Here is a 121,896-nt window from a genome sequence, read left to right as displayed (position 1 = left end):
TGCTTATTTCTTTCAATCTGGACTCTATTTTTTCTCTCTTTGTTTCAGTCTCTTATGACACACTGCTGTGACTCTTCCAACATCCTCCACCATTTTTATCGATGCTGCTGCTTGCGCTCTAAATGGAAAATTTAATCAACTTTGCTTCCAATTTTCACCCTTTCTCACCTTCACCTGGTGATATGCAAATCTTTCCTTCCCTTCCCCAACTTATCTACCTCCACTTCTAGGGATAGTCTGGTAACCAATATCTACTATATGCCCACTGACTCACACAGCTATATGATAGCACTTCCATCTACCTACCTTCCTGGAAGGACTTTATCTCCATTTGCCTTACATCACCAACCCTTTGTCATTGAATTATTCCTATCTTCCGCTCTATCACAGACCTTTTTTGTTCTTTGCCTCTCTCATTACTGCCCCCTTTTGCCTCTTATGATCATCACTTCTTCATTTAATTACTTCTGCCTTTCACCCTTTTACAGACCTTCCCTTTTGTTCCTACCCTTCTCCGATTTCCCTTTCTCTGTATGTACATGTCTAACTTTTTTCCAGCTCTGACGAAAGCTCATCAGCCTGAAACATTGGGCTGAATTTTCATCTTGAGGTGGTAGTAGGTTTGGAGGTGGGAGTGCTGGCAATTTCTCGCTACGAACATGCTGGTCTGCCAGCATGTTCCTGCCTCTGACTTATTTTTAGGAAAGTGGCTTCTGGCAGGTGGGTAAGCAATTATAGTGTCAATTGAGGGGGCTCTTCATGCACTGTCTTGATTTTTCCAGTCAACAGACATTCCCCCTACCCTCTGTCTCCACGATGTGGCTAGAGCCCATAGATGGAATGGTGGAAGCCTCCTGGTGGCAGGCTGTGGGTTGGGCTTTGGCTCTTCTTGCAGAGTGTTATGATCTCAGCTGATGTTAATACTGGACAAGTCAGATTCCAGGGTGGAGCTCTTTTATTTTTTGTTTAGGAACGTGGAGGGTGGCTATTGAACAGAGTCACATGAGTCAGATGATCAACTTTTAAGAAAATAAAATATTTATAAGGAAGGCTAACTATATTACAATACTCTTTCACCCACAACTATATCTCTATAAATATATACAGATTTGTAAGGATAACAAGTCACAAAAGTTGTCTTATATGCTAATGTTCACAGTAGGTGCACAGTCCATGTAAACCAATCGGCGACCTGTGGTTCTGAAACCAAATGACAGATGTCACCCCAAACAGATGCTATGGCTGTCCCATTAACTCTCCCCTCAGATGCTTGTCATGCTGTGAGCCAACTGGTCTCACTGAACTCTGTCTTTCACATGAAGTTTTCCAATCGCCACTTGCTTTGGAATCTTCTCCCAAACAACACTTTTTCTCGGACGCCTTCCATAAGGCTCCACCTCCAGGGTTTTGAACTCTCCTTCCGATGTTCCTCTCCCTTGGATCACCACTTGCATTCAAGCTTTGCCTTCCATGCACGTTCTCTCAAATACTCAGCCATGCCAACAGAACACCACTGCTTCACATGCTCATAGTAAGGAGTCACCAACCCATGGCTATCTTCTCAGATCTTCTGGCTTCTCGTAAGTCCACTTTGCCTTGATTCTGCTCCCTGCAGCTTTCTCTCTTTAATTCAGAGCCTTTTCCTTTGCTCCTTACTTTAACTTAACTGAACAGAATCTGTTCCAGATTCCGTGATTCTGTTCCTTGACTTAGCTGTAGTCTTGGGACCTTTTCCTGTCCCAAGTCCCTGGTTTTGGGAGTTTTCTTCTGGGAAATCTGTTCTCTGCAATTCCCGTCCTGTCTCCTCTGTGCCTCTCTGGAGAATGGCCCTTCTCTTCTGGGTCACCTGATCTTTTTTATTTTCTTTCATTTCTGTTTTTGTTTGTTCTTCTGCACAGGTGCAAGGCGCCCTTTAAGTCTAAAAAGACGGTAAAGATCAAACTGCGCCTGAGCACAGGGCCATTTACCGGTTTTACAATGGGGAACCTGACCAACTATGCATGTGCAGCCAGGTTTCGGCTGGCACATGTGCAGAACCACTGAAGGTCGGGAAAAGGAATGATTTGCACATGTGCGGCCTATCCAGGGCCGGCACATGCGCAGAGACTGCTGAGGCCTACTGAGACTTGAAGTTCCCAGTCTCCGAGGCCCGATCTCCATTTTTAAAGGTAAGTTTTCCTTCTCCTAGGGTCCATAACAAAAGAAACAGCATGGAACTGCTGGGCTGCAAGGATTACAACTGCAGCTATAGGCCATCCTGTGGAGATGTTCCCCCTCTGCAGTGATGTGCTCACAGTTGTGGCCAGTGTATTTTGTATTGCTTATAAGTCTTCAGAGGGTGCCTTCATTTTGAGACGCCCTCGTGGTCCTCCATCTACAGCCGCAGCACCCATCTTTCTTGGTGAGGCTGCAGGCCATCCCAAGCCTCACCTGCTTCCATTGACCCTCCTGGCTGTGGAGTCTGTCAGTTGTCTGTAATTAGACAGGGCTCCCACAGGTGGCCTCTAATTTGGCCGCTTCCTTGAAAATATCTTCTAGGCTGCCATCAAGTTCCCATCTAGAAATTCAGCCAACATCAAATTGGGACCCTGAAACTAAAATTTGGTTCATTGCAGTATCTCGGTTTCTTCTGTCCAGCAGTGCCTCATCTGATGAGTATTTTCAGCATTTTCTCTTTTTATTTCAGATTTCCAGTATCTTAAGTATTTTTTTAATGGTAACTGTACACCTCACTGTTGCATACTTTTCTGCTGGGGCCCATTAAGCATGTTGCAAGCCTAACAATTTTAGAAGGTATTGCTCCCAGTAGAGACACAATTGGAGTGACGGATCGGGTGATATTACATAAGAAATCTGGAACAAAGTTCAGCCTGACTGTCAGTATCATTTTAATGCAGCCAGTTGTTACAGACAGGAGGGTGATTAATTTATACAGCCCTGATTTCTCCTCTTACCCGTCCGTAAACAGAAAGATGTTTTTGATTTCTTATTTCCCCCCTTTGTAAGTGGCGGTGTAGTTTACCCAACCCTTCAGTTTGGAGTGATCTAATCCTCTATTAGTAACCTCATAGCAAACTTGAGATAAGGTAAAATTAAGAAGGTTAGTTTATTTTGCACACAAAACATGGGAAGAGGTTTTGTGAACTCTGCCCCTTTTTGCACACATACAATAAAAGAGGGATAAAGCAAAGAAAGGAGTACAGGACAAGATCATGATAAAAGTAAGAGTTATGGTTTCATGGGAGTCCAGAGTCTGGAATCAAAAGTCCAATGGTGTATTCCTTCAGAGGTTAGCAGGTGAAACTGTTGCAGGGTGATCTGTCTTCCCAGAAGCAATGACTTCCCCTGGAAAAAGGCACGTGGAGGTGAATGAGTCTTATAGGTATAGATACAGGAGTTCCTACGTTCCTCTAGTACACAGTGTAAATGAGGGCCAGGCATTGTACCTAGACAGCTCTTTCTGTAGCTGCCTGTTAGGTGATAAAATGGTAGACTGCTGGGTTCAGTTCCACACGGCAATATTACAGGTTCTAGTAGCTTGGGTAGATCATGTGATGTACCTCCCATTTCTTCTCCTGGGTTTCCAACAAATTATGTGTTTTTCCAGATCTGGAATCTTGAGAGGTTTAATAGAAGAGTCAGGGTCCGTTTTGTCCTTGCAGACATACTGTTTCTGCTGGCCACAGTTCTGCCTTAGAAATGTAAAGGGTGTGGGTGCCTTTCTTTGGAATTTGATTTTCTGCAGTCACAGGAGGTATCAGCACCTCTTTAAAAGAAATGAGGTCCTTGCTAATTTCTGAAGGTTAGAAATCCCTCTGATATGAGTTATGGCTAGTCAGGCATGTCAGGGTAAAGCTTTGAAAAATGAAATAATTTTATTAAGTAGCCAGACTGATATAGATATATATGTATTTTCCTTCCTGGCTTCTGGATGGGTCACAGCTCTTTATTATTTAATTTCCTGGTATCGATTGTGTGGCAGTGGGAGTGACGAGGATTTGAATAACAAAATGTCAACTCCAGAATTTGAAGGGCCAATGCAGAGATGGAATTTGGAGGAAATTGGAGTTGGAAGACATCAGATGGGCAGGGTCTAGAGCTATCACTAGGTAGCAGAGTTTCCCATCCGATTAGTAATTCATGAGTGTGCACTTCACACCCCGTCCCCTTTCTCCTACCAGCAAAAACAGGATCTGCTAGAAATGGTGGGACTTCCAGATCCGGGACCTGTCCGCCATTTTTAAAGATACAAATTCAACCTGATGTTTTCACTCGTGGGGGAGACCATGACTAGGGGCCATAAATTTAACAACATGAGAAATAGGAACAGGAGGGGGCCCATTAAGCCTGCTCCGCCATTCACTAAGATCATCGCTGATGTTCAACCTCAACTCCACTTTCCCACCTGATCCCTGTATCTGTTGATTCCCTTAGAGTTCAAAAGCCTATCAATCTTAGCCTTCAATATATTCAACAACTGAGCATCCACAGCTCCCTCAGGTAGAAACTTTTAAAGATTTACAAACTTCTGAGTGAAGAAATTTCTCCTCATCTTAGTCCTAAATGGCCAACTCCGTGACCTGAGACCCTCTAGTTCCTCCAAATCCTCTCAGTATTTACCCTGTTAAGCCTCTAACAATTTAATATTTTCAGTGGAATCTCTTTCCATTCTCAGATTCTAGAAAGTATAGGTCCATTCTACGCACTTTTACCTCATAGGGCAACTCTGTGATCCTAGAAATGAATCCAATATGGAATTCAGGATAAGCTCCTTTACCCAGAGAATGTGGAACTTGCTGGAGTTGTAGTTCATTTTGGGGGAAGCTGGAAAAAGATGAAGGAGTGAGGAGTAGATGCTGATTGGGTTGAGTGTGCAGGAGTAGGCTTGTGTGGAATATAAACACCAGCATGGACCATTTGGTCTGTTTTTATGCTGTAAATGTTGGGAGATAGGGTAAATTGACTTTTAGAATATTGTAGATTTGATTTAGAATGTGTTGTAGAATTTTGTAGATCCATTTGGGTCATGTGTGCCAAATGTATGATGGCTGCATTCCCAAGACACGCTCTATGATGAGCTTGCTATTAGCACAAAATCGACAGGTTGTCCATGTCTGTGATACAAGGACATCAGTAACTGAGACCTCTGATTGACAGAGATCAGAGTTGATGCATGGGAAGTCCTTGCTACTGACTGGAGTGCATAGAGACGAGCAGTCAGGAAGGGCATGGAAAAAGCAGAGGACAAAGGAAATGACCAGATGGCAGGAAAGAGAACCAATCAGAAGAAAGAAAGATCAGTTGACCTTAGTCCAATGCCATTCACCTGTGTCAGCTGCAGAAGGGACTGCCACTCACAAATTGGCCTCTACAACCACAACAGACAATGCCCAATCTAAAAGTGACTTATACCCTGGGTGCAGTCTATTGTCTCCAGAGATTGAAGGGTACCAGGGATGTGTTATACCCTGGGTGCAGTCTATTGTCCCCAGAGATTGAAGGGTACCAGGGATGTGGGTTGTTTTATTTTGATTTTGGTTGATTGTTTTAGAATGTTGTGGATTATTTCAGCTGCTGTGGTGAAATTTGTCATAGCTGTCAAAATATGAGCAGAGTTTTCCAAGCAGGTTGTTGGATGTGGATTGATCTGAAGCTTCCTCAGTGAGATGGAAGCTCTTAATGAAAAGATTTCTTTTCTCAGCTTTGTAGTTACAGAGCATCAACCAACCAGGCAGGGAAAAGCCTCAAGAAATAATGCTGTGTGAACACAGTGGTGGAGATATGCACTCTGAGTGACCTCTTCACTTGTTCTTTGATAGTTTTAGTTTTGCTTTCTGATTTTATTACATTGAATACAGTTTTCTTTGGAAAGGACTGTAATATTTGCTGTCTTCAGTCCCGATCAATAGTGTAATTCCCATTTGTCCAGAACGTCCCAAGCTTTTTGTAACCTGTTTCTCTAATGGAGCTACTCTGGGACTCAAGGGAATGTTCCCCATCAGTGACATCACAAAACTCTGCATAAGATCGAACTGATGACTCAAACTTGTAACAAAATTGACGATTGCTTAAAAAGAACAATCAATTCTCAGGAGGCTACTATTTCTTCTGGAAAATTGGGGAGCATTGGCAAATGAAAAGTGCTTTCCCATACTTCCCTACACTTTAAAGTTTAAATCAAATCATGTAAAATGTGAACCCATTTTGATAAAATCTGTTGTATTTGAACATTGCTACTGGTAACGTGGTGCTTTGTAGTGTTGGGTTATCATCATATCACCTTACCTTCACTGGAAGTTTAAATCATGCTTTTTTGTTTTTATTTCTAATATTACTTGTGCTATAAAGCCATTATGTTACAGCTTTTGTGCTATCACATACAAGGGGCATCATATAGAATTACATAACCAACAACTTTATGAAGGGGAAATATTGAGACGGACACCATTAAAAGTTGTGTGGAATGGACATTCTATATGCAACTAAAACAAAACAAAAAGACCCCATTAATGGTAACGCATTTTGTTGGACTTTACAGATTTATTTATTTATGACCCTTTATACTAATTTATTACTAAGATATTATTTGATTTTTGTCTTTTTGCTTTTTCTGCTAATTTCTCCCCCCCCCCCCAACTTCGTCTCCTGAAGAGGTTGGGCTCTGCTGGGTTATGATTCCAAAGATGTTGGACACTTCAGTGCCTCACCTGAGTGGTTAGTCTTGATATGTGGCTCTGCACAATAGGTTATTCAGTTTTCAGGGATTTCAGAACCCGACTCCATCCAATATCTAGACACTACACACGCCACATGGATCACTGGGTAGTAATAAAAAGCAAAAGACCCTTGTCAGTTTTCCCCTCAATGATCCAGGGCAGAGGCCAATTTTAAGACTCTACTAATCCCTCATCTTAGATCAGCTAATTCAATGCAGACCTAAGAAGTGAGAGACTTAGGGTGTAATCTTCTTGGTACCATGGGGTAGGCTTGAAGGTGGCACTGGGGAAATTTCACAGAAGTTGGCATCAGCTCAGCAGGCTGACATGTTCCTGCCTTTGGATGATCTGCCCAGGAGCATAGGGTAGCCAATCTCCATAATAAACTTCCCAATGGGTGCTTGGAGGTCAGAACAAAAAAAAATGCTGGAAAAACTCAGCTGGTCTGACATCTGTGGAGAGAAAGACAGAGTTAACGTTTCAAGTCCATATGACTTCAGAGCTGAAGGAAAGTAGAACTGTGGTGAAATATATACTGTTAGGGGTGGGTGGAACAGGTGAAGCTGGATACAAGGCCAGCGATAGGTAGAGGCAAATGGAGAGATTGTGAAAGATGTCAAACAAAAAGGTCAAAGGGTTGTTAATAGTGGTGGTGCTGGCTAAAGGGGGTGCTAATGGTGACATTAAGAGTAGAAAGCAGAATGTGATAATGGCAGGACCAGGGTAAGCATTCTGAAAAGTGATAGATGGCCCTAGTGGGGGTGGGGTGGGGATAAGTGGAAATAAATTAAAAAAAAATAATAATGAAAAATAACAAATAAATATTAAAAATTAAACTGAATAAGAAAAAAAAGGGCTGGGGATAGAGGAGAAAGTTCATAGTCTGAAGTTGTTGAACTAAATGTTAAGTCCGGAAGGCTGTAAAGTTCCTAAAGTCAGAAGATGAGGGGCTGTTCCTCCAGTTTGTGTTGAACTTCACTGGAACATTGCAGCAGACCAAGGACGGACATGTGGGCATGAGAGCAGGATGGTGTTGAAATGGCAAGCAACAGGAAGACCTGGGTCATACTTGCAGACAGACCGAAGGCATTCCGCAAAGTGGTCACCCAGTATGTGTTTGGTCTCTCCAATGGAGAGGAGACTGCATTAGGAGCAGCGAATACAGTACACCAAATTGGAGGAGGTGCAAGTGAAATGCTGCTTCACTTGAAAGGAGTGTTTCGGTACTTGGATGGTGAGGGGGGTGGGGGCAGAAGTAAAGGGGCAGGTATTGCACCCTCTGCGATTGCATAGGAAGGTGCTGTGCGAGGGGTTGAGGTATTGGGGGTGATGGAAGAGTGGACCAGGGTGTCCCAGAGGGAACGGCTCCTACAGAATGCTGACGGACTGGGGGGGGGGGGTGGCGGCAGTGAAGAGAAGATGTTTGGTGGTGGCATCATGCCAGAGTTGGCAGAAATAGCAGAGGATGATCCTTTGAATGCGGAGGCTGGTGGGGTGAAAATTGAGGACAAGGGGGATCCTATCATGGTTCTGGGAGGGAGAGCAAGGTGTGAGGGCAGAGACATGGGAGATAGGTTGGACATGGTTGAGGGTCCTGTCAACCACTATGGGTGGGAAACCTCGGTTAAGGAAGGGAGACAGACATGTTAGAATCACTGTTTTGGCAAGTGGCATCATCGGAACAGAGGCGAAGGAACTGAGAGAATGGGATGGAGTCTTTACAGGAAACAGGGTGTGAGGAGCTGTAGTCGAGGTACCTGTGGAAGTCGGTGGGCTTATAATGAATATTGGTGGACGGTATATCACCAGAAATTCAGACAGAGGGGTCAAGGAAGGGAAGTGTCACAGATGGACCACGTGAAAGTGATGGAGGGATAGAAATTGGAAGCAAAATTGATTTCCAGATCCAGGTGAGAGCATGAAGTGGCACTGAAAACAGGCATCGATGTACTGAAAAAAAGTTGGGGGGGCCTGAGTAGGACTTTAACAAAGAATGTTCCACATACCCCATAAAGAAACAGGCATAACTGGGGCCCATGAGGACCTAGAAAAATTAAATAAATTTTGCCTCCAATTTCCACTCCTCCATCACTTTAACATGTTCCATCTCTGACACTTCCCTTCCTTGACCTGTCTCAATTCCTGGTGATAAGACTGTCCACCAATATTCACTACAAGCCCACCGACTCCCACAGCTACCTTGACTACAGCTCATCACATCCTGCTTCCTGTAAGGACTCTATCCCATTCTCAGTTCCGTCACATCTGTTCCGATGATGGCGCTTTCAAAAACAGTGCTTCTGACATGTCTCTTTCTTACCTGAGGTTTCCCACCGATGGTGCTTGACAGGGCCCTCAACCATGTCTGACCCATCTCCCGCACCTCTGCCCTCACACCTTGGTCTCCCTCCCAGAACCATGATAAAGTCCCCTTTGCCCTCACTTTTCATCCCACCAGCCTCTACATTCAAAGGATCAACCTCTGCCATTTCCGCCAACTCCAGCATGATGCCACCCTTGTTGGCATTCCAGAGGGACCATTCCCTCCTGGACACCCTGGTCCACCCCTCCATCACCCCAACACCTCGATCCCCTCCCATGGTACCTTCCCATGCAATCGCAGAAGGTGCAACACCTGCCTCTTCCCCCCACCTCACGATCCAAGTGCCCAAACACTCCTTTCAAATGAAGCAGCATTTCACTTGCACCTCCTCCAATTTGGTGTACTGTATTCGCTGCTCCTAATGCAGTCTCCTCTACATTGGAGAGAGGAAACACAAACTGGGCGACCACTTTGCAGAACACCTTCGGTCTGTCTGCAAGCATGATCCAGACCTTCCTGTTGCTTGCCATTTCAACACACCATCCTGCTCTCATGCCCACGTCAGTCCGTAGCCTACTGCAATGTTCGTGAAGCTCAACGCAAACTGGAGGAACAGCACCTCATTTTCCAATTAGGCATTTTGCAGCCTTCCGGACTTAAAAACATTTCAACAACTTCAGACCCAAACTCTCCCCTCCATCCCCACCCCTTTCTGATCTCTGCCTCGCCGTCCCCTTTTTCTTACTTATTTTTATTTAATATTTATTTCCCCCCCACTTATTTTCATTATTATTATTTTTTAAATTTATTCTCTTCTTTATTCAGTTTTATCCCTAACTGTTGGCCTTTGATCTTTTCCCCCACTCAGGCCATCTGTCACTTTCCAGGGTGCTTACCCTGATCCTGCCATTATCACATTCTGCTTTCTACTCCTAATGTCACCATTAGCACCTCTTTTAGCCAGCACCACCACTGTTAATCTTTTGACCTTTTGTTTATGACATCTTTCACAATCTCTCCTTTGCCTCCACCTATCGCTGGTCTTCTATCCAGCTTCCTGTTCCACCCCCACTTAAACCGTATATATTTCACCACATTTCTACTTCCCTTCAGTTTTGATGAAGAGTCATATGGACTCGAAACTTTAACTCTGTCTTCCTCTCCACAGATGCTGTCAGACCTGCTGAGCTTTTCCAGCATTTTTTGTTTCAGATTTCCAGCATCCGCAGTTTTTTGCCTTTATCTTGGTGCCTGGAGGTGGCGTGGTGGTGGCTGGCCTGGGGGAGGAGCATCAAGGCCTCCTATAATTACCATCTCATTCTACCTCCCCGCTCAGCCCCCCCCCCCCCCCCCCCCCCCAACCAAACCCTGGTCAGTGGGCCACAGCAGTTGATGACCATCTAGAGGAGGTATTTCCCCTCCAGAGGAGGGTGGTCTTACAGCCATAGCCAGAGTTCTTTTTTTATGAAAGCCAAACCCAACTGTTCAGAGGGCACTTCCAATATGGAGGCACCCTCATGTTGCCCCTCTAACAGTGGCAGTATCCACCTCTGGCAGTGGAACTGTCGCCCTTGGAAGACTGAAGTCCTTCATATTGGGCCAACAGCCTCAGGGACCTGCCTGTCTCAATTGGCCGCCTCTGGGAAGATCTCTCAGGCAGGTGTCCTCAGACCAGGGTTGGAACCTGGAAATGGGTCTGACTCATGCTGAAATCCTAGGAGCAGAAGATTCCACCCTCTGTCTCTATGGTCCGTTGCTTTAGCCAGTACCACCATGCAAGATATTTATTCTAACCTCTAAAATCAGCACTTGAACACCTATAGATACTTTAAACTCCAGTATGTGCAAGGTAAATATGGGATTTCAAAAAGAATTAATTACTGTATTGTTAATTTAAAATTAAATATCCTTTTCACTTTTAATACAGTTATGAAAGTTGGATTAACTTGCTATGAAGTTGGGAGATCACCAGCACCAAGTACTGTTGCTATTCTGTTTAAAAATGTGGTAGATACATGTAAGTCTTTTCTGTTTTTTTCCACTGAGTACTTGTCTTGATTTGTGCTGCAGTTTAATTTTTTGCAAAGTATTTCATATTAAAAGATTGGCAAATTATTTCAATTAAAATAGGTACTGCACCAGTTGGAGTGATTGTTAGCACATCAAACAGTGAAGGTGGATGGTCATTGAATTTACACTATCTGGTTAAAATTGCAAATACAAAAATTAGTGCCAGAAGCACATTACTATAATTATTTCTGAATCCTGGAATTATGACAGATGGGAAGAGAAAAACGGTATTAGCTTTGAGTTTTCAGCCCAGAAATAAAAGCCTCCTGCTTGTCTGCAGGAGAGCCCTACCTCTACAATGTGGGAATACAATTTGTAAAGTGAGCTTGCATCACCTGCTTCCATCATTCACCTAACAACTATGGAAGATGTGTTGGCTGCAGAGTGTCTCAGTTGACCATCCCTAACCACCCCCCCCCCCTCCCACCCCTGCCCCTTTCCTTCTCTTTCCTTCCTGGGGGTTCTGTGGGGAAAATGAGGCAATGTGGAAGGCATTCTTCTCCAACAGGACCAAGGCTGTTGTCAGATGGCCTGGATAGTGGTGGCTGAGAAAGTCAGTGCCAAGAACATCACCATAGGAACTAGCTCCAATGTAGAAACATCCCTGTTGAACCTGCAAAGTCCTCCCTACTAACAAAATTGGGAGGACTATCCCACAGGCTAGTCAAGCAACAGCCTGGCATGTCAGAAAGGTATAATTCCGAATGACTATGTCCCAGACACCACAATCACCATCCCTGCATATGCCCTGTCCCACTGACAGGACAGACTCACCAGTGGCGGTGGCAGTGGTATAAAGCCAGGAGGGAGTTGCCATGGCACTCAACATTTAACTCCAGAGACCATTAAGTCTCATGGCATCAGATAAAACATGGGCAAGGAAACCTGATTACCACCTTTTTTTCATTCAAGGGATGCGGGCTTCGCTGGCTAGGCCAGCATTCATTGCCCATCCCTAATTGCCCATGAGAAGGTGGTGGTGAGCTGCCTTCTTGAACTGCTGCACTCCATAGTGTAGATACACCCACAGTGCTGTTAGGGAGTTCCAGGATTTTGACCCAGCAAAAGTGAAGGAATAGCAATATATTTCCAAGTCAGGATGGTGATTGGCTTGGAGGGGAACTTCTAAGTGGAGTTGTTATGACCGATTTAGTTGTAAAGTTGTTATTTAAAAACCTCAGAGAGAAACTTAAAATTATAGGTTATGACAGTTGTTTAAAGTGTTCTGTTTGAGATGTGACTCTAAATTCAGGAATCAGACCAACAGTTCGAGGTTTTACATTAAACTAAATGAAACATTTTATTGGTTTACACAGATTAAAATATATATACACATGGCTACAAATTAATACTACTGTAACTTTTAACAACTTCCCAAACTAACCTCAATTAAGGCAACAGCAACCCATAGACTTAACCAGACATCAAGCAAAGCATTTTCACCTTACGAATTCAAAACGAGGATCTTTTCACTTTGGTTCCTGTGGAAACAGTTGGATGCTTACAGCTGTCTTTTGATCTCACATTGTCTCTGCTCCACACACTGGAAACTGCTGAAGTTATACCTACCACTGCCCACAGAATGTAAATCCACATTGTATCACCAGCCTCTTCTAACAATAAAACCCATTTCATAGTATCAATTTTATTAGTCATATAAACATATAGCTTGGTATCTGCTAGATAGATGTCAGTTTTCACCCAATTCTTGAATGCTCTATTCAAAAAAGTGCAAATGCACACCATCTCTCTTACATATCAAAACTAGTACATAAAACACCAACACTAGCTGGCTTTAATCCAATTAAGACACACCCACAGACTAATTATTTAAAAATAAAAATATTTTCCAATAACATATACATTAATAGTTTCATGACAGTGGTGTTCCACCAGCTACTCTTGTCCTTTTACATGGTAGTGGGTTTGGAAGGTGTGGTCTAAGGAGCCTTGGTGAGTTTCTGCCACCACACCCATCCTGCTACCCACCCCACCCCTCAGCTGATAAATCAGTGCTCTTCCATGTTGAATACCAATTGGAAGAAGCACTGAGGGTGGCAAAGGCACAGAATATACTCTGGCAGGGGACTTCAATGTCCACTACCAAAATGTCTCAGTAGCACCACTACTGACTGAGCCCTAAAGGGCATAGCTGCTAGACGGTGTGCGGCAGGTGGTGAGGGAAACAATAAGAGGGAAAAAACCTACTTGACATTGTCCCCTCCAATCTACCCTTCGCAGATGCCTTCGCAAATGTCCATGACAGCATTGGTAGGAGTGACTACTGCACAGTCATTGTGGAAATAAAGTCCTGTCTTCACATTGACGATTCCTTCCATCAAGTTTTGTGGCATTACTGCCTTGCTTAATGGTGAACAATTAAACAACTTAAGGAGGAGGATCAACAAATATCCTCATCCTCAATGATGGGGAGCACAGCTCATCAGTGCAGTGCAGGAATAGGCCATTCAGCCCATCAAGCCTGCTCAATCATTCAACATGATCATGGCTGATCATCCACTTCAATGCCTTTATCTCCACACTATCCCCATGTCCCTTTATGTCATTGGTATTTAGAAATCTGTCAGTCAATCTCTACTTTAAACATACTCAATGGCTGAGCTTCCATGTCGCTCTGGAATAGAGAATTACAAAAGATTCACAACCTTAGATTTAAAAAACTCCTCTCAGTTCTAAGCAGCTTCTCCCTTATTTTGAAATGGTCTTCCCTAGTTCTAGACTCCCAGCCAGGGGAAACATCTTACCTGCATCTACCCTGTCTATCCCTTTAAGCATTTTGTAGGTTTCAATGAGATAGTCATTCTTCAAAACTCGAGAGAATACGGGCCCAGTTTCCCCAATCAGTCTTCATAGGACAGTCCCAACTATCTCGGGAACAAGTCTGGTGAACTTTCACTGCGCTCTCTATGGCAATAATATCCTTCCTAAGGCAAGTTGACCAAAGCTGGACACAGTACTCCAGGTGCAGTCTAACCAACGTTCTATATAATTGAACCAAGACTTCACTACTCCTGTACTCAAATCCTCTTGTGATAAAGGCCAACATACTATTAGCCTTCCTAATTGCTTGCTGTACCTGCACATCGCTAGCTTTCAGTGTCTTATTGATGAGGACACCCAGGTCCCTTTGTATATCTACTTTTTAATCTCATTATTTAAGCAATATTCTACATATCTGTTCCTCCTACCAAAGTTGATAACCTCACATTGTTTCACCACATTATATGTTCCATATTATACTCCATCTGCCACGCTCTTGCCCATTCACCAAGTCTGTCCAAATTCCCTTGAAGCCACTTTGCACCTTCCTCATACATTCCCACCTAGTTTTGTCATCCACGAATTTGGAAATATTATATTTGGTCCCCACATCCAAATCATTGATATATATTCTGAACAGTTGGGGCCCCAAGCACTGATCCTTGTGGTACCCCACTGGTCATAGCCTGTTAATGTAAGATTCCTACTCTTGTTTTTTGCCTGTTAACCAATCCTTTATCCATGCCAGTCTATTACCACCTATTCCATGTGTTTTAATTTTGCTAACCAATGTCCTGTGGAGGAATATTAAAAGCCTTCTGAAAATCCAAGTACACTATGTGCAACAGCTCCCCTTTATCAATTCTGTTAGTAACATCCTCAAAAAACTCAAACAAGTTCATCAAACATGATTTCCCACTCAAATCAATGTTGAATATGCCCAATGTGATCATTATTATCCAAGTGTCCATTTATCACATCCTTTACAACAGGTTCCAGCATTTTCCCTACTACTGACATAAGGCTAACAGTCAACCAAGTAAACTAAATTAACTAAAGCTAACAGGCCCGTAGTGTCCTGTTTTCTCACTCCCTTCTTAACAAGTACATTCCAATCTGTAGGAAATATCCTAGAATCTAAAGAATATTGCTGAAAAAAAGACATTTTGTCAAAGCTTTTCATCTTGCACTCATCAGGGCAATCACAAGAACACCAAAGTCAGGGGAAGCGACAAATTTATATTGTATGAGAAGAGAGTGCTGATTGGTTGCCAAGTAGATTCTGATTGGTAGAGGCATTGCCATGGAGAATGCACCATTTGATGGTGATTGACAGTTAACTGCCAAATATTGTTTGAAATTTAAACCAGACAGCCCTGAGGAATGAACCAGTAAATGGATCTCACTTATTTTGTTTAGCTGAAACAGGCCGAAGCATGTACATGTTGTCTGCAAAGAACAGAATATTTATTTATATATTTAGCTTCCAGTACACAAACGCACCACACTGCAAGCCCAATTGACAGTCTTAAATTGGTTGTCAGCATAATTTTTAGCACACTGAGGATTATTTAGCAAATCTTATTCAATTGCAGAATCACATCTAATGTTGGACACTTCTGAGTTTTGCAAGCATAGGCTGGTTGGAAACAGTATGTACCCTGCCCATTGTGAACATCAGAAGGATATGCTGTTTGATACGATCCATCAGTCTTGGGATTTAAGACCTATATGCCTAGCATCACAGTGGCATTGAAATTCATACATTGCATTATTCATTTGAGAGATAGGCGGAACATATTTTTGGATTGACAGCAGCATCCCATAGCTGGTGAATACCAGTCATGTTGCTACCGAATAGTAGCAGCATAAAACAGCCAGCTTTACTTGTTGCTCAAATTTTGAGATACCTTGCCCTTCCAGGGTAATCTAGAGTAGACTGGGCACTTTTCAGGGCTAAAAGTGACAGCCTGAGGCTGGTTCATGAGTTTACATGATATACAGCATGAAATAATGTGATTAGGGTAGCTATTTTCCCACAGGATGCCTTTCATACACCCTATTTCAGCATCAAGCTTGCATAGTGAGCAAATGGCTTGGGTCTTATTTATGATGTTGTCAATAAAGCCAATCTTATAGTGTTGGGATTCCTACAGTTCTACACGTATATATTGACCAGTGAAGGTAGGCTTGCAGTTAGCAGTCGTGGAGAACCCACTGGCAGATTTCCCAGTATAAATTGTTGTTCCCTTTGCTGGTGGTATTCTTGCAATCTGTCTTGATGAATACAGTGCAGATGTGTTCATCTAGGACACAAGATATGTCCATGACTTCCCACATACCACTCAGCCAAGCTGGCCTGCCATACCATAACTTTAAAAAATATTACAATTAGAATAAGTAAAATAACTTAGCAGTTATTCACCAATCAGCTTCTCCCCCTTTACCAAAGTAAAAGCCAACTACTGGAGGCTGAAAGAGATAGAAAAAGAAAAGAGCACCTTCCTCACTGAACTCTTTCACTTACCAAAATCCAAGCTTGATACTCTGTGCACCAAGGTAGCACTCTCAGTGCAGGCCAAGCAGCACTAACGACCCCATTTTTATACTTTCTGAAAAATAACTGATTCAAGCTTCTGAAAACTAGTTTAAGCTAACCACCTAATTAACTAGCTGCAGCTGCTTCAGAGAGCTTGTATAACCTTGTTTAAGGCTAGAACAAACGTAACATCTATTTACTAAAGAAGTAATTTTTAGCTGATTGCTAAATTAAAGGCAAAAACTAGACTTTATCTAGAAATTAACCCTTAAAACTCCCTCACTCACCGGCTCTCAGTGCAACTGAAAATTTGCATCCATCTTCACCCAGAAGTGCCAAGTGGATGATGCATCTTGGCCTCCTTGTGAGATCCTCAGCATCACAGATGCCAGTCTTCATCGAGTTTGATTCACTCCATGTGATACCAAGAAATGGCTGAAGGCACTGGAAACTGCAAAGTCTATGGGCCCTGACAATATTCTGACAGTAGTACTGAAGCCTTGTGCTCCAGAACTAGCCGCCCACTAGTCAAGCTATTCCAGTACAACTACAACACTAGCATCTACCTGGCAATGTGGAAAATTGCTCAGCTTTGTTCTGTGCAAAAAAAGCAGGACAAATCCAACTCAGCCAATTGCCATCCCATCAGTCCACTCCCAGTCTTCAGCAAAGTGATGGAAGGTGTCGTCGATGGTGCTATCAAGCACCACTGCTCACTGGCGCTCAATTTGGGTTCCACCAGGGCCACTTAGCTCCAGATACCATTACAGCTTTGGTCTAAATATGGACAAAAGAGCTAAACTCAAGAGGTGAGGTGACAGTGAGAGTGACTGCTCTTGACATCAAGGCAGCATTTGACCATGTGTGGCATCAAGGAGCTCTAGTAAAACAGAAGTCAATATGAACACACGAATTAGGAGCAGGAGTAGGCCACTCGGCCCCTCGAGCCTTCTCCACCATTCAATAAAATCATGGCTGATCTGAATGTAACCTCAACCCCACATTCCTGCCTTTACCTGATAATTTTTCACCCCCATGTTAATCAAGAAACTTTTCACTCCCTTGTTAATCAAGAATCTATCTAGCTGTGCCTTAAAAATATTCAAAGACTCTGCTTCCACTGGTTTTTGAGAAAGAGAGTTCTAAACACTTATAACCCTCTGAGAGAAAAATATTTCTCCTCATCCCAGTCTTAAATGAATGAACTCTTATTTTTAAACAGTGACCCCTAGTTCTAGATTCTGCCACAAGATGAAACAGTCCTCTTCACGTCCACCCTGTCAAGACCCCTCAGGATCTTAAACATTTCAATTAAGTTGCCTCTTACTCTTCTAAATTCCAGTGGATACAATCCTAACCTTTCCAGCCTTTCCTCATAAGACAACCTGCCCATCCCTGGTATTAGTTGAATAAACTTTCTCTGAACTGCTTCTAATTCCTTTACATCTTTCTTTAAATAAGGAGACCACTATTGTACACAGTACTCCAGATGTGGTCTCACCAGTGCCCTGTATAACTGAAGCATAACCTCCTTACTTTTGTAATCAATTCCTCTCACAATAAGTGATAATATTCTATTAGCTTTCCTAATTACCTGCTGTACCTGCATACTAACCATTTGTGATTCATGTACTAGGACACCCAGATCCCCCTGAATCTCAGAGCTCTGCAATCTCTTATAATTTAGATAATGAGCTTCCTTTTTATTCCTTCTGCCAAAAGAAACAATTTCACATTTTCCCACATTATACTCCATTTTCCAGATCTTTGCCTGCTCACAAACGATCTAGATCATTTTGTAGCCTCCTTACATCCACTTCACAATTTACTTTCCTACCTATCTTTATGCCGTAAGCAAATTTAGCCACCATTCTTTCGGTCCCTTCATTCAAGTCATTTATATAAAAATTGTAAAAAGTTGAGGCTCCAGCACTGATCCCTGTGGCACAACACTCGTCACATACTGCCAACCAGAAAAAGACCCATTTCTGCCAACTCTCTTCCTGTTAGCTCGCCAATCTTCTATCCATGCCAATATATTACCCCTACACCATGAGCTTTTATTTTCTGCAATAGCCTTTGATGTGGCACTTTATCAAATGCCTTCTAGAAATCTAAGTACAGTACATCCGCAGCGCGTGACTCCTTCAGATAACTCCCAAGAGTTAGTTAAACATAATTTCCCTTTCAGAAAACCATGCTTACTCTGCCTGATTGCCTTGAATTTTTCCAAGTGCCCTGCTATAACATCTTTAATAATAGCTTCTAACATAGGGATGACGGATGTTAAGCTAGCTGGCCTATAGTTTCTTGCTTTCTGTCTCCCTCCCTTTTTGAATAAATGAGTTATATTTGCTATTCTCCAATCTATTGAAACCTTCCCTGAATCTAGGGATTTTTGGAAAATTAAAACCATGCATCAATTATCTCACTAGCCATTTCTTTCAAAGCCTTAGGGTGAAGTCCATTTGGACCTGGGAATCTGTCAGCCCGCAGCTCCAGCAATTTGCTCAATACTACTTCCCTGGTGATTGCAATTTTTCTGAGTTCCTCCCTCCCTTCCATTTCCTTATTTACAGATATTTTTGGGATGTCACTTGTATCTTCTATAGTGAAGACCGAAGCAAAATACCTGTTTAATTCATCCGCCATCTCCCTATTTTTCATTATCAATTACCCAGACACACTCGCTTTTGGACTAACATTCACTATGTTAATTCTTTTCTTATTTAAATATCTATGAAAACTCTAACTATCTGTCTTTATATTACTAGCTAGCCTTCTCTCGCTAATTTTTCCCTCCTTATTAATCTTTTGTCATTCTTTGCTGTTCTTTATATTATTTGCTGTTCTTTATATTCTTTCCAGTCTCCCGACTTGCCACTTGTCTTAGCATAATTATATGCTTTTTCTTTCAGTTTGAAACTGCCTTTAACTTTTTTAGTTAACCATGGATGGTGGGCCCTCCCCTTGGAATTTTTCTTTCTCATAGGAATGTATATATTTGTGTATTCTGCGATATCCTTTTAAAAGTCTGCCACTGAACTTCTATTGACATATCCCCTAATCTCATTTGCCAGTTCACTTTAGCTAGCTCTGCTTTCACGCCCTCATAATTGCCCTTATTTAAGTTTAAAATACTAGTCTTGGGTGGACTTGTTTCTCCCTCGAAATGAATGTAAAATTCAATCATATTATGATCGCTGCTACTTAGGTGTGCCTTCACTAGGAGGTTATCAATAATCCTATCTCGTTGTTTAATACCAGGTTTAGTATAGTCTGCTTTCTGGTTGGTTCCAGAATGTGCTGTTCTAAGAAACTATCCCGAAAACATGCTATGAACTCTTCATCTAGGCTACCTTTGTCCATTGATTTTTCCAGTCTATGTGTAGATTAAAATCCCCTGTGATTACTGCTGTACCTTTCTGGAAAGCTCCCATTATCTCTTTTTTTTTTGTTACTCTGTCCTACTATGTAGTTACAATTAGGGGGCCTGTACACGACTCCCACAAGTGACTTCTTGCCTTTATCATTTCTTATCTCAACCCAAACCACTTCTATATCCTGGTTTCCTGAACTTGGGTCAACCCTCTCTAAGGTGCTAATACCATCATTAATTAACAGAGCCAGCCCTCCAACTTTTTCTAACTTCCTGTCCTTCCTAAATGTCACATACCCTTCAATATTCAAGTCCCAACCTATGTCATCCTGTAGCCATGTCTCTATAATGACTTTCAAATCATACTTATTTATTTCTATTTGCGCTATCAGTTCATTTGTTTTGTTTCGAATGCTACAGGCGTTAAGATACAGAGCCTTTAGGTTTGTCCTTTTATTATTTTTGTAGTGTCTCGCCTTATCTGCTGATATACTCTTAGAATTGTGCTCTCTGTCCCTTCCTGTCACAGTCTGTTTATCATTTCTCATATTAATACCTGTCTCTCTTGCCTTGTCTCTACTCTTGGCTTTACCACATCTTCCCAAATTTGATCCCATGCCCCTACTATTCAGTTTAAAACCCTCTCTACTTCCCTAGTTAGCTGGCTAACAAGGACATCAGTCCTAGCAGGTTCAGGTGTAGACCATCCCAATGGTACAGATCCCACTTTCTCCAGTACTGGTACCAGTGCCCCACAAACCGAAACCCACTTCTCCCACAGCAGTCTTTGAGCCACGCATTCATTTCACTAATCTTATTTATTCAATGCCAATTTGCACGTGGATCAGACAATAATCCAGAGATTATTACATTGGAGGTTCTGCATCATAACTTAGCTCGTGCAGAGCCTCCTTCCTCATTCTGCCTATGTCGTTGGTCCCTACATGGAGCACGACCACTGGATCCTCTCACTCCCACTGCAAGTTCCTCTCAAGCCCTGGACAGGCAACAAAGCCATCTGGACTCTCGTTCTTTGCTACAGAGAACAGTGTCCACTCCCATTATTATACTGTCCCCGACTATCACTACATTCCTTTTTGCTCCCCCAAATTGGATGGCATCCTGTACCACGGTGCCATGATCAGTTTGCTCATCCATCCTGCAGCCCCCACTCTCATCCAAACAAGCTGAGAGAACCTCAGACCTGTTGGACAATTTTGGAGGCTCACTCTCCTGCCCTATGGGTCCCTTTACCTGCCTCACTCACAGTCACACCCTCCTCTCCCTGGCCACTGACCAAATCAAAGGACCCAATCCTAAGTGGTGTGACTGTCTCCTGGTATAAAGCATCCAGGTAAGTTTCCCCTTCCCTGAAGTGTCGCAGAGTCTGCAGTTCAGTCTCCAGCTCAATGACTTTGAGCCAAAGTTCCTCAAGCTGCTTCCAACTTTTGTGTGCGCCTGCTGAGCAAAATCTTGTGTGAGTACATAATGACGTCGGGATGCTCATCTGACATCACCTTGTGTGATTTTACACCCGATCAGGTTGGGCACGCGCCCACCCACAAGGCGTAAAATTCTGCCCTTGGTGTCTACCATGGTGCCAGTAAGTCAGTTGGGTCAGACCCCTGGCATCAACCAAATTGCAGCAGTTTGCTTTGGGCCCACGCAAGAGCAGTGACCCAGAAATCATCAGCCATGAGCATCTCAAGGGTTCCCATATGGTGAACAACTACTTTCCACGAGCATTGGTTTTCCCACTGGGGGGTACAACTTGTAGAAGTAGCAGAATTAAGATCTAATGGTTAAAAATTCAGGTTTGTGGGACTTTGGGGAACACTGACATAACATTTACCCAGGTTTAGCAGGCAAAAGGGCTTACTGCGGAAGGTTACAAAGATCCATGACAATCTGCCTGGAGACAACCAGCCTCCTCCTGCATTGCTCCTCAGATAGACTCAAGAAGATGCCTCTTGATGGTAAACCATGGGGCTAAGTTTGATTTCCTGCACAGAGCACCCTCAACCTGTTGTCTTCTGAGAAGTTCAGATGTTGGTGATGGTGATTGCTGCTGCTGTTTATAAGGCTCCATCCCTTGGTCTATTGAAAAAAAAGAGGCAAGAATAGTTCCCATAATAATAGAAGAAGCTTAATAAAGGTGACAAAAGTCTAGAGATCACAACTTGGAAACAGGAAATTGTCCTGGTAAAACACAGCAAAACATCCTCAGATCAAGTGATCTAAACTGAGAGCTACCTTTTATATTACTTCAGGAATTGTAGGACACCAATTCCACTGGGTTTTGTTGGTAGGTCTGGGAGTGCGTGGGCATCCAGGATTTTGGGTTGACATGCAGTGGTTATGATGTTTTTTTAATAATTTCTTAAGGCCAGCTTTTATTACCCATCCCTAATTGCCCTTGAGAAGGTGGTGGTGAGCTGCCTTCTTGAACCACTGCAGTCCATGTGGTGTAGGTACACCCACAGAGCTGTTAGGGAGGGAGTTCCAGGATTTTGAACCAGCGACAGTGAAGGAACGGCGATTTATTTCCAAGTCAGGATGATGAGTGGCTTGGAGGGGAACTTCCAGGTTGTGGTGTTTCCATGTATCTGCTGACCTTTTTCTTCTAGATGGTAGTGGTCATGGGTTTGGAAGGTGCTATCTAAGGAGGCTTGGTGGTTTCCAGCATTTTATAAAGTGCAACTTTGACCTTTCATTTAGGATCTTATCTGGGCTGATTTCCGGACATAAAGACAGAAACTGGCCAGTTAAGATTGAAAGAGGGTGTAGGAAGCCCTCCAATTTGATTTTAGTCTTCTATCAATGCATTTCCTGTGGGTGAGCTGGGTTAAGGTCAGGGCTATTGCATTATATTTTTCCTGGAATCCCTTTTATGTGACAGTAAGCAAACCTGTCACCAGAATGAAAATACCATATTTTATTTTATGAAAACAAAATCAATCATGATTCCCACAGACAAAGAATACAGCCACAAAAGTTTCTGTGTTACACGGGCTGTTTCGGGTCCATTATGGCATCTGTGGAGCACTTGCACACTTGCACTCTTGGATGCGCTGGTCCCCATTTTGGTAGGGAAGTGTGCAAAGTATAAAGGTTGTGATGTCAATCAGAGGGTAACAATGATTTGATACCGGTGGTGCCATTTTCAACCTCAACACTCCATGAACATGTATTCAGCAGCAGCAAGGATCCTGACAAACGTTAATTGAAGGGATCATAAACCACTTTCAGATTAGTTGCTGGTGATTTCTACTGGCTGTTGCTGAGTTGGTAAATGTATTAGTTGTTTTGTACAGTTATTTAAAGTTTCTGAGGCTCTGCACAGATCAGTTGCTCCCAGTCATGGGTGCTGTAATTTCTATCCCCCTTTGGCCTGCAGCATGAATGAGCAGAGGCAACACAGAGGAAGACAAGCTGCTTGTAGAGAGAGGAGGAAGAAGAGCTTTCAGCAGGAGGCCATATCTACTCAGGGTCTTTAGGGAGCAATTTCCTTACATCAATCTGAGTGAGGAATAGTGTGTCAGATGTCTCTGTTTCACCAAGGAGGTGCTCAGTAAAATTGGTCACATGTTGTAGCCTAAAATGCACCTCAAAATAGGTGAGGGTGTCATTGCCTGTGGCTATGAAGCAGCCTTGGCCACGGACTTTCCTATATTCGGCTCCTTCTAAGTTGGAGCTAGTGATTAAATCAACATCACCCTTATACAACACTATTGTATAAGGGAGGTCTTACTAGAAAGAAGCAGGTGGAGCAAGCATGTGGCTTTGTCAAGATTGCAGATTTCCCCATGGTATCGTGTACACATATCACTTTGCAGGTGCCACATGTGAGTTTTGAGATGTACAGCAATCAGAAGGGATGCTATTCCATCTAAGACTTGCTGGTGTGCGATCATACTCAGGATGTTTTGCAGATCAATGTCCAACCTTTGCAGCAGTCATGATGTCTTTATTCTGCAGCATACCACTGTACCATCTGCACTTGAGCCACCACAACAAACTAGAGGGGAAGCTAAAAGGTGAAAAGTCCTAACCACTGACCACATGTTTCATGACTCCAGTATGTAATCCATGCACATGTAGGTGTTGAGCAGACCATTAGGGTGCTTCAGCAACAGTTCCACTGCTGGGACCGCTCTGGAGGAGCCCTGCACTACTCACCAGAGTATGTGTCACCATTTTTGGTGGTCTGCATGTTGCACAATCTTGTTATCAGAAGGATGCAACCCTTTCCACTAGGTATAAGGTTGGAGGCAACCAACACAACACCTTTCCAACAGGGCTGTCCTTGATCAACTCATCTGACTGTGGTACCAGTGAAAGCAGTTCATATTCTCCATTCAGCAACAGTCCGACTAACACTAAGGTAAAGGCAAAATACTGCGGATGATGGAAATCTGAAACAAAAACAAAAAATGCTGGAAAAACACAGCAGGTCTGACAGCATCTGTGGAGAGAAAGACAGAGTTATACAGACTCAAAACGTTAACTCTGTCTTTCCACAGATGCCGTCAGACCTGCTGAGTTTTTGCAGCATTTTTTGTTACTGAGTCCGACTAACACCTTGGCTTACAATTACAGTGCCCATTTAGCCACAATGCTGAAATAAGTTATGACAAAACAAAAATTCCAGACCAACTTTACAAATGAAACCATCCAATTTTCCATTCAAAGTCAATTAATCACCCTTATGAATTCTCTTTGTGCTTGTTTTTGTGTGCCTTGGCCTGTCCCAGTGCTTCAAATCAGTGGCTGCAACACGGCTGGTGAAATGTTTCTGACTTTTTGCACCGAGAACCTAGAGGTTACTCTTCTTGCATTGACCAAGATGACTGTCTGCTCCTGTTGACTTTTTGGAATTTGTCTGAAGGGCCTCCTGACCCTTTGTGGATAAAGGACATCCTCCCCTCCATTTCCTGCACCAAGGCCTCCAGTGCTGCGTATTAGAACCTTAAAGAATACTTTCTACCCTGTTTCCCCAATAGTCAGTGTTCTCACTGCTCAGAATGTCTTGCCCAGCCAATTCCAGCATCTGGTCCAACCAAAATGCACCTCGCCTTCAAGAGGTGCAAGTTGGCTTTAAGTAGTCTAGACTAGCTTTAAGTGGTACAAGCTTTGCACTAACTTGGGCCCCCTGTTGAAGCATGCAACAACCCAACATCACACCTAGTGCTGGGCTGCAGGCAGCTATCATTTAAATCAGCAGGCAACACACAGTTTATAAGCTATGTGCTTCAGAAGAAATTCATAATACGATCCTCTTATCGTTTGTGGGGGCTATACAATTTTGGGCTATCCATTTTCAAATAGCGCCTCAGAACACTTTGTAAGAAATAACTCCATACCGAAACAAAACCCAAAGCATAATTGGATACACCCAACTATCTCAGTATGGCTTTTTGCATCATGTTCATTGAATGAACTACAACACTTTTAACATATAAAACTATAAACAGATATTGAAAAAGCATTAAAATTAAAATTGGTGAGACATACAGTATTTGGTACTCTAAAGCAGAAGGATCCTGTATGTGCCATAACTTTCCACATGCCTAGGTTTCATGTATTTGCCATCGACAGAGATAACCTATCTCGACCTCTGGAAGAAAATAGGAAATACAAACAGGTTAAAAAATTTTGACTATGGTTGTGCAACTCCTTGAAGCAGGGGCACACTGTAAAATGGGAGAATTCCTCGAAGTTACTTACAAGTTGAACATATTTAATAAAACTTATATTTTTTGTGAATGTTTCAAAAATAGTCAAACTAGTTTGAGAAGAAATTGGCTTTCATTCACTATAGTCTGACTTATTTCTGTGTACAGCACTGAAAATAGTCATTAATAGGTTTACTTTTTTTTGTAGTTGTGTCTTTACTTGCCTACTGGATACACGGCTATGCCTTTGCTTTTGGAGATCAAGAAAGAATTATTGGAAATAAGAATTTCTTTACTTTTGGAAATGTCAACTTTTCACACTTCTTTTTTAATTATGCAAGATGTGCCATTGTAACAACCATCGTATCAGGAGCTATTACACAAAGGACAGAACCAATTGGTTACATTATATCCAGCTACATTTTGGCAGGTTAGTGTACATATCAATTTTAATGGTTATGCATCTATTGAAGTTTTAATGTACGGCAAAGATTATATTGCTTGTACATTTTAGAGAATCCAGAAAGACCAATAATCTACCAACTCAATAACTTGCATTTGTAAATAATTGGACCACCAAAATTAGATGCATTAATATGTTTTGAGAGTTGTTAACTTTCAATACAAAGAATACAGTTTTGTCTGGCTACTGAAAATTTGATTTCCTTTTTTTGTGGAAATATATTCACTTTATTTTTCTCTAAAATTAAGAAAAACACAGTATTTCTCAATATTTTAAATCATTTTTGTGTAGACCTATGCTGTGAATGTTTGATTAGTTGCCTGGTCCAAGCAAGCCCATAGTACTCTAAGGTGTATGTGTCCAATTTTACAGAGCCAGTTTATTTGACTAATTGGCGCAATCTCATAGAGCAGTGCTTTCTGGATTTGTGCCAGTAGTTAACTCAGTGGAGCATGTATAGAATCTAGCCAGCAGTTTAAATTTTAAAAATATAAAAACAAAAAACTGTGAATGCTGGAAATCCAAAACAAAAACAGAATTACCTGGAAAAACTCAGCAGGCCTGGCAGCATCGGCGGAGAAGAAAAGAGTTGACGTTTTCAGTCCTCATGACCCTTCAACAGAACTGAGTGAATCTAAGGAGAGGGGTGAAATATAAGCTGGTTTAAGATGGATTGGGGGGGGGGGGGGCGGAAAAGTGGAGGGGGGGTGTGGTTGTAGGGACAAGCAAGCAGTGATAGGAGCAGATAATCAAAAGATGTCACAGACAAAAGAACACAGAGGCGTTGAAGGTAGTGATATTATCTAAACGAATGTGCTAATTAAGAATGGATGGTAGGGCACTCAAGGTACAGCTCTAGTGGGGGTGGGGTGGAAAGGCTAGCAGGGCATAAAAGATTTAAAAATAATGGAAATAGGTGGGAAAAGAAAAATCTATATAAATTATTGGAAAAAACAAAAGGAAGGGGGAAGAAACAGAAAGGAGGTGGGAATGGAGGAGGGAGTTCAAGATCTAAAGTTGTTGAATTCAATATTCAGTCCGGAAGGCTGTAAAGTGCCTAGTCGGAAGATGTGCTGTTCCTCCAGTTTGCGTTGGGCTTCACTGGAACAATGCAGCAAGCCAAAGAAGACATTGGTCTGTCCGCAAGAAAGACCCAAACCTCCCTGTCGCTTGCCATTTTAACACTCCACCCTGCTCTCTTGCCCACATGTCTGTCCTTGGTTGCTGCATTGTTCCAGTGAAGCCCAACGCAAACTGGAGGAACAGCACCTCATCTTACGACTAGGCACTTTACAGCCTTCTGGACTGAATATTGAATTGTCCCTACAACCACACCACCCCCCCCGCCCCCACTTCTCTCCCCCCACCCAACCCCCCCCACCTTAAACCAGCTTATATTTCACCCCTCTCCTTAGATTCACTCAGTTCTGTTGAATGGTCATGAGGACTCAAAACGTCAACTCTTTTCTTCTCTGCCGATGCTGCCAGACCTGCTGAGTCTTTCCAGGTAATTCTGTTTTTGGTTTAAATTTTAAGTTAAGTGGCTACATATATTGTTTGGTCTTTTATAAAGGAAATTAATTATTAATATTTATCAGGCTTTTCCAGGGTTGTGTGAAGGGAAGGGTACCAGGCAAGAATGATATATATTTAAAAATAAAACAATGGGGAACACACAGTCTAGACCATGGAAAAGTCATGGAGAGCAATGCAGTACTTTGATGGAAAGGAAAGTAGGCAGCTTACTGCATGAAATCAGCCTTATTTGGCACTTTACTGCACTATGCTGAGGAAAATGTACCTTTGCTTGCCAGGAGGCGATGGCCTGGCTCAATGCTGTTCCAATGGGGTACCATCTACCATGCCTTGTACTCTTGGAAACCTAGCATCCAAGAAACATCCTCTGCCTTGTAAAGCTGAACTCCCTTTTCCACAGGGATGGCAAAGAACATGCTGCTCCATGCACACAAAGCATTGGTTACTAGGCTGATGCTGACTGATTTGGCATTTGTCACAGACATTGGCTTGGAATGATCCAATGATCTAATGTCTTAATGCATGCTATTGGAAAGAGGTGCGCTTGTTGACCTGTTGTCTGCCGATCAGCCTCCAAGAGATTCCAACCTATACAGTAGTTCCTTAGTGAAACTGAGTTTGGGGCACTACAGGGATGCACATAACCCGTGAAGAACATTGGAGCTGCTCAGAAACTGTTGTTTCTCCTCTAGAAGTGTCAGTGAAATCGTTAGAGGAAAATTCTGCCTTCTATGTATACCCTATTATTCAAATACTTTTGATGACTTTGAAGTTAATTAATAGTCACATTTTAAATTTGCTTTGTTATAGGATTTGTTTACCCAATTGTTTCTCGGTCCTTTTGGCATCAGTCAGGTCTTTTTTATATAAATCTTCCAGTTGAGGCAAGTAAAATGCTAAATTCCTAAAATTTTAATGTACACAGAATTGTTAGGCACTTACCAATTAGAAATTTTTTAATGCATTAAATAAAGTTCATGAATTCTCCTTGAATGTAAATGTGATACTAAACATTGCCACATATACCATTTGTGTCACTTATCAACATTTAAAGAAATAATGAAAGAGCACCTATCATAACCTCAAGACCTCTCAAAGTGCTTAACAGCTGATGGAGTGCTTTTGTACTGTGGTCACTGTTGTAAGATACGAAACACAGCAGTCAATTTGTGGACAGCAGAGTCCCACAAATAACAATGAGATAATGATCATGTTTTAATGATACATATGGACAAGGACACCAGTGGAAAATTTGCCTGCTCTTCTTTGAACAGTGCCATGGGATCTTTTACTTACATCTGAGAGGATTAATATCTCATTTAAAAGATTTTTGGCAGTGTGGCATTCCTTCAGTACTGCACTGTGGTATCAGCCAGCCTAGATTTTTATGCTCAAGTCTCTGGAGTGGCACTTAAAATAGGCAGTATATTATTATTACAATTGCAGCTGATGATACTGAAACGTCAGTGCAATTGTTTCAAAAGTAAGCATCATTCTGAGGCTCTGAATAGATTTTTGAGATAACCGATAACATTCAATGCCATCAAAATTCCAGTGAGGAATGACCACTGTCAAGCACAATGGATTTCAGGCTGTCAGAGATTAAGGTCTATATAATGCATTTCTGACTTGTGGTAAGCATAACACCAACACTTTACCACATTGGCCTAGATGCCAGCTGAAGAATGGATGATTTGCTGAAATTTTAAAATAATTATGAAAGCTATATTTCCGCTTTCCTCCTGCAAGGATGTCAGTGCTACTAATGGGAGTGAACCTATTTGATTGTGCACAGCTGGTGATGTTGCTAGTATTCTTTTGATGCAAAGTAACAACATTAAAAAGCGGTAAAATTCTAACTTGATAGATGTGGAAGTTTAGAAATCTTAATTTTCTTGTTTCAATACCAAGCACAAAACATAATTTCGGATTTAAATAAAATTTCTACTTTAGCAAAAGTGTCTTATCACAGCACCTTCAAGCAAAATGTGACTTAGAAAAATTGAGAGTAAATATAAAGGGACAATATTTGTTCACATTTCTGGAAATGATATCTCTGAGTTTGTATCAGTTCCCAACTTAGGTTTGTGCCACTGTAAATAGGACTGGCTGTAAAAGTGAGCATAATGAGCCAATGTGTTTATCTTTGCAATCATTCTGGTATCAGCAACTTCTTTCTTATTTGGAACCAACCATGAGAGTTCTGTAGTCTGTACTGAACTTCTATCATACAGCTGCCACTTATGGATGGTTATCTTCAACTGCAATTAGGGAACTTTTTTTTATGCATTTGTGGCAAGTTATTCATCTCCTGACTCCCAAAGCCTGTCCAGCATCTAAAAATCACAAGTCAGGAGTGTGATGGAATACTCCCCACTTTCCCGGATGAGTGCAGCTCCAACAAGAAGCTCGACAACATCCAGGACAAAGCAGCCACTTGATTGCCATCCCATCCACTACTTTGAACATTCACGCCCTTCACCACCAATGGACAGTGGCAACAGTGTGTACCATCTACAAGATGCGCTGCAGCAACTCACCAAGGCTCCCTTGACAGCGCCTTTCAAACCCTTGACTCTACCATCTAGAAAGACAAGGGCAGCAGATGCATGGGAACAACACCACCTGCAAGTTCCCTTCCAAGCCACACAGCATCCTGACTTGGAGCTATATTGCTGTTCCTTCACTGTCATTGGGTAAAAATCTTGGAACTCCCTTCCTAACAGCACTGTGGTGTACTTACACCAGATGGACTCCAGTGGTTCAAGAAAGCGGCTCACCATCACCTTCTCAAGGGCAATTAGGAATGGGCAACAAATGATGACCTTGCCAATGACACCCACATCCCATGAAGGAATAAAAAGGCTTTTCTGCTGCAAATACATAGAAAGTGCAACATGGAAACAGTTATTCGACCAAACAAGTCTGCAATGGCATTTATCTTCCAAATGAGTAAATAGTTCAAACACACTTACCCACCCTGTTCCCATATTCAACCCCCATTTCATTCACTGACCAATCTAGTCTAACCTTGAATTTTGACACATGCTGGGATTTTCCGTGCCTGCCAGTGTCTGGCGTGATCGGTAGCGTGAGCGGACAATATGGTGCAATCGATTTCACAACGGTGTGAAACCGCGTCATGATCGTCTATTCAGCCCACTGATGGCGGGTTATGTTTCCTGCCATCGGACTTTGGGAACCTTATTAGCCTGCCCGTCAGACTCAGTACCCCCAGCCCCGCTGGATCGTCCGTCCACATCAGCAGTAAAGCATGCCGGTGTAGAACACGTTTAGGTAAGTGTGACGTGCAGAAGTCGGGACTTACCTGCCAGGGCTTTGCTCACATCGCAGACGTCTGAGGAGCTGAAGATACTGGAGCCTGACACCAACGGCACACTGGAGGAACGTCCATGGCATGATTCTCATGGACATGGCTCTGCTGCAAAGCTGCATGTGGAAGTTGGATAGTCACCGTTGATGCTCACAATGGGTGATGGTTGAGGGGGGTGGGAGAGGAAGGGCTAGGATTGACTGGGAGAGGAAAAAGTGTCGGGGGCGTGAAGTTGGGAGGGGGGAATGAAGGTGTCATGATGGGGGGGAGATTGGAAGGGGGGAGGGAGAACAGTGGGGAGGAGGGGGTAAAAAAGGTGGACAGTGCAAGGGAAGGACTGCAGACAGGGGATGGTGTTTGAGGGGGAGGAAGGAGTTTGGAGAGGGGAGTAGGGATTGAGGAAAAAGTGGAGGAAGGAGTCAGGAAGAGGATAGAAGAGGTGTGGAGGAAGAAGGATGCAGAGGGGGGAGGGGGTTCCAGGGAGGGAAGGGGTTTCGAGGAAAAAGGGGTTGGAGAGGGGAAGGGGTTCTGGGGGGAAGGGGTGCAGAAGCAGGGAGGGGTTCTAGGGATGGAAGGGGTTCTGAAGGGGGAAGGGTGTGGAAGGGGGCGATGTGCAGGTCAATGTGCATGGGAGGGGTTGGATGGATCCATGTCTGCTTCCTCGGGAGTGAACAGAGGGTGGGAATGGTATGGAGAAAGGGTAAGAATGACCGAGGACAGAGTGACATGGTAGGCTGAGAGGGTGAAAGTTAGGGTAGTGATAGAAGGGACGGCGAGAATGGTTGGTCGGAGGCAAACATGGACCCTGGGGGTGGGAAGGAGGAGTTCTGGGAGGCAATTGTGAATGGGGGTAGGATTTTCAAGAAGTAAGGAAATGTGCATGTTCACCTGGACATCCCTGAAGCAAAAGGGTTGTGGCTGGTACGTAACGGAGTGGGGGGTGGAAGGTGATGCTGGGGGGTGGGTCAGCTGTGATGGGGGAAAGGAAATGGATGACTGGGGGAGGGGAAAAGAGGGGGGAGTGCACAAAAAACAGAATCAAGACCATGCTTGCTAAATCAAAAATGGAATGAGAGGGCGAGATCATGTGCTGCATGGGAATGGAATCAGTGGGTGGATGGACATGCAGGGCAGCTCAGATGAACAACTGAAAGTGAACCCAGCAGGCAGCATTCAAAATGCTCAGGACATTGAGATGAGTTTGAAACGTGAAGGGTCGCATGCGTGTCAGCGTGCTTGCAATGAGGCTCCAAAAGGCCCTGCCACACACACACTTTTCCCTCCATAATCACTCATGGGCCACTGGTCCCTCTGCAGTGACAGCTCTTCCTGGCTGCTTATTTCCACCTCTTCACTGGAGGAAGTGTCCTCTTGGCTGCAGATGAGGACGTGGATGGAGCTGAGGAACTGGCAGGCTAAGAGTGTTGGTCCCTTGGCAGGGCTCCCTGTGAACCAAAGTTGAGATAAGTAGTGCATGGCAGCAGAGAGAGCAATCACATTTGAGTTGAGGAAGTGATGATGTGGTGCAGGATCCTCAGGTGGGTGTTCATCGCCGACCTCACTGTCGCTGCAGGTAGGGTCCACATCTTCACCAGTCAGCATGATGGCACACACCTCAGAGTGAGGGGCCTAATGTGGGCCACTCCACCCCAGGTCTGGGACCTGTCCCTGCTGATGTGAACAGGCTTCTCCTGCATGAAAACAGATGGAGAGTGTGAGCCGGACACATGGCACTGCATGGAATGTTTGTGCGGTGAGCAGTGCCATGGGCAGGTTTGAGGACACGAGCTGCAGAGGATATGAGCTTGATGGAGTTGTGAGGGTGTATGTGAGAGTTAATGGTGTTGTCCCTTGAGGTGTGAGATCTTTGTGGATGTGTGATGGGTTTGTTAGTGTGAGTTGAGAATGATGAGAAGAGTGAGTTAACCTGGCAGAACGGCTGAGACCATTCATTCTGCAGGGCATTGGCACTGACCACCACCTCCCAAGTCTGGTTGGTCATGCCGCTGCCCATCCTGCAGCTAGAGCGGGAGTAGAGGACATCGCAGCGGGCCTCCACGGCAGCCAAAAGGCGTTCCAGTGACGCGTTGCTGAGGCGGTTGCAGTTATTTTACCTTTCGTGGACATCGTCCCTGCAGCAGTCATGGGCTGGAAGTACCGAGATGTGTGCATGTGGCTGAACTTTAAATATGGTATCTGGTATGATGAAGCAGTGAGGTGATGCCAGGTGGGCAAATCGGAGCCCACCTGCCATGGAAACAACGTGTTTCCCTGGAATGCATAAATAATGTGGGATGATATGCCATGAAAAGCCACCATCGTGGTCAGTGGGTAAAACATCATTTTACCCACCCGCTATCGCACTTAGTACAAATCTGGGACAATTCAGCCCATAGATTCTGCTTCAAAAACTAACTCGGGAAGTTGCTAGCTCACAACACCTTGAAGTAAAGTTTCTCTTGAGCTAAGGCATCTTAAATCTCTTAAGCTAAGGCAGGAAATTTACTCAAGGTTCCACTGCACTTTTGGAGAAGTCACAGTAGCGGAGCAGGATCAGGAGCAGTTGGAAGGAAATTCCCAATCTTAATCTTGTATCTATGACCCCTCATTCTTAATGCTTCCACTGCTGGAAACAGTTTACTCCTATCTACTCCGTCCCATCTCATCTATCATCTGGCCTTATAAGTTGCATTGTCAAAATTAGAAAGGACAAATTTTCACCCCTTCAGCATCAATGCTGTTCAAGTAACAACCTGTAACAATTAGACATAATCAGAACTTCCTCTTTATTGGCAAGCTAAATGGGCGCACGGTGGAGATAGGGCCTTTGACCAAGAGCCTACTTTCCCTGTCCGGTCGGAGCATTCGTCAAATTGTAACAAGACAAGCTCACCACAAAACTGGTCCAGACTTTCATGACAAGTATGGAAATGCTATCTTTTAGGGAGGATTAGCATCCTGTGTTGCAGTCTGGGGTTAGGTTGCAATGCAGACTGGGCTCACATGGAACATGTCTCCTATTGGCAAGATCACCCCTCAAAATTGGAGGAAAGACTAGAGGAATGGACCAAGTGTTTGCAAGAAATTGAGAACAGATGGGCTGGATTGCAAATTTGCTTCTAGGCTCATGGCTTCTACTGTACTGATTGCCTCTGTATATTGGGTCTCATAGTAAATCAATAAATTATAGAAATTAAAAAAAAAATCTTTAATGACTTGCTGCCTGCAGCGCAGTGGGACAAGGTTTTTATGTAGCGGTAGCCTATTCAAATTGGGAGGATGACTCCTGTCAAAAAGTCCAAAATATCCCTCATTCTTAACTGCAAATGTGCCATGGGCCAGTGCAATCTATATTTTACCCTTCTCAGAAAATCAAGTTTCAAGTGTTTTCTTATGCTTTTACCTTCCAATCAAGGGATTATCAAGGGATTTTTGAAATAACTAATATATTCTATGACCACCACAGTATATCCTTATCTGTTCGATGCATTCTATTTTGTAAGGATTATGCTGGAAGTGGAGTGGTATTCTTAGTCGGTGGTACAGCAGCACTGATTGCATCATTTGTCACAAATGCGCATGTTGCCCGCTGTGTGACACCTATCATCAATCAAGGCTATAGTTTACCTGTAAGTCAAGGAAAAATACATTTTAAAAGCTGAAATTTTTGGTAATATGCTACATTTGCAAGTTACATCTATTTAACTTATTGTATTTAAATGTCCTTATTTGCTTAATGTTTTACCTTTCAAGTCTCGAAACCAAGCTAACCAGCCTGAGACAGGGAGTGTGGGATTCTGAGCTCGGAGGCTATTATTCACTCCTATCTCAGAAATCCCATGGAGTTAGTGGGGGCCAATGCTTTTAAAGGCATAGGCCAATTTCTACAGGACCTTATGCAAAGACCATCTCAGACCCAGATGGTAAACCTTGACCCATCAACTTTGAGCTTCTGGCAAAGAAGCAGAAGAGAAGGCTGAGAGGAGATTTGATAGAGGGGTTCAAAATCATGAAGGATATGGACAGAGTAGATAGGTAGAAACTGTTCCCATTGGTGGAAGATTCAACAACCAGAGGACACAGATTGAAGGTAATTGGCAAAAGAAGCAATGGCAACATGAGGAAAATTTTTTTCAGTGCGGCGTGTAGTTAGGATCTAGAATGCACTAACCGAGAGGGTGGTGGAGGCAGATTCAATTGAGGCATTCAAGGGGATATTTTCTGAAAAGAAAGAATTTGCAGGATTATGGCATGTAGGTGGGGGCGTAGCACTACAGGATTTGCTTCTTCAGAGAACCAACACAGATATGACATGCTGAATGACTTCCTTCTGTGCCGTAACCATTCTGTATCAGCGGGAATTTCCATGGGGGCATTCCCAGTCAGCTTCTATAAATTAGGTGGAAACTCTGGATAGACCATAAATCAAAATACCAGAAAAGTTACAGGCCCAGATTTTCATTTCTCTGCCCATGTCAGAACAAACATGGGGAGATTTAAAAATGCAGGCGGTGTCTGATTTCAGGATTCCTGCTCCCATTCCCGTCATGCAGGATTTTTATGGCCCCAGGATAAAGTTGTGGGTAGTGAGCCCATACTCAGCAATCTTGTGCTTGCCTCCTCCATAGTAGAGGTAGGCATTTCAGGCCTCCTGCTATTTTCATGGAGTTGTGCCCATTTTGGTAGGAAATTTAGTTCATGGCATGTCAGAGGAGTTATGAACCATGGGGTAATCAAAATCCCAATTGGAGAACAAAAAAGGCAATTTATTCCTGGAATTCTTTCATTGATAGGCTTGAAATATGAGAAAAAAATCTTTCAGTAGTTAGATACTATATTGTAAGTTAAATGTGATTTTACTGCAGTGAGTGATTATAGGCCTCTGTCCTACAAAGGTAAGTTGGCTATTACATTGACCACCATTGTGTAAGTGTTGACATGCATTACAGTACTTTTCCCAACAGATAAAGTGCCATAATGCATTCAAACCTGTAGAAAATGTGCTGGGAAACCGTTCTGTCACCTTTTGGACTGAGATTTAAATGTCAAGTGATCTTTAGATTTAAAAAATGGCACATGCTGTTGAACATTAAAATAAATCTAAGCACTTGCTACACTCCATTGATTGTCAGGCAATCTGCTTTTAAGTGGAAATGAAACAGCAGTTACAATTTTAAAAAAGGCTATCTGGTATTTCAGTTTCTATGGACTCCATTGTCGACATTTCCCAGGACTTGTTTTAATAGCTGGGGTTGTTATGAGTGCTTGGCTGAGTTTCAAAGGGTCCAGAACTACTTAACTCAGCAGTGGGGAATGAGTTCACATTTTGTTTGACAGTTTTAAGAGGTTATTCAAGGATTATCTGTCTTGGTTGTAAGTTGTTAAGGGTTTGTTTTCATAACAGATGGACTGCTGGAGGTTTTTACATTTTTTGAATGGGTTTTATGGGATTAGTTTTTTCAGTTTGAAGTGACTCTGGATATGATCGTTTTATTAGATTGTTAGAAGTTTGTTTTAAAATTTCCATTTTGAAGATATTCTGAGCTCTGCCAATGGTTGATACGGATTGAATTGCTATGGAGAATACCATGAGGGATATAGAGGGGACATGGAGTTTTTGAGTGTAATGGAGTAGGAATGGGGTGGGGGCATGGAAGTGGGAGGCGGTTATGAAAGGTATGGGGCATGGAGGTGACATGGGGATATCGGCTGTGATAGTTCATGAAGGCCTGCCTCCTTACCTTGCCTCATGCCTGCGGAGTGTGCTAAATGTAACCAATTGTCTCTCTCTAACGGAGAGGGATGCCTTTGTGGACTACAGCTAATTGCCAAGTGCGCTGTATCTGATCTGCAAATACCTAAAGCTGATATTGGTCCCTGAAATAAAAGTTTTTCAATTCTCCCAAATGAACATCCGTCAACTTGAACCAAAAAAGTAATTTTCTTTCAATATTCAGAGAGTGTTTCTGGCAACTACTATGCAGAATGGAACTACATGGTTAACACTCTGCAGCTCTAGACCATAGGCCCCAATTGCAGAAAACCACTTTCAACACGAGAGATCATTATAAAGTATAAGATAAAAGACAAAATGAATACATGGTGACTTGTTCATTTTTCTTAAAGCTTGCAGTTCTTGGAGCTTTTATGCAAATAATTGGCTCCTTAGGCTTTGTTGTTGGTGCACAAGGTCACATTACAGAGTCTGGAGATGGTCAGTCGGCCAGTCTTGCTGTGGTCAATACTCTACTATCAACAGGATCTGCAGGACTATATGGTTTGTTTTTCCTGAGAATGAGGAGAGACACCTACAGTATGCCACGATTGATTAATTCAGCACTTAGTGGAATGGTAAGTACTCAGATGTTTCAACTGATACAAATATATTCATTATATGGTGTGTAGAATGTACAGGGTTAGAATAGACAAAATTAAATTAAACATTCAATATTCTATTTCCCATACCTCTCCATGCTCTTTTCTACCAATGCTTATTTATACCATGCTATCTGGAACGTGATGACATTATCACCTCCACAAACCTCACTAGGTAGATTGTCCCTTTCCTCTTTTGATCTTCAACTACTTCCCTTATTATAGAGCTTGTGATGATGTCAGATATCAGAGACAATTTACCCTTTAGAATCTTAAATTTCTCAGTATGATCTCCCTAACCTTTCTTTCAGTAAACACTAAAGTTTCTCCTCCTAGCTCAGAGGCTTAATCCGAAGTCTCAATTTAGTTATATAATGGAATAGAATATAAAAGCTTATATCACAAAAAAAGATATCAGAGACAATTTACCCATTAGAATCTTGAATTTCTCCATATGATCTCCCTAGCCTTTCTTTTCTCTTCAGTAAATGCTGAAGTTTCTCCTCCTAGCTCAGGTGCTCAATCCAGAGTATCATTTTAGTTCTTCATCGTAGAATCTTCTCCAGTGCCAGGATGTCCCCAGTTAGTATGATAACTGTAAGCAGATGGGACTAGACCGATGCTTTGTACAAGCTCATTCTCTCAAACTAAGACATATTCTACCTTTCTTGCCTTCCCCCTACAATTTTATTCCTTCCTGCTGCCACTATTGCTGATAGTGAGCTATTCACGGGTGGACTCAATTGTTCTCCTTTGTGTCCTGTAGTTTAATACAAATAGACTTACATTCACAATACTTATTCCCTTCCCCCGTCTCAGCAGTTTGCATCTATTCACGTTAAACATTATCAGCTACTTGTCAGATAGACATCCTAATTCATCAGTTTCTCAGTAATTGGCTTACCTATGTTTTTGGTAAATAACTCCCCTCGCCTCCCCCACTTTGGTGCTTGTGGCTGTGACCTCTTAGAGCAACAATAACTTGCATTTATGTAGTGCCTTTAATGGGGTAATACATCCCAAGGTGGTTCACAGGTATGTAATCAAGCAAATTCTGATACAGAGCTAAAATAAGAGATATTACAGGTGGCCAAACACTTGGGCTGGGATTTCCGTTCTGGGCCTTAGTCCTGTGGTGGGGGTGGGAAACGGGAATCTTCCTTCCACTGAGCCCACCGGTAAATCACGCCGAATTATGCAATGCTGGTCTCAATTATGCAGACGGGGTTTCCCGACCTCTTTAGTGACGGGCCGAACAGGAAGTTGGGCATCCCGCTGTCATATCTGGGTGACATATTGAAAAGGCACCCAGACAGCTGCAGCTTTCTCCCATTCTGGGCTGCGGTCCAGGAAACGGCTTGGAGATCGCAAGCAGCACCGGCATCAAGATTCAGTGATACATCCCTGGAAGTACTGCTGAATGCTGTGGAGGACAGGAGGAACGTCCTCTGCTCCAGGGATGGAAGGAGGAGGCCCACCTGATTTACCAACCCTGCATGGGAGGCAGTCACCAAGGTGGTGAGTGCATACAGTACACACCAGAGGACAACCCTGCAGTGCAGGAAAAGGATAAATGATCTCATCAGTGCCACCCTCTACTGCTCAAACTCACCTCTCAGAATGGGAACTGGGACATGGGCCTTAGTGCAGGCTATCATCTGTGCTGCCCATGCATAAAGGGCTTCTCAAAGTGATGCGTTGATGCTTCACAGCCAAAATGCAGTCCATATAGTCTACAGGTAGAGAGGTGACTGTGGGTCCTTGACCTTGCCACACAGAGCTCATATTATGGAAGGGGAGTGGGTCTGGTGTGGCAGGCACCAGCAAGCACAGCTGATGCCATGCCTCCTCGTGCCTTATCCTTCTATCTGCATGAGCTCACCACTCTGGAGGGTGTTGCCAAGGATGTTTAGTGGACTAGCTGCATTGCATCTTTCACATGGCATGCAGTAGCCAGCTGGTTGCTGCCATCTGCTGGTAGCATGTGAATACAACCTGCATTCCAAGTGCTCTCAAAACATCTTCTCTCCTTGTGCAGGACAAGTTGGCGCACAACAAATGCAAAAGAGGGAGAAACAGGACAGGAGAGGGCATGGCTCAACACTGGCAGCTCACACCATATGAAGAGTGGGCTGCCGAGTAGGCTGCCAAGTTGGCAGGGGAGCATCAGGACCAGGCATGTGGAGATGGTGGGTTAGGCGTCTGGCCACCATCCAGCAAAGAACAGTGCTTAATGTCTCTGCCTAGAAACCTGAGGGTCATGCGTGGTGCCATGTTGGAGGCAGACCATGCAGTCACTCACTCTCACCTCTCGCAACTGCAGGTGCCAGCAAGAAGAGGGTGAGGCCAAACCCCGAACCTGATTCTAGCACCAGGTCCAGCCCACAGAGGAGCGAGGCTGATGAGGACGACAATGAGATTGCACCTGTAGAGCTGTCACAACACTCCCTATATTCAGGAGGACAACCCAGGCTGGTTCCACGTCCCCCGGAAGCATATGTTTACAGGGAGGCATTGATCTTTTCCAGGGCCCTCGTCAGCCAAGTGTGAGAAGCCTCCTGCGCTCGGTGCTCCTATGCCATTCACACCCTCCTCAATTTCCAAGCCTTTGCTTTGGCAGAACTACATGCTGGGGTTCTCCTTCAGTTGTCCAGCTGAGCTGACCTACAGCTCCGCCGACCCAATGACCTAACTCCCATCCAGCATCTTGACATTTCCAACATGAGGCACTGGATAGTTGTGAGCCACCATGGTGAAAGTCACTTTTGAGGCACAGTCCAATACCTTTCATCCTCCCACATTACCCAAACCCTTCCCCAATAACCATTGGCCCTCCTGGTGTTACCTTTGACCTCCCCATAGTCACCCTAGAAACTGCACCCCCTCGCATCACCCTTTGTCCAGTGCAGGCTAACCATAACGTCCCCTTCTTTCCTGAGGAGCCCACTCCAGTAATTGTAGAGATGCCCCCTTGTGCCTCTGATCCCCAAATTCCGTATTTGTTTCCTGAAACAACCCATAGTGCCCCTTCACCCAGCATTGCAGGACCCTTACTCTCCCACCCAACCTGATCCCCCTGGCCCCTTTAACTGTCACCATCTCTTCATGTCACCAATTCCCTCAGTTTTCTCCCCAGGACTCAGAAGTAGACAGCACAAACCCCTTCCTCCCCACTATCATTCACACCTCCATACAACACCCCCCTGCCTGTTCACACCTGCACACACCCCACAACGGCTCATACTCCACCACGGCCCTTCCCATGCACTTGCTCCATAAACCACCTCACCCATCCCAGACACCCGCAGCTTTACATTTCTTCCTTCAATTACTACACCTAACGTCCACTGCCCCCCTTTAGGCCTACACACCTGCCCCACCTCTTCTTCCCCCTCTTCCCCATCTTTTTGCTCCCACAACACGGAGACCATAGGTGCGCCGCACAACCTCATGCTGCTGCTCACCCGGCTAGAGAGTCTACCCAGGCAATGTGACAGCTCCTCATAGAGTCCACCCACGCAATGTGACTGCTGCTGGAGAGCCAACACGCGCAATGCGACAGCTGCAAAGAGTCCACCCTTGCAATGAGACTGCTGCTGGAGAGTCCACCTGCGCAAAGTGAGGCCTTCTAGTAGAGCCCACCTGATTGATGCGAATGCTGCTGGAGAGTCCACTCAAGCGATGGCCTACCTAATTCTCAGGAAACCACCAGCTTCAGAGTTCTCCACCTTTTCCAGCATCCGCGAGCTCTTCCAGGCCTCCATCCAGGTTAGTCCCAACAAGTCCAATATGTTACGAACCGGAGCGGTTTCATACTGGCAAGGTGGGGTAGGGGCGATGATTGGATGGTCGTGGGGAAGAGATTCCAATCGGGGTTAATTTGAATCTCATCAGTGGGATGCAAAACGGCTTCTTGACGGCCTTCGGTGGGATTGGCCTCACACCAATATCGCGCCACAACGATCAGGACCATAAGTTCCCATCGTCAAATCTTGCTGTCGGGAAACCGATTTTCATGTTCCCAAAGGATTATCCACCCTCACCCACCAAGATGCCCGCCGGTGTCGGGGGGATGATTCGCCCTTGGTCAAAGTGGCACTTTGGAACTGGAATAGTCAACACGCTGAGCCTGTTGCACCAATTCACTCCTGAAAGGGCAGCATTTAATTTTTAGACAAAGCCTCCTCGTAATGGAAATTATTTCTTCCAACCTATCCTGCTGTTCATATTAATATTTTGAAAACTTCAACCAAATCACCACTTAACCTTTTAAATTCCAGGGAATACAATAATCTCTCCTTGTAGCTTAACCCTTGGAGTCCATGTAGTATTCTGGTAAATCTTCATTATGCACTCCCTCCAAGGCTAATATTTCCTTCCTAAGGTGAGGTGCCCAGAACGACTCACAGTACTCCTGGTGTGATCTAACCATAGTTTTGAATAGGTGAAGCATTCTGTTCTTCTGGGTATTAGTCTTTTTGATTATTTTCTTTACTTGCTCATGGCATTATAAGATCTGTATACATGGACCCCGAAGGCTCTTTGGACCTCCCCTGTTTTTAGCTTTCACCATTTAGTAAGTAACTGAAGTGGGAGACAGGAGAATGACTATTGATGTCATTTATGACCATCCAGAAGACATTTGATACAGTTCCATATAAAAGACTTAACTGAAATTAAATCTTACGAAATTCAAGACAAATTATTGGCCAGATAAGATTGGATAGGCTGTCGAAGACAGAGTTTAGGGATAATAATGGAAAATGTACTTGAATTCAAAGTAACTAGTGATGTCATATATGGATCTGTGCTGAGGCCTCAACTATTCATTATCTATTAATGATAGTGGTTGATGAATCTTTGGAATTTCCTACCCCAGAGCCATGATCTTAATGAGCGGCAGCACAGGCTCGAGGAGCAGTATGGCCGACTGCCGCCCCTATTTCTTAGTTCTGACGGAACATAATAATTAGCAGGCCAGCATACTCCATTAGTTGGCTGTCTCATGACTAAAATCTGCTCCATGTTTTAAATCACGAGCTGTGCCATGTTTATGGTTTAACAAAGTATTTTTAAGTTTTTCTAAAGGCATGCATTGTACCCAATACTTACCAATCTTTAATTCTTGTTTGCTTTGCTTTTGTTAGGTAGCAGTTTGTGGAGGTGCCAACAAGTACATGCCTGCACTAGCAGTAATGTGTGGGGCCTCAGCATCCCTATTATATATGGCACTTGAACATTTATGCACAGTAGCCAAGATTGAAGACCCAAATGATACTATTGCCAGTAAGGTTCTTCACAAACTAATGCAATACTATTTACTGAGAGATCCTATGAATGTAGCAATTTTCATGACCTCAGCATGTCCCAAAGCTCTTTACAGCCATCGAAGTACTTCTTGTGTTGTTGTCACTGCATTAGGGATATACAGCACACAGCAAGATCCCACAAACAGCATTGTGATAGTGATCACATAATCTGCTTGAATAATGTTGATTGAGGGATAAATTTTGGCTAGGACTGATCAGGTTCCCCTGATTGTCCTGATTCTACCCAGAAGATCTCTTTTACTCCCCATATCCGGGGGGTTCTGATAATCTTCTGTCCAAGTTACAGCAGCCAATCGTGGGAACCCCAGTGGAAATTTACTGTGCTGCTTTACAATGCACCTTGCAAATTACACTGTCAAAAGATAGGTCAACATCTATCACTTGTATACTACCCATAGGATAGTGGATAAAAACCTTACACAAAGTGTAGAGAGTGAAAGGTCCTATGTTCAGTTCCCAGTTCCTGCCTCATAAAGTGACATCAGTCAGGACTAGGGAGACAAATAGAATTACCTGGAAAAACTCAGCAGGTCTGGCAGCATCGGCGGAGAAGAAAAGAGTTGACGTTTCGAGTCCTCATGACCCTTCGACAGAACTTGAGTTCGAGTCCTTGGACTCGAACTCAAGTTCTGTCGAAGGGTCATGAGGACTCAAAACGTCAACTCTTTTCTTCTCCGCCGATGCTGCCAGACCTGCTGAGTTTTTCCAGGTAATTCTGTTTTTGTTTTGGATTTCCAGCATCCGCAGTTTTTTTGTTTTTATCTAGGGAGACAAATGTCCGGCTAGGTTCTCATTCTTCATCAGTGACCATTGCAGGAAAATGAACAAGCATGAATACTAGGGTCACAGCTGTGATGACTAATATAGTCAGATTGCCTTCCAATACCATGGGCTTGGAATTAACACTCCCCCCCCCACAACTTCCCACCGTTGCACTCTAAGATGCTGCGAGTGATTCGTGGGGTTAAAATGTAAAAATCATGTAACCTGCCCCCAACCCAGTGCAGGTATACCATCGTAATTTCTACAGCACCTGAAGTATTGGAATCAGAATGCCCTGCTGTAGAGAGACAGGAGGTTATTAACATATTTAAGTTGTGATTCTAATGCAATTGGTGACCAATGTGATGAGAATACGTGATGTGAAAGAACTATTTGAAGAGTTTTGAGGTGTTCAGACAGAGAACCGTATGATGGGTGGCACCATGGCTCCTCTCGGTTGGGCTGAAGAAGAGATGAAAGAGGATCAACAGCAAGAAAGACATGTTGTGATGGGTGATACAGATAGTCAGCAGCGAAGGGAGCAACAGAGAGCATGAGCCGACCCAACAGGATCAACAGAGGCTCAGCTTCCTGTCAGACAGGCAGAGTATCTGTGGGCTGAGCATGTCACATCAGGTAGTCACCAACCACTGCAGACCTAGCTTGGAGGAAATCAGTGACACCACGTAAGCTCACTAATCATCTACCTGCCAGAGCCTGAAAGCCCAGAGAAATATTAGCACTCGTTATTTGTAGTTTGGGTCTACACAGAGTCATTAGTGTATTCAGATATAATTTCCACAGGGAAGATCCAACTCTCAATGGAAGATTGTATGGATAAGGAGCCTTGAGACATCACTTGACAAATGTGCGAGCAGGATTCCTCCACCCTCTGTGCCATTGTGGGAAGTACCTTGCAAGAATGCTAGTAACTCATACAGATGCTGCTGAACCTCCAGCATTCTCAACTGATATCCCAAGAGTCAGCATCTCTGTCCAGCTAAGGAGTGCTAATGGGTGAGTGATGGGAAGCAGCATGTGAGATTGGTGGTGTGGATGGTAGGAGATGCCATGTGAAGATATTCACTGGCCTTGACATGCGGTCATTAGACTTATTTAGGAACTGCTGCCAGGTCCTTGGGTCCAGATGCTTGGAATTGACCTTTCTGGCTATCTGCTCCCAATCCCTTTTGAGGGTCGTTCTTAGGAGCCTCCTGGTCCTCCGTGAACCATGGTGTTCCTCCTTCTGCCCATCTCCACCAATAATGCCTCAGAACCCTAAACAGGATACCAAAAGTAACATTGAGCAAGTGTGAAGAGAAGCCATTGTAATTTATATTCTAGCAGTGACTGGATAGATAAAAATGGAACCAGGTGATTGCAATCCTACCCAGATGGTCACTAGCAGAGAGGCATTGGAGGAAGATGCTCTGGCAAGCCATGTCAAAAGCTGCATACAGGTCGAGAAGGATAAGGTGGATCCAGATTTTGCTGCATGTGGGCATGGACTGCTTCATTATCCAGTGACTTGCAAATAGTACTGAATACCCTGTAATCATCAGTGATCATCAACACTTGTAACTTAATGACAGAGAGAAGATCTTTGAAGAAGCAACAGAAGATGTTTGAGTCTTGTATGCTATCTTAAGGTACCAGTCCTGACATATTGGCCTAGGGCCGGAATGATTGACCTTCATAATCACAATTATCTTTCATTGTGCTAAGTATAACCCAGCCAGTAGTTATTACTGATTGCCCCCCTGATTCCCAATGACTTCAATTTTATTAAGGCTGCTTGATGCCACATTCAGTCAAATGCTGCAGTGATGTCAAAAGCAGTGACTCTCACCTCAGCTCATTTGTCCATGTTAGGACCAAAGCTGCAATGAGGCCTAGAGTCAAGTGGTCCTGGCAGAATCCAAGCTAGGCACTGGTGAACAGTTTATTTGTGAGTAAGTATTGCTTGATAACAGTATCAACGATATCCCTTCCAGCACTTCCCTGGTGCTTGAGAGTGGGTAGATTGGGTGATAATTGACTTGATTGAATTTAGATTGAAGTTTTAGGGGTTCAGTCTCCAATACTTAGCCTCTCATTGGCATTCTATGTGCTCTTCTCCTGCAAAAGTGCCTTGACAGACTTATAAGTGACTATCAAGCATGTGTGCATTCAATGGATGAAGTCAGGAAGACAATCAGCCAGATAAACCTGAATCACAAGTGGGACTGACATGCATTTGAGAAATGTGTTGACAGTGCCATTTCAGGATGTGCACTGAGAATCAGGGGAAGTGAATGAGCTGGTATCAGATTACATGAGGATTGGGGTGATCGGTACTGGTGACTATAGGAAAGGGGAGGGGAGTGAGGATGAGAAGATGTGCATGTATACAGGTGCTGATGAAAGTGATGTGAGAAACACTGTGAATAGAGTTTGCTTGACAAGACAGAGATGGGGGGTGGTGCACTACGGGGTCTCTAACCTTGCTGGTCCGGGAAACATTTGCGGCATTGGATCCAGAACCTTGAGGTGATGCTCCTGCTTATCACCTTTTGAGTCATCTCCAACTGCACCTTCCTTCTGATAGCAGCAGGCTTCTTTCTCCCAACAGTGGTTAACAGGGTTCCTGGCCCTTACTGCACTTAGCAGAACATGCAGCGATGAATCACTGAATGTGAGCACAGCCTTTGCTTTCCTCCCAGCCATCACAGAATCTTCTTATCTTTTAAATTACCATGTTGCAAACAATAAGCCTCCTCCTCTTTCATCTCTGAACTGCTCTTTAAGTAATCAAACGGAAATGGTGTCATGCAGGTTTACAATACATCTGCTTGCGCATAGTGGAGAAACCCAGAAGTTAAATGACAATCAAGCATCCCTGTTGAAATTAGATATTCCCATATATCACATTATGTGGCACATACATCATCTGCTATTGCTTCCTTTCCAACTCCAGTTCCTTTTCCATGTTAATTTCAGGGTTGAATTCTAAACACAAATGAAAGATGCTGCCTAGAATGAGTTACCAGGGATCTCCCAGCACCTTTTTGAATGCAGGCTCACTGAAGCAACAGAAACCCCTGTTCCCTGCCCAGAACATTTTTGGCCCTATAAAGCCACCTGCTGTCACATTCTTTATCCAGTCAGTCTAGCTAAACCCTTCAGCTGGGGAATACTGTTGTATATTACCCTTGTAAGGTGGCTATCTCTATGCTGATGCCAAGAATGATGAAGTCTGGCAGGATCTTACAGAGCTTTAAGCATGACGTCCCTTACCTATAACATTCCATTTGCTCTTTGAGTGCAGATGGCTCCTGAGCATCACCATGGCTAACACCTGTCTTGTGTCACCTGGGGGAGAAGCAGATGGAACATTATGAGTAAGGAAAACCATACTTAAAGTTTTGTCATGTCAGACCAATAAATTTCCTCATGATTTCTTTTACATGAAAAATATTATCTATTTTTATCAGCTCACCAGCAACTGAATTACTAATCCATAAATCCCAGGCACTGCATACTACTGTGGCCTGGGACATCATTTAAAATAGTTCAGTAGCCAATAGGCTACTTGCATAGGATTATTATTGCAGGTACACCAAGATCGGCCAGAATTCATGTTCCATGGACTCACTCAGAAATAAAGTAAGATTAGGCACCATTTTATTGTTATTGTTGCAAGTTTAGCACTCCCTTACAGCTACATGTCTAGAACAAGTCCTATGAATGGAACAGAATAGATCACAACCTAAGTGGCAGTCCAATGACATAACTTGTCTGAAAGGGGAAATGCCCCTCGGCAACCTTTATTTCCCCTGTGACAGTGGTTCCTATTTGGATACGTAGCCATCTGATTAAGTGCATCTCAACAGTACTCTGGAAGCTCAACACCATCCAGGACATAGTGAAGTAGTCGGATTCAAAACTAGGGTCCTAAATCTAAACGAAGGAAACTACGAAGGTATGAGGCATGAGTTGGCTAAGATAGATTGGGGAACTTCATTAAAAGGCATGATGGTGGATAGGCACTGGCTAATACTTAAGGAACGAATAATGTATGCTTTGCAACAGTTATACATTCCTTTCTGGTGTAAAAACACAACAGGAAAAGTGGCCCAACCAGGGCCAACAAAATAAATTAAGGATAGTATTAGATCCAAAGATGAGTCATATAAAATTGCTAGAAAAAGTAGCAAGCCTGAGGATTGGGAGCGGTTTAGAATTCAGCAAAAGTGGGGCAAGAGATTGATTAAGAGGGGAAAAATAGAGTCTGAGAGTAAACTTGCAAGGAACATAAAAGTGCACTGTAAAAGCTTCTAAAAGTATGTAAAAAAAAAGACAAATGTTGGTCTCTTACAGTCAAATGGGAGAATTTATAAGAGGGACCAAGGAAAAGGCAGAGCAATTAAACAACTACTTTAGTTCTCTCTTCATGGAGGAAGACACAAATAACTTCTCATGAATGCTAGTGAAACAAATGTCTAGTGAGAAGGAGGAACTGAAGGAAATTAGTATTACTAAAAAAAAGCGCTGGAGAAATTAATGGGCCTCAAAGCCGATAAATCCCCAGGGCCTTATAATCTGCATCCCAGGGTACTAAAGGAGGTGGCCATGGAAATAGTGGATGCATTTGTTTCATCTTCAAAAATTCTGTAGATTTTGGAACAGTCCCAGCAGATTGGAAGGTGGCAAATGTAACCCCACTATTTAAAAAAAGAAGGGAGGGAGAAAACAGGAAATTACCGACTAGTAAGCCTAACATCAGTAGTAGGGAAAATGCTAGAGTCTGTCATGAAGGATGTGATAACAGGATACTTTAAAAAGATCAGCGGTATTAGACAAATCAACATGGATTTATGAAACGTAAAGAATGTTTGACAATCCTACTGGAGTTTTTTGATGATGTAACTAGCAGAATAGATAAGAGAGAACCAATGGATGTGGTGTATTTGGATTTTCAGAAAGCTTTTGATAAAGTCTCACATAACAGGATAGTGTACAAAATTAAAGCATATGGACTTGGAGGTAATATATTGACATGGATTAAGAATTGGTTAGCAGATAGGAAACAGAGAGTAGGAATAAATAGGTCTGTTTTGGAGTGGTAGGGGATGATTAGTGGGGTACTGCAGGGATCAGTGCTAGGGCCCCAGCTGTTCACAATATTTCTCAAAGATTTGGATGAGGGAACCAAATGTAATACTTCCAAGTTTGCTGATGACATAAAACTTTGTGGGAATGTGAGTGGTGAGGAAGATGTTAGGCATCAAGGTGATTTAGACAGGTTGAGTGAGTGGGCAAATGCATGGCAGATGCAGTATAACGTGGATAAGTGTGAAGTTATCCACTTTGGTAGGAAAAACAGATTGGCAGGGTATTATTTAAATAGTGATAAATTGGGAAATGTTGATGTACAAAGGGACCTGAGTGTTCTTGTACACCAGTCACTGAAAGCAAACATGATGGTGCAGCAAGCAGTTAAGAAGGCAACTGGCATGTTGTCCTTCATTGCGAGAGGACTTGAGTACAGGAGCAAGGATGTCTTACTGCAGCTATACTGGGCCTTGGTGAAACCATACCTGGAGTATCGTGTGCAGTTTTGGTCTCCTTACCTAAGAACGGATATACTTGCCATAGAGGGTGCGCAGTGAAGGTTTGTCGTATGAGGAAAGATTGGGTCGACTTGGCCTGTGTCTACTGGAGTTCAGAAAAATGAGAGGGGAGCTCATCGAAACATATAAAATTCTCACAGGACTGGACAGGCTGGTTGCAGGAATGATGTTTCCTCTAGCTGGAGGGGCTAGAACAAGGGGACACAGTCTCAGGATACAGAGTAGGCCATTTAGGATTGAGATGAGGAGAAACTTTCACCTCCACTGAAAGTGTGATGAATCTGTGGAATTCTCTACCACAGAAGGCTGTGGAGGTCAAGTTACTGAATATATTTAAGAAGGAAATAGATAGATTTCTTGGCTCTAAAGGCATCCAGGGGTATGAGGAAAGCGGGAGTATGGCGTTGAGATAGTGGGTCAGCCATGATCATATTGAATGATGGAGCAGGGTCGAATGGCTGAATGACCTATGCCTGCTCCTATTTTTTATGTTTCTATGACATGATAGTTGCTTAATCAGTGCCTCTGTCACCGGACACAGGGCTGGATTTTCCATTTGAGGCCGGGACCCGCATGGTATTGAGAATAGTCTGGCACCCTTTTTGTAGGATTGGCCAATAAATGGCCAGAAGGTATGCTCACTGTCCAATTAATGTCAGCAGGCAGCCTCTGAGACTGGAAGGCCAATAGGAGGCCCTCCAGTGTTGACATACTGGTAATCCCACTGTCTGAGGTAGAGTGGTAAATTCCTGCAAAGAGAGAACGGGCATCTCAGTATGAAAATGTCCTCTGATGACCAGTTTAAAAAAGCTCCTGAAAACGTCTCAGGAGTTGGATGGTGCCGGCAAATCAAAGCAGCAGCTGGTGCCATGAAATTCTAGGCCTGCCCGCTTCTAGTCCCACTTCCACCGACCTTAAAAAATCCTTTCCTCAATATTCTCCCTTTCCACTGCTCCTCAGAGTAAGGTCATATTTAAAAAAGAATGAAGATTTTGTTGCAACTTAATTTGACATCATAGGCATGGAATGTTAATAAATGGTGATAAATAGTGGAGCCAATGACGGTAATAGCTGTTCATCAAATACTGCTGGAACTAAATCTTCAACAAATTGAAATAAAACAAGACTTTGATTTGCTATTAAAAGACAAATCTAATGTGCCTAAATGTCAACTTGTTGAGTTGTTGACCCAAGTTTATCTGTCAGATGCTGAAGAGGGTTAGGGTAGAGAAGATGTTTCTGCTTGTTAGGAAGTTCAAAACTAGGAGTCATAAATATAGTAGTCAATAATAAATTCAATAAGGAATTCAGGAGAAACTTCTTTACTTAGATAGTGGTTAGAATGTGGAACTCACTACCTCATGGTGTGGTTGATAAGATAGATTAATTTACAATGAAGGCATATAAGTACACGAGAGAGAAAAAAGTAGAAGGATATCATAGGGTTAGATGGCATAAAGTGGGAAGAGATCCGTGTGGAGTATAAGCACCAGCAAAGGCCAGTTGGGTTAAATGGCCTGTTTCTGTGATGTAAATTCTACCTTATGTAGGTGACCAATACACCATGGCTGCAGTATGCACAATCAACAGAATGCAATATAGCAACTCACCAATGTTTCTATGGCAACACATCTCTTCTTTATGACCTTAACCACTAAAAAGGGAAAAGCAATGCTGTGGGAAGACCATCACCTCCAAAAGCCCTTCCTGGTCATACAGCATTCTGACTTGGACATGAGTTGCCATTCCATCATTGTCACTGGGTCAAAATCCTGGAATTCCTTATCTAATAATGAAAGCACCATCACCACAAGGGCCACAGTAATTAAAGGACAAGGTCCAACACCCTTTCTCACTGAGAATGGACAGTAAATGTAGCCTTATACATGTCACCCACATTCTGAGAGCAAATAAAAAATGCACTATGCATTTATCTGTTGATATAGCCAAGTCATTTCAATGCTTATGTCCTCAGTTGAGAGTCCAATATCTAATACAGAGTTTTTTGTGGAGCTTGAACTGTATTTAAAATGAATAAAACTCTAATCGTTGTGGAGAATACAATGTCCACAATATACAGGCACGTTTGTAATTCTACCTGCAGAATTTGTATTTTTTATTGTTTAAAATAAATCATTCAAATAACATAAGGTATAAGAATTGAACATTTTGAGTTGAAGTAACAATTGTCAGTAAAATGCTTTTATTAATCTCGTCTTAGTTTACCTGAGTGGAGGTTCTTTGGGGCTGATGTTTGCTGGATTATTTATAGACCAGAGAAATAATCAAGGACAAGCAGTGGTAAGAAAAAAACTGTCTAAAGATTATAGAACAGCATAAGTTATTTTAAATTATTAAACAGAATACTTGCAACTGAACAAAAATCTAAATTTGTTAACTAATAAACTAAAGATCATGTTCAAAAACAGAATTACCTGGAAAAACTCAGCAGATCTGGCAGCATCGGCGGAGAAGAAAAGAGTTGACGTTTCAAGTCCTCATGTATAAGAATTGAACAGTTTGAGTTGAAGTAACAATTGTCAGTAAAATGCTTTTATTAATCTCGTCTTAGTTTACCTGAGTGGTCGACAGGGTCATGAGGACTCGAAACGTCAACTCTTTTCTTCTCCGCCGATGCTGCCAGACCTGCTGAGTTTTTCCAGGTAATTCTGTTTTTGTTTTGGATTTCCAGGATCCGCAGTTTTTTTGTTTTTATTTTTAAAGATCATGTTCCATTGATTGTAATAAGACCAGGAGAATAAATTTTGTTATAAAAATGAATCATTTTTGTTCAAGCTGTTACATGTTGTAAGAATCTTTAACTCTGTCAGAAAAGCAAAATACCACAGTTGCTGGAAATCTGAAATAAAAACAGAAAATTCTAGAAAAACGCAGCCAGCCAGACAGCATCTATGGAGAGAAACAGTTAATGTTTCAGATCAATGACCCTTCATCAAAACCCTTCAATCATGGTTGTTCTGACCTGTCGAGTGTTTCCACCATTTTCTGTTTTTGCTTTAATTCTGTGACCATACAAGAGGGGATAAAACCAGTTCTACTAGCAAAATAATGCCCAAGTTTACTTGGACACAGTTGATGGAGCCAGTTGTTTGTCTAAACTACATGTCTGGGTAAACTGAAACCATGTCCTCGGCTTCTGCTACAAATACAGCCACTGTCTGAGGCAGAATTCCACTGTTTGTAGCTGCCTTGGCAACCTATTTCAACTCGATCTGAATACCATCTACTTCCGAGTACAGCTGAGGAATGAGTGCAGCTGAGGAAACTGAGAACAGACCTGGAGTTTGGTAAGTGGGGGAGTTTAAAATATTAATTTTGTTCTTAAAATTTGCTGCTAAAATCTAATCTAGTCTGTAATTAGCAGTAACTGGAAAATACTGTGTAAGTAGGCTAAGTTCTTTCTTGCAGCTCAGACAGGGTAATTTATTTCAGCTGTGGGAGCTGAGTAGTTAATTAGCTAGCTGATTGAATCTGGTTTCTCAAGCCCCAGTTCAGTTGGCAATAAATACAAGCCTCTTTAGTAAAACTAAGGCAAATAGAGTGCTGCTGAGGAAACTGAATGTAGACCTAGAGTTTAGTGTGTGGGGGAGTTTGGTGAAGGGGGGGAAAGCTGCTTGTTTCCTTTATCTTTCTCACCCTGTAGGAATTGGTTCTCACTCTACAGGGAAAGGAGCTAGCTGTTTGGTGAGTACCTGGTAAGTGAGTAAGTTCTATTCTATCCCTAATGTTTAAAATACTATACAAATTGTTGGCAAAGTTAATAAAACAAAAGCAACATGAACAAGTGAATAACTATTATTTAATTATTTTAAGTAAATTAAGGACAATAGGACAGGTGATTTGTCAAGGCTGCAGCATATGGGAGCCCCTGGATAACATTGTGATAGCCACAGTATTTATATGGCTAGTCCAGTTCAGTTTCTGGTCAATGGTAAGCCCCAGGGTGATGATAGTGGGGGGGATTCAGTGATGGTAATGCCATTGAACATCAAGAGGTGATGGTTGGATTCCCTCTTATTGGAGATGGTCCTTGCCGGACACTTGTGTGGTGCGAATGTTACTTGTCAGCCGAAGCATGGATATTGTTCAGGTCTTGCTACATTTGGACATGGATTGCTTCAGTATCTGAGGAGTCGCGAATGGTGCTGAACATTGTGCAATCATCAGCAAACACCCGCATCCCCTTCTGACATTATGATGGAAGGAAGGTCATTGATGAAGCAGCTGAAGATGGTTGAGCCTCGGACACTACCCTGAGGAACTTCTGCAGTGATCTCCTGGAGCTGAGATGACTGACCTCCAACAACCACAACCATCTTCCTTTGTGCTATGCATGACTCCAACCAGTGGAGAGTTTTCCTCCTGATTTCTATTGACTCCAGTTTTGCTACGGCTCCTTGATGCCACACTCGGTCAACTGCTGCCTTGATGTCAAGGGCAGTCACTTTCCCCTCACCTCAGGAGTTCAGCTCTTTCATCCATGTTTGAACCAAGGCTGTAATGAGGTCAGGAGCTGAGGGGCCCTGGTGGAACTCAAACTGGGCATCAGTGAGCAGGTTTTTGCTAAGCAAGTGCCGCTTGATAGCACTGTTGATGACCCCTTCCATTACTTTACTGATGATCGAGAGTAGTAGGCTGATGGGGCGGTAATTGGCTGGGTTGGACTTGTCCTGCTATTTGTGTACAGGACATATCTGGGCAATTTTCCACATAGCCGGGTAGATGCCAGTGTTGTAGCTGTACTGGGACAGCTTGGCTAGGGGTATATCAAGTTCTGGAGCACAAGTCTTCAGTACCATTGCTGGAATAATGTCAGGGCCCAAAACTCTTGCAGTGCCTTCAGCCATTTCTTGCTAGCACGAAAGTGAATCGAATTGGCTGAAGACTAGTATCTGCGATGCTGGGGACCTCTGGAGGAGGCCGAGATGGATCATCCACTTGGCGCTTCAGATTGTTGCGAATGCTTCAGCCTTATCTCTTGCACTGCTGTGCTGAGCTCCTCCATCATTAAGGATGGGGATATTTGTGGAGCCTCCTCCTCCTCCAGTGAGTTGTTTAATTGTCCACCACTATTCGTGGTTGGATGTGGCAGGACTGCAGAGCTTAGATCTGATCCGTTGGTTGTAGGATCGCTTAGCTTTGCCTATCTCTTGCTGCTTATGCTGTTTGATATGCAAGTAGCCCTGTTTTATACCTTCACCAGGTTGATACCTCATTTTTAGGTTGCCTGGTGCTGCTCCTGGCATACCTTCCTGCACTCTTCATTGAACCAGGGTTGATCCCATGGCTTGATAGTAATGGTAGAGTGGTGGATATAGAACCATAGAAAAGTTACAGCACAGAAGGAGGCCATTCAGCCCATCTTGTCCATGCCAGCCTGATGACCCCCAGGTGCCCTTTCTAATCCCACCTTTCTGCACCCGGCCCATAACCCTACAGCTTACAGCACTTTAGGTGCAGATCCAGGTACTTTTTAAATGAGTTTAAAGTTTCTGCCTCTACCACCAACTTAGGCAGCGAATTCCAGACACTCACTACCCTCTGCGTTTTTAAAAAAAAAAAAGTTCTTCCTCATGTCCCCCCAGCTGTACAGGACATTGGTGAGACCGCACCTCGAGTACCATGTGCAGTTTTGGACTCCTTATTTAAGGAAAGATGTAAATGCGTTGGAGGCAGTTCAGAGGAGATTTTTCTAGATTGATAACTGGAATGAGTGGGTTGTTTTATAAGGATAGGTTGGGCAGGCTGGGCTTGTTTCCAGTGGAGTTTAAAAGAGTGAGGGGTGATTTGATTGAAGTATATAACATCCTGAATGGTCTTGACAAAGTGGATGTGGAAAGGATGTTGAGGGTGAGGCCAGAACTCCAGGGGTGGGGGGGGGGGGGCACTGTTTTAAAATTCGGGGTGATCTTTGTAGGACAGAGATGAGAAGAAATTTTTTCTCTCAGGGGTTGTGCGACTTTGGAACTCTCTGCCTCAAGGTGGTGGAAGCTGGATCACTGATTACTTTTAATACAGAGGTACATAAATTATTGTTCGACAAGGGAATGAAAGGTTCGACAAGGGAATATAAGGTTATCGGGGCAGATGGTAATGGTGGAACTCAAAACACAAACAGAACAGCCATGATCTTATTGAATGGCAGAGCAGGTTCAAGGGGCTGAATGGCCTACTCTGCTCCTATCTCGTATGTTCCATCTTGGTAATATTTCCTGCCTCCATTGCAATATCTAGCGTGCCTGGTCTGAAATCCTCATACGTGTCTTTATCACCACTCCAGTATTCTTCTGGTCAGCCTCCTGTCAACAACCTTTACAAGCTTTCATATTCTAACTCGCATCAAGTCCTGTTCACTGCCGCCTCATCCTCACTGACCTTCATTGGTTCCTGGTTCCCTAGTATCTCCAAGTTAACAATGTTATCCCTTTCCATAAAGTTTTCAAGGGCCCTTGTTTTCTGCGGAACTTTCTGAAGCAGTACAACCACCCTGCCCTAAAGCCACCATCCCTCTTGCCACCCCCCCCCCCCCCGCCACCATGCTCTCACAGCTCTTCATTCCATTTCTGTTTTCACTGCCTTTGCCTCACTAATGATGGCTGTCCGTTTGGCCTTTTGGGTTCCATTCTGTTGAATTCTTTTCTAAATCCTATTGCCTCTCCACCTTCCTCTCATTCTTCGAGCCATTCCTTAAAACCTACTGCTGTGATCAGTGTATATTTTCACTTGCCCAGATATCTAAGTAAATTAATAACATTCTCAGTACTCAGTGAAGAATCTTGAGCTATTGGGTTAATCCACAATTTTGGTTGTGGAAATTGCTATTTGCACCCTGCCCATTCAGATCATGGTGGGCAATACGCAAACTGGGTTTTCTGATGATATTGTCAAGAGGCATCATGTGGACAAGAAATTGAAAGGGCCAAGGATAAAACACTAGGGTTCCTGAGGTAACAGTGGGAGCTGGAAGAGATGACGTTAAAGATGATTCTCTGGTTATGACTAGATAGATAGAATTGTAATCAGATGAGGTCAGTCATGTCCAGCTGAACAATGGAGGAGAGCTGTTAGAGGAGGATGGCGTAATATATTTTGTCAAAGGCTGCAGCCAGGAATAGAAGGATAGGTGATAGTTTACCATGGCCATTGTCACATGGGATATCATTCCTGACTTTCATAAGGGCTGTTTCAATGCTGTGGCAGGGTGGAAACCTGATCAGGGACATTGAAATATGGAGTTGTGGGAAAGATGGCAACAGTTTTGGGAGGTAGCAACATGTTTATGCTTTTAGGAGGGGCAAGGAAAGTTGAAGATAGAGGCTGGGATTTTCTGGTCCCATCCCTGGCAGGAAATGTTGCAGGCAGGACGGAAATTAGGCAGCCAAAAGTCCACTGATTTTTGGAGGGAATTTCCTGGAAAACCTTGGACCGAGTAACAGGTTGCAAGGACAGAGGGGTCAAGAGTGCGATTTTTGAGGAGGGGTCAGATGTTGGCAGATTTGAAGGGAAGGAAGACAGTACCTGAGTAGAGAGAACCAGCTGACCTGGGCTCAGGAAGGGAGGTTGGTGGACTGCAGTTTGATGTGAATAGGGTTAAGGGAGCAGGAGGTGGGCTCATGGACAAGATGACTTGGAGGGGGCATGTGGGAAAATAGAAGATAAACTACAGAAAGATGAATTCAAAACTAGAGTGCAGAACGGGAGGGGGCGATATGGGGGTTGGTGGTGGCAAGTGCTGGTGGGGGAAATTTAGGGGAATTTTGACTGAGTGGACTAGGGAGGGGAAGGAAAGCAGTAGAGGCAGCTGAATGAATGGATTATCTCAATCTTAGTTGCAAAGAAGTCCATAAGCTCCTCGTATATGTTGTTGGAAGAGTGGTTGAAAAAGCGTTTCCCACATGCAACAAGGTAGTTTGTAATATGGAAGCAAAGTTGGTGGTTATCTTAGCATTCCAGGATGATTTTAGGAGTAATCAATTGATAAGTGAATTGTGTGGATTCTATCAGGAGCTGGTAATCTACTTCGGGTTACCACAGTTACCGTGGTTAAAGCAGTCATGATGTTGAGGTGTCACCATACTGTTACTTCCCTTTGTCCTTTGGATAGGGGAAACATGCTACTTTACGCCTGAACCTAACTCCAGTGTAATTTATGATGATGCAAAAGTGGATCGATACCCTGGAAGATCTGTGATTCTGGCCCTCCTGTTGGCCCTGCACCAATATTGGCCACCTCATCCTCAGCCTCAGAAGTTTATTTCCAGGATACCAGAACAGCAGTGGGAAATATTTTAAAAAGTCATGAAGAGAGTTTGAGAGAAATATCTTCTGCTGATAAACAGGAATTAGCCAATAATGAATTAATAAAGAGCTAAGAGTATAACTGAATCTAAAGGAAAACACAGACACTAAGCATATAGACAATAGAGGACAAGATGACATGGGAATTCGAAGGGGATCGTAAAGAAGTCGAAAATCAATTAGGAAAACAAAGAGCAATTATAAGATGTTATCATAAAATATGAAAAGAATAGTGAAGTGCTCTTTAGATACATAAATAATGAAAGGAATATTAAGATATGAACAGGCCTTCTAAGGGCACAAGATAAAATCATAGTTAATGACAGTGAGATGGCAGAAATATTACAGCCTCCCTGATGAGGGTGTTTTTGGTGGTGGATGGGGGAGGACACATGTAAAATAGGTTGAGTGGGTACCCATAATACAGGAGAGTTGGGTAATGCACCCTCTAGGCCACCTGCCCTTAGGACTATTGAGGCACTTAACTGCCCGGTTAAGTGACAATTAAGGGCCTCAATCCACCTCCAATGCCATAATACACTGGGCAGAGAAAGGAAGGTGGGCAAGAGTGGTAAGGCAATTTTTTCACCAAAGTTGGTGGAAGTGCAGGAAAGAAGGATGGGTACCTGATTCGGGGATGCCCTGTGTGCACCAAGGTACCCCCAAAGATTGTATTTCCCCCCCTGTTATGCCTCCCTGCTTGGCCTACAAAACCTGCCTAATGTCACACCCCTCACCCCCTTCTCCAGGGTGCCCGATCCCACCCTGCCCCAGAAACCCTGGACTCACCCTGTCCAGTGTCCATGGGCAAAATTTTTCCCCGTTTGGGGGGCTAAGTTTGGGAGGAGGCGTGGGCAGGCAGCCCTCCGATCGGCGCCCCTGATTGGGGGTGCGCCGCCATTTTTCGTGAGCAGGCCAATTAAGGCCCACCCAGCGTGATGTTCACATGGAAGCGTTATGTGCTCCCCGTGTGGGGGGATATGGCAAATGCAGAAGTGCACTCCTTCGTGCATGCACGCAAAGGAGCACTCTGATCTCCCTGAGACTAGATGCTGCCTCAGGAGATCAGTTCCCAAAGTGAAAAAGTTATTCTTTCGAAAATTTCATTTACCATCCATGTCCCCTCATGTGACAATGTCATATGAGTTGGGACATGGACATAACTTTAAGTAAAAGTGAATTTTAATTTTTTCATTCAGTCATGAAACCTCATTCTGCTCGCGGATGAGGTTTCATGCTTTTTCAGGTGGCTGTCAGCGCTCCCAACCTGCCTGCCAACCTTAAGGTTGGATGGGCAGGTCCACTAGTTGCTTTAATTGCTTTTTGAATGGCCTTAATAGGTCGTTGACAGGTCGGTGGGCACACGGCTTACTCGGCTGCGCCCCTGCCGACCTGAAAATGCAAATGACACGGGATGCTGTCGGGAGTTCTGCCTGACATCATTCTGTGTTATTTTATGTGCCAGCGAGTGGGCCCCGCCCCCGCTCGCTGACGGGAAAATTCTTGCTCATGATACTTCTTCATGGGTCTTATTGCAGTCCCAGCAATAGCCACTACTCTCTTCTGCCGCTATTTGGGACTACAATGGTATATTATTGCAATCCTCTTTAAAGTCGGCCAGATTGTGACTGACTTTTCTTCTGGGGTGCAAGCAGTATTTCCCTCCCTCTCTCCACCTCCTGAAAAATTCAGCATGTTGAATAGTTAATTTGCCTAAGTTTTTACCAGGGAGACCAACAAGGTGAACAGGACATTGGAAGAAGAGATCAAAAATGGTGGGATGACATTCAAGATAGAAAGGAGGAGGTTAATTGGTAGATTAGTTGAACTTAGGATGGATAAAAACCTATGTGAGGATGAATGGCATCTGTGCATACTGAAAGAGGTATTGCCATTTTCTGTGGCCATAATAATACCAACCAGAACTGACAGGGTACAACTATCAAGAAAGATTGAACAGGTTGATACTCTTTTCTCTAGAAAAGAGAGGACTGAGGGGTGACCTGATGGAAGTTTCTCAAATTTATGAAGGGGGTTGGTAGGTAGGGTAGATGTAGAGAAGGCATTTCCACTTGTGGGAGAGACCACAAGAAGGGCTTTAAATATAAGAGAGTCACAAGTAAAACTAATAAGCGATTAACACACTGGCATAAATAAACTTTAATATCTGAATAAATTGTGACATTGTGGTTTCTAAGAGATAACATTACCCACACTTTATAACAGTGAAATAAGACAAACATATTTCACTCAATTTAGGTGTATTTTCACAAAGGATTCACTGATCTTGAGACTTGAATTCCCCTCTGATCCTCCGGTAGATGGAGGAGAGCCTATTGCCTCCTTGCAGGCAGACTGGATATCGACAGTCACAAAGCCCCTGCGATTGCCACCTTTCCCATTTTCCAGCGATGTAACTGGTGGCTGCTATCTCCACCCAGATGCAGTATGTAACTCCAGCAGTGCAGCACTCCCTCAGTACTGAAACTCCGACAGTGCAGCGTTCCCTCAGTACTGAAACTCCGACAGTGCAGCACTCCCGATTAAGGAGAACCCTTTTTGGGCAGTGATGATTAGAATTTGGGTAGGGGGAAGCTTGAAACAGAAACACTGGCATATACTGTTAGGCTGAATGAGTTGTTTTTGTGCAGCAAAATTCTATTTATTTCTAATTTATGCAGTCATGCCAAGATTTTTCTTTGAAGTATTTATAATGTTATAGAAATGAAAGTTGGATGTTTGTAGTGTAAGTCTAAAGAAATGAAGGACAGAAATCACAGTGCAACAGTCCATACAGTTCCTTGGACAGATTATATACATAACACATCAATCATATTTCAGATTAGAGAATTCTTGCGACATCAATATACCTACCCCAGCAGGAGTATTTCTAATTATTTTAAAAGAAACGTTACATTTACTGTGATCATGTATGCAGTATATTTAAAACCATTGCACTGTTACTTGTGTGTGTATGTATGTTTTATGTTTGAATGAGACTGCAAAGATTTGCTGATAAATATCTTGACATTGTCCAGCATGACAGAGGTTTCTGTTGTTATGGGAGCTTCCTCTCATTTTGTTCAGTTGTTGTGTGCCACGTAATTTTCTTTAAAAAATGACTCCAATAACATTGTGTAGTATACAGGCTTATGAAATTTAGAATTAGCTTTACGTTTGTGAATTATATCAATTGTATATGTTTTTGAGTTGATTGAAATAGTGACTAAAATATGTCAAATTTTGTATCAAAATAATGCTCAATGTTTTGTAAGAATTGTCACTTTCTTTCGTTACAGTCTATTGAATATAATTGTCTTGCACTTTGTGTTGTGATGGTTTGGACTACATTTGTTATGGGTTTTGTATATCTCTTGCTGAAATTTGTTGGAATTCTAAAGCCATTTCCAAAAATGGAATCACAAGGTAGGCTAATGGATATTTTAATATTTCATAGAACTCCTATAAAATCTTTTTGTTAATTATTTTCCTGTAAAATACAACCAGAAAATGCTGAAAATACACAGCAGGTCTGACTGGCAGTATCTGTGGAGTAAGTAAAAAAGCTAACAACTGGATTTTACAGTGAGGGGAACCAGCATAGAAGTTGGGGTAAGCTCACTACACTCCACCCATCCCCTACCTACCCCACACCCTCCTCCCCCCCACCCAGTTCCCTTGCTTGGCTTGCTCCACAGCCATTTAAAGGCCTTAAGGTGGAGCTTCTTCCCTCATTGGGAAGAAAGTCCAACTTCTAACATCTGCCAACCAATTAAATGGCCAACATCTCCCTGGACCCAGTAGCACCACCAGGAAGAGTGGCCACTGTTACAACTGGAGCTAGTTCCCAATTGGAGCTGGATAGGAGGATAAGTGAGGTGGGGGGAGGATATTGCCAGGTCCAGGCTGGCAGGCCACAGAGAGGGGATGGAGCTGGGGTAAACAGGACTGGGAGAGGGAAATGCAGGAGTGGGAGCGACTTTGGGGTGGGCCACTGATGGATACAGGGGGCCTGTAAAAGGAGGTACCCAGCCACCACCCCAAACAGTGAAAGCTATCGGACTTCACATTTGGTGTGGGCTTCTTCCACCACGGGTTAAATCCCAGCTGAGGGAGGCTCTGAAGTGGCCATTAACTGGCTGGTGGCAGGTGGGTCTTCCCCACCTCCCCCACTGCTGGCAAAATTGCAGCGGAAGCGGGAGGGTAGGTTTCAGGAATGCGCCCATTGCATGGTGCCTAATTTTACAATCCCCCTGCTTGCCAACCTGCTCTTTGGGGTCTGTAATATCCAACCCAATATTTCAAGTCATTGACCCTTTGCCAGAATTCTTGTCATACTTGGTTGAACAATGATAGTAGTTTCAATTTCTTGGTGGCCAAAATCAGAATCCTCTTATAAATTAATAACTGCTCAGTTAGAGAGAGCCACTCTTTTTGCTGAGACATCTGCGGACTTATGCTAAAGAAGCCGAGCGATCATGATTGGTGGGACAACGTCTGTGGCATGCTCACTTGTTAATGATTAAAAAAGAAGGGCTGCACCTTATAGTAATGTTCCTAAGCTTCCCTAGGAAGGTCTGAACTTAGTCAAGATTCAGCATTTGTGTTGTCCAAGGGGTACAATGCCTGCAGAAGAGATCTCACCATTTTTCCAGGCTGAAGAAAAGATGTTCTCTTCATGAGCATGTTCATGGATGAGTGCAGCTCTAACAACACTAAAAGGTCAGCACCATCTAGGACCAAGCAGCCATCCATCACCTTAATCATTCACTCCACCACCAACAGAATGTGAACCATCTACAGAAGGATCCACTGCCACAATTCACCAAAGATCCTTTCACAGCACCTTCCAAACCCATCTCTCTACCACCTAGAAGGACAAGTGCACAGACACATGGGAACACCATTGCCTGCAAGTCATAGAACCATAGGAAAGTTACAATGCAGGAAGAAGCCATTCAGCCCATTGTGTCTGCATCGGCCAAACAGAGAAAAAGAAATTAATTGCTTATTTTAATCCCACTTTTCAGCACCTGGCCTGTAACCTTGCAGGTTACAGCACTTCAGGTGCAGATCTAGGTATCTTTTAAATGAGTTGAGCATTTCAGCCTCATCCACCAACTTAAGCACCAGGCACCCACCACCCTCTGGATGAAAAAATCTTTCCTCATGACCCCTCTAATCCTTCTACTAATCACCTTAAATCTGTGACTCTTGTAACTGACCCCTCAGCTGGGGATCTGTCTACTCTATCTAGGCCCCTCATAATTAGGTGACCCCTTAGCCTCTTTTGTTCTAAGGAAAACTAGCCTATCCAATTTCTCCTCATAGCTGCAATTTTCAAGCTGCAATTTTCAAGCCTTGGAAACATTTTTGTAAATTGCCTCTGCACTTTCTCCAGAGCAATTATGACCTTCCTATAATGTGGTGACCAGAACTGTACACAAAATTCCAGCTGTGGCCTAACCAGGATTTGATACAGTTCTGCCATTGCATCCCTGCTTTTGTATTCAATACCTCACCCAATGAAGGAAAGCATTCTATACACTTTCTTGACCGTCTTGTCCACCTGTCCTGCTACCTTCAATGACCTGTGAACATGCACTCCAAGGTCTCTCACTTCCTCAACCCCTCAATAAATTCCCATTTATTGAATGTTCCCTTGCTTTGTTTGCCTGCCCCAAATGCATTACCTCATACTTCTGTGGATTCAATTCCATTTGCCACTTCTCCGCCCACTCAACCAAACCATAAATATCACTTTGGAGTCAACGACTAGCCATTACACTATCAACTACATGGCCAATGTTTCTGTCATCTGCAAATTTCCCAATCATGCCTCCCACATTCAAGTATAAATCATTGATATATACAGCAAACAGCAAGGGCCCCAACCCTGAGCCCTGTGGAGCACCACTGGGAACCGTTTTCCCCATTTACAAAAACATCCACCGACCATTCCTCTTTGTTTCCTGTCACTGAGCCAGTTTTGGATCTCCCTGCCACCTTCCCTTGTATCCCATGAAATCTCACTTTCCTGACCAGTCTGCTATGATGGACCTTGTCAAATGCCTTACTGAAATCAATATAGGCAACATCTAGTGCTCTACCTTCATCAATCCTCCTTGTTACTTCCTCAAAAAATTCTATTAAATTAGTTTTCGCCCCTAACAAAACCATGCTGACTATCCCTGATCAATCCATGCCTTTCTAAGTCACAGTTTATCCTGTCTCTCAGAATTGTTTCCAATAATTTTCCCACCACTGAAGTCAGACTGACTGGCCTATAATTTTATGGCCTATCCCTTGCAGCCTTTTAACATAATGGTACAACTTTGCAGACCTCAATCCTCTAGGACCTCGCCTGTTTCTAGTAAGGATTGGAAAAAGACCCTCAGAGCATCCATTATTTCCTTCCTGGCTTCCTTCAACAGCCTGGGATACAATCCATCTGGCCCTAGTGTTTTATCCACCTTCAAGGATACCAGTCCATCAGTACTCCATCTCTCTCACTATGCTTATTGTATCTAATATTTCACACTCCTCTTTAACTAGAATGTTTGCATCGTCCCTCTTCTTAGTGAAGACAGAGGCAAAGTACTCATTGAGAACCCTGCCCAAATCTTCTGCATCGACCCAAAGTTAACATGTACATCTCTAATAGGCCTTACCTTTTCCTTAGTTATTCTCTTGCTCTTAATGTACGAGTAAAACATAGCATTTTATTTGATTTTTACCTGCCAATATTTTTTCCTATCCTCTTTGCTTTCCTCCATTTCCATTTTACTTCATCCCTGTACTTCCTATAGTCCTCTAGGCTTTCTACAGTATTAAGTCTTTTGTGACTGTCATAAGCTTTCTTTTTCTGCTTTATCTTGGCCTGTATGCTTCCGGATAACCAGATGGCTCTAGATTTGGCAATACCACTTTTTTTTCTTTGTGGGGACATTGTCTATGTTGTGGCTGTAGAATGATTGAATGTCTCCCACTGATTTGACACAGTTTTTCCTTCTGATAGCTGGATCCGGTCCACTCTCGCCAGCTCACCTCTCAGCTTTGTAAAATTTGTCTTCCCCAGTTTAGAACTTTTACTCATGCTCTACCTTTGCCCTTTTCCATAATGATGATAAATCTAACTATATTATGGTCACTATCTTCAAAAATGGTCCCCCATATTACTTCATCCACTTGTCCAGCTTCATTTCCTAAGGCTAAATCTAGAATTGTGCCCCCTCTCATTGGGCTTGTTACGTGATGGCTAAAACAGTTCTCTTGAATGTAGTTCAAGAATTTTGCACCCTCTGTGCACTTCACACTGTTCGTGATATTAGGGTAGTTGAAGTCCCCAGTGATTACTGCCCTATTGGGACTGGGAGTAATCCTGAGATTACTGCTTCAGAGGAACTGCTTTTCAATCTCCTTCATAGCTCTCTAAAGTCTGCTTTCAGGGCCTCATGCCCTTTCCTACCCATGTCATTGGTGCCAGCGTCGACCATGACCACTGGCTGATCACCCTCCTGCAGAAGAATGTCATGCAGCTGCTCTGTGACATCCTTGACCATGGCACCATGGAGGCAACATATCATATTGGAATCATGTCTATGGCCACAGAAATGCCTATCTGTTCCCCTGACTAACAAATCCCTTGTTATTACTGCTCTTGCCTCTTCTTTCTCCCCTCCTGTACAGCAGAGCTGCCTGTGGTGTCACAATCTTGGCTCTGACTTCAATCTTCCGAGGAACCGATGCCCTCACCGGTATACAAAATGGAAAACTGATTGGTGAGCAGGACCCCAGGGGACTCCTGCACTATCTGCCTCATTTTCTTTGACTGCTTGGCGGTCTTTCTGCCTCCAGGCTCCTAAGTTGCGATGTGACCACCTCTCTGAATGTGTTATCCACGTGGTTCTCAACCTCACGAATGGGTCATAGTGACTCAAGCCACTGCTTGAGCTCCAAAACCCAGAACTCAAAAAGCTCTGAAGCTGGTGATACTTCCTGCACATGTGGTCATCGAGGACACTGGTAGCGTCCACAAATTCCCACACATTACAGGACATGCATTCCACACGACCGAGCTGTCCTGCTATGGTTTCAACTTACTTCCCTCACATTAACTTTCTTTATTTTGGTTTACTTATGCAACTTTATTTTACCTGGCCTTGACTTAACTTTATCTCCCTATTGCTTGTGTTTCTTACTTAAATGTAAGTAGCCCTTCTTTTAAAAATAGTGTTTTTCTATTTCTCAGCTACTTGATGATACTCCCTAACAGCTGTTTCTCACTAACCAATGAACTTATGTTTCTCCTGTGATGTTAGATACTGCTGACTTCTAGGCTCAGGGTCCTCCTCTAAGTGCTGTTAACTGCCTGGTTCAGGGTCCTCCTTTCGCACTCTCCTCCTAGCCCTCTCCAAATCATACATCATACTGACTTGGAACTATATCACCATCCTTCACTATGCCTGGGTCAAAATCCTGGAACCCCCTCTCTAACAGCACTGTAGGTATACCTACACCACATGGACTGCAGCAGTTCAAGGAGGCAGCTCACAGCCACCTTCTCAAGGGCAATTAGGAAGGAGCAATAGTGACGTCCACATCCCATGTATGAAAAACAAAGTTACCAGCCAAGTGTTTGTGTGGTTTATCTTGTTAATTTAATGTTGCTGGAACTAACCACATGGAAAATGTTAGTGCACTTCCACATGGTAAAAGTCTGTAATAAAAATATTTTTATCCACTCGCTGATGAAGTCCCAGGTGATTTACTTTGCAGCCAGCTAATAGCTGATACAAAAAAAAAGCCTGATCTCTTCCCAAAAAGTGCAGATAGATGGCTGGAACAAAGACTAGAAACAGAAGTGAGCTGTTTAGCTCCTCAAGCTTGTTCCACCATGCTGTGAGATCATGGCTAATCTCTGACCTTAGATTTAAAATTACCAGTTGATCAGAAAGAAAAAGGATCCAAACTTCTGCCACCCCTTGTGTAAAAGTTTTTCCTAATCTCACTCCTGAAAGGTCTGATTTTTAAACAATTCCCCCCTAGTCCTGGATTCCCCAACCAGCAGAAATATTTTCTCTCTATCCACCCTATCTGATCTCTTTTTAATACCTTGTAAACTTCAATCAAATCACTGGTTAACCTTGTAAATATCAGAGAATACAACCGTGGTTTGTGTAATCTCTTCCCATAATTAAACTTTTGGGGTCCAGTTTTCCCATGGGAAGTAGGAGTTGGGTGTCAGGTCTGAATCCGAGCTGCATCCCACCTCCATTTCCAGGTTGCCGGGAGCGTGATTTTGTGGTCTCTGGGGGCCTTAACTGGCCTCCATGAAGGGTCTGCTGTCCACCTCGGTAGACCTGAGACTGGAATGGAGGCAGGCTGCCTCTGGACTGGGCAGGTAAAAGGTCCGCCATCACCCTGGTCCATTCACAAATACAGCAGCCTAAAAGAACTTCAAAGGTATCGCAAAAATAGGTTAAAAGTCAAATTTGTTTCCCTCCATTCCCCCCCAACCCTATCCCCTCCATCTGCCTCATCCCCATTCCCCACTTCCCCATCCTACACTCCCACCTTCCACCCAACCCCACCCTCATCTCTTATTTACTTTATAAACATATGAATTCACAAGCCCTATAATAAAAGCTGTATTAATTCTAAGAGCCCATAAATCTCCCAAATAACCAGGATGGCACTTTCGAGCAGCTCGTCAAGAGTGAAATTGTTTATTTTGTGATTTGTGGACTCTTGGATGCAATCTAGCTTTTCAAAGTGTTTCTAGGCGCACCCGTTTGAATATTGTCAAGCACTTAAAAGCACATTTAAAAAGCTGTATTGCATCTAAGAGCCCATAAATCTTCCAAATAAACAATTTGACTTCAGAACTTCTCATTTCAGTAGATGTCTAATCTGAAAACATAAAAGCAATCAAAATTTATTTAAAAATTACTGACCTTTTAATACTCTTTCCACCTCCATACAGCTGGTGCAAAACCCAACAGCTGCTAAACCCCTGCTGCTTTGCAGAAAACCATAAAACTCTTAGTGAGCCTGCCACCATGTAAATTAGATTCTTAATAGGAGTAGGACTGTTCAGGGCCTGCTTCCTTTCCTGCTCTCATAAAAAAAAAACGAAAAGGCAGAAATGGAGGTGGGACTTTAAGCTGTACTGCTTGGTGGCCCTTTTATTGGCAGCCTGCTTCCTGCTGCTGCTTGTAGCTACTCCTACCAGGAGATTGGCTGTCATGGTATGTCACATTTGTCTATCTTGCAACATTCTCACACATCCATTGTAGCTCATCTGTAATTGCTCTGTGAGGTCCATCATCAAACTATGCTCATATTGACTCCTTTTTCTGCTGCCATCCGCTTTACCCTCTAGAAGAGATCTCTGTAGTTTTCAGCTCTGATCAAATAGCTGAAATACTGACACTTCCTTTTCTGGGTGTCACTTTTTAGAGTTCTCCTTTCAAGTACCTCTTTATTTGTCTTATGGTCTGTATCTGGAATTTTTAGCATACATTTTAGCATCCACATTTTAAAGGTCTCTACATTCTTCCACAAATCTTTATTTATTGTCCAGATTTGTGAAGCATAACAGGAAAATGGATAGAATGTAGCATCTTATGAGTGTTTTCCTTGATACAAGCTTGAGCTCTCTTGTTGTTAATACACGTACAGTTCAGGATGGGAAAACTCCAGCCTTGGTCCAGGGGCTGATATTTGGGCGTGGGTTCATGATTAACATGCTACAACCATGTAGTTTGAGTTGTGAACCAGTCAATTTTCATGTACCCACCTCATCTGCAGGATTTCTGCATTGGCCTGAGCACCTCCAGTGCTGCTTCTCTATCCTCCAAGGTGCCTGTGGCTTCTGTGCACAGCAGGAGGCCCCAGTAATATTGTTTATTGATCACATGGTACATCAAGCCTGCTCTTCTGAAGGGGAAGCTGTTGCTACAATGTAAATTCTTGCAAAGTGAACATCAGAGCATAAAGAGATTTCCAGAGTAATAGCTACAGTGCTGGAGGCATTATTGGTGCATATGGGCACGGGAGAGATGCCATGGTTCCTCAGCAAGGCAGGAGTTCTTCATGGAACATCCTTAAAAGTTAGTGGGAACAGGTGGCCAAGGATGTCAATGCCTAGAGTAATGCCATAAGAGATCTGTTGAACTCATGCAGGTGATCATTCTGGGGATGTGGCAGGTAGGGCATATCACACTTGCTCAATGCACCACACCATCGTCGCGCACCCAGCATCATGGCACTCGGGATTCATGCTTAACATCTATATGCTCCATCTTGCTCTCACACACCTACCAATGATACCAAGCCTCGCCCACTCTCTTGCTGCTTCCACATACCACCAGCTACGCCAGGCATATCATCCAAACATAGGACAATACAATCACTAATGTATTGCCCTCTCTCTTGCAGGACAAGGTGCACACAATAGAAAGGAACAGAACTGATAAAGGATAAGGGTGTCTCCAGCTTCTGAGCCCTACAGAAGAGATGGTTATCCATATCATATGCCCAGCTGCAATGAGGCCTGTGGCATCTGGCATCATTGAGAATATTGAGGATAATGGCATGTTTCTGGTTTATGCCCTGTCTCAATCTCCAGCTCACCCTCATCCTGCTACCTGGCATGATGAGAAAGCTGAAGATAGTATGACCAAAGGCTTATTGCTTTCCACTCCATTCCTCTTCCCTCATGTTAAGCTTCCCCTTTCTGATTTTCTGATTTTGGAGACCCAACAGCTGCCACCTTCCTAGCACCAGGAGGAGAATACAGAGCTACAGCATAACACCAAAGAAGAGGCCTCATCACTTGATCTGACACTCACAGCTCAGGTACTAGCACAGAACCTTAAAGACCAGTATAGAGTTGGGATAAGCATGTGGTAAGTCATTCGGACACAGTGGGCTGCAGTTAGGCCAGGAGTAAAGGATGGTTTGTTTGCCAGTACAATGGAGGACAAGGTGGCAAACAAGTCCTGATACAGGAGGCTCCGATGAGGACCAAGATGATGGGACAGCTTCCATGAGACTGCTTATAGGAACGCATACCAAGATGCTGGGTGCACTGGTTGTCCTGTCAGACAAGCTTCTGTCACTGTCAAGGAGCATGGAGGAGTCCAGCTTCACCTTGATAGAGGATATGGCTCAGAGTTTTCCCGTTCTGCAGACTGTGCTCCATCTCCCTGCAGACATGGCATTGCCAATGCTGCCACTTTTTTTTAGCCTTTGTGGATGGGTCACCTGCTCTGCTGCCCTCCCTGTGAGAGTAGGCAACACTCTTTGGCGCAACCAGGAACTCGCAAAAACATCTTCAAAAACACTGCAGAATGCTTCAGACACTTTACAATAGAAAAAGTTCCAAAATATTACATTACCTGTAATCATAGTACCTGGCCTTTTAAATAAGTCTATTGCAGGGCCCATCTTGCATCTTCATGCTTGTTTGTGTTTAGTAAATAATGCAGTTGCGACTTGGGTATCCATTGCCTAAATTTTGGATTCTGGCATCAGATTAGCTGGTTGGCAGTGCATACCTGCATGCGTTGTTATCCTCACAGAAGATTATGTGGGCATCACAGGAAACAGCTAGCAGCACGAGGACAAACAGAGAATTATGTAAAGTCCTCATGACTCTGCTACAAGCTACACGTCCTGCTACACAAGACAATTTTTTACGTATTGCTGAAAAAAGAGACATGCTTTTTGTCTTGCACTCATCAGGACACTTCGACAGAATACCAATATAAGGGGAAAACAACAATTTGTACTGCATTTGAAGAGAGTGCTGATCGGTTTCCAAGTGGACACATTACAAAACTCAAAATAGTGTCCAACATTCAATGTGATTCCGCAATTAGACAACATTTGCTAAATAATTCTCAATGCGCTAAAAATTACGCTGACAAACAATTTAAGATCGTCAGTCGGGCTCGCAGTGTGGCGTATTTGCATGTACTAGAAGCTACATATATTAAGATACAGGGCCCTGTTCTTTGTAGACAGAAGGAACATGCACATACATTGCACCTGTTTAGGCTAAACAAAATAATTGACAGCCATTCCTCAGGGCAACGTATTGACCAATCAGGGTCAAGCTTCCTGGTTCAAATTTCGAACAATGCTTGGCAGTTATGTTTCAGTCATCATCACTGGTGCATTCTCCATGGCAATGCCTCTAACAATCAGAGTCCTCTTGCCAACCAATCAGCACTCTGTTCACATACAGTATAAATTGTTGTTTTCCCCTTACCAGGATATTTCGCAATAATACCAATATGAGTGCAAGATGAAAAGCTTCGACATGTCTCTTTTTTCGCCAATATTCAAGTTCTGTATTACAAAAGGCTATTTGCCATTTTTTGTCTTAGATGTCATTCTGGTACATCTATAATGCACTCCCTGCAAGGCCAGTATATGCTTCCTAAGATGCGGTTTCCAGAATTGCTCTTGGTACTCCAGGTGTGGTCTTACTAGGGCTTTGTATAGCTGTGGCAAGACTTCTACTCCCTTGTGTTCTAGTCCTTTAGATGTAAAGGCCAGCATTTCATTATCTTTGATTATTGTTTGTCCCTGTTCATGATATTTTAATGATCTATGTACCTCCTCAAGGCTCTTAGGACCTCTATTTTTTCATTATTTAGAAAATACTCTGTCCAATCTGATCTTGGTCCCTTGGGATGACCTCATATTTGCCTATATTGAAATCCATTTGACATAGTTTTGCTCATCACCTCTTTGTATTTTTATGCTCCCAACTACGCTGCTTACTGTACCGCTGATCTTTGTGCCATTGGCTAGTTTGGATATGTAACTCTACCCCTATTATCTATATTAGCAAATAAAATGAATAGTCAAGGTCCCAAGACACACCCTTCTGAGACACTACTAGTCTCATTCTGTCAATTAGGGTACCTGCCACTCAGACAATTTCTCAACCAGGGCAATAATTTGCCTTCACTTTCATGCACCTCAATCTTAGCTAACAGTCTCTCACCACTCATCAAACTTGGATCTGCCTCTCTGCAAATTTGTTATCGTTGCAGGCAAAAAGCAGTGGATCTCTCAGCGCAGCCTATAGTGGGAATGTTGAACAAGATGACAGATGGCCTCAGAAGAGCACACGTTTAGCCCCATGAATTAGAACAACAACAAACAAAGTCTGAGCCAATTTCCAGAAAGAGTTACCCAGAAGTAGAATTCACTACCACCTTTCAAACAGGATGAATCTAATGTTCATTTCAGCAACAGAACCTTAAAGAAAGAAATCCTGATTGGATATGTGCCCTCCCCAGCAGGAAAAAAAACAGTTCGGACCTGTATTCTTATTTCCCAGTTTTTACCTTCTGGGTCTTTATTGACAAGGTTAGAGAGAAATCAGTATTTTATTGACTCAGGAGAAAATTACCTGATAGTCTTTAGGTTACAAATTCCAGAGTGCGCAGTAGGCTTCCAGATCCATTAGAATCATAACCCAAAGATCTCCCATCTGATGTGGTTGTTGAAATGGCCAATCTTCAGCAGTTAGGATTTCATGGGTCAACAAATTGAAAACATTGGGAAAATGGTGCAGTCAATCATAACAGAACAGATAGTATGCTTGAGAACCAGGGTAATGGGTTTCCAGAGCATTCAAAAAAATCCGGAATTAAAAGTCTAATGATGACCATTGTTGTAAAAATCCACCTGGTTCACTAATCTGCTCTCCTTACCTGGTCTGGCCTACATGTGACTCCAGACACACAGCAACATGATTGATTCTTAACTGCCCTCTGAAATGGCCTGGCAACCCTCTCAGTTGTATCACAATTGCTAGAAAGTCTATCAGGATTGTAATTGAAACCAGACGGACCATCTGGCATCGACTTAGGCACCGGAAATGAAAATGGCAAACTCAGCCCTGTCAACCCTGCGAAGCTCTGCTTATTAACATAGAACCATAGAAAAGTTGCAGCACAGAAGGAGGCCATTTGGCCCATCTTGTCCATGCCAACCTGACGACACCCAGGTGCCCTTTCTAATCCTACCTTCCTGCACCCAGCCCATAGCCCTGCAGTTTACAGGTCTTTAGGTGCAGATCCAGGTACTTTTTCAAAGAGTTTAAAGTTTCTGCTTCTACCACCAACTTGGGCAGCGAATTCCAGACACCCACTACCCTCTGCGTAAAAAAAGTTCTTCCTCATGTCCCCCCTACACCTCCTGCCACTTATCTTGAATCTATGTCCCTTGGTTCTAGAATTCTCCATCAAGGGAAACAATTTTATCCTGTCCAGTCTATCTATTCCTCTCATAATTTCGTACACCTCAATCATGTCACCTCTCAGTCTTCTTTGTTCTAAGGAAAATAACTCCAAACTATCCAATCTCTCTTCGTAGCTACTGTTTTCTAACCCTGCCAACCTTCTTGTAAACCTCCTCTGCACTCTCCCCAGAGCTATTATGTCTTTCCTGTAATGTGGTGACCAGAACTGCACACAATACTCCAGTTGTGGCTTCACCAGTGTTTTATACAATTCCAACATTATATCCTTACTTTTATATTCTATACCTCTGCCAATGAAGAAGGGCTTGATATCTGGGGCTTATGCCAAAATTGGAAGAGGTGTCATAAAGACTAGTCAAGCAATAGCCTCAACACCGACTGCAGACCACATGAGGTCTCATGGCATCAGGTCAAACATGGGCAAGGAAACTTCCTACTGACTACCATGTACCACTGCCCCACCCACCCCCTGAACCCCCTCAGCTGACGAATCAGTGCTCCTCCATGTTGAAAACTACTTGGAAAAAGCACCAAGAGTAGCAAGGACTTCAATGTGGCTTGATAGCACCACTATTGACTGAGCTGGCTGAGTATGAAAGGACATAGCTGCTAGACTGGGTCTACAGCAGGCAGTGAGGGAACCGACAAGAGGGAGAAACATACTTGACCTCATCCTCACCAGTCTACCTGTCGCAGATGCATTTGCCCATGACAATATCGGTAGGAGTGACCACCGCACAGTCCCTGTGGAGATGAAGTCCTGTCTTCACATTGAGGGTACCATCCATTGTGTTGTGTGGCATTGCTGCCAAATTAAATGGGATAGATTTTGAACAAATCTAACAACTCAAGACTGGGCATCCATGAAGTGCTGTGGGCCATCAGCAGCAGAATTGTATATGACCATAGTCTGTGAATTCATGGCCCAGCATAGCTCCACTCTACCATTACCATCAAGCCAGGAATCAAACCTGATTAAATGAAGAGTGCAGGAAGGCATACCTAAGACTGAGGTGTCAACCTGGTGAAGCTACAACATGGGTCTACTTGTGTGCCAAACAGCATAAGCAGCATGCGATAGACAGAGCTAAGGGTTTCCACAAACAACAGATCAGATCTAAGCTCTGCAGTCCTGCCACATACAGTCATGAATGGCAGTGGACAATTAAACAAATCAAGGGAGGAGGGGGCTTCACAAATATCCCCATCCTCAATGATGGAGGAGCCCAGCACATCAGTGCAACAGATAAGGCTGAAGCATTTGCAACAATCTTCAGCCAGCAGTGCAGAGTGAATGATCAATCTTGGCGTGCTCTGGAGGTCCCCGGCCTCTCAGATGCCAGTCTTCAGCCAGTTTGATTCATTCCACATATTAAGAATCTGACGGCATTGGATACTGCAAAGGCTATGGGCCCTGGCAATATTCCTGCAATAGTGGAAAACTGCCTAGGAAAACAAAAAACAGTGTGCAAAGATTTAAAGTAAGAGGCAGGAGGTTTAGACGGGATGTGAAGAAGAATTTTTTCACCCAGACAGTGGTGGGAATCTGGAACTCACTGCCTGAAAAGGTGGTAGAGGCAGAAACCCTCATAACATTTAAGAAGTATTTGGGTGTGCACTTGCGATGCCATGGCATACAAAGTTATGGGCCTAGTGCTGGAAAATGGGATTAGAATAGTTAGATACTTGTTTGACCAGCGCAGACTTGATGGGCCGACGGGCCTTTTCCTATGCTGTAGACCTCTATGACTCTAGGAAAAATCCAACCCAGTCAATTACTGCCCCATCAGTCTACTCTCCATCATCAGTTAAAGTGATGGAAGGGGTCATCAACAGTGCTATCAAGTGACACTTGCTTAGCAATAACCTACTCAGTGATACTCAGTTTGGGTTCCACCAGGGTCACCCAGCTCCTAACCTTATGACAGCCTTGGTTCAAACATGGACAAAAGAGCTGAACTTCAGAGGCGAGGTGAGGGTGACTGCCCTTGACATCAAGGCAGCATTTGACCAAATGTGGTATCGAGGAGCCCTAACAAATGGGAGTCAATGGGAATCAAGGAAGGACTCTCTGCTGGTTGGAGTCGTACCTAGACCAAAGGAAGTTGGTTATGGTTGTTGGAGGTCACTCATCTCGGTCCCAAGATATCACTTCAGGAGTTCCTAGGGCCAACCATCTTCTTGTACTCAATGCCCCTATTAATAAAGCCTAAGATACTATATGCTTTATTAACTGCTCTCTCAACATGCCCTGCCATGTTCAATGACCAAAAATGTACACACCAAAGATTATCACTCATGCCTCTGCAACTTCCACTCTTAATTCCCCCGGTACCCTTGGATGAATCTCATCTGGTCCTGGTACTTTATCTATTTTAAGTAAAGATAGCCTTTCTAACACCACCTCCTTTTCAATTGTAAATTCTTCCAGTGTACCAGTTACCTCCTCTCTCACATTGGCCTTGGTAGCATTTTCTTCCTTTGTAAAGACGATGCAAAGTACTTGTTCAATACCTCCACTGTTTCTCCAGCTTCCACATGCAAGTCTCCTTTTTTGTCCCTAATTGCCCCTAATTTTTCTTTTACCACCCTTTTATTATTTAATGCTCATAGAACACTTTGAGATTCCCTTTTATGTTAGCTGTCAGCCTTTTTTCATGCTCTCTCCTTGCTTTCCTTATTAATTTCTTCACCTCCCATTTCATCCTTCTATATTCAGCCTGATTGCTCTGGAACTATATCATTGTTCCTTCATTGTTGCTGAGTCAAAATCCTGGAGCTGGCCCTAGATTAGTGTGTGTACCTACACCACATGGACTACAGCAGTTCAAGAAGGTGGCTCCTGCACAAGGTGTCTATGCAGGAGGCAACTCCCCCGGCCCAGCCACAAGTTTCACCAGCTTTTACAGCATAGCCTGGATACTTGGCATTAGCCTCCCCAAGCCATGAGTAAAATCTCAGCGGTGGCAACAGGAGAAATGACCACTTAAGGTCCTCAATTGACCCATGAGCTAGCAAGCCACCCGACGCCTCCCCTGCTATTTCTCCTAATTAAATGTTCGGAAGACTGAAGCCATTACCCTCGGCCTAGCCACTAACTCCATTCCCCTCCCTGGCCAAGGCTGAACCAGAACATTCAGAACCTCGGCATCTTATTTAACTCTGCGATGAGTTTCCAATCCCATCACCAAGGCTGCCTACTTCCACCTCAGTAATATTATTCATCTTTGCTCCATCTCAGCTCATCTGCAGCGGGAAATCTCATCCAAGCCTTTATTACCTCCAGACTCCACTATTCCAGTGCCCTTCTGGCCAGCTACCTAGTTTCCACCATGAGATTATCTAACTGGCACCAATGTTAGAACTCATCACCCCTGTGCTCTCTGCTTAAGCAACACCTTGAAATGAAAATGTCATCCTCCTGTTTAAATCCCTCTATGGTCTCGCCCTTTCCCGAAATCTGTAACATTTTCCATCCTTACAATGCTCCGAGAACTCTGTGTTGCTCCAAATCTGGCCTCTTGCACATCCCAATTTTAATCACTGCACCATTGGTGGCCACGGTATCAGCTTCTAAGTCCTAAATCCTGGAATTCCCTCCCTACATTGCCTCTCGATCCTTCCCCATTCCTTTAATACACTCTTTAAAACCTACCTCATTGACCAAGCATTTGGTCACCTGTCCTAATAACTCCTATTTTATTCAAATCAGTTTTTGCCTGATATTACTCCTGTGAAGTACATTGGGATGTGTTACCCTATTAAAGGCACTATATAAATGCAAGTTGTGGTTGGAAGTGGTCATAGGCACAAACATCTAAATTTGCTGATGATAGAAAAGTGGGAGAGGGATGGAACAATTGAAACAACTTCAGAAGGATTAGATTAGAAAGAACTGCTGAGACAAGCGGCAGGGAATAAGTATTCTGAATCTATTTGTATTAATCTAAAGGCCACAAAGCATGAGGAATCTGATGCACTTGTGAACAGCTCAATGATTATGCTCTGTCAAGTGCCTTGGGACATTTTACAACATTAATAATGCCATTTTAACGAAAGTTGACATTGCCTTTCAGGTCTACATAAACAGAGAAACAATCTGCTAGCACAACAGTGGGCCAAAACAAGGCAAATTCACAAAGCCAGCTGCAACTCTTAGTTAACATTTACACTTACCAGCATAGCTCCATACATATGGCAGCAAGTGCAGTTACAGGGAGTCCTCATTTGAAGTTGTTGTTGCATTCCTGAAAATTGCAACTTTAAGTGAATCATAAGTTCCCATAGGAATCAATGTTAAAGCTGGTGTTAGGTTCCATCAGATATTTCTTGCCCGAAAAAAGCAATGTACAAATTGAAATAGTGTACCATACATGTGCAGCAGTGTGCATTCCTAGCTGAAAAAACATGCAAAACAAAACACATCACGAAATGTAAAAGAAATACGATATACAATATTTTTAAAAAATAGTACTCACCTCAGTACAGTACTCTTAGATTGGCCAGATTCCACCCAGTCGCTGAGGTTGCTCATGCAGGGAGCAGCTGAAGCCCCAGCGCTATCTGCACTGACCAATGTCTGGCACTAGATGGAGAGCAGGTCTTCAGTGCAAGTTCAGAACCAGAACCAGAACAGCTGAACACAGATTCTAGTGCTGAAGGTAAGAAGAGAGATCAGGAGGCAGTTTGGGGAACAATGCCATTGGGAGGGGCGGCAACATTAGGAAAAATTATCGAGAGGCAAGGTGGGCAGTGGGGGAAAGAGGGACTGAGGGCAAGGGCAGAAGAGCTGTGGGAAAAAGTTTTGTGCACAGGCAGGCCACAGAAGAGGTAGTCTGTTGCAAATGACATTAAACTGAAACTGGTAATGTCACATGGATATACTGACACTATATGAATGAGATTAAAGTAAAACAATGTTAACTGGGGACTTTATAAAGGAAAAACTTGCTATCCAGGCCAAGGTGAGAGGGGAGGTAAAGGGTACACTAGAAGAACTTACAATCAAGAGGAAGGAGGTATTGTAAAGCCTATCTTTACTTAAAATAGATAAGGTACCAGGATTGGATGAGATGCATCCAAGGGCACTGAGGGAAGTGAGAGTGGAAATTGCAGAGGCACTAGTGATAATCTTGCAGTCTTCCTTAGATACAGGCGAGTTGCCAGAGGACTGGAGAACTGCGAATGTTAGAACCTTGTTCAAAAAGGGGTGCAAGGATAAAGCTGGCAACTACAGACCAGTCAATTTGACCTCAGTGGTGGGGAAACTTCTGGAAACTGTAGTACAGGATAAAATCAATAATCACTTAGACAAGTGCAGGATAGTTACAGAAAGCCAGCATAAATTCTTGAAGGGAAAAGAATGTTTAGCTAACTTGCTGGAGTTTTTTGAGAAGGTAACAGAGAAGGTTGATAAGGGAAATGCTGTTGATGTAGTGGAAATGGATTTTCAAAAGGAATTTGATACAGTGCGACATAACAGACTTGTGAGCAAAATTCTAGCTCATGGAATAAAAGGGAAAATAGGCACTTGGATAAGCAATTGGCTAAGTGACAGGAAACAGAGTAGTGGTAAATGTTTGTTTTTCATATTGGAGGAAGGCTTGTAGTGGAAGTCCTCAGGGGTCAGTGTTGGAACCCTTGCTCTTCCTGATATTTTAATGACCTAGACTCTGGCGTGCAGGGCATGATTTCAAAATTTGTAGATGATACGAAGACTGGAAATGTTGTCAACTGTGATGGGGATAAGCTTGAACTTCAAAAAGACATAGACATGTTGATGGATTGAGCAGACAAGTAGCAGATGAAGTTCAATGCAGAGAAGTGTGAGATGTTTGTTTTGGTAGGAAAGGTATTGTGAGACATTATAAAATAAAGGGAGAGCCTCTAAAAGAGGTGCAGGAACAGAGGGATTTCTGTGTGTACATACATAGGTCATTGAAGATGGGAGGGTACGTTGAGAGAGTAGTTAAAGCACGTAGTATCTTAGGCTTTATTAACAGGGGCATTGAGGACAAGAGTAAGGAGGTCACTTTGAACTTGTATAAGACACTAGTTAGGCCTCATCTGGAGTACTGCATGCAGTTCTGGGTGCCACATTTGAGGAAGGATGTGAAGGCAATGCAGACAGTACTGAGGAGATTCACAAGAATGATTTCTGGGTGAAAAACTGAGCTATGAGGATAGATTGGAGAGGTTGTGACAGTTTTCCTTGGAGAAAAGAAGGCTGAGAGGAAACTTGATAGAGGTATTCAAGATCCTGAGGGGTATGAACAGGGTAAATAGTGAGAAACTGTTCCCACTCAAGAGAACATCAAGACCTAGAGGGCAAAGATTTTAAATAATTGGAAAAAGAAGTAAATGTGATTTGAGGAAAGTTTTTTTCACCCAGAGAGTGTTGGAGTCTGGAACAAACTTCCTGAAAGGGTGGCGGGAGCAGGGTTCGATCCAGGTATTCAAAAGGGAGTTGGATTGCTACCTGAAAAGAGAGAATGTGCAAGGTTATGGGGATGAGGCAGGGGAGTGGGTCTTGGTCCATGCTCTTTCAGAAAGCCAGTTCACACTTGACGCTGAAGGGCCTCCTTCTGCACTGTAAAGATTCTGTGATACTCACTATAGTCAATTTAGAGAAAATAGTACTGGCTGAGACACACTGCACAACACATGCCAAGTGATGATTGAAAATAAGAAGGGCCTGTTGGATCACCTGTCCTTTGTGGTAAGTACACCTGTAGGACTCTCGAAGCAAATTGGAGCATTCATATATGATAATTATCACAGTAAAGAACGAAACACCATAGCTTAATGTAGAAAAGAAGAGTCAGCACAAGGGAATTATAAATACTGGAGCTCATATGTATTTACATTTTGATCATGTTTTACAGCTATTGACAAATTCAAACAAGAACCTAACTTTTTTCCAGAGAAATGTGAATTATCAGTAAACAAGTTGAAAAGGAAATAGTTTCATGAAAGAGGATGTTATTTATGATCCGCCTCTTATTGTTTGTGGTAATGTAATCCCCTGCATTTTAATATTACAAATGATTACTAGCTTCTTGGCATGTAAAAATGTGATTGTTTTTGTCATTTGATTCAAGGATTGATTTTCTGCAAATTTTGATATAAGGAAGAATTAGAAAAATGGGAATAATTGAATTACATTTCTGAACAATCGTGAAATCTTGTCATGTCAAAACAGTGTTTTTGATATTGAAATCGTACTTCACTAATTCATGACTAAATGTGAACACTAGATTTTTTTGTCTTTGAACTTTGACGAAAAGTGACGGAAGGTGGTCTGATTGAGTAATATTCATGGTGTTTCTTTTATCCCCGAGTGTAATGGTACTTACCCAAGTTCATGGTTATTACCCAGTGAACTTTGACAGACCTAACGCCATGAGCAATAAATTACCATTTTCCAAGGAATATACTGCAAACATTAATGATGGATTTCAGTACATTGTAACACTAATGTTGGGTTTAATGTGAAATATCGCTGAGACTCCGAACCTCCTGATGCTGTGCTGAACGTGAAATATCATGAGACCGTACTCTTGAATTACTGTGAAATATCATCCAGGCTACACTTCTCTTTTCCCCAGGGATAAGTGTGTAATGTCATCTAGGCTGCACTCCTCCTTGGGTTTACTGCGAAATACCATCTAGACAGCACTCCTCCCTGCCCCTGAGTTTACTGCGAAATACCATTTGGCTGCACTCCTCTCTGCCCCTGGGATTTGTGTGAAATATCATCCAGGCTGCACTCTTTCCCGTCCCTGGGATCAGTGCGAAATATCATCTAGACTGGACTCCTCTCTGCCCCAGGAATTAGTGTGAAATATCATCCTGGCTGCACTCCTCTCTGCCTTTGGGATTACGTGAAATATCATCTAGGCTGCGCTCCTTTCTGCCCCTGGGATTAGTGTGAAATATCATTTAGACTGCAATCCACTCTGCCCTTGGGACTAAGGTGAAATATCATCTGGACTGCACTCCTCTCTACCCCCAGGATTCGTGCTTAATTTCGTCTAGACAGCGCTCCTGTCTGCCCCTGGGCTTCGTGCGAAATATCAACTGAGTTGCACTCCTCTCTGTCCCTGTGCTTAGTGAGGAATACCATCTAAACTTAATTCCTCTCTGTCCCTGGGCTTACTGCGAAATACCATCCAGGCTGCACTCCTCTCTGCCCCTGGGATTAGACTGTGATTTCATCTAGTCTTCTCTGCTCCTGGAACAAGTGTGTAATGTCATCTGGACTGCAGCCTCTCTGCCCCTGGGAAAAGTGTGAAATATCATCCAGGCTGCACTCCTTTTTGCCCCAGGGATTAGCGTGAAATATCATCTAGTTTGCACTCCTCTCTGCCCCTGTGATTAGTGTGTAATGTCATCAAGGCTGCACTCCTCTCTGCCCCTGGGATCAGTGCGAAATATCATCTAGACCGCACTCATCTCCGTCCCAGGGATCAGTGTGAAATATTGTCCGGGCTGCGCTAATCTCTGCCGCTGAGATTAGTGTGAAATATCATCTAGACTAGACTGCTCTCTGCCCCTGGGAGAAGTGTGTAATGGAATCTCGATTCCTCTCCTCTCTGTTCCTGCGATAAGTGTGTAATGTCATCTAGGCTGCGCTCCTGTCTGCCCCTGGGCTTACTGTAAAATATCATCCAAACTGCATTCCCCTCTGTCCCTGGGATTACAAAGAAATACCATCGAGACTTCACTCTCTGCCCCTGGGCTTACTGTGAAATATCATCCAGGCTGCACTCGTCTCCCTCCCAGGGATTAGTGCGAAATATCATTAAGGCTGCACTCTTCCCTGCCCCTGGGAAAAGTGTGAAATATCATCCAGACAGTACTCCTCTCTGCCCCTCGGATTAGTGTGAAATTTCATCTAGACTAGACTCCTCTCTGCCCCTGGGAGAAGTGTGTAATGGAATCTCGATTGCTGTCCTCTCTGTTCCTGCGATAAGTGTGTAATGTCATCTAGACGGTGCTCCTGTCTGCCCCTGGGATCAGTGGGTAATGTCATTTGGACTCCACTTCTCTATGCCCCATGGATTAGTGTGTAATATCATTTACTGCACACCTCTCTGCCCCTGGGATAAGTGTGAAATATCATCCAGACTCCTCTCCTCTCTGCCACTAAAATTAGTGTGAAATATCATCCAGGCTGCACTCCTCTCTGCCCTTGGGATTAGTGTGAAATATGATCTCGGCTGCGGTCCTCCCTGCCCCTGGGATTAATTTCCAATGTCATCTAGACTGCAGCCTCTCTGCCCCTGGGATTAGTGTGAAATATCATCCAGGCTGCACTTCTCTCTGCCCCTGGGATTAGTGTGAAATATCATCTAGACTGCACCCCTCTCTGCCCATGGGAGAAGTGTGTAATGGAATCTCGATTCCTCTCCTCTCTGTTCCTGCGATAAGTGTGTAATGTCATCTAGACTGCGCTCCTGTCTGCCCCTCGGATTTGTGTAAAATATTATCCAGGCTGCACTTTTCCCCGTCCCAGGGATCAGTGCTAAATATCATCTAGACTGGACTCCTCTCTGCCCCAGGGATTAGCGTGAAATATTATCCAGACTGCATTTCTCTCTGCCCCTGGGATTAGCATGAAATATAATCCTGGCTGCGCTTCTCTCTGCCGCTGAGATTAGTGTGAAATATCACCTAGACTAGACTCCTCTCTGCCCCTGGGAGAAGTGTGTAATGGAATCTTGATTCCTCTCCTCTCTGTTCTTGCGATAAGTGTGTAATGTCATCTAGGCTGCGCTCCTGTCTGCCCCTGGGATCAGAGTGTAATGTCATTTGGACTGCACTCGTCTATGCCCCGTGGATTAGTGTGTAATATCATTTACTGCACACCTCTCTGCCCCTGGAACAAGTGTGTAATATCATCCAGACTGCACTCCTCTCTGCCCCAGGGATTAGTGTGAAATATTATCCAGGCTGTTCTCCTCTCTGCCCCTGGGATTAGTGTGAAATAACATCCAGACTGCTCTCTTCTCTGCCCCTGGGATTTGTGTGTAATGTCTTCTGGACTGCACTCTTCTCTGCCCCTGGGCTGACTGCAAAATACCATCCAAACTGCATTCCTCTCTGTCCCTGGCGTTACTACGAAATACCATCTAGGTTGCATTCCTCTCTATCCTGGCCTTACTGTGAAATATCATCCAGACTGCACTGCTCTCTGCCCCTGGGATTAGTGTGCAGTATCATCCAGGCTTCACTCCTCTCTGCTCCTGGGCTTATTGCGAAATACCATCCAAACTGCACTCCTCTCTGCCCTGGGATAAGTGTATAATATCATTTAGACTGCTCTCTCCTCTGCCGCTGGGATAAGTGTGTAAAGTCATCTAACTGCATTCCTTTCTGCCCCTGGGCTAATTGTGTAATATCATCTAGGCCTCCCTCCTCTCTGCCCCTGGGATTAGTGTGAAATACCATCCAGGCTTTTCCCCTCTCTGCCCCTGGGATAAGTGTACAATATCATCCAGACTGCACTCTCTGCCCCTGGGACTAATGTGAAATATCATCTAGAATGCACTCCTGTCTGCCCCTGGGATAAGTGTGTAAATCCTCTAGGCTGCACTCCTGTCTGCCCCTGGGATAAGTGCGTAAAGTCATCCAGATTGCATTTTTCTCCGTCCCTGGGATTAGTGTGAAATATCATCTAGGCTTCCCTCCTCTGCCCCTGGGATAAGTGTGTAATGTCATCTGGACTACAGCCTCTCTGCCCCTATGATTAGTGTGTAATATCATCCAGACTGCACTCTTCATCCCTGGGATCAGTGCGAAGTATCATCTAGACGGCATTCTTTCTGTAAGTGTGTAAAGTCATCTAGGCTGCACTCCTTTCTGCCCCTGGGATTAATGTGTAATATCATCCAGACGGGGCTGTTCTCTGCCCCTGGGATTAGTGTGTAATATCATCTAGGCTGCAGTCCCCTCTGCCCCTGGGATTAGTTTGAAATATCATGCAGGCTGCACTCCTGTCTGCCCCTGCGATTAGTGAGACATATCTTCTATGCTTCACCCCTATCTGCCCCTAGGACTAATGTGAAATATCATCTAGTCTGTGCTGCTCTCTGCCCCTGGGATTAGTGTGTAATATCATCAGGACTGCACTCTTCTCTGCCCCTGGGCTGACTGCGAAATACCATCATGGTTGGACTCCTCTCTTTCCCTGGACTTAATGCAAAATATTATCCAAACTGCATTCCTCTCTGTCCCTGGCTTTACTACGAAATACCATCTCGGCTGCGCTCCTCTCTGCCCCTGGGATAAGTGTGTAATATCATTTAGACTGCTCTCTCCTCTGCCCCTGGGATAAGTGTGTAAAGTCATCTAACTGCACTCCTTTCTGCCCCTGGGATAAGTGTGTAATATCATTTAGACTGCTCTCTCCTCTGCCTCTGGGATATAAGTGTGTAATATCATCTAGGCCTCCCTGCTCTCTGCCCCTGGGATTAGTGTGTCATGTCACCTGGACTGCACTCCTGTCTGCCCCTGGGATAAGTGTATAATATCATCCAGACTTCAGTCCTCTCTGCCCCTGGGATTAGTATGAAATATCATCTCAGCTGCACTCCTCTCTGTCCCTGTGCTTAGTGAGGAATACCATCTAAACTTAATTCCTCTCTGTCCCTGGGTTTACTATGAAATACCATCCAGGCTGCACTCCTCTCTGTCCCTGGGCTTACTGCGAAATACCATTTACACTGCACTACTCTCTGCCCTTGGGATCAGTGTGTAATGTCATCTGGACTGTGCTCCTCCATGCCCCATGGATTAGTGTGCAATGTCAATTACTGCAATCCTCTCTGCCCCTCGGATAAGTGTGTCATATCATCCAGACTGCACTCCTCTTTGCCCCTGGGATTAGCATGAAATATAATCCTGGCTGCGCTTCTCTCTGCCGCTGAGATTAGTGTGTATTATCATCCAGACTGCACTCCTCTGCCGCTGAGATTAGTGTGAAACATCATCTAGACTAGACTCCTCTCTGCCCCTGGGAGAAGTGTGTAATGGAATCTCGATTGCTCTCCTCTCTGTTCCTGCGATAAGTGTGTAATGTCATCTAGACTGCGCTCCTGTCTGCCCCTGGGATCAGTGGGTAATGTCATTTGGACTGCGCTCCTCTATGCCCCATGGGTTAGTGTGTAATATCATTTACTGCACACCTCTCTGCCCCTGGAACAAGTGTGTAATATCATCCAGACTGCACACCTCTCTGCCCCAGGGATTAGCATGAAATATTATCCAGACTGAACTCCTCTCTGCCCCAGGGATTAGTGTGAAATATTATACAGACTGCACACCTCTCTGCCCCTGGGATTTGTGTGTAATATCATCCAGGCTGTTCTCCTCTCTGCCCCTGGGATAAGTGTGTAACATCATTTAGACTGCAATCCTCTCTGCCCCTGGGATAAGTCTCTATTATAATCCAGAGTTCAGTCCTCTCTGCCCCTGGGATTAGCGTGAAATATCATCTAGACTGCACTCTTCTCTGCCCCTAGGACTAATGTGAAATATCATCTAGACTGCACTCTTCTCTGCCCCTAGGACTAATGTGAAATATCATCTAGACTGCACTCTTCTCTGCCCCTAGGACTAATGTGAAATATCATCTAGACTGCAATCTTCTCTGCCCCTGGGATTAGTGTGAAATATCATCCAGGTTGCACTCCTCTCTGCCTGTGCGATTAGTGAGACATATCTTCCAGGCTGCACTCCACTCTGTCCCTAGGACGGATGTGAAATATCATCTAGACTGCACTCTAGTCTGTCTCTGGGATTAGTGTGAAATATCATCCAGACTGTACTCCTCTCTGCCACTGCGATTGAAGTGAAATATCATTTTGTCTGCACTCCTCTCTGTCCATAGGACTAACATGAACTATCATCTAGAATGCACTCATCTCTGCCCCTGGTACAAATATGAAATATCATCGAGACTGCACTCCTCTCTGCCCCTGGGATTAGCGTGAAATATCATCCAAACTGCACTCTTCTCTGTCCCTGGGATTAGTGTGAAATATCATTTTGTCTGCACTCCTCTCTGCCCCCGGGATAAGTGTGTAATGTCATCTGGACTGCACTCTTCTCTGCCCCTGGGCTTACTGTGAAATAGCATCCAAACTGCACTGCTCTTTGCCTGTAGGACTAATGTGAAATATCATCCAGACTGCATTCCTCTCTGCCACTGTGATTCGTGTGAAATATCATCTCGGCTGCACTCCTCTCTGCCCCTGGGCTTACTGCGAAATACCAACTGGACTGCACTCCTCTTTGCCCCTGGGATAAGTGTGTAAAGTCATCCAGACTGTACCTCCTTTCCGATCCTGGGATTAGTGTGAAATGTCATCTAGGCTGCATTCCTCTCTGCTCCTGGGATTAATGTGAAATGTCATCCAGACTTCAGTCCTCTCTGCCCTGGGATTAGTGTGAAATATCATCTCAGCTGCACTCCTCACTCACCCTGGGACTAATGTGAAATATCATCCAGGCTGCATTCCTCTCTGTCCTTGCGATTAACGTGCGTAAATCATCTAGGCTGCACTCCTGTCTGACCCTGGGATAAGTGCGTAAATCATCTAGGCTGCACTCCTGTCTGCCCCTGGGAAAAGTGTGTAAATCATCTAGGCTGCACTCCTGTCTGCCCCTGGGATAAGTGCGTAAAGTCATCCAGATTGCGCCTCTCTCTGCCCCTGGGATTAGTGTGAAATATCATCTAGGCTGCATTCCTCTCTGCTCCTGGGATTAATGTGAAATATCATCCAGACTTCAATCCTCTCTGCCCCTGGGATTAGTGTGAAATATCATCTAGACTGCCCTCCTCTCTGCCCCTGGGATTAGTGTGAAATATCATCTCAGCTGCACTCCTCTCTGCACCAGGGTTTACTGCGAAATACCATCGAAACTGCATTCGCCTCTTTCCTTGGGTTTACGCTGAAATACCAACGGACTGCACTCCTTTCTGTACCTGGTATAAGTGTGTAAAGTCATCTAGGCTGCACTCTCTGCCCCTGGGACTAATGTGATATATCATCTAGACTGCACTCCTCTCTGCCTCTGGGCCTTATGTGAAACATCATCTAGTTTGCACTCCTCTCTGCCCCTAGGAGTAATGTGAAGTATCATCTAGGCTGTGCTCCTCTCTGCCCCAAGGACTAATGTGAAATATCTTCTAGACTGCTCTCTTGTCTGCCCCTGGGATTAGTGTGAATTATCATCTAGACTGCACTCTTCTCTTCCCCTGGGTAAGTGTGTAATATCATCCAGACTGCATTCCTCTCTGCCACTGTGATTCGTGTGAAATATCATCTCGGCTGCACTCCTCTCTGCCCCTGGGCTTACTGCGAAATACCAACTGGACTGCACTCCTCTTTGCCCCTGGGATAGGTGTGTAAAGTCATCCAGACTGTACCTCCTCTCCGATCCTGGGATTAGTGTGAAATGTCATCTAGGCTGCATTCCTCTCTGCTCCTGGGATTAATGTGAAATATCATCCAGACTTCAGTCCTCTCTGCCCTGGGATTAGTGTGAAATATCATCTCAGCTGCACTCCTCACTCACCCTGGGACTAATGTGAAATATCATCCAGGCTGCATTCCTCTCTGTCCTTGCGATTAACGTGCGTAAATCATCTAGGCTGCACTCCTGTCTGACCCTGGGATAAGTGCGTAAATCATCTAGGCTGCACTCCTGTCTGCCCCTGGGAAAAGTGTGTAAATCATCTAGGCTGCACTCCTGTCTGCCCCTGGGATAAGTGCGTAAAGTCATCCAGATTGCGCCTCTCTCTGCCCCTGGGATTAGTGTGAAATATCATCTAGGCTGCATTCCTTTCTGCTCCTGGGATTAATGTGAAATATCATCCAGACTTCAATCCTCTCTGCCCCTGGGATTAGTGTGAAATATCATCTAGACTGCCCTCCTCTCTGCCCCTGGGATTAGTGTGAAATATCATCTCAGCTGCACCCCTCTCTGCACCAGGGTTTACTGCGAAATACCATCGAAACTGCATTCGCCTCTTTCCTTGGGTTTACGCTGAAATACCAACGGACTGCACTCCTTTCTGTACCTGGTATAAGTGTGTAAAGTCATCTAGGCTGCACTCTCTGCCCCTGGGACTAATGTGATATATCGTCTAGACTGCACTCCTTTCTGCCTCTGGGCCTTATGTGAAACATCATCTAGTTTGCACTCCTCTCTGCCCCTAGGAGTAATGTGAAGTATCATCTAGGCTGTGCTCCTCTCTGCCCCAAGGACTAATGTGAAATATCTTCTAGACTGCTCTCTTGTCTGCCCCTGGGATTAGTGTGAATTATCATCTAGACTGCACTCTTCCCTTCCCCTGGGTAAGTGTGTAATATCATTCAGACTGCATTCCTTTCTGCCCCCAGGATAAGTGTGTAATGTCATCTGGACTGCACTCCCCTCTGTCCCTGGGCTTACTGTGAAATACCATCCAAACTGCATTCCTCTCTGTTCGGAGTTTACTTGGAAATACCATTTAGGTTGCACTCCTCTCTTCCCCCAGGACTAATGTGAAATATCAGCCAGGCTGCACTCCTCTCTGCCACTGGGAAAACTGTGTAATATCATCTTATTTGCGCTCCTCTCTGCCCCTAGGACTAATGTGAAATATCTTCTAGACTGCACTCCTCTCTGCCCCTGGGTTTACTCTGAAATACCATCCAAACAGCATTTCTCTCTCTCCCTGGGCTTAGTACGAAATGCCATTTAGGCTGCACTCCTCTCTGTCCCTGTGCTTACTGCGAGATACCAACTGGACTGCACTCCTGTCTGCCCCTGGGATAAGTGCGTTAATCATCTAGGCTGCACTCCTAACTGCCCCTGGGATAAGTGTGTAATGTCATCCAGACTGTACTCCTATCTGCCCCTGGGATAAGTGCGTAAATTATCTAGGCTGCACTCCTGTCTGCCTTTGGGATAAGTGCGTAAATCATCTAGGCTGCACTCCTGTCTGCCCCTGGGATAAGTGCGTAAATCATCTAGGCTGCACTCCTGTCTGCCCCTGGGATAAGTGTGTAAAGTCATCCAGATTGCATTCCTCTCCGTCCCTGGGATTAGTGTGAAATATCATCTAGGCTGCAGTCCTCTCTGCCCCTGGGATTAGTGTGAAATATCATCTCGGCTGCACTCCTTTCTGCCTCTGAGTTTACTGCGAAATACCATCGAAACTGCATTCGCCTCTGTCTCTGGGAAAAGTGTGTAATATCATCTAGGCCTCCCTCCTCTGCCCCTGGGATTAGTGTGTCATGTCACCTGGACTGCACTCCTGTCTGCCCCTGGGATAAGTGTATAATAACATCCAGACTTCAGTCCTCTCTGCCCCTGGGATTAGTGTGAAATATCATCTCAGCTGCACTCCTCTCTGCCCCTACGATAACTGTGTAATATCATCTAGACAGCGCTCCTCTCTGCCCCTGGGATTAGTGTGAAGTATCATCCAGGCTGCGCTTCTCTCTGCTCCTGGGACTAATGTGAAATATCATCTAGATTGCGTTCCTCTCTGCCCCTGGGATTAGTGTGAAATATCATCCAGACTGCGCTCGTCTCTGCCCCTGGGATTAGTGTGAAATATCATCCAGACTGCGCTCGTCTCTGCCCCTGGGATTAGTCTAAAATACCGTCCAGACTGCACTCCTCTCTGCCCATAGAACTCTTGGTAAATATCATCTAGAATGCACTCTTCTCTGCCCGTGGTACACATGTGAAATATCATCTAGACTGCACTCCTCTCTGCCCCAGGGATAAGTGTCTAATATCATCCAGGCTGCACCTCTCTCTGCCCCTGGGATAAGTGTCTAATATCATCCAGACTGCACTCTTCTCTGCCCCTGGGATTGGTGTGTAATGCCATCTGGACTGCATTCCTCTCTGCCCCTGGGCTGACTGCGAAATACCATCATGGTTGGACTCCTCTCTTTCCCTGGACTTACTGCGAAATACTATCCAAACTGCATTCCTCTCTGTCCTTGGCTTTACTACGAAATACCATCTAGGCTGCACTCCTCTCTGTCCTGTGCTTTCTGTGAAATAGCATCCAGACTGCACTGCTCTCTGCCTTTAGGACTAATGTGAAATATCATCCAGACTGCACTCCTGTCTGCCCCTGGGATTAGTGTGAAATATCAACTAGGCCTCCGTCCTCTCTGCCACTGGGTTAAGTGTGTAATGTCATCCAGGCTGCACTCCTCTCTGCCCCTAGGACTGATGTGAAATATCATCGAGGCTGCGCCTCTCTCTGCCCCTGGGATCAATGTGTAATATCATCCAGGCTGCACTCCTCTCTGTCCTTGGGACTAACGTGAAAATTAATCTAGAATGCACTTTTCTCTGCCCCTGGTACGAATGTGAAATATCATCTAGACTGCACTCCTCTCTACCCCTGGGATAAGTGTGAAATATCATCCAGGCTGCACTCCTCTCTGCCCCTAGGATTAGTTTGAAATATCATGCAGGCTGCACTCCTCTCTGCCCCTGCGATTAGTGAGACATATCGTCTATGCTTCACCCCTATCTGCCCCTAGGACTAATGTGAAATATCATCTAGTCTGCGCTGCTCTCTGCCCCTGGGATTTTTGTGTAATATCATCTAGTCTGCACTCTTCTCTGCCCCTGGGCTGACTGCGAAATACCATCATGGTTGGACTCCTCTCTTTCCCTGGACTTGATGCGAAATACTATCCAAACTGTATTCCTCTCTGTCCTGGCCTTACTGTGAAATATCATTCAGACTGCACTGCTCTCTGCCCCTGCGATTAGTGTGCAGTATCATCCAGGCTTCACTCCTTTCTGCCCCTTGGATAAGTTTGTAAAGTCATCTAACTGCACTCCTTTCTGCCCCTTGGATAAGTGTGTAATATCATTTAGACTGCTCTCTCCTCTGCCCCTGGAATTCGTGTGAAATATCATCTAAGCCTCCCTCCTCTCTGCCCCTGGGATAAGTGTGTAATGTAATCCAGGCTGCACTCCTCTCTGCCCCTAGGACTGATGTAAAACATCATCTAGATGGCACTCCTCTCTTCCCCTGGGATAAGTCTCTAATATCATCCAGACTTCAGTCCTCTCTGCCCCAGGGATTAGTGTATAATATCATCGAGACTTCAGTCCTCTCTGCCCTGGGATTAGTGTGAAATATCATCTCGGCTGCACTCCACACTCACCCTAGGACTAATGTGAAATATCATCCAGGCTGCACTCCTCTCTGCCCCTAGGACTGATGTGAAATATCAACTAGACTGCACTCTAGTCTGCCCCTGGGATTAGTGCGAAATATCATCCAGACTGTACTCCTCTCTGCCACTGGGATTAGTGTGTAATATCATCTAGCCTGTGCCCCGCTCTGCCCTTGGGACTAAAGTGAAATATCATCTAGGCTGCACTCCTCTCTATCCATAGGACTAACGTGAAATTTCATCTAGAATGCACTCTTCTCTGCCCCTGGTATGAATGTGAAACATCATCTAGGCTGCACTCCTCTCTGCCCCCAGGATTAGTGCATAATGTCATCTGGACTGCATTCCTCTCTGTCGCTGGGTTTACTACGAAATACCATCTACGCTGCACTCCTCTCTGTCCTGGGCTTTCTGTGAAATAGCATCCAGACTGCACTGCTCTCTGCCCGTAGGACTAATGTGAAATATCTTCAAGACTGCTCTCTTCTCTGCCCCTGGGACTAGTGTGAGATATCATCCAGGCTTCACTCCTCTCTGCTCCTGTGACTAATGTGAAATATCATCTAGTTTGCGCCTCTCTCTGCCCTGGAACAAGTGTGTAATGTCATCTAGACTGCACTCCTCTCTGCCCCTGGGATAAGTGTCTAATATCATCCAGACTGCATTCCTCTCTGCCCCTGGGATTAGTGTGTAATGCCATCTGGACTGCATTCCTCTCTGCCCCTGGGCTGACTGCGAAATACCATCATGGTTGGACTCCTCTCTTTCCCTGGACTTACAGCGAAATACTATCCAAACTGCATTCCTCTCTGTCCCTGGCTTTACTACGAAATACCATCTAGGCTGCACTCCTCTCTGCCCCTAGGACTAATGTGAAATAGCATCCAGACTGCACTCCTGTCTGCCCCTGGGATTAGTGTGAAATATCAACTAGGGCTCCCTCCTCTCTGCCACTGTGTTAAGTGTGTAATGTCATCCAGGCTGCACTCCTCTCTGCCCCTAGGACTAATGTGAAATATCATCTAGTCTGCGCTCTTCTCTGCCCCAGGGACTAGCGTGAAATATCATCCCGGCTGCACTCCTCTCTGCCCCTGCGAGTAGTGAGACATATCTTCTAGGCTGCACCTCTCTCTGCCCCTGGGATTAGTGTGAAATATCAACTAGGCCTCCCTCCTCTCTGCCACTGGGTTAAGTGTGTAATGTCATCCAGGCTGCACTCCTCTCTGCCCCTAGGACTGATGTGAAATACCATCGAGGCTGCGCCTCTCTCCGCCCCAGGGATTAGTGTGTAATATCATCCAGACTGCACTCCTCTATGCCCTTGGGTCTAAAGTGAAATATCATCTAGGCTATAGTCCTCTCTGTCCAAGGACTAACGTGAAATTTCATCTAGAATGCACTCTTCTCTGCCCCTGGTACGAATGTGAAATATCATCTAGACTGCACTCCTCTCTACCTCTAGGATAACTGTGTAATATCATCGAGACGGGGCTGTTCTCTGCCCCTGGGATAAGTGTGAAATATCATCTAGACTGCGCTCCTGTCTCCCTTGGGACTAACATGAAATTTCATCTAGGCTGCACTCCTCTCTGCCCCTAGGATTAGTTTGAAATATCATGCAGGCTGCACTCCTCTCTGCCCCTGCGATTAGTGAGACATATCGTCTATGCTTCACCGCTATCTGCCTCTAGGACTAATGTGAAATATCATCTAGTCTGCACTGCTCTCTGCCCCTGCGATTAGTGAGACATATCGTCTATGCCCCACCCCTATCTGCCCCTAGGACTAATGTGAAATATCATCTAGACTGCACTCCTCTCTACCCCTGCGATAAGTGTCTAATATCATCTAGGCTGCACTCCTCTCTGCCCCCGGGATTAGTGTGTAATGTCATCTGGACTGCATTCCTCTCTGTCGCTGGGTTTACTACGAAATACCATCTAGGCTGCACTCCTCTCTGTCCTTGGCTTAACTGTGAAATAGCATCCAGACTGCACTGCTCTCTGCCCGTAGGACTAATGTGAAATATCTTCAAGACTGCTCTCTTCTCTGCCCCTGGGACTAATGTGAAATATCATCCAGGCTTCACTCCTCTCTGCTCCTGGGATTAGTGTGAAATATCATCCAGGCTTCACTCCTCTCTGCCCCTGTGACTAATGTGAAATATCATCAAGTTTGCGCCTCTCTCTGCCCTGGAACAAGTGTGCAATGTCATCTAGACTGCACTCCTCTCTGCCCCTGGGATAAGTGTCTAATATCATCCAGACAGCAATACTCTCTGCCCCTGTGATAAGTGTTTAATGTCATCTAGACTGCACTCTTCTCTGCCCTGGGATTTGTGTGAAATATTGTCCAGGCTGCTCTCCTCTCTGCCCCTGGGACTAACGTGAAATATGATCTAGGCTGTGCTCAACCCTGCCCATGGGAATAACATCCAATATCATCCAGACTCCTCTCCTCTCTGCCAATAAAATTAGTGTGAAATATCATCTAGACTGCGCTCCCCTCTGCCCCTGAGATTAGTGTGAAATATCATCCAGGCTGCACTTCTCTGTGCTCCTGTGATAAGTGTTTAATGTCATCTAGACTGCACTCTTCTCTGCCCTGGGATTTGTGTGAAATATTGTCCAGGCTGCTCTCCTCTCTGCCCCGGGGATAAGTGTGAAATATCATCCAGACTCCTCTCCTCTCTGCCACTGAGATTAGTGTGAAATATCATCCAGACTGCACTCCTCTCTGCCACTGAGATTAGTGTGAAATATTATCCAGACTGCGGTCCTGTCTGTCCCTGGGATTAGTGTGCATTATCATCCAGGTTTCACTCCTCCCTGCTCCTGGGTTTACTGAGAAATAACATCCAAACTGCATTCCTCTCTGTCCCTGGCTTTACTACGAAATACCAACTGGACTACACTCCTTTCTGCCGCCTGGAATATATGTGTAAAGTCATCTAAACTGCACTCCTGTCTGCCCCTGGATTTACTGCGAAATACCATCCAGACTGCATTCCCCTCTGTCCCTGGATTGACAAAGAAATACCATCGAGGCTTCACTCCTCTCTCTTCCTGGTCCTACTGTGTAATACCATCCAGACTGCACTCCTCTCTGCCACTGGGATAAGAGTGTAATATCATCTAGCCTGTGCCCCTCTCTGCCCTTGGGACTAAAGTGAAATATCATCTAGGCTGTACTCCTCTCTATCCATAGGACTAACGTGAAATTTCATCTAGAATGCACTCTTCTCTGCCCCGGTACGAATGTGAAATATCATCTAGACTGCACTCCTCTCTACCCCGGGATAAGTGTCTAATATCATCTAGGCTGTGCTCCTCCCGGCCCCTAGGACTACTGAGAAATATAATCTAGATTGCGCTCCTCCCTGCCCCGAGGAGTAAGGTGAAATATCATCTAGGCTGCTCTCCTCTCTGCCCCTGGGATAAGTGTGAAATATCATCCAGACTCCTCTCCTCTCTGCCACTAAAATTAGTGTGAAATATCATCTAGACTGCGCTCCCCTCTGCCCCTGGGATTAGGGTGAAATATCATCTCAGCTGCAGTCTTCTCTGCCCCTTGGGCTTACTGTGTAATACCATCCAAACGGCATTCCCCTCTGTAGCTGGGTGAACAAAGAAATACCATCGAGGCTTCACTCCTCTCTGTTCCTGGCCTTACTGTGTAATACCATCCAGATCACAACCCTCTCTGCTCCTGGGTTTACTGCGAAATACCATCTAGGCTGTGATAAGTGTGTAATGTCATCTAGACTGCAGCCTCTCTGTCCCTGGGATTAGTGTGAAATATCATCCAGGCTGCACTCCTCTCTGCCCCTGGGATTAGTGTGTAATGTCATCTGGACTGCATTCCTCTCTGCCCCTGCGCTGTCTGCGAAATACCATCATGGTTGGACTCCTCTCTTTCCCTGGATTTACTGCGAAATACTATCCAAGCTGCATTCCTCTCTGTCGCTGCTTATACTATGAAATACTATCTAGGCTGCACTCCTCTCTGTCCTTGGCTTACTGTGAATTAGCATCCAGACTGCACTCCTCTCTGCCCGTAGGACTAATGTGAAATATCTTCAAGACTGCTCTCTTCTTTGCCCCTGGGATTAGTGTGAAATATCATCCAGGCTTCACTCATCTCTGCTCCTGGGATTAGTGTGAAATATCATCCAGGCTTCTATCCTCTCTGCTCCTGGGATTAGTGTGAAATATCATCCAGGCTTCACTCCACTCTGCTCCTGGGATTAGTGTGAAATATCATCTAGTCTGCACTCCTCTCTGCCCCTGGGATTAGTGTGAAATATCATCCAGACTGCGCTCGTCTCTGCCCCTGGGCTGTATGCGAAATACCATCATGGTGGGACTCCTCTCTTTCCCTGGACTTACTGCGAAATACTATCCAAATTGCATTCCTCTCTGTCCCTGGCTTTACTACGAAATACCATCTAGGCTGCACTCCTCTCTGCCCCTAGGACTAATGTGAAATAGCATCTAGATGCACTCCTGTCTGCCCCTGGGATTAGTGTGAAATATCAACTAGGGCTCCCTCCTCTCTGCCACTGGGTTAAGTGTGTAATGTTATCCAGGCTGCACTCCTCTGCGCCCCTAGGACTGATGTTAAATATCATCTAGTCTGTGCTCTTCTCTGCCCCTGGGACTAGCGTGAAATATAATCCAGGCTGCACTCCTCTCTGCCCCTAGGACTGATGTGAAATATCATCTAGGCTGTACTCCTCGCTATCCATCGGACTAACGTGAAATTTCATCTAGAATGCACTCTTCTCTGCCCTGATACGAATGTGAAATATCATCTAGACTGCACTCCTCTCTGACCCTGGGATAAGTGTGAAATATCATCTAGACTGTGCTCCTGTCTGCCCTTGGGACTAACGTGAAATTTCATCTAGGCTGCACTCCTCTCTGTCCTGGCCTTACTGTGAAATATCACCCAGACTGCACTGCTCTCTGCCCCTGGGATTAGTATGCAGTATCATCCAGGCTTGAATCCTCTCTGCTCCTGGACTTACTGCGAAATACCATCCAAACTGCACTCCTTTCTTCCCCTGCGATAAGTGTGTAATATCATTTAGACTGCTTTCTCCTCTGCCCCTGGGATTCGTGTGAAATATCATCTAGGCCTCCCTCCTCTCTGCCCTGGGATTAGTGTGTAATGTCATCTGGACTGCATTCCTCTCTGCCCCTGGGCTGTCTGCGAAATACCATCATGGTTGGACTCCTCTCTTTCCCTGGACTTACTGCGAAATACTATCTAAACTGCATTCCGCTCTGTCCCTGGCTTTACTACGAAATACCATCAAGGCTGCACTCCTCTCTGTCCTGTGCTTTCTGTGAAATAGCATCCAGACTGCACTCCTCTCTGCCCCTAGGACTAACGTGAAATATCATCCAGACTGCACTCCTGTCTGCCCCTGGGATTAGTGTGTAATATCAACTAGGGCTCCCTCCTCTCTGCCACTGGGTTAGGTGTGTAATGTCATCCAGGCTGCACTCCTCTCTGCTCCTAGGACTAATGTGAAATATCATCTAGATGGCACTCCTGTCTACCCCAGGGATTAGTGTATAATATCATCCAGACTGCATTCCTCTCTGCCACTGTGATTCGTGTGAAATATCATCTCAGCTGCACTCATCTCTGCCCCTGGGCTTACTGTGAAATACCATCCAAACTACATTCCTCTCTGTCCTTGGGTTTACTACGAAATGCCATTTGGCCTGCACTCCTCACTTTTCCCGGACTTACTGCGAAATACCAACTGGACTGCACTCCTCTTTGCCCCTGGGATAATTGTGTAAAGTCATCCTGACTGTACTCCTCTCCATCCCTGGGATTCTTGTGAAATGTCTTCTAGGCTGCATTCCTCTCTGCTTCTGGAATTAATGTGAAATATCATCTAGATTGCGCCTCTCTCTGCCCCTGGGATTAGTGTGAAATATCATCTCAGCTGCACCCCTCTCTGCCCCAGGGTTTACTGCGAAATACCATCAAAACTGCATTCGCCTCTTTCCTTGGGTTTACGCTGAAATACCAACTGGACTGCACTCCTTTCTGTACCTGGTATAAGTGTGTAAAGTCATCTAGGCTGCACTCTCTGCCCCTGGGACTAATGTGAAATATCATCTAGACTGCACTCCTCTCTGCCTCTGGGACTAATGTGAAATATCATCTTGGCTGAACTCCACTCTGCCCCCAGGACTTATGTGAAACATCATCTAGATTGCGCTCCTCTCTGCCCCTAGGAGTAATGTGAAGTATCATCTAGGCTGCGCTCCTCTCTGCCCCAAGGACTAATGTGAAATATCTTCTAGACTGCTCTCTTCTCTGCCCCTGGGATCAGTGTGAATTATCATCTAGACTGCACTCTTCTCTTCCCCTGGGTAAGTGTGTAATATCATCCAGACTGCATTCCTTTCTGCCCCCAGGATAAGTGTGTAATGTCATCTGGACTGCACTCCCCTCAGTCCCTGGGCTTACTGTGAAATACCATCCAAACTGCATTCCTCTCTGTTCGGAGTTTACTTGGAAATACCATTTAGGCTGCACTCCTCTCTTCCCCCAGGACTAATGTGAAATATCAGTCAGGCTGCACTCCTCTCTGCCACTGGGAAAACTGTGTAATATCATCTTATTTGCGCTGCTCTCTGCCCCTGGGACCGATGTGAAAGTCATCTAGGCTGCGCTCCTCTCTGCCCCTAGGACTAATGTGAAATATCTTGTAGACTGCACTCCCCTCTGCCCCTGGGTTTACTCTGAAATACCATCCAAACAGCATTCCTCTCTGTCCCTGGGCTTAGTACAAAATGCCATTTAGGCTGCACTCCTCTCTGTCCCTGTGCTTACTGTGAGATACCAACTGGACTGCACTCCTGTCTGCCCCTGGGATAAGTGCGTTAATCATCTAGGCTGCACTCCTGTCTGCCCCTGGGATAAGTGCGTAAATCATCTAGGCTGCACTCCTGTCTGCCCCTGGGATAAGTGCGTAAGGTCATCCAGATTGCATTCCTCTCCGTCCCTGGGATTAGTGTGAAATATCATCTAGGCTGCACTCCTCTCTGCCCCTGGGATAAGTGTGTAATGTCATCTAGGCTGCGCTGCTCTCTGCCCCTGGCACTAATGTGAAATATCATCTAGGCTTCCCTCCTCTCTGCCCCTGTGATAAGTGTGTAATATCATCTAGGCGGCACTCCTCTCTGCCCCTGGGATTAGTGTGAAATATCATCTCGGCTGCACTCCTCTCTGCGTCTGGGTTTACTGCGAAATACCATCGAAACTGCATTCGCCTCTGTCCCTGGGTTTACTCTGAAATACCAATTGGACTGACTGCACTCCTTTCTGCCACTGGAATAAGTGTGTAATGTCATCTAGGTTGCATTCCTCTCTGCCCCTGGGATTAGTGTGCCATGTCACCTGGACTGCACTCCTTTCTGTCCCTGGGATAAGTGTATAATAACATCCAGACTTCAGTCCTCTCCGCCCCTGGGATTAGTGTGAAATATCATCTCAGCTGCACTCCTCTCTGTCCCTGTGCTTATTGAGGAATACCATCTAAACTTAATTCCTTTCTGTCCCTGGGTTTACTACGAAATACCATCCAGGCTGCACTCCTCTCTGTCCCTGGGCTTACTGCAAAATACCATTTACACTGCACTACTCTCTGCCCTTGGGATCAGTGTGTAATGTCATCTGGACTGTGCTCCTCCATGCCCCATGGATTAGTGTGTAATGTCAATTACTGCAATCCTCTCTGCCCCTCGGATAAGTGTGTCATATCATCCAGACTGCACTCCTCTTTGCCCCTGGGATTAGCATGAAATATAATCCTGGCTGCACTTCTCTCTGCCGCTGAGATTAGTGTGAAATATCATCTAGACTGAACTCCTCCCTGCCCCTGGGAGAAGTGTGTAATGGAATCTCGATTGCTCTCCTCTCTGTTCCTGCGATAAGTGTGTAATGTCATCTAGACTGCGCTCCTGTCTGTCCCTGGGATCAGTGTGTAATGTCATTTGGACTCTGCTCCTCTATGCCCCATGGATTATTGTGTAATATCATTTACTGCACACCTCTCTGCCCCTGGAACAAGTGTGTAATACCATCCAGACTGCACACCTCTCTGCCCCTGGGATTTGTGTGAAATATTATCCAGGCTGCACTCTTTCCCCGTCCCAGGGATCAGTGCTAAATATCATCTAGACTGGTCTCCTCTCTGCCCCAGGGATTAGTGTGAAATATCATCCCGGCTTCACTCCTCTCTGTTCCTGGGATTAGTGTGAAATATCATCTCAGCTGCACCCCTCTCTGCCCCTGGGCTTCCTGCGAAATACCATCCAAACTGCATTCCTCTCTGTCCTTGGGTTTACTACAAAATGCCATTTGGGCTGCACTCCTCTCTTTTCCTGGACTTACTGCGAAATACCAACTGGACTGCACTCCTCTTTGCCCCTGGGATAAGTGTGTAAAGTCATACAGACTGTACCTCCTCTCCGTTCCTGGGATTGGTGTGAAATGTCTTCTAGATTACGCCTCTCTCTGCCCCTGGGATTTGTGTGAAATATCATCCAGACTGCACCGCCCTCTGCCCCAGGGTTTACTGCGAAATACCATCGAAATTGCATTCGCCTCTTTCCTTGGGTTTATGCTGAAATACCAACAGGAATGCACTCCTTTCTGTACCTTGTATAAGTGTGCAAAGTCATCTAGGCTGCACTCCTTTCTGCCGCTGGGACTAATGTAAAATATGATCTAAGCTGCACTCCTCTCTGTCCCTGGGATTAGTGTGAAATACCATCCAGGCTTTTCTCCTCTCTGCCCCTGGGATAAGTGTACAATATCGTCCAGACTGCACTCTCTGCCCCTGGGACTAACGTGAAATATCATCTAAACTGCACTCCTCTCTGCCTCTGGGACCAATGTGAAATATCATCTTGGCTGAACTCCACTCTGCACCCGGGACTAATGTGAAACATCATCTAGATTGCGCTCCTCTCTGCCCCTAGGAGTAATGTGAAGTATCATCTAGGCTGCGCTCCTCTCTGACCCTGGGATAAGTGCGTAAAGTCATCCAGATGGCATTCCTCTCCATCCCTGGGATTAGTGTGAAATATCATCTAGGCTTCCCTCCTCTCTGCCCCTGGGATAAGTGTGTAATATCATCCAGACTGCACTCTCCATCCCTGGGATCAGTGCGAAATAACATCTAGACGGCATTCTTTCTGTAAGTGTGTAAAGTCATCTAGGCTGCACTCCTTTCTGCCCCTGGGATTAATGTGAAATACCATCCAGGCTTTTCTCCTCTCTGCCCCTGGGATTAGTGTGTAATATCATCTAGGCTGCATTCCTCACTGCCCCTGCGATTAGTGAGACATATCTTCTATGCTTCACCCCTATCTGCTCCTAGGACTAATGTGAAATATCATCTAGTCTGCGCTGCTCTCTGCCCCCGGGATTAGTGTGTAATATCATCAGGACTGCACTCTTCTCTGCCCCTGGGCTGACTGCGAAATACCATCATGGTTGGACTCCTCTCTTTCCCTGGACTTAATGCGAAATACTATCCAAACTGCATTCCTCTCTGTCCCTGGCTTTACTACGAAATACCATCTAGGCTGCACTCCTCTCTGTCCCTGGGATAAGTGTGTAATATCATTTAGACTGCTCTCTCCTCTGCCCCTGGGATAAGTGTGTAAAGTCATCTAACTGCACTCCTTTCTGCCACTGGGATAAGTGTGTAATATCATCTAGGCCTCCCTCCTCTCTGGCCCTGGGATTAGTGTGTCATTTCACCTGGACTGCACTCCTGTCTGCCCCTGGGATAAGTGTATAATATCATCCAGACTGCACTCCTCTCTGCCCCAGGGATTAGCGTGAAATATTATCCAGGCTGCACTCCTCTCTGCCCCTGGGATAAGTGTGAAATATCATCTAGACTGCACTCTTCTCTGCCCCTGGGATAAGTGTGTAATGTCATCTAGACTAGACTCCTCTCTGCCCGTGGTACGCATGTAAAATATCATCAAGACTGCGCTCCTCTCTGCCCCTGTGATAAGTGTGTAATGTCATCTAGGCTGCACACCTCTCTGCCCCTGGGATCAGTGTGTAATGTCATCTGGACTGTGCTCCTCTATGCCCCATGGATTAGTGTGTAATATCATTTACTGCGCACCTCTCTGCCCCTCGGATAAGCGTGTAATATCATCCAGACTGCAATCCTCTCTGCCCTTCGGATAAGCGTGTAATATCATCCAGACTGCACTCCTCTCTGCCCTTCGGATAAGCGTGTAATATCATCTAGACTGCACTCCTCTCTGCCCTTCGGATAAGCGTGTAATATCATCCAGACTGCACTTCCCGCTGCCCCTGGAATTAGCGTGAAATATCATCCAGACTGCACTCCTCACTGCCCCTGGGATTTGTTTGAAATATCATCCAGGCTGTTCTCCTCTCTGGTCCTGGGATAAGTGTGTAACGTCATTTAGACTGCACTCCTCTCTGCCCCTGGGATAAGTCTCTACTATCATCCAGAGTTCAGTCCTCTCTGCCCCTGGGATTAGCGTGAAATATCATCTAGACTGCACTCCTCTCTGCCCTTAGGGCTAATGTGAAATATCATCCAGGCTGCACTCTTCCCCGTCCCAGGGATCAGTACTAAATATCATCTAGACTGGACTCCTCTCTGCCCCAGGGCTTTCTGCGAAATACCATCCAAACTGCATTCCTCTCTGTCCTTGGGTTTACTACGAAATGCCATTTGGGCTGCACCTGTTTCTTTTCCCGGACTTACTGCGAAATACCAACTGGACTGCGCTCCTCTTTGCCCCTGGGATAAGTGTGTAAAGTCATCCAGACTGTACCTCCTCTCCGTCCCTGGGATTAGTGTGAAATGTCTTCTAGGCTGCATTCCTCTCTGCTCCTGGGATTAATGTGAAATATCATCTAGACTGTACTCCCCTCTGCCCCTGGGTTTAGTGTGAAATATCATCTAGGCTGCATTCCTCTCTGCCCCTGGGATAAGTGTCTAATATCATCCAGACTGCATTCCTCTCTGCCCCTGGGATTAGTGTGGAATATCATCTCAGCTGCACCCCTCTCTGCCCCAGGGTTTACTGCGAAATACCATCGAAATTGCATTCGGCTCTTCCCTTGGGTTTACGCTGAAATACCAACTGGACTGCACTCCTTTCTGTACCTGGTATAAGTGTGTAAAGTCATCTAGGCTGCACTCCTGTCTGCCGCTGGGACTAATGTAAAATATGATCTAGGCTGTACTCCTCTCTGTCCCTGGGATTAGTGTGAAATACCATCCAGGCTTTTCTCCTCTCTGCCCCTGGGATAAGTGTACAATATCATCCAGACTGCACTCTCTGCCCCTGGGACTAACGTGAAATATCATCTAGACTGCACTCCTCTCTGCCTCTGGGACCAATGTGAAATATCATCTTGGCTAAACTCCACTCTGCCCCCGGGACTTATGTGAAACATCATCTAGATTGCGCTCCTCTCTGCCCCTAGGAGTAATGTGAAGTATCATCTAGGCTGGCTCCTCTCTGCCCCAAGGACTAATGTGAAATATCTTCTAGACTGCTCTCTTCTGTGCCCCTGGGATTAGTATGAATTATCATCTAGACTGCACTCTTCTCTTCCCCTGGGTCAGTGTGTAATATCATCCAGACTGCATTCCTTTCTGCCCCCAGGATAAGTGTGTAATGCCATCTGGACTGCACTCCCCTCTGTCCCTGGGCTTACTGTGAAATACCATCCAAACTGCATTCCTCTCTGTTCGGAGTTTACTTGGAAATACCATTTAGGCTGCATTCCTCTCTTCCCCCAGGACTAATGTGAAATATCAGTCAGGCTGCACTCATCTCTGCCACTGGGAAAACTGTGTAATATCATCTTATTTGCGCTGCTCTCTGCCCCTGGGACCGAAGTGAAAGTCATCTAGGCTGCGCTCCTCTCTGCCTCTAGGACTAATGTGAAATATCTTGTAGACTGCACTCCCCTCTGCCCCTGGGTTTACTCTGAAATACCATCCAAACAGCATTCCTCTCTGTCCCTGGGCTTAGTACAAAATGCCATTTAGGCTGCACTCCTCTCTGTCCCTGTGCTTACTGCGAGATACCAACTGGACTGCACTCCTGTCTGCCCCTGGGAAAAGTGCGTAAATCATCTAGACTGCACTCCTGTCTGCCCCTGGGATAAGTGCGTAAATCATCTAGGCTGCACTCCTGTCTGCCCCTGGGATAAGTGCGTAAATCATCTAGGCTACACTCCTCTCTGCCCCTGGGATTAGTGTGAAATATCATCTCGGCTGCACTCCTCTCTGCCTCTGGGTTTACTGCGAAATACCATCGAAACTGCATTCGCCTCTGTCCCTGGGTTTACTCTGAAATACCAACTGGACTGCACTCCTCTCTCTACCTGGGATAAGTGTGTAAAGTCATCTAGGTTGCACTCCTTTCTTCCACTGGGATAAGTGTGAAATATCATCCAGACTGCACTCCTCTCTGCCCCTGGGATAAGTGTCTAATATCATCTAGGCTGTACTCCTCTCTGCCCCTGGGATTAGTTTGAAAGATCATGCAGGCTGCACTCCTCTCTGCCCCTGCGATTAGTGAGACATATCGTCTATGCTTCACCCCTATCTGCCCCTAGTAATAATGTGAAATATCATCTAGACTGCACTCCTCTCTGCCCCTGGGATTAGTGTGTAATATTATCTAGTCTGCGCTGCTCTCTGCCCCTGGGATTTGTGTGTAATGTCATCTGGACTGCATTCCTCTCTGCCCCTGGGCTGACTGCGAAATACCATCATGGTTGGACTCCTCTCTTTCCCTGGGCTTAATGCGAAATATTATCCAAACTGCATTCCTCTCTGTCCCTGGCTTTACTATGAAATACCATCTAGGCTGCTCCTCTCTATCCTGGCCTTACTGTGAAATATCATCCAGACTGCACTGCTCTCTGCCCCTGGGATTAGTGTGCAGTATCATCCAGGCTTTTCTCCTCTCTGCCCCTGGGATAAGTGTCTAATATCATCTAGACTGCGCTCCTCTCTGCCCCTAGGATAACTGCGCAATATCATCCAGACGGGGCTGTTCTCTGCCCCTGGGATTAGTGTGTAATATCATCCAGGCTGCACTCCTCTCTGCCCCTGGGATTAGTTTGAAATATCATGCAGGCTGCACTCCTCTCTGCCCCTGCGATTAGTGAGACATATCGTCTATGCTTCACGCCTATCTGCCCCTAGGACTAATGTGAAATATCATCCAGACTGCACTGCTCTCTGCCTGTAGGACTAATGTGAAATATCTTCCAGACTGCATTCCTCTCTGCCACTGTGATTCGTGTGAAATATCATCTCGGCTGCAGTCCTCTCTGCCCCTGGGCTGACTGCGAAATACCACCAAACTACATTCCTCTCTGTCCCTGGCTTTACTACGAAATACCATCTAGGCTGCTCCTCTCTGTCCTGGCCTTACTTTGAAATATCATCCAGACTGCACTGCTCTCTGCCCCTGGGATTAGTGTACAGTATCATCCAGGCTTCACTCCTCTCTGCTCCTGGGCTTACTGCGAAATACCATCCAAACTGCACTCCTTTCTGCCCCTGGGATAAGTGTGTAATATCATCTGGGCCTCCCTCCTCTCTGCCCCTGGGATTAGTGTGTCATGTCACCTGGACTGCACTCCTGTCTGCCCCTGGGATAAGTGTATAATAACATCCAGACTTCAGTCCTCTCTGCCCCTGGGATTAGTATGAAATATCATCTCAGCTGCACTCCTCTCTGTCCCTGTGCTTAGTGAGGAATACCATCTAAACTTAATTCCTCTCTGTCCCTGGGTTTACTACGAAATACCATCCAGGCTGCACTCCTCTCTGTCCCTGGGCTTACTGCAAAATACCATTTACACTGCACTACTCTCTGCCCTTGGGATCAGTGTGTAATGTCATCTGGACTGTGCTCCTCCATGCCCCATGGATTAGTGTGTAATGTCAATTACTGCAATCCTCTCTGCCCCTCGGATAAGTGTGTCATATCATCCAGACTGCACTCCTCTTTGCCCCTGGGATTAGCATGAAATATAATCCTGGCTGCACTTCTCTCTGCCGCTGAGATTAGTGTGAAATATCATCTAGACTAGACTCCTCTCTGCCCCTGGGAGAAGTGTGTAATGGAATCTCGATTGCTCTCCTCTCTGTTCCTGCGATAAGTGTGTAATGTCATCTAGACTGCGCTCCTGTCTACCCCTGGAATCAGTGGGTAATGTCATTTGGACTGCGCTCGTCTACGCCCCATGGATTATTGTGTAACATCATTTACTGCACACCTCTCTGCCCCTGGAACAAGTGTGTAATATCATCCAGACTGAACTCCTCTCTGCCCCAGGGATTAGCGTGAAATATTATCCAGACCGCACTCCACTCTGCCCCTGGGATTTGTGTGAAATATTATCCAGGCTGCACTCTTCCCTGTCCCAGGGATCAGTGCTAAATATCATCTAGACTGTACTTCTCTCTGCCCCAGGGATTAGCGTGAAATATTATCCTGGCTGCACTCCTCTCTGTTCCTGGGATTAGTGTGAAATATCGTCCAGGCTGCACTTCTCTCTGCTCCTGTGATAAGTGTGTAATGTCATCTGGACTGCACTCTTCTCTGCCCCTGGGATAAGTGTGTAATGTCATCTGGACTGCACTCTTCTCTGTCCCTGGGATAAGTGTGAAATATTATCTAGACTGCTCTCTTCTCTGCCCCTGGGATAAGTGTGAAATATCATCAAGGCTGCATTCTTCTCCGTCCCTGGGATAAGTGTGAAATATCATCAAGGCTGCATTCCCCTCTGCCCCTGGGATAAGTGTGAACTATCATCTGGACTGGACTCTTCTCTGCCCCTGGGATAAGTGTGAATTATCATCTAGACTGCACTCTTCTCTGCCTCTGGGATAAGTGTGTAATGTCATCTAGACTAGACTCCTCTCTGCCCGTGGTACGCATGTGAAATATCATCGAGACTGCGCTCCTCTCTGCCCCTGTGATAAGTGTGTAATGTCATCTAGGCTGCACTCCTCTCTGCCCCTTGGATCAGTGTGTAATGTCATCTGGACTGTGCTCCTCTATGCCCCATGGATTAGTGTGTAATATCATTTACTGCGCACCTCTCTGCCCCTCGGATAAGCGTGTAATATCATCCAGACTGCAATCCTCTCTGCCCTTCGGATAAGCGTGTAATATCATCCAGACTGCACTCCTCTCTGCCCTTCGGATAAGCGTGTAATATCATCTAGACTGCACTCCTCTCTGCCCTTCGGATAAGCGTGTAATATCATCCAGACTGCACTTCCCGCTGCCCCTGGAATTAGCGTGAAATATCATCCAGACTGCACTCCTCACTGCCCCTGGGATTTGTTTGAAATATCATCCAGGCTGTTCTCCTCTCTGGTCCTGGGATAAGTGTGTAACGTCATTTAGACTGCACTCCTCTCTGCCCCTGGGATAAGTCTCTACTATCATCCAGAGTTCAGTCCTCTCTGCCCCTGGGATTAGCGTGAAATATCATCTAGACTGCACTCCTCTCTGCCCCTAGGGCTAATGTGAAATATCATCTAGACTGCACTCTTCTCTGCCCCTAGGATTAGTGTGAAATATCATCCAGTCTGCATTCCTCTCTGCCTGTGCGATTAGTGAGATGTATCTTCCAGGCTGCACTCCTCTCTGTCCCTTGGACTGACGTGAAATATCATCTAGACTGTGCTCTAGTCTGTCTCTGGGATTATTGTGAAATATCATCCGGACTGTACTCCTCTCTGCCACCGTGACTAAAGTGAAATATGATTTTGTCTGCACTCCTCTCCGTCCATAGGACTAACATGAACTATCATCTAGAATGCACTCTTCTCTGCCCCTGGTACAAATATGAAATATCATCTAGACTGCACTCCTCTCTGCCCCTGGGATTAGCGTGAAATATCATCCAAACTGCACTCTTCTCTGCCCCTGGGATTAGTGTGAAAAATCATTTTGTCTGCACTCCTCTCTGCCCCCGGGATAAGTGTGTAATGTCATCTGGACTGCACTCTTCTCTGCCCCTGGGCTGACTGCGAAATAGCATCCAAACTGCACTGCTGTCTGCCTGTAGGACTAAAGTGAAATATCATCCAGACTGCATTCCTCTCTGCCACTGTGATTCGTGTGAAATATCATCTCGGCTGCACTGCTCTCTGCCCCTGGGATTATTGTGAAATATCATCCAGACTTCAGTCCTCTCTGCCCTGGGATTAGTGTGAAATATCATCTCAGCTGCACCCCTCTCTGCCCCAGGGTTTACTGCGAAATACCATCGAAACTGCATTGGCCTCTTTCCTTGGGTTTACGCTGAAATACCAACTGGACTGCACTCCTTTCTGTATCTGGTATAAGTGTGTAAAGTCATCCAGATTGCATTCCTCTCCGTCCCTGGGATTAGTGTGAAATATCATCTAGGCTTCCCTCCTCTCTGCCCCTGGGATATGTGTGTAATATCATCTAGGTGGCACTCCTCTCTGCCCCTGGGATTAGTGTGAAATATCATCTCGGCTGCACTCCTCTCTGCCTCTGTGTTTATTGCGAAATACCATCGAAACTGCATTCGCCTCTGTCCCTGGGTTTACTCTGAAATACCAACTGGACGGCACTCCTTTCTGCCACTGGGATAAGTGTGTAATATCATCCAGACTGCATTCTTTCTGCCCCAGGGATAAGTGTGTAATGTGAAGCAGACTGCACTCCTCTCTGCCGCTGGGATTAGTGTGAAATATCATCTCAGCTGCACTCCTCTCTGCCCCTGGGATTAGTGTGAAATGTCTTCTAGGCTGCACTCCTCTTTGCCCCTGGGATGAGTGGCTAATATCATCCAGACTGCACTCCTCTCTGCCCCTGGGTTTACTGCAAAATACCATCGAAACTGCATTCACCTCTGCTGTCCCTGGGTTTACTCCGAAATACCAACTGGACTGCACTCCTCTCTCTACCTGGGATAAGTGTGTAAAGTCATCTAGGCTGCACTCCTTTCTGCCCCTGGGATTAGTGTGAAATACCATCCAGGCTTTTCTCCTCTCTGCCCCTGGGATAAGTGTGTAATATCATCCAGACGGGGCTGTTCTCTGCCCCTGGGATTAGTGTGTAATATTATCTAGTCTGCGCTGCTCTCTACCCCCGGGATTAGTGTGTAATATCATCTAGGCTGCACTCCTCTCTGCCCCTGCGATTAGTGAGACATATCGTCTATGCTTCACCCCTATCTGCCCCTAGGACTAATGTGAAATATCATCTAGACTGCGCTGCTCTCTGCCCCCGGGATTAGTGTATAATGTCATCTGGAATGCACTCTTCTCTGCCCCTGGGCTGACTGCGAAATACCATCATGGTTGGACTCCTCTTTTTCCCTGGGCTTAATGCGAAATACTATCCAAACTGCATTCCTCTCTGTCCCTGGCTTTACTACAAAATACTATCTAGGCTGCACTCCTCTCTGTCCTGGCCTTACTATGAAATATCATCCAGACTGCACTGCTCTCTGCCCCTGGGATTAGTGTGCAGTATCATCCAGGCTTCACTCCTCTCTGCCCCTGGGATTAGTGTGAAATGTCTTCTAGGCTGCATTCCTCTTTGCCCCTGGGATGAGTGGCTAATATCATCCAGACTGCACTCCTCTCTGTCCCTGGGTTTACTGCGTAATACAATCCAAACTGCACTCCTTTCTGCCCCTGGGATAAGTGTATAATATCATTTAGACTGCTCTCTTCTCTGCCCCGGGATAAGTGTGTAAAGTCATCTAACTGCACTCCTTTCTGCCCCTGGGATAAGTGTGTAATATCATCTAGGCCTCCCTCCTCTCTGCCCCTGGGATTAGTGTGTCATATCACCTGGACTACACTCCTGTCTGCCCCTGGGATAAGTGTATAATATCATCCAGACTTCAGTCCTCTCTGCCCCTGGGATTAGTGTGAAATATCATCTCAGCTGCACTCCTCTCTGTCCCTGTGCTTAGTGAGGTATACCATCTAAACTTAATTCCTCTCTGTCCCTGGGTTTACTACGAAATACCATCCAGGCTGCACTCCTCTCTGTCCCTGGGCTTACTGCAAAATACCATTTACACTGCACTACTCTCTGCCCTTGGGATCAGTGTGTAATGTCATCTGGACTGTGCTCCTCCATGCCCCATGGATTAGTGTGTAATGTCAATTACTGCAATCCTCTCTGCCCCTCGGATAATTGTGTCATATCATCCAGACTGGAGACCTCTTTGCCCCTGGGATTAGCATAAAATATGATCCTGGCTGCGCTTCTCTCTGCCACTGAGATTAGTGTGAAATACCATCTAGACTAGACTCCTCCCTGCCCCTGGGAGAAGTGTGTAATGGAATCTCGATTGCTCTCCTCTCTGTTCCTGCGATAAGTGTGTAATGTCATCTAGACTGCGCTCCTGTCTACCCCTGGGATCAGTGTGTAATGTCATTTGGACTGCACTCGTCTACGCCCCATGGATTATTGTGTAATATCATTTACTGCATACCTCTCTGCCCCTGGAACAAGTGTGTAATATCATCCAGACTGAACTCCTCTCTGCCCCAGGCATTAGTGTGAAATATTATCCAGACTGCACTCCTCTCTGCCCCTGGATTATTGTGAAATATCGTCCAGGCTGCACTTCTCTCTGCTCCTGTGATAAGTGTGAAATATCATCTAGACTGCACTCTTCTCTGCCCCTGGGATAAGTGTGTAATGTCATCTAGACTGCACTCTTCTCTGCCCCTGGGATAAGTGTGAAATATCATCTAGACTGCACTCTTCTCTGCCCCTGGGATAAGTGTGAAATATCATCAAGGCTGCACTCCCCTCTGCCCCTGGGATAAGTGTGAAATATCATCCGGACTGCACTCCTCTCTGCCCCTGGGATTAGCGTGAAATATCATTTTGTCTGCACTCCTCTCTGCCCCCTGGATAAGTGTGTAATGTCATCTGGACTGCACTCTTCTCTGCCCCTGGGCTTACTGTGAAATAGCATCCAGACTGCACTGCTCTCTGCCCGTAGGACTAATGTGAAATATCATCCAGACTGCATTCCTCTCTGCCACTGTGATTCGTGTGAAATATCATCTCGGCTGCACTCCTCTCTGTCCCTGGGCTTACTGCGAAATACCATCCAAACTACATTCCTCTCTGTCCTTGGGTTTACTACGAAATGCCATTTGGGCTGCACTCCTCTCTTTTCCTGGACTTACTGCGAAATACCAACTGGACTGCACTCCTCTTTGCCCCTGGGATAAGTGTGTAAAGTCATCCAGACTGTACCTCCTCTCCGTCCCTGGGATTGGTGTGAAATCTTTTCTAGGCTGCATTCCTCTCTGCTCCTGGGATTAATGAGAAGTATCATCTTGATTGCGCCTCTCTCTGCCCCTGGGATTAGTGTGAAATAACATTTCGGCTGCACTCCTCTCTGCCCCGGCTACTAATGTGAAATATCATCGAGACTGCCCTCCTCTCTGCCCCTGGGATTAGTGTCTAATATTATCTCAGCTGCAGTCCTCTCTGCCTCTGGGTTTACTGCGAAATACCATCCAAACTGCATTCGCCCCTGTCCCTGGGTTTACTCCGAAATACCAACTGGACTGCACTCCTCTCTCTACCTGGGATAAGTGTGTAAAGTCATCCAGACTGTATCTCCTCTCCGTTCCTGGGATTGGTGTGAAATGTCTTCTAGGCTGCATTCCTCTCTGCTCCTGGGATTAATGTGAAATATCATCTAGATTGCGCCTCTCTCTGCCCCTGGGATTAGTGTGAAATAACATTTCGGCTGCACTCCTCTCTGCCCCGGCTACTAATGTGAAATATCATCGAGACTGCCCTCCTCTCTGCCGCTGGGATTAGTGTCTAATATTATCTCGGCTGCAGTCCTCTCTGCCTCTGGGTTTACTGCGAAATACCATCCAAACTGCATTCGCCTCTGTCCCTGGGTTTACTCCGAAATACCAACTGGACTGCACTCCTCTCTCTACCTGGGATAAGTGTGTAAAGTCATCTAGGCTGCACTCCTCTCTGTCCCCAGGATAAGTGTGTAATGTCATCTGGACTGCACACCTATCGTTCCCTGGGCTTACTGCGAAATACCTCCAAACTGCATTCGTCTCTGACACTGGGTTTATTACGAAATACCATCTACGCTGCCCTCCTCTCTGTCCCATGCTTACTGTGAAATAGCATCCAGACTGCACTGCTCTCTGCCCGTAGGACTAATGTGAAACATCTTCTAGACTGCACTTCTGTCTGCCCCTGGGACTAGTGTGAAATATCTTCCAGGCTGCACTCTTCTCTGCCCCTTTGATTAGTGTGAAATATCATCCAGGTTTCACTCCTCTCTGTTCCTGGGATTAGTGTGAAATATCGTCCAGGCTGCACTCCTCTCTGCCGCTGTGATTAGTGTGAAATATCATCTAGACAAGACTCCTCTCTGCCCCTGGGAGAAGTGTGTAATGGAATCTCGATTGCTCTCCTCTCTGTTCTTGCGATAATTGTGTAATGTCATCTAGGCTGCGCTCCTGTCTGCCCCTGGGATCAGTGTGTAATGTCATTTGGACTGCGCTCGTCTATGCCCCATGGATTAGTGTGTAATATCATTTACTGCACACCTCTCTGCCCTTGGAACAAGAGTGTAATACCATCCAGACTGCACTCCTCTCTGCCCCTGGGATTAGTGTGAAATATCATCCAGGCTGCACTGTTCCCCGTCCCAGGGATCAGTGCTAAATATCATCTAGACTGGACTCCTCTCTGCCCCAGGGCTTTCTGCGAAATACCATCCAAACTGCATTCCTCTCTGTCCTTGGGTTTACTACGAAATGCCATTTGGGCTGCACCTGTTTCTTTTCCCGGACTTACTGCGAAATACCAACTGGACTGCGCTCCTCTTTGCCCCTGGGATAAGTGTGTAAAGTCATCCAGACTGTACCTCCTCTCCGTCCCTGGGATTAGTGTGAAATGTCTTCTAGGCTGCATTCCTCTCTGCTCCTGGGATTAATGTGAAATATCATCTAGATTGCGCCTCTCTCTGCCCCTGGGATTAGTGTGAAATATCATCTAGACTGCACTGCTCTCTGCCCCTGGGTTTAGTGTGAAATATCATCTAGACTGCACTCCTCTCTGCCCCAGGGTTTACTGCGAAATACCATCGAAATTGCATTCGGCTCTTCCCTTGGGTTTACGCTGAAATACCAACTGGACTGCACTCCTTTCTGTACCTGGTATAAGTGTGTAAAGTCATCTAGGCTGCACTCCTGTCTGCCGCTGGGACTAATGTAAAATATGATCTAGGCTGCACTCCTCTCTGTCCCTGGGATTAGTGTGAAATACCATCCAGGCTTTTCTTCTCTCTGCCCCTGAGATTAGTGTGAAATATCATCTAGACTGCACTCCTCTCTGCCCCTGGGTTTAGTGTGAAATATCATCTAGACTGCACTCCTCTCTGCCCCTGGGTTTAGTGTGAAATATCATCTCAGCTGCACCCCTCTCTGCCCCAGGGTTTACTGCGAAATACCATCGAAATTGCATTCGGCTCTTCCCTTGGGTTTACGCTGAAATACCAACTGGACTGCACTCCTTTCTGTACCTGGTATAAGTGTGTAAATTCATCTAGGCTGCACTCCTGTCTGCCGCTGGGACTAATGTAAAATATGATCTAGGCTGCACTCCTCTCTGTCCCTGGGATTAGTGTGAAATACCATCCAGGCTTTTCTCCTCTCTGCCCCTGGGATAAGTGTGTAAAGTCATCCAGACTGTACCTCCTCTCCGTCCCTGGGATTAGTGTGAAATGTCTTCTAGGCTGCATTCCTCTCTGCTCCTGGGATTAATGTGAAATATCATCTAGACTGTACTCCCCTCTGCCCCTGGGTTTAGTGTGAAATATCATCTAGGCTGCATTCCTCTCTGCCCCTGGGATAAGTGTCTAATATCATCCAGACTGCATTCCTCTCTGCCCCTGGGATTAGTGTGGAATATCATCTCAGCTGCACCCCTCTCTGCCCCAGGGTTTACTGCGAAATACCATCGAAATTGCATTCGGCTCTTCCCTTGGGTTTACGCTAAAATACCAACTGGACTGCACTCCTTTCTGTACCTGGTATAAGTGTGTAAAGTCATCTAGGCTGCACTCCTGTCTGTCGCTGGGACTAATGTAAAATATGATCTAGGCTGTACTCCTCTCTGTCCCTGGGATTAGTGTGAAATACCATCCAGGCTTTTCTCCTCTCTGCCCCTGGGATAAGTGTACAATATCATCCAGACTGCACTCTCTGCCCCTGGGACTAACGTGAAATATCATCTAAACTGCACTCCTCTCTGCCTCTGGGACCAATGTGAAATATCATCTTGGCTAAACTCCACTCTGCCCCCGGGACTTATGTGAAACATCATCTAGATTGCGCTCCTCTCTGCCCCTAGGAGTAATGTGAAGTATCATCTAGGCTGGCTCCTCTCTGCCCCAAGGACTAATGTGAAATATCTTCTAGACTGCTCTCTTCTGTGCCCCTGGGATTAGTATGAATTATCATCTAGACTGCACTCTTCTCTTCCCCTGGGTCAGTGTGTAATATCATCCAGACTGCATTCCTTTCTGCCCCCAGGATAAGTGTGTAATGCCATCTGGACTGCACTCCCCTCTGTCCCTGGGCTTACTGTGAAATACCATCCAAACTGCATTCCTCTCTGTTCGGAGTTTACTTGGAAATACCATTTAGGCTGCACTCCTCTCTTCCCCCAGGACTAATGTGAAATATCAGTCAGGCTGCACTCATCTCTGCCACTGGGAAAACTGTGTAATATCATCTTATTTGCGCTGCTCTCTGCCCCTGGGACCGAAGTGAAAGTCATCTAGGCTGCGCTCCTCTCTGCCTCTAGGACTAATGTGAAATATCTTGTAGACTGCACTCCTCTCTGCCCCTGGGTTTACTCTGAAATACCATCCAAACAGCATTCCTCTCTGTCCCTGGGCTTAGTACAAAATGCCATTTAGGCTGCACTCCTCTCTGTCCCTGTGCTTACTGCGAGATACCAACTGGACTGCACTCCTGTCTGCCCCTGGGAAAAGTGCGTAAATCATCTAGACTGCACTCCTGTCTGCCCCTGGGATAAGTGCGTAAATCATCTAGGCTGCACTCCTGTCTGCCCCTGGGATAAGTGCGTAAATCATCTAGGCTACACTCCTCTCTGCCCCTGGGATTAGTGTGAAATATCATCTCGGCTGCACTCCTCTCTGCCTCTGGGTTTACTGCGAAATACCATCGAAACTGCATTCGCCTCTGTCCCTGGGTTTACTCTGAAATACCAACTGGACTGCACTCCTCTCTCTACCTGGGATAAGTGTGTAAAGTCATCTAGGTTGCACTCCTTTCTTCCACTGGGATAAGTGTGAAATATCATCCAGACTGCACTCCTCTCTGCCCCTGGGATAAGTGTCTAATATCATCTAGGCTGTACTCCTCTCTGCCCCTGGGATTAGTTTGAAAGATCATGCAGGCTGCACTCCTCTCTGCCCCTGCGATTAGTGAGACATATCGTCTATGCTTCACCCCTATCTGCCCCTAGTAATAATGTGAAATATCATCTAGACTGCACTCCTCTCTGCCCCTGGGATTAGTGTGTAATATTATCTAGTCTGCGCTGCTCTCTGCCCCTGGGATTTGTGTGTAATGTCATCTGGACTGCATTCCTCTCTGCCCCTGGGCTGACTGCGAAATACCATCATGGTTGGACTCCTCTCTTTCCCTGGGCTTAATGCGAAATATTATCCAAACTGCATTCCTCTCTGTCCCTGGCTTTACTATGAAATACCATCTAGGCTGCTCCTCTCTATCCTGGCCTTACTGTGAAATATCATCCAGACTGCACTGCTCTCTGCCCCTGGGATTAGTGTGCAGTATCATCCAGGCTTTTCTCCTCTCTGCCCCTGGGATAAGTGTCTAATATCATCTAGACTGCGCTCCTCTCTGCCCCTAGGATAACTGCGCAATATCATCCAGACGGGGCTGTTCTCTGCCCCTGGGATTAGTGTGTAATATCATCCAGGCTGCACTCCTCTCTGCCCCTGGGATTAGTTTGAAATATCATGCAGGCTGCACTCCTCTCTGCCCCTGCGATTAGTGAGACATATCGTCTATGCTTCACGCCTATCTGCCCCTAGGACTAATGTGAAATATCATCCAGACTGCACTGCTCTCTGCCTGTAGGACTAATGTGAAATATCTTCCAGACTGCATTCCTCTCTGCCACTGTGATTCGTGTGAAATATCATCTCGGCTGCAGTCCTCTCTGCCCCTGGGCTGACTGCGAAATACCACCAAACTACATTCCTCTCTGTCCCTGGCTTTACTACGAAATACCATCTAGGCTGCTCCTCTCTGTCCTGGCCTTACTTTGAAATATCATCCAGACTGCACTGCTCTCTGCCCCTGGGATAAGTGTGTAATATCATCTAGGCCTCCCTCCTCTCTGCCCCTGGGATTAGTGTGTCATGTCACCTTGACTGCACTCCTGTCTGCCCCTGGGATAAGTGTATAATAACATCCAGACTTCAGTCCTCTCTGCCCCTGGGATTAGTATGAAATATCATCTCAGCTGCACTCCTCTCTGTCCCTGTGCTTAGTGAGGAATACCATCTAAACTTAATTCCTCTCTGTCCCTGGGTTTACTACGAAATACCATCCAGGCTGCACTCCTCTCTGTCCCTGGGCTTACTGCAAAATACCATTTACACTGCACTACTCTCTGCCCTTGGGATCAGTGTGTAATGTCATCTGGACTGTGCTCCTCCATGCCCCATGGATTAGTGTGTAATGTCAATTACTGCAATCCTCTCTGCCCCTCGGATAAGTGTGTCATATCATCCAGACTGCACTCCTCTTTGCCCCTGGGATTAGCATGAAATATAATCCTGGCTGCAATTCTCTCTGCCGCTGAGATTAGTGTGAAATATCATCTAGACTAGACTCCTCTCTGCCCCTGGGAGAAGTGTGTAATGGAATCTCGATTGCTCTCCTCTCTGTTCCTGCGATAAGTGTGTAATGTCATCTAGACTGCGCTCCTGTCTACCCCTGGGATCAGTGGGTAATGTCATTTGGACTGCGCTCGTCTACGCCCCATGGATTATTGTGTAACATCATTTACTGCACACCTCTCTGCCCCTGGAACAAGTGTGTAATATCATCCAGACTGAACTCCTCTCTGCCCCAGGGATTAGCGTGAAATATTATCCAGACCGCACTCCACTCTGCCCCTGGGATTTGTGTGAAATATTATCCAGGCTGCACTCTTCCCTGTCCCAGGGATCAGTGCTAAATATCATCTAGACTGTACTTCTCTCTGCCCCAGGGATTAGCGTGAAATATTATCCTGGCTGCACTCCTCTCTGTTCCTGGGATTAGTGTGAAATATCGTCCAGGCTGCACTTCTCTCTGCTCCTGTGATAAGTGTGTAATGTCATCTGGACTGCACTCTTCTCTGCCCCTGGGATAAGTGTGTAATGTCATCTGGACTGCACTCTTCTCTGTCCCTGGGATAAGTGTGAAATATTATCTAGACTGCTCTCTTCTCTGCCCCTGGGATAAGTGTGAAATATCATCAAGGCTGCATTCTTCTCCGTCCCTGGGATAAGTGTGAAATATCATCAAGGCTGCATTCCCCTCTGCCCCTGGGATAAGTGTGAACTATCATCTGGACTGGACTCTTCTCTGCCCCTGGGATAAGTGTGAATTATCATCTAGACTGCACTCTTCTCTGCCTCTGGGATAAGTGTGTAATGTCATCTAGACTAGACTCCTCTCTGCCCGTGGTACGCATGTGAAATATCATCGAGACTGCGCTCCTCTCTGCCCCTGTGATAAGTGTGTAATGTCATCTAGGCTGCACTCCTCTCTGCCCCTTGGATCAGTGTGTAATGTCATCTGGACTGTGCTCCTCTATGCCCCATGGATTAGTGTGTAATATCATTTACTGCACACCTCTCTGCCCCTGGAACAAGTATGTAATATCATCCAGACTGCACACCTTTCTGCCCCTAGGATAAGCGTTTAATATCATCCAGACTGCAATCCTTTCTGCCCTTCGGATAAGCGTGTAATATCATTCAGACTGCACTTCCCTCTGCCCCTGGGATTAGCGTGAAATATCATCCAGACTGCACTCCTCACTGCCCCTGGGATTTGTTCGAAATATCATCCAGGTTGTTCTCCTCTCTGCCCCTGGGATAAGGGTGTAACGTCATTTAGACTGCACTCCTCTCTGCCCCTGGGATAAGTCTCTAATATCATCCAGAGTTCAGTCCTCTCTGCCCCTGGGATTAGCGTGAAATATCATCTAGACTGCACTCTTCTCTGCCCCTAGGACTAATGTGAAATATCATCTAGACTGCACTCTTCTCTGCCCCTAGGACTAAGGGTGAAATATCATCTAGACTGCAATCTTCTCTGCCCCTGGGATTAGTGTGAAATATCATCCAGGTTGCACTCCTCTCTGCCTGTGCGATTAGTGAGATATATCTTCCAGGCTGCACTCCACTCTGTCCCTAGGACTGATGTGAAATATCATCTAGACTGCACTCTAGTCTGTCTCTGGGATTAGTGTGAAATATCATCCAGACTGTACTCCTCTCTGCCACTGCGACTAAAGTGAAATATGATTTTGTCTGCACTCCTCTCTGTCCATAGGACTAACATGAACTATCATCTAGAATGCACTCTTCTCTGCCCCTGGTACAAATATGAAATATCATCGAGACTGCACTCCTCTCTGCCCCTGGGTTTAGCGTGAAATATCATCCAAACTGCACTCTTCTCTGCCCCTGGGATTAGTGTGAAATATCATTTTGTCTGCACTCCTCTCTGCCCCCGGGATAAGTGTGTAATGTCATCTGGACTGCACTCTTCTCTGCCCCTGGGCTGACTACGAATTACCATCCAAACTGCATTCCTCTCTGTCACTGGGTTTACTACGAAATACCATCTACGCTGCATTCCTCTCTGTCCTATGCTTACTGTGAAATAGCATCCAGACTGCACTGCTCTCTGCCCGTAGGACTAATGTGAAATATCTTCTAGGCTGCACTCCTCTCTGCCCCTAGGCTTACTGAGAAATACCATCCAAACTGCATTTCTCTCTGTCCTTGGGTTTACTATGAAATGCCATTTGGGCTGCACTCCCCTTTTTTTCTGGACTTACTGTGAAATACCAACTGGACTGCACTCCTCTTTGCCCCTGGGATAAGTGTGTAACGTCATCCAGACTGTACCTCCTCTCCGTCCTGGGATTAGTGTGAAATGTCTTCTTGGCTGCGTTCCTCTCTGCTCCTGGGATTAATGTGAAATATCATCTAGATTGCGCCTCTCTCTGCCCCTGGGATTAGTGTGAAATATCATCCAGGCTTCACTCCTCTCTGTTCCTGGGATTAGTGTGAAATATCGTCCAGGCTGCACTCCTCTCTGCCCCTGGGATTAGTGTGAAATATCATCTAGACTAGACTCCTCTCTGCCCCTGGGAAAAGTGTGTAATGGAATCTCGATTCCTTTCCTCTCTCTTCTTGCGATAAGTGTGTAATGTCATCTAGGCTGCGCTCCTGTCTGCCCCTGGGATCAGTGTGTAGTGTCATTTGGACTACACTCCTCTCTGCCTCTGGGATCAGTGTGTAATATCATTTACTGCAATCCTCTCTGCTCCTCGGATAAGCGTGTAATATCATCCAGACTTCACTTCCCTCTGCCCCTGGGATAAGCGTGAAATTATCATCCAGACTGCACTCCTCACTGCCACTGGGATTTGTGTGAAATATCATCCAGGCTGTTCTCCTCTCTGGTCCTGGGATAAGTGTGTAAGGTCATTTAGACTGCACTCCTCTCTGCCCCTGGGATAAGTCTCTAATATCATCCAGAGTTCAGTCCTCTCTGCCCCTGGAATTAGCATGAAATATCACCTAGACTGCAGTCTTCTCTGCCCCTAGGACTAATGTGAAATATCATCTAGACTGCACTCTTCTCTGCCCCTAGGACTAATGTGAAATATCATCTAGACTGCAATCTTCTCTGACCCTGGGATTAGTGTGAAATATCATCCAGGCTGCACTCCTCTCTGCCTGTGCGATTAGTGAGATATATCTTCCAGGCTGCACTCCTCTCTGTCCCTAGGACTGACGTGAAATATCATCTAGACTGCACTCTAGTCTGTCTCTGGGATTAGTGTGAAATATCATCCAGACTGTACTCCTCTCTGCCACTGCGACTAAAGTGAAATACGATTTTGTCTGCACTCCTCTCTGTCCATAGGACTAACATGAACTATCATCTAGAATGCACTCTTCTCTGCCCCTGGTACAAATATGAAATATCATCGAGACTGCACTCCTCTCTGCCCCTGGGATTAGCGTGAAATATCATCCAAGCTGCACTCTTCTCTGCCCCTGGGATTAGTGTGAAATATCATTTTGTCTGCACTCCTCTCTGCTCCTGGGATTAGTGTGAAATAACATTTCGGCTGCATTCCTCTCTGCCCCGGCTACTAATGTGAAATATCATCCAGACTGCCCTCCTCTCTGCCCCTGGGATTAGTGTCTAATATCATCTCGGCTGCAGTCCTCTCTGTCCCTGGGTTTACTCCGAAATACCAACTGGACTGCACTCCTCTCTGCCCCTGGGATAAGTGTGTAAAGTCATCTAGGCTGCACTCCTCTCTGTCCCCAGGATAAGTGTGTAATGTCATCTGGACTGCACTCCTCTCTTTCCCTGGGCTTACTGCGAAATACCATCCAAACTGCATTCCTCTCTGTCACTGGGTTTACTACGAAATACCATCTAGGCTGCACTCCTCTCTGTCCTATGCTTACTGTGAAATAGCATCCAGACTGCACTGCTCTCTGCCCATAGGACTAATGTGAAACATCTTCTAGACTGCACTTCTGTCTGCCCCTGGGACTAGTGTGAAATATCTTCTAGGCTGCACTCCTCTCTGCCCCTTTGATTAGTGTGAAATATCATCCAGGCTTCACTCCTCCCTGTTCCTGGGATTAGTGTGAAATATCGCCCAGGCTGCACTCCTCTCTGCCGCTGAGATTAGTGTGAAATATCATCTAGACTAGACTCCTCTCTGCCCCTGGGGAAAGTGTGTAATGGAATCTTGATTCCTCTCCTCTCTGTTCTTGCGATAATTGTGTAATGCCATTTAGGCTGCGCTCCTGTCTGCCCCTGGGATCAGTGTGTAATGTCATTTGGACTGCGCTCCTCTAAGCCCCATGGATTAGTGTGTAATATCATTTACTGCACACCTCTCTGTCCCTGGAACAAGTGTGTAATATCATCCAGACTGAACGCCTCTCTGCCCCAGGGATTAGTGTGAAATATCATCCAGGCTGTTCTCCTCTCTGCCCCTGGGATAAGTGTGTAACGTCATTTAGACTGCACTTCTCTCTGCCCCTGGGATAAGTGTGTAACGTCATTTAGACTGCACTACTCTCTGCCCCTGGGATGAGTCTCTAATATCATCCAGAGTTCAGTCCTCTCTGCCCCTGGGATTAGCTTGAAATATCATCTAGGCTGCACTCCTCACTGACCCTGGGACTAATGTGAAATATCATCTAGACTGCACTCTTCTTTGGCCCTAGGACTAACGTGAAATATCATCTAGACTGCACTCTTCTCTGCCCCTAGGAATAATGTGAAATATAATCCAGGTTGCACTCCTCTCTGCCTGTGCGATTACTGAGATCTATCTTCCAGACTGCACTCCTCTCTGCCCCTAGGACGGATGTGAACTATCATCCAGACTGCGCTCTAGTCTGTCTCTGGGATTAGTGTGAAATATCATCCAGGCTGCACTCCTCTCTGCCCCTAGGACTGATGTGAAATATCATCTAGACTGCGCTCTAGTCTGTCACTGGGATTAGTGCGAAATATCATCTAGCCTGCGCTCCTCTCTGCCACTGCGACTAAAGTGAAATATCATATAAGCTGCGCTCCTCTCTGCCCCTGGGATTATCGTGAAATATCATTTTGTCTGCACTCCTCTCTGTCCCCAGGATAAGTGTGTAATGTCATCTGGACTGCACTCTTCTCTGCCCCTGGGCTGACTGCGAAATACCATCCAAACTGCATTCCTCTCTGTCACTGGGTTTACTACGAAATACCATTTACGCTGCATTCCTCTCTGTCCTATGCTTACTGTGAAATATCATCCAGACTGCACTGCTCTCTGCCCGTAGGACTAATGTGTAATATCATCTAGACTGCACTCCTCTCTGCCCCTGGGCTTACTGCGAAATACCATCCAAACTACATTCCTCTCTGTCCTTGGGTTTACTATGAAATGCCATTTGGGCTGCACTCCTCTCTGCCCCAGGGATTTGTGTGAAATATTATCCAGGCTGTTCTCCTCTCTGCCCCTGGGATAAGTGTGTAACGTCATTTAGACTGCACTACTCTCTGCCCCTGGGATAAGTCACTAATATCATCCAGAGTTCAGTCCTCTCTGCCCCTGGGATTAGCTTGAAATATCATCTAGGCTGCACTCCTCACTGACCCTGGGACTAATGTGAAATATCATCTAGACTGCACTCTTCTCTGCCCCTGGGACTAATGTGAAATATCATCCAGGCTGCACTCCTCTCTGCCCCTAGGACTGATGTGAAATATCATCTAGACTGCACTCTAGTCTGTCTCTGGGATTAGTGCGAAATATCATCTAGCCTGCGCTCCTCTCTGCCACTGCGACTAAAGTGAAATATCATCTAGGCTGCACTCTAGTCTGTCTCTGGGATTAGTGCGAAATATCATCTAGCCTGCGCTCCTCTCTGCCACTGCGACTAAAGTGAAATATCATCTAGGCTGCACTCCTCTCTGCCCCTGGGATTATCGTGAAATATCATTTTGTCTGCACTCCTCTCTGTCCCCAGGATAAGTGTGTAATGTCATCTGGACTGCACTCTTCTCTGCCCCTGGGCTGACTGCGAATTACCATCCAAACTGCATTCCTCTCTGTCACTGGGTTTACTACGAAATACCATCTACGCTGCATTCCTCTCTGTCCTATGCTTACTGTGAAATATCATCCAGACTGCACTGCTCTCTGACCGTAGGTCTAATGTGAAATATCTTCTAG

General features: G+C 45.0%; 1 protein-coding gene and 1 pseudogene across 1 annotated transcript; both read left to right on the top strand.

Moving 5' to 3' along the window:
- The first annotated feature begins 659 nt into the window (after positions 1-659).
- Positions 660-63,925, top strand: LOC121281478 (putative ammonium transporter 1). Its single transcript, XM_041194422.1, has 10 exons — positions 660-724; positions 1,899-2,002; positions 25,692-25,913; positions 28,293-28,366; positions 34,320-34,445; positions 36,943-37,167; positions 42,339-42,477; positions 59,536-59,660; positions 60,514-60,640; positions 63,897-63,925. Exons 1-10 carry the CDS (start codon positions 660-662, stop codon positions 63,923-63,925), a joined length of 1,236 nt encoding a protein of 411 aa, XP_041050356.1.
- Positions 30,380-33,874, top strand: LOC121280962 (annotated as a pseudogene).
- Positions 63,926-121,896: the final 57,971 nt, after the last annotated feature.

This window comes from Carcharodon carcharias, chromosome 8, assembly GCF_017639515.1.
Source record: "Carcharodon carcharias isolate sCarCar2 chromosome 8, sCarCar2.pri, whole genome shotgun sequence".
Taxonomy (NCBI): domain Eukaryota; kingdom Metazoa; phylum Chordata; class Chondrichthyes; order Lamniformes; family Lamnidae; genus Carcharodon; species Carcharodon carcharias.
This window is presented reverse-complemented; position numbering and strand designations above follow the sequence as displayed.

Coding starts and splice junctions, on each gene's coding strand:
- LOC121281478 (XM_041194422.1), top strand. CDS start 660: ATGCTGGTCTGCCAGCATGTTCCTGCCTCTGACTTATTTTTAGGAAAG. Junction 725..1,898: donor AAGTGGCTTCTGGCAGGTGG/GTAAGCAATTAT, acceptor TCTTCTGCACAG/GTGCAAGGCGCCCTTTAAGT. Junction 34,446..36,942: donor ATCAAGGCTATAGTTTACCT/GTAAGTCAAGGA, acceptor TTTTTCTTAAAG/CTTGCAGTTCTTGGAGCTTT.